At 28.8% G+C, this 108,593-nt stretch overlaps 9 protein-coding genes across 22 annotated transcripts; 4 read left to right on the plus strand and 5 right to left on the minus strand.

Annotated features, from left to right (window-relative positions):
• Window positions 1-8,953: 8,953 nt before the first annotated feature.
• On the plus strand, window positions 8,954-17,514 carry LOC113556151 (trafficking protein particle complex subunit 11). Of its 2 annotated transcripts, XM_026960926.2 has the most exons (22): window positions 8,954-9,010; window positions 9,098-9,348; window positions 9,470-9,633; window positions 9,854-10,033; window positions 10,094-10,267; window positions 10,329-10,559; window positions 10,615-10,756; window positions 10,984-11,157; window positions 11,239-11,317; window positions 11,385-11,439; window positions 11,513-11,711; window positions 11,787-11,983; window positions 12,058-12,238; window positions 12,892-13,004; window positions 13,535-13,767; window positions 13,829-13,971; window positions 14,578-14,802; window positions 14,867-15,018; window positions 15,142-15,223; window positions 15,288-15,431; window positions 15,495-15,674; window positions 17,375-17,404. In XM_026960926.2, the coding sequence occupies exons 2-22, from the start codon at window positions 9,139-9,141 to the stop codon at window positions 17,402-17,404; spliced, it is 3,288 nt and encodes a 1,095-aa protein (XP_026816727.1). In that variant the 5' UTR covers window positions 8,954-9,010; window positions 9,098-9,138. The 2 variants fall into 2 exon arrangements, with proteins under 2 accessions (XP_026816727.1, XP_026816726.1); XM_026960925.1 differs by lacking the exon at window positions 8,954-9,010 and having other exon boundaries at window positions 9,139-9,348; window positions 17,375-17,514.
• Window positions 17,515-18,956: 1,442 nt separating this feature from the next.
• On the minus strand, window positions 18,957-49,266 carry LOC113555896. The gene is made up of 8 exons (XM_026960507.2): window positions 48,950-49,266; window positions 33,557-33,668; window positions 30,211-30,344; window positions 22,930-23,042; window positions 22,725-22,834; window positions 21,816-21,894; window positions 19,865-20,392; window positions 18,957-19,789 (listed from the first exon to the last, which is right to left on the minus strand). Exons 1-8 carry the CDS (start codon window positions 48,998-49,000, stop codon window positions 19,594-19,596), a joined length of 1,323 nt encoding a protein of 440 aa, XP_026816308.1. The 5' UTR covers window positions 49,001-49,266; the 3' UTR covers window positions 18,957-19,593.
• A 2,851-nt stretch (window positions 49,267-52,117) lies between these two features.
• On the minus strand, window positions 52,118-62,009 carry LOC113558198. The gene is given in 23 exon segments (XM_026963699.1): window positions 52,118-52,440; window positions 52,521-52,603; window positions 52,748-52,827; window positions 54,297-54,479; window positions 54,481-54,521; window positions 56,381-56,509; window positions 56,567-56,828; window positions 56,886-56,975; window positions 57,028-57,193; window positions 57,426-57,548; window positions 57,608-58,098; window positions 58,194-58,307; window positions 58,392-58,572; window positions 58,708-58,778; window positions 59,643-59,716; window positions 60,037-60,223; window positions 60,290-60,469; window positions 60,471-60,494; window positions 60,592-60,878; window positions 61,084-61,324; window positions 61,413-61,616; window positions 61,672-61,836; window positions 61,914-62,009. Coding segments are annotated over 23 exon segments (3,795 nt in total).
• Window positions 62,010-62,080: 71 nt separating this feature from the next.
• On the minus strand, window positions 62,081-64,634 carry LOC113557297. The gene is given in 9 exon segments (XM_026962747.2): window positions 62,081-62,308; window positions 62,310-62,372; window positions 62,433-62,589; window positions 62,989-63,079; window positions 63,139-63,249; window positions 63,328-63,346; window positions 63,348-63,511; window positions 63,979-64,120; window positions 64,187-64,634. Coding segments are annotated over 9 exon segments (1,050 nt in total). The 5' UTR covers window positions 64,376-64,634; the 3' UTR covers window positions 62,081-62,194.
• A 140-nt stretch (window positions 64,635-64,774) lies between these two features.
• On the plus strand, window positions 64,775-71,171 carry LOC113556455. Of its 3 annotated transcripts, none has more exons than XM_026961408.2 (7): window positions 64,775-65,151; window positions 68,270-68,383; window positions 68,454-68,798; window positions 68,875-69,089; window positions 69,154-69,261; window positions 69,330-69,500; window positions 69,587-71,171. In XM_026961408.2, the coding sequence occupies exons 1-7, from the start codon at window positions 65,045-65,047 to the stop codon at window positions 70,009-70,011; spliced, it is 1,485 nt and encodes a 494-aa protein (XP_026817209.1). In that variant the 5' UTR covers window positions 64,775-65,044; the 3' UTR covers window positions 70,012-71,171. The 3 variants fall into 3 exon arrangements, with proteins under 3 accessions (XP_026817209.1, XP_026817210.1, XP_026817208.1); XM_026961407.2 differs by having other exon boundaries at window positions 64,777-65,151; window positions 69,151-69,261; XM_026961409.2 differs by lacking the exon at window positions 68,270-68,383 and having other exon boundaries at window positions 64,776-65,151; window positions 69,151-69,261.
• A 507-nt stretch (window positions 71,172-71,678) lies between these two features.
• Window positions 71,679-76,645, minus strand: LOC113559354 (ADAM 17-like protease). 2 transcript variants are annotated; one of them, XM_026965069.2, is made up of 13 exons: window positions 76,486-76,645; window positions 76,275-76,413; window positions 76,025-76,125; window positions 75,710-75,831; window positions 75,518-75,650; window positions 75,273-75,457; window positions 74,830-75,024; window positions 73,390-73,528; window positions 73,074-73,309; window positions 72,803-73,011; window positions 72,495-72,733; window positions 72,274-72,389; window positions 71,679-72,199 (listed from the first exon to the last, which is right to left on the minus strand). In XM_026965069.2, the coding sequence occupies exons 1-13, from the start codon at window positions 76,544-76,546 to the stop codon at window positions 71,882-71,884; spliced, it is 2,193 nt and encodes a 730-aa protein (XP_026820870.1). In that variant the 5' UTR covers window positions 76,547-76,645; the 3' UTR covers window positions 71,679-71,881. The 2 variants fall into 2 exon arrangements, with proteins under 2 accessions (XP_026820870.1, XP_026820869.1); XM_026965068.1 differs by lacking the exon at window positions 73,390-73,528 and adding an exon at window positions 74,223-74,370 and having other exon boundaries at window positions 71,882-72,199; window positions 76,486-76,546.
• A 346-nt stretch (window positions 76,646-76,991) lies between these two features.
• LOC113559356 (serine/threonine-protein kinase Nek8-like) lies at window positions 76,992-83,546 on the plus strand. 8 transcript variants are annotated; one of them, XM_026965075.2, is made up of 8 exons: window positions 78,040-78,135; window positions 78,211-78,246; window positions 82,018-82,110; window positions 82,176-82,266; window positions 82,322-82,498; window positions 82,570-82,730; window positions 82,802-82,952; window positions 83,177-83,410. In XM_026965075.2, exons 3-8 carry the CDS (start codon window positions 82,064-82,066, stop codon window positions 83,408-83,410), a joined length of 861 nt encoding a protein of 286 aa, XP_026820876.1. In that variant the 5' UTR covers window positions 78,040-78,135; window positions 78,211-78,246; window positions 82,018-82,063. The 8 variants fall into 8 exon arrangements, with proteins under 8 accessions (XP_026820878.1, XP_026820877.1, XP_026820876.1 ...); XM_026965073.2 differs by lacking the exons at window positions 78,040-78,135; window positions 78,211-78,246 and adding an exon at window positions 81,460-81,476; XM_026965070.1 differs by lacking the exons at window positions 78,040-78,135; window positions 78,211-78,246 and adding an exon at window positions 81,505-81,657.
• A 1,753-nt stretch (window positions 83,547-85,299) lies between these two features.
• Window positions 85,300-87,468, minus strand: LOC113559357 (U2 small nuclear ribonucleoprotein A'). 2 transcript variants are annotated; one of them, XM_026965079.2, is made up of 6 exons: window positions 87,215-87,468; window positions 86,937-87,084; window positions 86,316-86,544; window positions 86,125-86,245; window positions 85,642-85,788; window positions 85,300-85,570 (listed from the first exon to the last, which is right to left on the minus strand). In XM_026965079.2, the coding sequence occupies exons 1-6, from the start codon at window positions 87,294-87,296 to the stop codon at window positions 85,497-85,499; spliced, it is 801 nt and encodes a 266-aa protein (XP_026820880.1). In that variant the 5' UTR covers window positions 87,297-87,468; the 3' UTR covers window positions 85,300-85,496. The 2 variants fall into 2 exon arrangements, with proteins under 2 accessions (XP_026820880.1, XP_026820879.1); XM_026965078.2 differs by having other exon boundaries at window positions 85,300-85,573; window positions 87,215-87,466.
• A 1,789-nt stretch (window positions 87,469-89,257) lies between these two features.
• On the plus strand, window positions 89,258-90,478 carry LOC113556471. 2 transcript variants are annotated; one of them, XM_026961432.1, is made up of 3 exons: window positions 89,258-89,573; window positions 89,666-89,976; window positions 90,339-90,478. In XM_026961432.1, the coding sequence occupies exons 1-3, from the start codon at window positions 89,546-89,548 to the stop codon at window positions 90,351-90,353; spliced, it is 354 nt and encodes a 117-aa protein (XP_026817233.1). In that variant the 5' UTR covers window positions 89,258-89,545; the 3' UTR covers window positions 90,354-90,478. The 2 variants fall into 2 exon arrangements, with proteins under 2 accessions (XP_026817233.1, XP_026817232.1); XM_026961431.1 differs by lacking the exon at window positions 90,339-90,478 and having other exon boundaries at window positions 89,666-90,132.
• Window positions 90,479-108,593: the final 18,115 nt, after the last annotated feature.

A 108,593-nucleotide genomic window follows, 5' to 3' on the forward strand; every position in this document is an offset into this window, starting at 1 on the left:
GAAAACAATATTTTGTATGCACATACATTAATACGAAACAATGAAAAACAATATTTTTAACCTAGCTTTAAAAATATAATATCTATTCAATTTTGTTATTGACAGTCCTAAATCTGTATAAAGTGCGAAAGAAAATAATGTACTTACACCGGACGTATAGTTAGTTGTATATTTGTTAAATATGATCGGGACGCAATTCGCATGAAAAAGACAACTTGCTGATATTAGATTCGTTTGCAGTGGAAATTTGTATACAAAAAGTAATAGACGCAGCGAAAAAAAATCGATAGTAGGCAATTGTAAATTTTCTAAGTTTAACAACGTATAAGCAAATCATTGTCTGTTAGTATAATTATTTTATTATTATACCTGTGGTTAATTGGTTGTTAGTAATCTGATGATTTAAGAAACGAATTCTTTATGTTACTGTGACATACGGCCATACGGGTTTTTGTATAGAATCATACACCGTAATCCGGTATTGATTACAACCCGTTTTAGTATTTTACACGTACGTATAATACAACAATTATAGAAAATATGACATATCTAATCATTTTTTGTCAATTGCACATGTGACGTGGTATAAATATGCTATCACTGTTGCGTCGAACGATAAGATGTATAGGATTATCATTTTAAAATAATTAATATTAGTTATTATTAATTATTCATATTGTAACTACATTTTATTGGCTCTAGTAAAAAAAAATTAAAACTTACTATTTAGTATTCATTATTTTATTTTATTAGTATTAAAATTAATTTCACTCGATGACACATTGATGAGACTTCCAACTTTTATCGTGGTAAAAAAATAAAATTATAAAAACAACTAAATTAAATACAGAATAATTCTGTAATTATTATATTTACTTAATCTTACTGTGATTTTGTATTTACTTTAATAATATTTAATAGATGGTATTATACACATCAAAAATGATTATTCCCTATTGTATTCATTGAATTTTATACTGTAGAGGGGATCATCAAAATATTTAAAATACAACATGCTTATAAATACATATCTTAGCTTATGTATACCTATATAATGAAATTTAGAAATTTGAATTAAAAATAAAAAAATTTTCATGTTTTATTACATATTTTCTATAGAGCCCTTGAAAGTTGTATTAAAATTTAAAACCGTTTCATCAAAAGTATAATACTATAAATAAAAAATATGCTATATTTTGTAGCCTGGAGGTGTCTTATATATTGCGCTATTACCCTTTGGCCTGAACTTCTATTTAAATTTCACGTACTTCCGTAATCTAAAAAAAACAAAAATATTTAACATTTTAGACGTGATCTAAAATTGCCATGTTTCAAAGGTACAAATTGTCGTACATTATTGTACTCGTAAAAACCATTTACTCTCCTACATAATTAGGTAACTAAATTATAGTATTATGATATTTATTAATTAGACACAATATTTTTATGTATAAAAATCCATCGTAAATTATATTCAAATTCATAACTATAAAATAAAATTTTCTCCATATATGTAATTGAATTTACCTATATTCACTACATATTCAAATTTTATCAAGCCTACGTTTTAGATGTATTTTTTTTTAATTTGCATTATATAAATTATATATATTATACAAAACAAACATTTTAAAACTTATTCCACCTCCTCCGATTGAATTATCTGCAATTATTAAATTTAAAGAAAGTAAGTACGTTATTGTGATGAATCTACAGAAGATGCAACGGCAATTTAACCGAAAACAGTGAAAGTATTTATAATCCGTCACTGAATTTATTTTTTGGATTTTTATAATTTCAATGTAAAACAAAAATACTTTTATAGAATGTAACATTGTTCTATTAAATTCTCCTACTATATCTTATAAATAAAACTTAAATTATATAAAAAATAGAATGTAAACGGGCGTTTTTTAAAAAAAATAGATAAATATTTTTAAAACTTAATATACAGGATCAGGATACCTGGTTAACAAGATTTCTGTAGGATAATTAAAGGTATTTAAGTCTATTAATAGTCTTAGAGCTAAGCAAGATATAAATAATGTGTAACGGAAACTTCATTAAATAGGGAAATTTGTGTCCCAAGACTTTAATAAAGGATGGTAATCAAGTAGTACGAATTATTTGTATAGTCTTCGTTCTTCTTATCAAGCTATTAAAGTACATTTTTTACATTCACCGAAAATCTCGTTGTCATATTTCTTAGATCTAAGACTAAACCTTTGATTAAATTTCAGAAATCATAACTACTAGGGAAAGGATTTGAAGGCGAATTACATTTTTTTCTGAATGTCCAAAAATATTGCTTTCCAAGCACAAAGTTCATTTCATATATCAAGGAATTAAAAAATGTAATTATTATTTTGCATTTTTTTGATATTATTAGTGCATTTTATATGTTTTTAAGTCATTTTTATATAGGAATGAATAAAATTCGATAAAAATATATGAAAATTCATTCTAAAAAAATTTTAAAAAAATAATAAAATAAATATTTATTATGTTTTTACCGATCAGATAAACCCAGATGAAATTATTGTTGACACGTGTAGACACACGTATGTATACATACAAGTTACAACGTATTTTTTATCAGATAAATTTATCATAATAATGTTTTTTTTATAAGTTTTAAGTTCAAAATTGTGTTGTTTTTTTTTTAATTTAAATACATTTTTAAAGTTTTTTAGTGCATTTTTTTAAGGCATTAAGTCGTAATTTTTAGGACATTTTTCTTATTTTTATCACATTAAAGTCCGTTCCCTAATAATTACATACCATTTATGCCTATTATAGATCTTAAAATATATACATCTACTTACCTACAATATTGTCCTATAGTAGATGGAAAGCCTATCAATTTTTTAAAGTTATGTTGTAAGTAATTAATGATGATTATTATTGTCAATTTTTTTTTGATCAAATACAAATTAATAATTGTAATATACATTTATTTGCATGTTTGGAAATTTAAACAAATAATCGACACCAATTGCATTCTTTGTACGTTGTCTTATTAAAAATATGCCAAAAATAAAAAAAGGAAAAGTATAGGCGACTACTTTGCAGGATATGTGTCAACAGGAATCTACAAAGACTGGCTCAAGAGGATAATTAACCGAAATGCTTACTTTTTAGAGATGCCAAAATAATAATAAAAATATAAAATAATAACGCATAATTGTTATTATTTTATTTTTTATGTTGTGTCAAATTATTTTATTATTTTTCTACCGTGCTTTAGGTTAGGCTACACTACATATTTATCATTATATATTTAAAATTATAAATAAAGCATTGTAAAAGTTATCGATAACGATATCCGTTCATCTCGGAATATGTTTAAAGCGGTTGTGTTTTTTAATTTATAAATAATACATTAACTATATTCTGTGAAATAAAATAATATGTTAATATAAAAACATAGAAAATAATACATTTAAAGAATAATATGTACATTTAAATACTTTTTGGAAACTTTTGAGAATGAGTAAAATTCTTGTATTTTGACATAATGCACCGTGGACGGCGAACCTAAATAACAGTTTCGGTACTCAAATTCCATCTCATATTGCCAAACAACTCTCAACTGTTTACGATTCCAAGGGTAATGTTATTCCCCTTCAAAATGTCGATGGAGTAACCACTTTGGTCCGAAATCCAAACGAAATCTCTCATCATCTTCGACTGGTTTCCCATCACATAATTAAAAAAAATCTAAGTTCTTCGTGTCACCAAACCGGTTTGCAAGCCTACCTATTGACGACGATTCTAATGACGAGGCGTTTCCCGCGTCATGCGATAACAGCCCCACAGTTAATGCAGACATTGCGGTTCGTAATTTTACTTCAAACCAGCAACATTCAAAGCCTATCACTACTAATCTATGTGAAAAATGTTTGAGATATTACCTTATTCAAAAACTCGTTGTCGAGCAGGATTGATATCAATCGGCTATCATTTAAACTCGATCATACCTAAGCGTTAGGCCTAAAGATGCAGATAGTTTTGACGCAGTCATTAACTTTTTGAAGGAAACTAGTTTTGACTACCACTCTTTTTTTCCATCATATCTACGTCCTTTTCGGATTGTAATTAAGAACTTACATCATACAACGCCTACTTCTGATATTTCTGAAGCTCTGGTCACCCTCGAACATACTGTCACAAGAGTCTCAAATATTTTAAAGCGCGACGTTGCTCTACCACTATTTTACGTGTATCTAAAACCCGCCGAAAACAACAACGACATTTTTAATGTATCATCTCTTTTCCATACTTTGGTAAAAATCGAAAAACCGTACAAGGTCAATCGGGGTCCACCTCAACGCCACAATTGCCAAGAATACGGCCATACTCGACGGTTTTGCGGTCATCGACCACGCTGCGTCAAGTGCGGTGGTGATCACCTCACCCCCGAGTGCAGCAAAGACAGTTCCTGCCCTACCAAATGCGCCCGATGTGGAGGCGACCATATGGCGAATTTCAAAGAATGTCCGTCATTTAAACTCTTCGCAAATATCAATCCAGTATTCATTGCATGCCACAAAAACCTATAACCTCATATCCTTATAATACAAATTCTAACCATAATCCTGACTCTAAGCCCAAATCTTATGCTCATGCCTTATCTGGTTCCGAAAACAAGAGTAACAATATTTCCGTAATCGAAACGTTGTTACCGAAATTGTTTTTGAATTTCACTGCAATCATTAATCCACTTATATCCCTTCTTTCCACTGTCCTAAATACAATTAATTTACCTTAGTCACACCAGCGTTACGTCTTACTCATACATCATTTCAATTTTCATTCCGTATAATACATTAATTAATTACTATCATCTATCTTAATACTTTATATTCTTATTTATCATTATCTTATCCATATAATTTATATACTCTCTATATTATTATAATAATGCATTCTACATATTTAGTACATGTATATTATTTGTATCGTCTTATCTTGCTTATGTACATTAATTGTCGAGCGATAATAGTTTTGCACTAATGGCTAAAAAAAAAAAAAAAAAATGTAGATTGTGAAGAAAAATAGTTATCAATAAGTATACTTTTAACGCAGCAGAAATAATTTTTATTTTTTTCAATTAGTTGTAGACCTAGGACGCCAAATTCCTAAATACGACTGCTCTGAGTATCAATTGAATAAATCACAGCAATAGATGTGTTGAATTTGTTTCAATAATAAATTATTTCATACAAATTACAAAGATGATTCTGTTTGGTGTGGGTGACAATGTGTCAACCTACAATAAGTACTATAAGTAAATTATACTAATATACATATTAACATAAATATATTAATAATTATTTTAAATATATAAACCAGGTGTGTCATTTTTATTGATATAAAAATCTCTTGCACAACTGCTCAAATTCCCAGCTACACAAAAAAATTATACATAAGAAATAGAAATATTTCTCTGAATAACTAATATCATATATTAAGGTTTCCCCAACTATGTATCCATGTTACATGTTATAAATATTCTAAAATAATATTTTCAAATTATAATAAATAACCAAAATCGTTATTATCGTTATTATTGTTTAAATATCTAATTTTGTCCAAATTTTAATCTAAAATATATAAAAATAATTGTGTATAGTATGTACATATATTATATAGATGTTTTAGTGATAGCATACGTTTTATCTACTTATGTAAAACCTTATATTAAATTTTCATGACTTTGACCTAACAAAAAAAAATTGCCATTGACATTTATATAAAATAAAAATAAAAATAATTGAAAATACAAAATATAAAATGTCTATACTAGCTAAAAAAGTGTCAAAAGTTGAAAAATTCCAACGAGATCAAATTTTTTACAAGAAATTACTCCCAAAGTTGACATTTGAGAGAATCATTTTCCCTATTATTACATATTAGTACATTACATAAGCAAAAAAACACACAGCCACATCGTTATAAAATCAATACATTAATTCATTCATTGCTCCGTTCGGAATTTAAAATTGTGTATTCAATATCATACTAATATAATACAAATTTATTACAAATTAATTAAAAAATAGATAACGACAATATTTTTGTTTATCATGAAACATATTATAAAAATAATTGTTGATTTAAATGTCATTCAGGCTGCTCAATATCAGTCTACATAAAGAAAGGTAATATAGTAAAGTGTAGAATAAGAATAAAAGAACTGTACAAATTCAATACAAAATTATGAAGTTATAACTCCAAATTAAATCGTTAAATTGTCAATTATTATTTATATACAAACTATATTTTTACCGAAAGACCAAAAAGTATATAAATTTACGAAGTTTAATTATGAATATTTTATAATAATTAAGAGTATAGGTGTAATATTTATTTTAGTAAAAATATTTTTGGTAGTAAAGTGAAATGTTACGTCGAGTACATATAATATACTACATTAATTATACTGAAACTCTTATAACTTTTAAAAACTTTAACTTTTTGTTATTAACTAAAAATGAAGTATTTTGTTACTGGTAACTTTATAATGTAGTGTCGTTTGTCACCATTATAGTGAATACTTACTCCTCATAAACAGTTGTAAGCGTTTTAGCTAAAGCCTAAAAGTAATATTTTTAAATTTAATTGATTCTTTAATACTAGTTATTATTATAATTATTGATGTAGAAATTGAATTTTTAATATATAACAGATCAATTCTCAGTTTTTTTTAATGTTTTTATAGATCGTATTAATGTATTTGCTGACAAAATGAAATAGCTGCAATTTCGCTTCACCATAAAGGAAGACTTATTGTATCTACGACAACTGTTTTTAATCTTATTATTTCTGTCAGAAAGAAAAAAATATTTATTTTTCTTGTCATAAACTGTAATACAACTGTTTAATACAAAAAAATGTTAAGTAACCAAGTAGGTAGGTAAATCAAAAATTTAAATGTTAATTACGTTGTATAAATTACGTGAGTTAAAATTAAAGCAACTGATGCAGTGATGCCACCATAGCATAATTATTTGATCAGTGATCACCTAAATCTTTTTTAAACGTTTTTAAAAACAACGTTTATTGTCACTTAATTCTATAGACTAATTTAAAATCGTTTTGGATCTAACAGTCAGTCATTAACAATAAACTGAACCTACATCGTAATCGTTATTGATCACATATATAACTTGATTATAATTTTTTTTTAGTATACTGTGGTATAATAAAAAATAGACTATCCTGGAATTGAGGTTGGATACTTACAGAATAATTGTTTTTAATAACTCGAGGAATTTGATAGATTCGTTTACAGTTATTGTAGGTATGTACAAAAATAACACCAAAAACTTCAATCGTCTAGCTTGTAGTGATTTTAAACCTATTCAGTATGAGACTTCATAAATAGTATGGTAAAATATCTTAAAATATCTATAATTTTTAAATTTATAAGCATACAAACATAGAAAATACTTTTCTGAACATTATCTAGTTTATTAACATAACAAGTTTGATTATGATTCCATAATACCGTAGGGAATTTGAGCAGTGATTTGATAAAATTGCAATACAATACCTAACATGACAGGTACGTTTGATTAATGAGGTTCGTTTTTTTGATTACAACAAAAAAAACAAAAATTTTTGGAAAGAAATAGTTATTTTTATATAGCTGAATATCCAATGCTGTAAAAATTTGAATTTTAAATGCTCTTAAAAAAATTGATTTAACTTTCCATCGGTAGAATATATTCAATAGATTAAACAATTTATAAAGAACCTCGCTTGTATACAATTTTCAAATCTTAGTTATAAACAGAAAATTTTCATGATTTCTAATTACAAAATAACTTGTATTTTTCGAAATTTCAAAAATTACTCTAAATTTAAATGCTTCTTATAAAATATTGTGTCTATAAATTGTCGATATTTTTTAATTGGAAAATGAACCTCTTATTATGGACCTTGTAATACATTTTCAAGAATTTTTACCCATTCATACATTTGTATTGACATAAAAAATACTAAAAAAACAAATGTTAACTATAGCTTAAAAAAATTAGTAATTATGTTATTTTCATGATCATGGGACATAGATTATACTTCCGATTATATATCCGACTTTATAAACTAAATTATATTGTATAACGAAACTATTGATATAATCTTCCTGTCAAGATGTATTGATAGAAAATAAATAGGAATATTAAAAATTTAAAATATTGTCTACTAAATAAATCACGGATTAAGATATTATATAATATACAGGCCACAGGGTGATTCTTTTATCATGAAACACTCATTATGTCAAAAAGTATTTATGTTTTTGAAAACATCTTTTTACATAGCTTCAAGTTATTAAAAATAACGTTTTTATTAAAAAAATATATTTTTAAATATTTTTTATTCTCATATTTTTTTAAGTTTTTACTTTTTTGAATAACAACATAGTTTTAATTTCATATTCCATAGCAGAATATTTTTTTAAGTATTTTGATACATAAGAATCAAATTTAGGGCGAGTAGCTTATGAGTTATACGCTTATACGTATTTTAAGTTTGGACAAGCCACAATTGGAGTAGTGGACAAACATTTTGTGGAGTAACCCCGTACCACCACTCCACGCATCAAAACTTTATACTTTTAACTCATTGACTACTCGCCCTAAATTTGAGTGATTTGACTTTTATGTATCAAAATACTCAGAAAAATATTCTGCTATGGAATATGGAATTAAAACTATGTTCATTCAAAAAAGTAAGAAACTTATAAAAAATATGAGAATAAAAAATATTTTAAAATATAATTATTTTAATAAAAACGTATTTTAATGAGTGTTTCATGATAAAAGAATCACTCTGTATAATCAGCTGATAAATTGTAAATATCCGTAATAACTGATAAGGCCTATCATTTATATTCCGTAGACGATAATGAATTGTGATAGTATTAGTATAATACTGTGATTTAATTATATGTATCTTATATTCTTATTACTTACTGAAGTATTAAGTATATTGTATAATAGTAAGTAATAAGTATTATTGACTATTGTTGTATAAATTATTCGTGATCTAAAATTTCAAACGATTTTTAATTCAATTTCTTGGCCAGTTTGTTTTATTTCATCGCACATTTCGAACGATTGACACAACATGGTCGATTACAGAGAGTTCGACTTCCCAGCCGAACTGTGCTGTTCGCCCAGCCCGCTGATCGCCATTGCCGGCCTGGATACAGTGAACAATACCATCCATAGGACAATTTGGGATGCTTTTCACAGTCCCATAGGCCGTGAAAGTCGAGCTGTTTTAAATTTTTTCCACCTCACGTCTGAGTACAAGTTTCCTAATCTAAGCGAAAAGGTATATAATGTATTATTATTAAATCATTGCTTTGGCCTCATCTAAATCAAACCAATCTAACCTAACCATTATATGTTACTTCAACTCCTCCAAAACTCACTACACAATTTCTGTTTTTTAGCGGGTGATGCCTTATATTCCAAAAGGTATACTCAAAAGGAATTGGTTGGAAAAACATATCCATTATGATCCTGCCGTTGTAGTAATTTTTTACGACTGTGATTGGGATGACGAATCATGGAATGAAAAAATCAGCGAGTGTTCGTCCAGAGTGCAATCAATTAGGTTGTTGTTTAGTATTATATCATTAGACTTTTAGTTTTGTGATCGATAATTTATGATTTTCAGTGAACTTGTAGTGATGTTTATGTTTTTCATATAATAATTTACAAGTTATCAACCAAGAAAAATTAATTTACCCAAATAAAATTTGTCAACCATTTTAAGATGCTGTTATTTTCCTATTAACTACCCTTGTTATATATTTATTACATGAAATTCATAGGTTGTCTCTGGAAGGAAGAAAATCAAGAATAGTTGTAGTATTGATACAAAAACTAATGCCTGCAGTTGATGATACTATTACTACTGAGAGAGCTGCATCACTGTGTGAAGCTTGTACTTTGAATCCAAAAGCTTTATTTATACTTCCAGTAGTAGACAATATCCATGGCTATGCTATAAGGTAACATTACTTTAATACACTTGAATAAATAAATAATTATTTATTAATTATAAAACTTAGGTTGGAAAATGCATTCTACGACCTGGCGCAGAATTATTATCAACAACAAATCAGATCAGTTAAGTCAAAATTAGAAAATTTAAGCAAAACCAGTCATCAATATTTAATTGTTCGTTATTCATTCAAAATTGGATTTTATAACGAACTTAGACAAGACCATCATAATGCTCATAAGTTAGTGTGCTATTATGTTTTAAATTATTAATATTTTAACTTGTCAAATGTTTTAATTTAGGCACTATCATCAGTGTTATATGTCTTTATTAGAAATACGCACTTTTGATACGAACATCTATGAAGTGAAAGTTGTTGCTGCTTACATTATATACAAAATAAGCAGATTGTTATTTGCAATGAAGAGAGCTCGAGATGCATTGACTCAGTTTAATTCTCATGTAAATGTATTTAAATCGATGATAGGACCTCCAGAATTGATGTTTGAGCACTATTCTTGGTTATCAAAACAGTAAGTTTTTACATACAGTATCCAATCAAGATTAAAAAAAAAAATTTTTATATAGATTTTCAATGTTTGCATCATTATTTGATGAAACAACAGCTGAAAGTTTCACTGCTACTCAAGCATTAAATCCAGGATTTTTCTTTAAAGAAGCTGCAGACTATGCAAAAAAGAGAAAATCTAGTGCCTATGATATTTGTCAGGTATTATGACTAACATATTATTTGTCATTAGTATTGTTTATAATTATTAATCAATAATTCATAATCACTACTATAGATAAACTTATTTCTAATAATATCAAGTTATCAAGTTATATTTTAATAAATTATGTAACATATTATTATTTATTTGGAAATAAACATTTTATAAATTGTACACAATACTAAATTAAAACAAATAATAATAAAATGGTTATTGTGTTATTTAGGATGCAAATTTCTACCCAACTAGTGATCCATTAAGCCAATGGAATAATATAGAATTTTATGGTCAAAGGCCATGGCGATTAATGAAAACTCTCAACAACTTAGATTTTGATACTATAGAAGCAGATGGTGTCCAAGCTCTAAAATTTTATGAAAACACAAAAGTTGATCATTCAGTATGTATTTTTAAAAACAACTAAATAATAAATTACCATTTATCTTTAACATATTTAGAGTAATAAATTATTATTTTTTAGAAAGCAATCATCAACTTTTTAGGAAATGCAATGAAACAATTTAAATATTACAAGTGTCCTAGAATGAGAAATTTGTTGGGTATTTTTCTAACTAATACATGTTAAATTATTTTCAATTAAATGTTTTTTTTATCATTTAATTTTAGCTGTACAGATGGCTGATGAATATTACAATGCAAAAGATTACAGCAAAGCTCTTACGTGAGTACTCATATGAATTTAATCTTATAACTGAATAATTAATATTAAATAATTACTATTTTATACAAATAAGTTTATGGAGTCACATGTTGTGGGATTACCGAGACGAAGGCTGGGAAGCAATTGCCCATGAATTAGTAAACAAATGTCTGAAATGCGCATATTTAACAGCGAGTGTTCAGAATTATGTAGAATTAAATTTAGAAGCTCTGAAATATTACAAAAATTTTGATCTCCAAAAAGCTTTAAACAATATTGGTTCAATCATACAAGTAAATATAATATTACAATAAATAATTTTGTAAACTTAAAATAGTGTCATATATTTAAACAAAATATATTTTCAGAGAAAAATTCCAGAACCCGAAAAAACACTTAATGATTATGAGAAAAATGTATCCATGGAAGAGTGGCAAAAATGTGACTCTATGCAATCAAATTCTGTTTTGGAAATTGATATGTCAGTTACAAATTCTACAGTCAATACCAAAGTTATTCTGAAAGATGTTTCGTGTGATGGCATTGAAATTGATATCTTTATAAAGTACTTAATCAACATAAATATAATGTAATATCTGTAAAACTAATTTAATTTAAACCAATTTTATACTACTTTAGAGCTGATTTTCCTATACTGGTACAATTTTCAAAACTTATAGCTTGTGTTACCTGCATTGATAATACATATGATGTTGAGGTCTGCACCGACAGTAGTAAACTTATCTATGGAGAATCAAAAACTCATACATATACTTGCAAATTTGTGCCCTCGCCAAATGACGTTGGAAAAGAAATTACTGTAAGTATCATAGCATAATATTAAAATCAGCTTCATTTATATTATTTGGAAAGTTTTATTTGTATAAATTCAAATAGAATAAACTTAAAAATTATCAAAAAAAGTTAAATTTTTGTCATGCCTACACCGAAAATTTAATTTTTGATGCTGGTTGAAATGTGTTTATTTGAACTTTTTTCGTCCTTTGGATATTAAATACTTTCTTTGCTTCTATGCTGCTCTTCTATGAAACAGTTTTCAAAATCACCTAGAACAATTCATCATGAATTACTATCAAACACTGATCATCTACATGGTGGTTCTAAGCCTAATAAAACATAATTGTTATTACTACATTTTGACATTACTAACATGACAAAAAAAGAATAACTTTTATGTAGCTTGTTCAAGAAAGCAATTTCAGTCTTGGGAAAAATACAGCCCACATCACTACTCACTACCCATCTTTTCTATACAAAATACTATTTAATACATTCATTATTAATGTAGTATTCATTATTTCTCTTTTTATCTATTTCCTCATTAGAAAAACTATATATATATATTTATATAGCTATAAATAAAACTTTAGAATTATTAAGCAATAAGTTATTTTAATGTAAAGTGATATCATTTAAAAGTTTTACCTGAAATCAAAAAAAAAATTTTTTTAGGTTAATTCTATTAAACTGCAATTAGGAAATGAACCTGATTTCCCAATAGTTTTAAAATTTTATAGTTCAATAAAGAAAACTAAAAGTTTTGAAAGAGAAATGAATAACTTCAGGTATTATACTATTATATTATCATAAATAATAATAGTGATGTTACAAATGCTGATTTTTGAGGAGAAATTAAACTTTTAAAAAAATATTTAAGTAATACAATGATAAAAAATGATGTTGCAGGGGTGGCCACAACGAGGCTCGCGAGCCGCATGCGGCTCTTGAACCAAATTTAGACTAAAATTAAATGTAAATAAATGTTCCTTCATTTGATTTAAAATGAAAAATGTATCTCAATTTTATAAACATTGCTTTACAATGTGGCTCACCTCGAATCAACTATAAATTTGTGGCTCCCAAAGTTAAGATTAGTGGCCACCCCTGTTATATTGACTCTAACATTAAATTAACTTAAATTCAAAACAAATTTTTGATTTTATTAGTTTGATTCTGTTCAGATATTTGCAATTTTAAATTAAGTTTTCATGCTGAACCGAGCTCAGAGTGGAAACTTACAGTTTGTAATTTCACTAATATTAATTTATTTTTACTACCTATTTTAAATATTTTAACCATTTTCATGATTATTAAGTTTGTCCAAGGCTTCTGATGATAAATTTGAACGAATCAAACAGATTACATCAACTACTTTAAAACCGAGAAGTTCAAGACTTGGCATGGAAATCAAACACAAAAATCCAGCATTGTTATTGGAATGGTATAAAGTATCTGTCTGTTTGACAAATTTAGAAAATCGACCCGTTAGTGATGTCTGTTTAAATTTCTCATTGAATCGCAACAATAATGAAAAAGTTGAACATTCAAGTAAGTATGAAATAATAAAAATACAAGAATTATTTTTTCACATAATATAATCATTTTGCAGCTGAAGTATGTGAAGATCCAGATAAAAATGTATTATCATTGCCAGTGGATTTTAAATTAAATAATATGCTTGTTGGAGACCAGAAAACTCAATCTTTCTATGTTAGATTTTCAAGTTTAGACACTCGTTACTTTCAACTTATGGTCAGTATACATTTTTCAGTTTTTCATTATTTATAGACCATTTATAAAACAAATCAATATAAATAAACTAAAAAAGTAGTTATAAAACTTTTCAAATTAGAAAAACAGTAATGTTTAGAAATATTACATACTATTTGATGTCCACTTATAAAAGAGTTTTTTGTCTAAAGGTTTATAATTAAGTTTTATTTATACAATAATTATCTAACTAGAAATTAAAAATGTTTGCTATTTCATATTGAGATTCAATATATGAAATGTTACTAACATTGCATTACCTACAAATTTAATATAAGAAACATGTGATACAATAAGTTGTGAATGTGCCATTATCGCCTTAATGCATTTAATTTCTATGTTCTAACTAAGAAGAAATTATTTGAATGTTTAATAAATTTAAAATTATTTTTAATTGAATCAACTATTAATATGTATACAAACTATTGTCAATTAATTAAACAACAATATTTTACTAATACAGTGAACCTCGATAACTCAAACCTCTATATGTCAAATTTTCAATAACTCAAATTTTTTTTCCCCTAGACTCATTCAAATTATTGAGATCCCTCTGTATTTATTATTTTATTATGACTGTTGTTTCAGATAAGCTATTCAATAGAAGATAACAACAGAACAAAAATTGCTTGCGTAAAAGATGTTGAAATCATTATTGATGTGAACATTGTATTCGATATATCAGTTACTTACATGTCTTCCAAATTTGAACCTGTATCCAAGGTGTATGTAGGTGAACCATTAATAGTGATGCCGAGTATAAAGTGTCTTTCCCCATGGCCAATACTTATAGAAAATACATCTTTTCAATTGGTAAATCTTATGAAAAAAAAAATTATTTAATTACAATCTTGAAAATTTTTATTTTATATTTCAGGCTAAACATGTTAATATTTCGGCTGGTGGTTACCAATCAGTACTAAATGGAGTACTTTTAGAATCTGATGAATGTGCTTCAGAAGTAATATGTGTAACACCATCTGAGCTTAGTGAAAATATTCTAGGTTGTTTCACTATAAATTGGAAAAGGTAATAATAAATATTATAAATAACTAATCAATAAGTATTTCAACTAATTTGTAAATTTGTTTACAAACTATAAAATTCTCATTTTTATTTGAACACTAATTTTTCAGCTTTTTTATGTTTCAGAACTGATGTGGAAAGTGAATGTAAGAGTGGATATTCAAGTATAGAGTTACCTAAAATTATAGTTGAAAAATCAACGTTTCTGGTCAGTTATTTTAAAATATATTGCTTTAATACTGAAGAAAGTGATGGATTGATTTTGTTTTTAGGTGGATATGAAATTACCAGCTCATGGATGGTTACATACTCCAATGAGTGTTGTATACTTTTTGCATAATAACTCTGAATCACTACTTACTTTAAATGTATCAATGGAAGCAAATGAAGCATTTATGATGGCTGGAAACAAAGATGTATGTGTATAAAAAAAATAAAAATATAATATCAATATCATACATAATTATGTACAATTTTAGTTGAACGTCACAGTTTTGCCTGAAAGCACATACAAGTTGCACTTTAATCTCTATCCTCTTGTTGTTGGTGTGTCAACATTACCAAAAATGCACATTGGCTGTACTTCTGAACCTAATGATTTCAAACACATTTTAAATGATGTACTAGTTAGATCTTTACAAACACAAATATACATTATGGTGAGTAATATTAATGTTTTTTAACACATTGACTGCCAGCAGTAACATGGATGTTTTTCCATGTACTATTTTTTATGTCATTCTAAAGCGATTAAAAAAAAAGTATTATTATTATTATACAATGTGATTCATTTATCAAACAAAACGCATTATTTCAAAATCTATTATTAATTTCTAGTTGAAAAAAAATAGCAATTTTTAATATTTGTTATCATTAGGGCTCAGATTTATATGTATTTATGAAACCAAAATATGTATTTACGTTAGTAAAATATGTACATAAATATGTGCTAAAAAAATCAAAATATGTATTTTACTAATATGATTTATTTATTAATATTTAATTATATAATATATCCATATGAGTTTCTAATGAAACAAATTATATTTAAAATAGTAAAATTATTTAAAAAAAGGTGTTACAAATTATAAAATAGAAATAAAAATGTTAATTATCTTGATTAAAATTTATGATAACAGCCATTTTGATAAGAACTTTGATTTGGTCTTATACTGACTAAATGATCTTTCGGTTTCCACTGATTTTATTCAACTGTATTACATTTTGACTTTATCTGAAGGAGTAAGTTATATCTACCGTAGATTAAGTTCAATAATTGGTATTATTTTGTTACTATGTTATACTTTTGGAAATTTGAGAAATTTTTTTTATTGAAAAATACAATCGTACATAATTCATAATTATTAAAAAAATTGTAAATGAACAAATTGTCAAAATGTGTAAGAAAAAATGGAATTATTAAAAAATATGTAAAAACATGTACTTATGGCCAAATATGTAAAAATATAGTTAATTTCATTGGAAATCCCTTGAAATAAATTTATCACTCACTTCAATTAATTTATCAAGTCACAATAAAAATATATATTTACATATAAATCCAAGCCCTAGTTATCATTATATTTCTACATGTTTATACTTTTTTAAATGACAACATGCATTTTTAATTTCATGTTCTGTAATAGAATATTTTTTGGTATATTTTGATTTATACAAATTAATATTTAAACAAATATTTTATGAGTTATAAGTATTTAAAGTTTAAGTGAGCAAATTGAAAGTTATAGGGATACTCTTCAATGTGTTGGTCTGCTACTTTGCTTATCTAAACTATAAATATTTTTCACTCATAAGCTACTAGTCTAAATTTTGATTATTATTTTTCAAAATATTCCAAAAAATATTGTGCTTCAGAATATAAAATTTAAAATATATGTTCTAATTAAAAAAAATGGTGTTTTATTTTGACTAAAATTTATTTTAAAAGTGTTAATAGTTTTTGAAGTAATAAGTGTTATTTGATTAAAGAAAAACACTCAGTACAGTAATATTTGATAAATTTCAAGTGTATCTAATATAATCCGTTTAAGACTATTACTCTTAGTATATCATTCAATCTAAAACTATCTCATCTATACTATCATAAAAAAAATATTCATTATTAGTTCAACGCCAGAGAAAATATCCATATCTACAAATAAACTATGTGGTCATATGGTATATAAATAAAATGGTGCGATTGCCAGTGTCCATAAAAATACTTTTATATTGTGATACTTTGTTGGCAATTACACAACTGCAGTTAATGTGTTAAAATGTGTTAATTAATTAATAATTTTATTCAATACAAAACAAATATGTAATATTTACATCAAACATTTGGGTTTATAATTTTCAGCCCAAACATTTGCCAATTCAAACAAATTAAGTTTTTAAATAAAAACAAAGTTACTTTTATTAATTTTTTGTTTGTTATGGTCGATATAAACATTTTTTATTTAAACAAACATGCAATTGAATTGTAAATTTATTACCTTAAATGTGTTTAATTTTAATTTTTTTTTTTTGTGTTATTATCATGTTATTAATTAAAATGTGATACCTATTTATAAGTTCAATACATATTTATTTATTTATTTATTTTAAGTTATAATAATTGTTTATTATGTGATTATTAAAATTATATAAATATTTTTTAAAAATGTATTATATTATAAACTAATATTGAATACCCTATTTTAATGCATAACTATATTGTATTTTATTATACTCTAGTCTATATTTATTATAAAACTATTATGAAAATCTATCACTTTAAGACAATATTCTATTATCTGTAAAAGACGAATATATACCTATTCTATTATTCCTAGAAAAAATTACAATGAAGACTATAAAACATGTATACATGAATTAAACATTAATACATAGAACAAAAAATTTTTTAAACTAATTTACATTATAGTAACCAGTGCAATGGAAAATAGAATTATTTAACAATATTTTTAAGTTATTTTAGAAAACGGGAATTTTTACTCAGACTAGTTTCATCAAATCGATTTTTTTAGTTTATTTTTTTTATAATTCAAAAACGAATAACTATATAACTTGAAATTTTCACTAAGTGCTTATATTATCATTGTCCATATATACATAGTATAATTTTTAGACTAATCGTGTGGCTAAGTCAGTTATCAGTGTGTTTTTTAAGAGCTTTTTTCATACATTTTTAATTTCTAGTCCAAGTCTAAATAAATAGATGTACGCAAATAACGATACCTAATGGTTACGATTGCTACATAGGACGTTGTTTTATTAGATTGGTAACACTTGGACACTTGGTACCTACCTAATATCGACATAACAGTTGCCAGTTACGTTATTCACCCAATAGACAGACTCATTAAGAGTTATTGTATAAACTAGAAAGTTAAATAAAACTAATAAAATCAGAGTTCGTATTTTGCAGTAATATATTTTAATTATTGTAACCTACAAGTGATAGTAAAGACATCACAAATAGGTATATAAATATTCAAATATTATAGGTGTAAATAATAATAAAATAATATAAATATAGTTAAGTCTTTATATTATTAGTTTGTATTGTATTCATAAGATTAAAATAATACATAGTACATTATTAATTGTGTAAAGTGATAAATTTTACTGACTATTGTGTGGAAATGGTAAGATAACTATCGTACATGGTACATACACATACCTACCTACCTATATAATAGATACTTTTGTGAAAAATGGCAGCATTTAATGCACAAGACATTCGCAAATCTTGGGGGATTTTCAGGACATTCAAATCTGACTAAAGAATAGAATATTGAGTTTTTAAATAGAATGCAATATGTCTAGCTGTAATCTCCTGCTGCTGCTATACACAATAATACATAAAAAAAAAAAGAAAAACGTCAAAAGTATTTTATTGAATGTATTTATTATATATTTACACATTTGTTTAAAAATTGAAGACAACGGAGGTAACTAATTTTTATAAATCATATTGTTATAATTAACATACGTAACACAATATATTGCATATAAAATTTTAAATGTATATGTATATACCATAACAAAAATAATTCAGTGATGTGATGGCAATAATTGACATTACTTGGTTTTTTGCACAAGTGAATCAAGTTTAAATTACTTGATTTCTAATATATTCTAGTATATTATGTAGTTAGACATTATTACTCTTTATAAAATTCAATAATAGGAAGTTAATTTATTACACACGTAATATAGGCTTATCTAGTAACTATTAATAATTAAAATTATTATACACGTTAAATTATAATATATATATGTATATATTAATAAACTTATAATAATTATTGAAGATTGAAAAATACAATGGCAACTAAGTTTTTGAGGGATTATAAAATATAATTCTCATTAAAATTAAGTACAACTACTGCATGATGCGTGTACTAGTATATTATATGTACACTGTATATATATATATAGTATAAATATATCTTTTTTTCAAAAACAGGTAAAATCAATTTACCTTTTCAAAATAAATGATATTTTTACTAAATAATATTACAATATATATATATACTTATATATTATATATTAATATATTATAGAAGTTTATTATTTTCCAGAATAATGTGATCCCATGTTAGATGGGGGTCCTCTCATGTGTGGCTGGTGTTTGGCGGTACCTGAATACCGACTACCTGGTCGTGAGTGTACTATCGCATAATGATCACTATTTGTCGACATGGATCTAGTTGAATTCATCGTAGAGCCACCTGATACATATCCTGGCTTACCATTTAATGAGTACCTAAAAATTTAAAAAAATTAATCAATGATCAAAACTCGGTCGCACGTCACACACCGCCGGCCATCCTCTGCTTACCTAGATCCGTACTGCGAACCGTGCCAGCTACGGTACGGGTCGTAGTCTTCGATGATGCTGGGCTCTTTCTCAATGATGTCGGTGCGGGCGCATGAGCACGTCATCGCCGAGCACAGGAACACGTTGATGACGAGCATGATGAGGAACATGAGCCCGAACGCTATGCACAGGTATAGCAGCCACGGGGGACGGATGCCGCCGTCGGACGGGTCGTCGCATAGCGTCAGGCTGCGGGCAGTCTCGCCGGGCTCGAGCACGAAAACCGTCGTACTGGCCGTCAACGTGCCATTTTCCGCTGGCGAGTCAACGGCGAACTCGTACTTGATCTGCTGCTGCTGCTGCTGCAATTGCACCGCGGACACGCCGTCGCATTCGGGTTCCACGCACGCGCCCCTACACACCTCGATGTCACACTGGAAATACAGCTCCGGGCTGTCCGGAAACCGGAACATAGAATTCAGCGCTGCGTCCGCGTACCCCGACTTTGGATCGTACTTGAATGGTGTGATGACTTTGTTGGAAGGACAACTGCAATCCAACATGTACAATGATATTAATACCGATACATCATTATAGTATTATAATACTATGATATAATATAATAATTACTATAATACATTATAAATTATAGTACATATACAGGGTGATTCTTTTTTCAAGAACACTCATTATTTCAAAAAGTATTAATGTTTTTGAAAATATTTTTTTACATAGTTTCAAATTGTTAAAAAAACAACGTTTATATTAAAAAATTATATTTTTAAATATTTTTTATCCTTAAAGTTTTTTAAGTTTTTTACTTTTTTGAATGACAACATAGTGTTTTAATTTCATTTTCCAAAGCAGAATAATTTTCTGAGTACTTTGATACATAAAATTTGAATTTAGGGTGAGTAGTTTATGAGTTATACTCATTTAAAATTTAGATAAGCGGAGTAGTGGACAAACATTTTGCGGGGTAACCCCGTACCACTCCACTTCGTGCAACTAAACTTTAAATACGTATAACTCATAAACTACTCGCCCTAAATTCGATTTTTATGTATTAAAATACTCAAAAAATTATTCTGCTTTGGAATATGAAATTAAAAATCTATGTTGTCATTCAAAAAAGTAAAAAACTTAAAAAACTTTAAGGATAAAAAATATTTAAAAATATAATTTTTTAATATAAACGTTGTTTTTTTAACAATTTGAAACTATGTAAAAAAATATTTTCAAAAACATAAATACTTTTTGAAATAATGAGTGTTGTTTGAAAAAAGAATCACCCTGTATATATATATATATTGTGTAGCGTTTGAAAAATATAAAATATTATGTCGATGTTTTTCTGACCGTTAGATTTCGTCGATAAGGTACCTAATACGGAAAAACAGAAAACGTATCCGAAGCGACGGACGACAAAGTTTCTAAAATGATGGGACGTAGGAAATTCAGACACGCGTTCTCAGCACGCTTTTTATGTATACACATTGTCGAGTACCACTATAGTCAAATTAACTTCTGTGTACGTGTACTGTTCAATGAAAATCGGCTACCACTCATTATATATGTATATATAGTATATTGTGTGTATTATAACTAATGGGTTTTATAGAACTCGAAAAATATTTCCGGTTTGATATCATCATCTGCCATTAACCATTTAATTGTTGGCTGTACGAAACTGTCTGTTTTGAGAAGAAACATATTGCACCACTATCTCGGACCATTGCGGTTATTGACAAAACAAAATAATAGTCAAGTATAAAAGAAAATCCCATCGAACGCCATCTTCTTGGAAACGCTCGAGCAGACGTATGCGAGTTAAAAAACAATCACGGTTTAAACCACTAATTTCAGAGTCTTTGGAAGTTGTAACTAGAAAAACCACATAATTGTGCTACACGCGGTACAGCGGGAGATCTTTTGTAACCAACTATGTACAGTATTGTCAGGGTTCACTTACCCGAGCTCATTGATGAGGTTGACGCTGTTGTTCCTCTTGTTGAACGCAAAACAGTTCTTAACGCGTATTCCATAGGCGCCTGTGTTGTTCGAAACATGGAAAAAATGTTATGTTTAATTTTTTTATAGTTGCGTGTATTATTTACAAAAGTAAATAGAAAATATACATATATAGCTAAGTTTTACTGGTTTGAGTAAACATGTTTTTAATTTTTTTTTTTAACAATATTTATATTTAATGTTTGTTCCACTTCATTGAATTATGCAAAATGTTGAAATATTAATAAATTATATGTTTACTTATTGTTTAATAAACCACAAATTGAAATTAAATATTGAATTCAAATTATTATTATTGAAGCGTGTAATTTATTATATAAATACTTTCACACGATGTTATAAAGTCGAACACTACAGTAAATATTGGAATCAATATGATATACCATATACCATATATAAGTGTAAATTAAATATATTTAGATATTTAGATACCTTCATAAAATAATAAAATATACTTATAGTTGTTACTTTATAGTAAAATTAAATATTTATATTTTAATTGATTTGAACAGTGCATATAAATCGGTTTTCATAAATCCTCCTTAATATAGGTAGTACAAACGAAACAGTTAAGTGTATTATTTTAACTAATAAGTAACTAGTAAGTATATGTATTACATGTTATAACCTATAATAACTAATAAGTGTCAAAATTTATGATAATATGGTTTTATCATAAGTAGATACCTAATATTATAACTTTATGAGTTATGGAGACAACAAAAATCTTTCTCAAAAATGTATATAGGCTCAGACTTATAACATGAACAATTTTAAATTAACCTATAGGCATTCGTTAATTTAAGTTATTTTATGTTTCAATATTATCAAAGTATTATTCTTATTTTACCATCGTGTCTTGATATCTCAGCCCTTAGTGTGTAAGGATGGCTGTAAACAACTTCCTGAATTCTTTTGCCATTCTCGAGGAATTTTAATGATACCAACGACGTTTCGTTTCTGAAAAATAATATAATGTTTTAATCTTGTTGATTTTTTTTTTTTAACATTTGTAGAATTTTATCGATAAGTTCAAGTCTATAGACATTATTTACTTGGAATTCTTGAATCCTGATTTTCCACATGTGATGACGTAGTATTTATCGTCCGCAAGTTCTAGAGTTCTGTGTATTCTTATAGCAATCGGTACTGATCTCTCTTCAGTTTTCTGTTAAATTAAATATACTAATACTACATTACATATATTATGATAATGATACTTAATTGTTAATTTGTTCATATTATGGACCTAGTGAAAAACTATATATTATTTATTTAATTACATAGTTCGCCGTATAGTAATATAGTATATTTAAATATACCATAATATTATAAATGTATGTTTTTATGTGTGATTACCAATGGGTATTTTAATATTGAGTAACGGCTTATGAATTGGATAAAACAAATTATTAGTATATTTGTAGTAAAATTTTAATTGCCAAGTATCAAAATTCAAAATATTATTATAATATTCAGTATATCTATATTATTATTTATTTAGGTTATACCGCCTATTTGTTAAGGAGAATGTATACCTAAATTGTATTATATACGTTTATATTTGAAAAATAAACTTCAAGCTCGTGATCAATATATTCTATATTTGATCAAAACCTCTGAAATAGTCATTTATTAAAAATGTGTGTACAGCTTATATTTAATGGGGTTTAGAATCTAAGTTTAAAATCTGCGAGATTTTAATTTGTCACGGGTAACGTCGTATATACGATCAGTTAGTGTATAATAATATATTATATGAATTATCGTTTTTTATCATACTTTTTATAATACAATTAGATTTATATTATGAATAAGTACAATATGTATAAATAAAATATGATTAAATGTATAATGAGAATAAGTATAGCATTATTATAAAATAGAACAATCTTGATATTATAAGTGCATAGTTTCTAGTTTTTAGATTAGTGAATACAATCAATTTTGATTTAAAAATAATAAACTTTATCTAAAGAATATTATCAGAAAATAATATGATCATGTACCTGCGTCAATAAAGATTAACATTTTTATGTGCGTGGATTTGTGTTAAAATATATATTTTTATTTATTTATACAATTTAATCCGTATTCTATTTATACTTTCGACTTCTGAGTTATGCACTGTGATTATGGTTACCGAAGATTATGTATGTCATTTATCTTAATCCTAAATAGTTAATACATTAACATAATTTATTTGTGTGTCAAATTGTTTATGGACTTATATTTCATTAAGGAATCCGTCACATGGATCAACCCGACTTTGTTTATTACGTAACTGTAACAACTGTCCACGAGAGCAAATAGAAAACAATTGGTCATTCAAATACGAAAGAAAAATGTTCATATATATATATATATTATAATGTTTCAATCGTTTATTAGACATGCTCGCGTAATGAATAATTTTTTCGTCACCTCCACGGATCATCTGTCCCTATCGCTGCACTTTCCCCGTTCGCTCGATGGCTTCGGTGTACTGACTTCGCTGTGGTCAACTATTCGACCGTAACCAACACTATTATTTTATTTACACAATTTTCACCAAACAGACACACATAATATAATTTATTACACTTTATATAAATAAATGTGTTAACTACTGAACCTATTTATTATTGGTTATTGGTTACCTATACGACAATATATTCATAAATTATAGTGATATCGGTTGATTTTTAAATTAATATTTAATATTATATCTCCCTAATAAAATTTAATCATTTGTCATATTATTAATATGTAATAAACAAACGACAAAAATGAGGAGAATCAGATCTCAGACACTTGAAATAAAATTTATAAAAAAAGTGTAATAGAATAACGTTTAAAAACAAAAGTCCATCAATTGTAGTTAGTATAAGTATAAATGTAAATATTAGCACAAGATTATTTTTAATTCGAACAGTTTTAACATATTGTAAGAAACAAGGAAAATCACACACTACGAGCTTGTCAATTAGTCAATTTATGAATTTACAATTATATTAATCACATAAAATTACAATACGTATTATTTATTATCGAAACTTGCACAACATACATGTGATATAAATAAAGGGTACAATGAAATACAAAAACATAAGCTACGTTTGATATATTATCTAATACAACGAGAATACTATTTAAAAAAAAAAAACCCAAAAATAATTACAATATTATATTTAATTAAAATGCCCCAACTTAGATGAAGCTAATTCCAAATTGAATGTATAGTTATCTAAATGTAAATGCAATAAATAGTTACAGTTGATATCCTACTTCACTGTATTCTTTAAATATATAAACCCATTAGTATAAAACTGTTTATGAATATGTTATACATGATAGTAATGTATAATTTTTTAATGGTAAGCCAATGTTACAATCAACATATCCATTTTGTTCAGAATAATTTTAGTACAATTTACCTAAAGATTTACTATTCCACGCCAGCATCCTAAATCCTAATATAAATTCAAATTAAACTATTAAAAACGAGCATAATATATGGTATGGGAATTAATAATTTTTAAATACATACACGCTACTTTCAATACATAGGTATATTTTATATTTAAATATAATTGTGCCCTGAAGTGATGATATTATGAGTTTTAAATTACATAATACCTGTAATAAAATAATAGCTAATAGGTATAAGTACCTACCAGAGGCAAATGTTGATTGTAAAAGATAATTATAATATTTCAATGAATAACTTCTTTTGTTTACATCCTATAAATTAAGTAGTGTATAAAAATTTAAATCATTAATGTTATAAATGAACGTAGTATATGTAGTTTGTTAACTGTTTTAGATATATTCAATTCTGAGAAACTATGAATCTTTTAAGTTGAAATAAATGTAACTATGTAAGTACTTAAATATATACAGATAGATAGTTAATACATAACTACTATATACTATTGTAGATAATGAACATTGCTGTAAAACTATTTAATTACAATGTGTGATTTTTGCCCCTAGATAATTTATGATGTAAAAACAAAAATTCTAGCAGTCATCAGGGAAAAATTTAAAACATAATCTAATAAAATAGCTAAAAAATGATTAGACACCAACGAAAAACGTTGAAGAAATGTAAGGAAGCATCAAACATTAAACAAGGCCTGGTTTTAATTACATTATTATTATTAAATTTAATCTATATAATATATTATAGTTTATAATAATTACCTACTACTACTAACGCTTTTTTTTCAATACGATTCGTACTTAAATGTTAAATGAATGTGATACATAAGTGTGAAAAGAGTATAATTATAAGTGTAACTGACAAATCACAACCGGAGTTTAAAATGACTAAGTAATGTTATTTTCATGAAAGACTGAGTACGTATTTATATTTTATATTAACGAATACGACACTGTCTAGTATTCTAGCTTCTAGCATCTGTATATATTATACTCTCCAGTATTTGGTCATGCTCATAGAATTAACATTAAAGACGGTACAACAATTGAAATGACAATGATAGAATGCTTTATTCTTTGTAATCAAAATGTCAAAAACCTGTAATTCCATAGAAAAACTAACCAGTATTAAACAACAGTAAAAATATTTATTATATATTATTAAATCGAATTCGTGAATTTCGTATTATACTTTAGGCCAATGCCGTCTTCAAATGGTGATGACTGAAAAATTCATCCGCATATCTTTAAATTTTTAAAAAAATATTTTGCATTTTTATTTCTATAATGAAAGAATTTCTGATTAAGTGCTAGATTAATATAAATAAAATTGTACATATGAGTGATTAATGAATAAAAAAAATATATAATTATTAATAACAAGTTAAATAGTTACATTTAATACATTTATATATAACACTTTTTTGGCTTGATATATTATGGCTAAAATTGTCTATCAGTAGTTGTCTATGCCTAACTAATGCACAATAAAGCATATTGTACGTTCGGAATTAGTTCCATTTCACTACGACTTAAAAATTCTCATAACTTCTTTTAAAATAAAAATATATAAAAAAAATGCATTTAGTGATAAACTGATAACAAATGACTTCTAACTGCATGTGTCTTTAAAAGTTTGAATTTAAAACGCCTTTAATATCAACGGGTTAAAAAGAAATGTATTCTTAGATTGGCATGTCATTATACCAATGGCACTATTTAAAGGTTATATTTTAAAGTATAAAAGATGCTTAGTAGTTATTAAATTTATAAGTAATCGAATTCAATATGGATCCGGATAGGAGTAATTAAAATTCACACACTTTATGGATTCTATATTGCGCCTATGTACTTATCCGCTCAACTAAAATTCAAATAAATGTTTAAAGTGGATTAAAAAATAACAACTGGTAAGACTTAAAAAAAAAAATGATTTAATTTTTCCCAAACATACCTAATATTGTATTGACTTCAAATTGTGTAAAAATGATGCTTTCAAAAAACACAGAAATTTACAAAAAAAAAAAAAAAATATGACTGTTTAGAGATGTACATAAACTTCACTTTAGCTATACATATTATATTTTAAGTTAAACATAATACTATTACACTAGCTATAAAGTATAAAATACTACACATGTTTAAAATTCTATACACTTGTAATACACGGTGCATAATAATATTATAATATTACGCCTTACACGGGTATACACACGTCATGATATTCGTTTACGAGATGATGTTGTTGATGGATGATGTCTGTCTGTACCGCTTTTCCGAGGAAAATTTTTATGACGACGTGATATCATTACACTCGTCGCTCGTAACAATCATAACGCATGCCGCTAAAAAATGCGCACCCACCTGCCGTTAATAAGCCGTTTATGCCATCTATTCGAGACGTTGTTTACCGTGAAATTGAGTGCAAATTTTTCCCAGGTACATAAATAATACAATATAATATACGGTAGGTACACAATGCTCCGGTACACAATAATAAATAAATGATATTATGTCGTACACGAACGACAGTCATCTACTCATCTGCCTCCGCCATGTGTCATAATTTCATAACAACAAAATCGACTGTATAGTTGCCAATAGAAGGTATTCGGACGACGAACGGTACAAATCGTTGTGCGCAAAACCTATGTAATCATAACTGTGACAGTGTATAAGTACAAAATATACGTATTATATGACGATAATATCAAGTTCTCGACGAAAACATTAAAATATTTTCGGTGATATTGTCATAACCTTAACTCATTAGTTGAATTATCCGGCTTTGCCCGTGTGTACAGTTTTGAAAGAAATTGTTCCGCTTATTTAAACTAACTATTTTATTTATAATGATATGTTAAATAATATTATTTACATAAGTATATCTACAATTACTTCATACGCGTTTAGTTTGTAATTTCCATATAATTTTTTAGTTTCCTCGAAAATACTCTAAAACGGTGTTTCGTTCAAAACCTTGTTTTACCCATAAATAATTGGTATGTAACATACTTGTTAACTAGTTAATTTTTATCTTACATTTTTTTAATTTTTATATGTCATAATTCTACTATATTATAATAATAATATATATAATCTTTAACCAATAGCAACAATTTTAAGATAAATAATAAAATATTCTATTTTTCTGAATTGAAAGTAAATTCATGCATGATACACCTTTTATTAAGATTGAAAAAATAAGCTACATAATATGCCCTCTTGGTCTCGAGGAATTTATTATTATAACTTTTATTTAATATGGTTCAGTAGTCTTAAGAATATAAAAGATAAAGATGCAAATAAATAAACATTCATTTATTTATATGTACATAGATTATATTATTATAAATTTATAATTGTATAAATATTTCAGCTGTAACAAACTCGCAACTAAAGTGGTAATTCATTCACACACAATGGATTTATTGATATATGCTTAATAGGCTGTTTTTAATTTACGTGTTTAATAAAACGCTCGTTTAAACGTATAGCCAGTGGCGGACTATGGCGGAAAGGATATCAGGATTTTTCCTGGTGGGCTACGGCTTTAGTCTAGTGGGCAGCGGGTTGTTATTTATTAAAATTAATAATTATAGGTACCTATTTCTTTTTTATGACCATAGAGAAAAACATATGTATATATATAGAATAATATTGATGTTATTAAAGACATTATTGACATTGCTAAAAGTAAAAGTGATTTATTAGATAAAAACTGTATAGAAATTTTTTTAAATTTAATGTTATGTTCTGTTTTTATTGAGTAAAAAATATGAGTTATTATAATTATAAATAATATTTAATTACTAATTTGAGAGAAACATATTCTGTTAAACTTCAAAATAATCATGCATTTATACCGTGAAAAAATCACTAAATATATTCCGGACCAAAACAAATCGGAGCCATTGATTTGGCGCTCAAACACAGGCAGTCCTGATTTTTACGTGTTGAATTGGCTCTCTCAACATTTATTTGATACGTCCATTGGTTATCAAGATTGTTCGAAAATATATTCAATTATACGTAATTTGAATTTGACTGTCTATAAATTGTATTTTCTTTTGAATATTTTTTTGGTGTGGTCTTTCTACATTGAAGCTTCTTATAATAATTTCAATATACGCTTGAATGCCATACAATACATCCATGAAATTATAAATATTTGAGTGCTTAGAACAAAACTGGGAATTCAATTTTAAGTGAACAGATTAACATGAATTATTATACTGACATTACTGCTTTTTTCTGTCCAAATTTGAGGTGGAAATAAAGAATTATTATTAATATAATTTTCAACATTACCGAATTAACAATTAGATAATTGCAATCAGTTATCCGGCACTATCGCTAAAAATATTAAAGTTGCGCATTTTTTAAATTTTTATATTTTGAGAACTACTTATTGAAAATTATATTGGGAGCCAATTTAATGTTCTATGAGGTACTTTACATAACATTGGGAGCTAATTCAATGATCACTAAACAAATTTGATGACCAGTCAAATAGTTTCCCAGGGCCAAATTGTTTTCACAGTCTACCACTGAGTATTTTCATCTCACTACTTCTAAGAATGCATACCTAGTCGTTATAACAACTACGCTCTATTTCAATACATATATATATTATATTCTAAATAGCATACCTACTATAGGTAAAGTGATATAATATTTTTGTATAAGCGATTAAAACATAATAATACATTTAATAAACAAGTGTTGAACGTTTATGAAAAAACTTAATAACCTACAGTTTTGATCGGTACCCGCTTCAACTTTTTCACTTTATTAATACGTTGTTTTGAAATTCGAACATTCATTGTGGAACACCCTGAATATGTTTATAGAAGTCATAGATTCATATGAACCGAGGTAAAATATTATGTGAATAATATTAATATACATACGTTGTTAATGAATATGCCACAGTAATCGGTCGATCCTTGGGTGGCCAGCAGATTGATGCCGAGCGTAGTAAGCTTAGTACCGTTGCCGTAACTCAAACAACTCGGTGAACGATAATCTCTGGCGTGCACGGCACCTGTGGAAAACAAAACGGTTATATTTTTTGTAAACTAATTATTTCGTTTCACCACGACGTTTGAGATGAGTTTGTGAGCATGGTCGGATCTCGAACACTGTTCTTTACTGATTCACTAATTTACTAATATAGAGTATGGACAAGTGTAGGTATTTTATAATTAATTATCAATCATCACATATTATTTAAAACTATATACTACAATATGATATCGTTATACATAAACAAGTTAGCAATACGTATCTGAGTATCTTCAATTATTTGGATTATACTTATTTTTAGGAAATATAAAAATTTATTTTATTTTATATGAACTATGGGCGGTAGAGGGGCAAAATTACATGGTGCTTTATCGATGATAATCGTAAAAAGAATTATGATTTTTTTTTCAATAAAATAGATATGTTATGTTGATTTCTGGTCATTATGATATTCTACATTGTAAGAATATCACCGTCCACGTAACTACATAAATTAGGCGTAACACTAAAAATGTATGTTAAATATATGTTTCAGATATACGCTTACATAGTTCTATACACAATTCGTACACTGTGTTACACTAGCTATAGTTATAAAGTTAATGGTAAATATGGTATATTAAACCTCAGTTTCAAATATACATACAATATCATACCATATTACTATTATTATTTATTGTAAGTAAACATCAATCCTTTAATGTTCTTCATTAAGGTCTTAATTATTATGTAAACAATATTTTTTTTTATTTAAACTTTTATATCAATGGCTTAAATTTATTTGAATTATGTATTTACAAATTTAAAAAGTAAAGTATCAAGTGTATTTTAAAATGATTAGTGCTTTATATACATATATTACATAATATTATATACGTGTACCTATTAAGTATCTATTACATTAACTATTATAATACATCAATATGTGATATATATGTATACCTAGGACACTATACTTAATATAAACAAAAACTGTTTCTAAGATTTGTTATACAAATACATAAAAATGACGTACAGATGGATGGTTAAATTTGTTTTTCAAACATTGAAAACCAAATAACTGTTGTGACATACCTACGTATTTTATTTTAATAAACATGAAAATATTTCAAATATAATTAATAACTAATGAGTATATAATGACCAACTACTAATAATATTGAAAGTAAATAAAAAAAATTAGAAAGAGATAGCCAAACGAGGAATAGTTTAAAAAATAAGAAAACTATATTATGGAGAGATTACCAACTCACTTATTCCTTTTTTTTTACAAATAAAAAAAAATTGATAAAGGGAAAATAATATCTGTTTCAGATTTTAAAGCAGGCAGTTCTTAAGTTAAAAAAGAATGCAATTGAATGCGGAAATTACAAAGATTATATTATTATAATTTATAACATTTAGATCCCACGAAAAAGGTGTGGAAACAGTCCTTGGTGAAATTTGATGTTGAATACATATATACTTAATATAGAATTATGAGTATAAAAAAACAATCAAAGTATTGATTATCGGTTCACACCTTTTTATAGTTAAATAATTATATACAATTCATACTACACTGTTATAATTTTCTGTTAATGTATAATATTGTGTATTGTATTGGATTATGGTGCACACGCATACATATATATAATATATTACATAAATATTAAAAAGTAAGGATCAAATATAACCAAGCTTGGGTGTTGGCATTCCGGTATAAATGTATAATTTATGTCTCTCTTTGGATTCGTTCACCACAATGTCAGCCACGTAGAGTTTTATTAATTTAAATTTGAAAGTAAAGATAAAACGATATGCCATGTACAGTAACGTTTAATAAACGGTTCTACGATATAGGCATGTTAACTCCGTTAGGTAATTTTGGTTGTATAGAAATATGGATACAATATTCAAAATTTCTTGCATATGCTATATTACCTAAAAAAATCTAAATTTATTAAATTTAATAATATAAATAAAAAATATGCAAAGTAAAATTAAATGATATGTGATATGCGTGTTATAAAGGGTAATACAATATCATCAGACTTGACTGACTTACAATAGAATGACTAAAATGGTTTATGTATCTTCTTTTATATCTACACTTAAATATTTAACACAATGAATAATATATACATTTCAATTTGAGAAATTTGAATTATTTATTTTACTTTTATTGTCAAATATCATTGATTGGATATTCATTTGTTCTATATTTATTGTACCTGTATTATTATACACACTTTTATAGATAGAAATATTTTGAAAATCATTCTTTATTTTTTACTGAGGTCGCGGGAAAAATATAACAATAATGTGGCCTCGCCAGGGATTTTAAAAAGACATTATTTTTAAAAGACAACACTTTATTGTTAAGTTCTATTCACTATTGATAAAGTAGAAGGTTTACGGTGACGGCCTTTGGTCAAAACTTAGTAAATATGTAATTTTAGTTTGTACCTACTCAATATACATGGTATAATATTAAACCGACCTATCGGTTTCGTAATCCAATATATCTAATGTCTGATTGTAAAGACTAAAGGTGTGCACCGCATTCTATGGCATGTTTAAACATATTTTATGACCAGTTGTTCATAATAGAAGACGTGGGATTCGAAGGTAGCAAAGCAGCCAAGCAAAAAAAAAACATTCTTAATATGTTACTGTATGTAAAATTGTTAAGTATATTAGTACACGCAGCTTATAAACACCGTATACATGTATTATTAGTCGTTACTTTATACTCTTTTTAAACTGCGTTTAAGGAAATTATATTCTACAGTACCTAATGGTTTTTAATGTTTTTATTAAATCAATTTTAATCATTTAAATTTATCGAAGATATATGAACAGATATAAGTTGTTTTAATGACATTTTGATTGAGAAATGCATTTTATTTATATAATTTTTTATTACTTATTAGGTTCTTAATAAATTTACGACTAAATTGTTTTCAAATATAAAATATATGGTATATTAATTTTATAAATGCATTTGTATTTATTTTGGTGACATATTATAATAGGACATTGTAACATGACATTATATTTTTAAAAATAACGTACCTGTCTACATACCATATGTTTTGTTAAAGATAAAATAATTTACATTACAATCGAATACAGTAACTCGTGCCCTTAATTATCGTGTAATTGGCTTATTAAAACGGTCATGTAGCATGCAACAGAGTAATTATAATTGAATAGGTAAATAAAAAAAAAACAACAATATCAACTAACCAACAAAAGGCTGGTTGGTGGTGACTTTAATCGTCATGTACCCAGCTTTGCATGTCGCAGTAACGGATGGTATGAACTCTTCTTCCACGAGATTTTGTCCATAATTAATATGCTGTAAAAAAAAACAAAAACAAAATAATAGTGAGATACGTATACAAACAATACAATTACAGACACACAGTAATAATATGTTGTTCGTTAATCTTGAATATGTCATGTATCTCATGATAAATTAATTACGATTTAAATTTGACGTTAAAAACATAAAGGATATAATATATTTTATTTATATAGATTTTTAGACTCGTATAGTACACAGTCGATTTCAAACATTAAAGAATTTGTAGTGTATCGTGCGATTAAACCAATGAGACGTTATTATTCGTTTTATGTTTTTGAAAGTTTCGTTATTTTGAATATGTTTAAGTCTTTGTTAAGTAACAGCCTCCCGTGGTTAAAAAATACCATAACTGTATCTTCGGACCACAATGCATATGAGGGCGTATTGAATTGATGAGGCTGTTGTAAGACCAGATTTTTTGTTGTAATACATATACGTGTATATATATATATAATATGAATGGTACTGTACACATATACCCGGACTTCGAGGTCAAGGACCTAGATACCGATAAAGCACGATTAAACAAAAATAAATACGATGATGATTTTTGCGTGTTTCGGTCATAGACGAAATCGTGTCGGCCGTTAACTAATCTGCTAACGTTATAGACATGACATGCGTATCTATATATAAGTAAATTGTAGTTATATATACATACAACTTTAATGCATATACAATGTACACACTACATATTATACACATTGCACACATAATAATATATAAACACACGTATATATAATATATATGCGACGGGATTACTCAATTCCGCGCCACATCATAATGCGTTTATTATTATCACATTTGCAGCGACCACGTTATTCTGCTCGATAAAAATTCCAAATAAAAAACTCATCACGGGATGTTGATTTTAATGATAACAATACCTATCCATTCGTCGTCCCATATAGCGTATTATTATATATATTATATAGATTAATAATTGTACACTGCAGAAGATGCCGCGCCGTCGTCCGTACGTCTTGCCGTCGTGAGCATGCGTCCTTGGTAGTACACACCTGCACACTTTATAATATACAAAACGAGCAAAATCACATACACACACACACACACACACACACACACACATATATATATATAATATCTCGCGACGTGGTTGACCACCATTTAAGGTTTGTCCGCGGCGAACTTGTGTAGGCGCGCAGACTTGTTTTAATAGTCACGAGGGCGCTGCCGCCTTTGTACCAATATATATGTATTATATATCTACTGCATACACGTGCGAGATACTTGTCGGGGTTAATTTTATGCGTTCGCTTTTTATTCTGCAGAGATATCGTTGAAAATATATATATATATATATGTATATAGGTACCTACGTATAGTATGCAGAGATCAGCGACGACGCAGTCGACAGTCGTATATCGATAACAACACGATAATATGATGATGCTGCGGTTCGTAGGTATACGGTTTATTTTTTATTTCAAACACACATTATAATAAACCGGGCTAATTACGAAACTCGCTGTATATTATTACAGGTACGTTTAATGGCGTGACGAACGAAATACAATATACGCGCACCCCATCGCGATAGTTAATTAAAACCGTCTTTTAGACGCGCTTAATTAGACCACTCGGTTTTTTTCGCGTTTATATTATATATATTTATATATACATGTATGTATGCATGTGTGTGTTAAGTGGTGTCGTGAATCTCAAAATCATTATACGTATATAATATAAATTATATAGACTACGCATAAGAGATTATATTATAATATGTATATGACACCATAGTCTGTACAAGACCAACGTCGCAGCTGACTGTACACACGCTGGATGATTCACCCGGCATGCTCATTGCTTTCCTACATAATTTTCATTTAATAATATCATTATTTGGAATTTTTAAACACACGATATGAAAATCATGTTTTTAAATTTTTAAGATTTTTTTGGTCTACTTAAGCAATCCTGTGGCAATATAAACTTATTTTTCAAACAAAAACTTCCATTATTTTACAATCATTTTATTTTTTTTAATAATATATCTAATTCAAAATCAGGTAAATTACAAAAATATAAAATAAGTGTAGTATATTGGATCTACAATATTTATTATACTTGCATGAACCATATTTATCAATTAAAAATATTGATAGATTAATATAAATTATTAAAAATTTTAAATTATCATAGCTCCCCATATCTTCCAAACACATGGACATATATTTATCCTTATAATTCAAAGTTAAAACACTAGAAAAATTGTTCGAATTTTGATTTTGATACATCAAAGTTTTCCGAAAAATTACCTCCTAAATAATTTACTTTATAAAAGAAGTTTAACTAGCATTTGAAAAACAGAAGTTTGAACCTTCACAGGTCATTTATAATTAGTACTTACGAAAATTCTTAAGGAAGTAAATATAAGTAGATATATTTAAAAATTCAAAAATCAGATTTTGAATAACTGCGTTACTGAGGAAAAAATGGGTGGGTGACCATAGTTGATGAATCATTCTGTATATAACTACCTGTGCGCGATAATAGTCTAGTAATCAGTAACCGATAGGCGGTCCAAAATTATTTTTTTTTTTTATATAATGTACATCAATCATTCGTACGCCGAGCTCATTATCGAAAATCATTCAGCGGCTTGTCAATATATATACTGTACGCCTATACTGTATAGGAAATACCATGGTATATCCGCTACATGCAGAGCGCGTTCCATCAATATATAACCATCACTACCATCACTAATAAGGTACACAAAATAAGACGGTGGGCCCATTATAAGAAATAAAAACCAACTGCCGAGAGTATAGGTATTAGATAGATATATAGGTATAGTATATTACGGTCATATATAAGTACAGATTATAAATTATGATGGGAAGAGCAATGGTCAACGATGGAATTCTCAAAGTCATGATAGTTAATAGATAAGTTGTTTAAGACTAATAATAACATAATATTATTAGTATACATCTTTAGTTCTGTATATAGCTACGTTATGATTATAAAGAATATAAAAAGCCGGAAATCGTTCATGTATAAGTAAACCGTTATGATTACATATGTATGTTTAACATATATGCGTGAGTTAAACTCTTCCAATACAAGGTAATATCTAAGTATTATTAGATCAGTAAATATACCCGACTCCTATCTATAAGATACCCTATATACAGCTATACAACATTATATTATTTATTTAAAAAGCATGACTGTTAACTATAAACCCATAAGACAATAATATATGGTGTATACATATAGGTATTATACTATAACAAACAGATAATCATAAAAAGAATACACCGAATAAACATGAATAATAATAATAAAAATAACAATAAAAAGTGTAAAAACGAATGATTTTTTTCCCATATTATATAAATACCAACTAGATTAAATTATATTATTATTTCTATTATATATTATACCTACTCTAAATAATATGATCATAAATTAATTTATTAAAATGCGTAGGTATTCCAGTAGATTAGACTGGATTTGATATAATTCAATAAAAAATTAAAAACCAACGTAAAAATCAGTATTATAGCTATAACCACTCTTATTTTTCATCTAATAAAATATTTTATTCGTTATCTATTGAAATACGAATGCGTAATGCGTGTCATGAAATAGTCCACTACAGTATTATCATTCGCAATTGCTGGATGTGTATAGGTAGTCGGTGAACACAATTGCATAAAGCATCTTATATATTATATAGTACCTATACAATGCCTCCTTAAATGGAAAGTCCAAAAACGACTGTTGTCAGCATTTGCTCGGGACTTCTCTTTAACCTTGGAAAAATGAATGAAAAACACCTTCCACGGTCATGCATAATTATTACAAACCATCTCATACATTATTGTTTTAATCTAATAGTACTCTGGCGTTCCTTACACGGAATGCGATCTCACAACTATATCATTCGATATAATAAACTATATCGAGAATCTGTACATTATTAATATAATAAATAATAATGCATAAATAACGTACTGTCACACGTGGTAATTGATCATTGATTGGGAATGCTTTGTTCATTCTCAACCTTAATTGAATAATTATTATCAATCAATAAAATATACTATACTATCATAAGGTAAATTATAACCAATGAACGAAGTACCTATATGTACATATATATATATTTTTAATTTTCTCAACAGAAAATATAATACAAATATATTTGTATATATTATTGAATAATTTACCTATACGAAACGAATCACATATATGACTATTTTCTCACTAAGATCACTTTATTATTTTTCACACACTGAGATAAATACTAATCTAGGTACATATGATGGATTTTAAATCACTGTTTTAAAAACACACGAGAAAATGGACGGTCGTGCGTTGAAGTTGTGAGAAGCTGTATATATAAAAAAAAAACCACTACATTACGAATGACAACCGAACATACACATCGACAGAATTGATTTATATTCCTTCGGTTTTAAAATATGTACATTTTTAAAAGTTAAAATTATGTGTATGTCAAGTCCAGAAAACTTTACGTTGTTTACAGAAATAACAGCAACCGGGAGCAAAAACCTCCATGGAATTATTTATTATTTCAAAATATATAATATTATAATCATTAAAATATACAACGAAGATGGATCCATGTTATGTTTTCATTTTTATTTAAAAGATCAATCGCTTATATTATGTACCTATCTATTATATTATTTTTACCTACAGTTAGAAATTTGACATACCTATTTAATCGAGTAAGATATTTTAATAAAACTGTCGATCAGTGTACATATTGGACATTATTATTTATTTCAAGTAAAATATATAAAATAAAACGAGCTTATGATATCCTTCAAAACTCTATAAGTACACGAATAAACCATTTATATTATAAATGGTGTTCGAGAAAATAGATTTAATCGTATTTAATATATTTACCTACTACTTTTTAAAATTATTTTACTGAAACATATATTGCTATTTAGTATATTACTTAAACAAAAATTGTTTAGTTTAATAGAAAACGAATACTATTAATACTACAATAACTTAAAAATGAATAACATATAGGTACTAATTTAAAAATAATACCTACGTTAAACGTGTGAATAAAATGATGATTGTTTTGAAATGCACAACTCGCAATGTTTTGTAACGTTGACCTTCATTCAATTGATACATTTGATTAGCCCGATTGTAAAAATGTATAATATGTGTAATATTTCCGTCTTCCATGGCCACTGGACCCACACACTACATCATATTATTATTTGGTTAACAAAAAAAAAAAATCAACCTCCCAAAAAAGTCAATGCGGCTGGAGATCAAAATTGTAGGTTTATGTTTCAAAATAATGAACGTTATAATTATCGTATTATTAAACGCAATATAGTAATGAAGTACCTATATGGACTAATTATTAGAAAAGAAACATAATAGAAGATCGATATAGTAAAAATAGTGTAGTTTGTTTAGTAATTAGCATTTTCTTCAGTCTAGTCTTAGAAATATCACTCATTGTTATGAAATCGATTAAAAAAAAAAAAAACAGTAGATATTAATAAAAATTTAAAATTGGATTCATTTTTTTCTCGCGCTGACAACAAAGCTATTACACATTTATCATAATTATTATATGATTCACATTTCACACACACACACATATCAAAGTAGGATACATTATTAAACGCTTCATGTCATATAATATAATATATATATGTATAATACGTTTAGTTTACGATACAATTTTATCGTTACGAATGTTACGATGATAATAAATATTGTCTCTTCGTCTCGGACGATACGTCGTCGTAAAGGTACAGCGCTGTACACGCAATATACAATTATATTATTATATTATATTATATTATATTATATTATATTGCAGTAGGTATTCATCTATAATACTCTATACAGTGAAACATAACATATAGATATGACCGCGATAGAGTAAATAGTCATACTTGTTTTTTCTCCGCCACATAAACCGTCCGTCCTTAAGCATGGCCGCGTTTAATTTGTTTTATTATTTTTTTTTTACCGTCACATTGACGACGACGATGTATCCGCTGCAGACTTTTATCATTTGTCACGGATCCACCATCGCCACCGACACGCCGTACCTACAGCTATCTCATATCCGGACGCGCGGGCGTAGCATAACATATTTACGCAGTTCACAGCACGCTACAGGTAATATATATTATAGAGGTACCTATATAATCGGCGCTGGCCAAGCTGAGGCGTTACCCAAGTCCGCGACTATATATCCAGTATCCACTGAAACACTTGTGACGCATATAGCGCAGATACAGTCAATTCGCGATAAATCAAACATCGCGGTAGCTCAACAAAAACCTTCACAACTCGATTTTTCTCCCCTCCCCCCTCTCCCGTAGCGTTAAAATGAGTTTTGTTTGAGGTATATAACTACTCATGAATGCATAAGTATAGAATTTGTTTTTATTCCCTTCGAGGTACGACTGTACGAGTTATTGCGAGACCCGACTGTGCCTTCTTATATGCACAGCATTGTCGCAGAATTTAGAGTTAAATTGCCCCCCTGATATTATTCGAGAAGTATAGACCAAAGAACGATATACTTTTGCCTTTCGATCCTATAAAACAGGGTCTGAGCCGTTTGGTGGCACAATAAAAACGAATGGTCCAAGAGTGTATAATCACATATTATATTTCAATTCTAATGTTTAAGATATTTAATGTGTATTTTAAATGTCCGAAAAGAGTATATCTAATGAAAAGTATTACTATAAATATATGAATATAGTATTTCGATGGGTTCCAACTCTTTATAATGTAGTGTGCAGCGAATTACTGCGCACCCTAACAATATATATGTTCACCACGTCCCTCTATTATGTTACCCTGGGTGGCCCACCACGTGTATATGAATGTTATACGCACAGGGGTTGTATGTGTGTGTTTGTGTGGGCAACGTGCACATATATCGGATATTAATTGTTTTAGTTTTGTTTTCACTGCGGACCGAGACCAATGCGCAAGTTATAACGCAACGGACCGGGTCATTATTTATTATTACCTAGTGTGTTATTATTATTATTTTGGTTGTCGCTTGTAGGTATTATAGGCGCATATACGTGTGTACGTATATTAAACGCGACATGTGCGTGTGTGCAACCGTGTGGATAACATACACTTTTGACTTGCACACTATACACGCAACACATAACGACACACACGAAAAGATGCCTGTATAAGTATAATACATAAGAACCATCTGCGACGAGCGCGCGCTTGCTGGCACACATTCGTTTCACTCATTATGCAACAAACGCAGCGGCATTTCTCTCTCGCTGGCCGCGTGTCCTGCAGCGGGGGCATTCCATAATAATATATTATCGTTATTATTATTATTATTATTATTATGTTATTTGTCTGACGCCGTGCATACCCTATAAGCTAGGTACACACTAATATCCTCTTTATGTAGATAATATATACCTATACCTATATTATATATATATTTATAAAATAGTATATTATAACTGAACGTGTGCGTACCTATATAACACGATGTCGCTTGTAGAATAACTAAACATGATGATAATAAAAATATATCGAAGAGCCATAAAAATCATCGCGTCATCTCTTAAACGCGGAATTCAAATTAGAATGGCCAATGAGAGGTTACGCGACAAATACTGGTCAATGAATAACGACATATTATTCTGCAGCTATTACGTTATTAAAAGTGTACATATATAATAATATAATCTGCGTGTTGCCTAGACATAATATTATATACATAATTGTAGTTGGTATATAATATTATGTATAGTATGTAAATTCTAAGAGTCATCGCCCGTTTTAAATCTGTAAGTACATCAATTTATAGCTATTCATAATAATTCAAGATTCTAAAACAAACATTATTATGTTATACATATCTAAGTACCGTATTACATTGGAAACACGACATTAATTATAGAAAAATAATTATATAACACACAAAAAAAATAATATAATATTCATACTTTGGAGGCACGTGGAAAAATTTAAATGAGGAATATTAAAATATTAAGATTTTTACTTAGTAGACGGTAGTATATAGTATTAGTATATATCTAATTAAAAATAGAACAATTCACAAGTCCATAAATTATTTCATAACAGAAAACAAATACGTACCTATCTAGTTATCAATTAGTTTTATTTTCCCATCACTTCACATTTTATGTTATGTAAGATATGATTAAATAATATAAATTTTTGTAATTTTATGAATTTTTAATTTTCAAACAAAAACATTGAGTCATAAAAATATACTGAAACTATAATACAGTCAACAGTGTACAGTCATCAATAATTATTAATTTATTTATAACATAATAAATTTACTAATGGACAATGGTTAATCATTTTTGTGGCACAAATCTTGGAATTACTATGTTACCATAATAATCCGCAATTATATAAATAATTACGTTTTTTTTAATGATGGTCATAACTCATAACCTATAGATCATAATTAATACTTAATTTCTAAATATACTGAATAATTTTGAAACTAAATCGTTCCCAGTCATCGGAAGATTAAAAATTATCAAAATTACCATAAGCGTATAATATTTAAATAATTCAACAATGAAAAGTTTTACTAAATTCTTATTAATATAAATATCTTTGGCATTTAACCATAATCTAAATTATTTATTATTATGATTACTTTATAAAAATACACAACACAACTTACAAAATATTATAAATTATATTATTCTGATATTTACTAATAAACCTATAACCTAATATTTATTTTCTGGTTTACCACACGGATTTGCAGCATAAATGAAAAAATATTTATTTTATACATTTATGCCTTAGCACGATTCAAGAAAATGTATAAGCAAAGTTGAATATTCATTTCGAAAAAACCTTTTTAAATAATACATTTATATGTCTCAGGAACAATATTAACTATAGTATTTACATTTTGCAAACGATGTTTTCTACAACGAAGATCTTAGGTACATCGTTTAAGAAATATAATATTCCATATACTATTCTAATTTGATGTTAAATCGTTACAATTCATAAAAAAAAAAGAAATATTTTTTTTTCGCTTTTAATAATAAAACATTTCCTATCGTAATCATTATATTATTATCATTGTTATACACAGAACGATAATATATCAGCTTATACCACAGTACTTATGGAAAATGGAAGTTTTAAAGATATTTAAGATAATATTGTGCACAAAAATTATAAACCGACTATGATAGATAATCTGACTATCACGTATAGTATCTACACTATTATTATTTGTATATCATGACAATATTATGTTTAATATGCCAAACTGTGTACAAACAATGATTCATAACTACATACACACGGACATGAGACAAGTGAAGAGTATTATTATATTTAGATGTCACGTCATCGCCAAAGGGGTATATGTGGTATTTGTGACGTACCTACTCATAGGAAGACGTATCGTTCCCTTCAATCTATATATAATAACTAGTTTGTCATAATAGCCGACATTCCATCAGTGCTACATATTATGTATACAAAAGGTTTTTTTTTTACTTCACAAGAACCGTAAATGGGTTTTTTTTTTTAATTTTTTTTTTTTTTTTTTTTTTAGTGTGACGTGATCATATGTTATTGATACGTGCAAATTTGGTGATACAAGCTAAACTAGTTTTGGATTTTTTACACGTGCCGTACGCATAATATATGTAAATATTTCATTTGAATGTTTATACCTACACCGCGGCTACGCGCATCGCGAGATAAAAGTATTGCGCGGCTTCCGCTGTACTAGTGCATAATTTCCTGTTTCTGAGCATACAATATTGAACCAGTAATAATTGTGTTGGCGGTCATTATTGTAGGACTCGCGTGACATATGTATGCGTTATTAGGAGGTACGCACTAAATAAATATAATAATTACGATTGTTAACACTTGTAGACAAATTAAATTTCGTATATATTTATAAGCTAAATATTGAATTAATGTAGCCATGCAGGCATATATATATATTCATATGTATAATTATATCTAATTAATATTAACGCGTTCACGCGCCAATCAACACTATCCCGTTTGAAAATAGTTTTCAAGTCTTGAAGCCACGCCTATGGAGTTTTGTTGAATTTCATCACGTTCAAAAGAAATCATAATATAGGTACCTAACTGCGATTATGTGATTGAACTGGAATCTAACAAGAGAACGATGGAATGTATATTATTCCGATATACAATGATATCTATTCTGAAATATTGTATAGCTTGAACACATTATATATCAATCATCTATCAGTAATATAACTATATGGGGTAATATGTATTCAATAACTATTCACAGATATCAAATACTATGCTTTCAATGATTTCCAATCATTCATATTGCATAGCACATTTTACTAAATAGCAATAGCTGATTCTAGAACATTATTTAATAATTATAATCAATGGTAATATTTAAAAATTTCTGAGTTAAAAATTTACAAAATTAAAACTGAAAACCCAGAAATGATAAAAAAAAATATATCAAGCACCTAATACTAAAATTAATTATTGTTTTGTATTAATTTACATTTTTTTACATTTTCCATTAGCTTATCAAGAAGACGATAATATTAGTGATTTAAAAAATATCATAATAATCAATATATTGCGCTAGTACATTATTGCAATTTATAAATTATTGTTTAGACATAAATTCACCAGCTCACATACACAATTTTTATTTTTTTAAAGACTCCTAAAACCAAAATAGCTGAAAATTATGGAATATGCAAAATACTTCATTTTAATGAGATATATTATATAATACTATTGGTTATAAATACTAATATTTATAATCAATAATAATACTCATCACAGGATCGGAAGTTTATGACCTTAAAAACATTAAAAAATAACCTAAAAAAAAATATAAAAATATGACATAAAAATGACAAAAAACGTCCTTAAAAAAATAAAAATTAAATAAAAAAATTAAAAATATAGTAGACGTAGACAAGCATTAACCGACGTTTTAATTTTCGGTATTTCGAAAATATTACGAAAAAATAATACAATTTAAGTATCATAATATTCACTACAACACGACAACAACTGTAATCGGTGAGATAAACTCGGATAGTTACTAATCTCAATTAACTAATTTCAAAGTTTTAAGTAAGTTATCGGCATAACGGTCGACAAGAAACAATAAGAAGTAAATTAATATGAAATCAGAGAAAATGACTAAAAATGTGGGAAAATTACCTAAAAAGTAAAAAAAACCTAAAAAATGAAAAATAAAATTAGTTGTTTAGATTCATATGCTAATGAAACACATTTGTGGCCAGGAGAGCATCATCATAAAGGTTCCAAAAAAAGTACTAAATGCATCAACTTCCGAGCCCTATTCATCACAATCACATTCGCTTCCTTTTCTTATACATCTCAAACATTATCCTTAACAACATTATCCTAACAATATTAACGATCCTTGCACTAAAATAGTAAAAAAAACTCCACTATATTTTTAGATTTTTATAGATTTAAAAACCACTGTAATTTTATTATTATAAAAATTTACATATTTTTGTCACTCCCTAAAAATAACCAATGATGATTGATGACCCAAAAGAAAGTAACGTAACGTAGTGATTTTTAATTAAATTTAACTCAACTATCGAGAGATGTGTCTCTCTGGTACTATAATATATTCAATTTAATGATTTTTTTTTTTATAACATTGATTAAAGTATACTTTGTACCAATAATTACTTATGTTATTATATTTTGCAACTAAAAATTACCCAAAGAAATACCTAAGAAAAAATTCAATAGAATTTTTTTTGAGAGAATTGGCTCTGTCTTACATTGAATCAAACATGAATTCAACCCTTAGTGGTAACTATGGATTTATGATGGAATTTTTTTCTCGAACATTTTTACTTTGATTTATAATCTATTAAAACGCATTCTTAATAGTACATAACTGCAAGTATTTAGGTATACATTATACCTAATCCTAGCTGCATTCGATATGATATGATCGATAAGCCAATGCTACAACCTGAGTAGATGTCCATTGTTCTGTTATAATACATTACGGCATTTTTTTTTAATAATTAATATCAATTAACAATATAGAATGTAATAATCATACATTTTTGATCCTCGAGACATATTATACACCCTGGAAGTTAGATAAATAAGTCAATATGTATAAATGTATATTGCAAGTATTACGAAGATAGACGATAGCTTAAAGCTTAAACTTATTTAAACAACTTTCGTATACTCTGTTTTATTTATATTATAATTCTAGATGCACAATTGTGATTTGTGACACGTATCTACACTATACAATTAAAATGAAAAGTAGAACATATATTATAGTTTATAATATATATTTTACACAAATATAAGTAAATATATTATGTAAAACCATTTTGTAATGAAATATAAAGAAAACACTACGATTGCGTGTCATTTTAATAGTTTTTTTTACGGAAAGATGATTTTGAAGGCAAGACCTTATTGTCAGTGTATGGCTATGTATACGTGTATGTATAATATGTTCAAATAGAAATGAAAAGTTACTAATACATTAATAATAACAATTTTTAAACTGTTTTTTTTTTTTTGTTATATGATAAGTGTGAAGTGACACGCTAAGATGATATATCTATATTATAAAAAATAATACGACTTTTTTTTTACTTGCAACAGTTAATATTGTTACTCATTAGGTATAGTACTTACACATTAAAATAAAATAATAATAATTGGTGATTACATGTAAGTAGTTATAATTAAACGTCTAATATAATAATCGTTTGATTAAATTGTATTTCTTTTTAATGATATTGAATACAAATACGTAAAAATGATATATTATTAATATCTTAATTAAAATAATCACATATTTGTTTAACCACGTGCACTTGAAAAAAAATAACTGGTGATTTATACATTAGGTATAAACGTGTTTTAGTGTACCTACATAGATTTTTCTTCAATTTATATGCTTATTAATTATTATATAGATCCGTCATGCTACGTGATGTACTGCAGGGTCATTTGGAGAATATAAATATATTTATATACTTACATAAATTATAAATATTTGTACAGTACGTCTTTATATGCACAATATATTTACACAATATTGAATGAATCTCTATTATAATAAGAGTAAAATTATCATAATATGTATAGTATACGAGTACACTTGAATTAAAATTATTTAATGTTAAAAATGCGTGAAATTGTAATTGTGTATAGGAATTTTTATGTTTTGGAAGTTACTCATCTTGATATAAATAAATTAACTTTTTTACAAGTGAATTTTTTTATGATATTTTAAATTAAAAGTGTTGATACAAATAAATAGTTTAAAAATGCAAAGAATATCAATAACCTATTGAGGTCTTGTCAAACAAAATTCAATTGTTTAATTTAATAAGTATACATGACACATCCATAGGTATATTACATACACAATAAACCTATTATTTAGTACGAGTATTTGTCCTAAATTGTATAAACTACTTAAAATGTAGTTCAAACCGTGTTTCTGAAACTTTAAGGAATTTTTTAACCATATTTATCAGGATACTTCAACTTTCAATATGTATATTTTATATCAATTGTGTACACAGAAATTTCCAATAAAGTAAGGAGGAAATATAAAAATATACAATTTATAAAATATTTTCATGTCCTATTTATAGTAAAAAATCGAAGTGGAGTTGAACTGGGTGTTATATTTTTTTAGTTTGAATAACTACTCTACATATAGGTATACTAGTATTATACTATTGCATAAAATATATAAAGATATTATAGCTAGGTTTCGTAATTTGAAATGATTTTGATCTTGTTTGATGATTGAGAAGATTCATATAGAATGTTAACTATGTTAATCTTTTTATATGAATTTAAAATAATATACTTTTAAAGATACAGGAATGAAGTATGTATACTATAACTTAGCTATACTTTTTAAAGGAGTATTTGTAGATACTTATCTTAAATATTTATGATTTTTATTTTGTGTTTTCAAGTTTAATCTAAAATGTATTTTATCGGTATACATACAATATTTAAAATATTTAAAGCAGAGTATATCACTCGAGTAACAATAATACGTACATAGGTTACGTAAATACAATTAATTTGCAATAAGATTAATAATAGAGTTATAATTATAGATACCTTTACTTTTATTTCAAGTATACAACATTACGACACTATACAATATGTTTCCCCTATATAATAATAATTAATAAAGGTCATTGAGAACATTTTTCAAAACATTTGGAATATTGTTATTTATAAAAGGAAATTAATAAAAATAATAAATAGTCGTTGTATAGTATACAGTACAGTACACTATATGTACGTATATAGTTTTTTACATTACTATGGCAAAACAAGGGAAAAACACACCTAAAGTAGATATAGACGTTTAAAACTACGCGAAATTAAAAAAAAATTCAAGAATATGTTTTAAAAAAATATAGTAATTTAGATAACTTATATTGTGTTTATTAAATGTAAAATAATGTTAAAATATAGGAAGATAAATATATCTACTTTTATTGATAACAGCTATTATATATCAATAAAAATGTCTATTGTTTTCTTGGAATGAGAATACATTTAATGTTACGTAAATAATTAATCAATTCAATAAAATTGAATACCTCTATAAAGTTTAAGACGTCAAAATAGTAGCCAATACCTATATGTATTCAATATATTATTGGCTTTTAATGAAATTAGTATATTTTACTACATATAGATAATACACTATATAGTCTTAAGTTAATTAAACTATACGTATTCAATTTTAATTTTTAAATTTTGTTTGTTCTAATAAAAATATATATATTTAAGTTTCAGTAAAAATTAATTTTTGCCTATAGTATAAGTGTACCTTATATTATAAAATATATATTTTCAACCATAATTTACACAAATGTTATGTGTAACCTAATATAGGTAAAAATACAATAATTTTAGAAAGGGAAGAATAAATTGTCAACAATTGACATTGTACTTAATAGTTTTATTTTTACCGGTTATCCAAGTACCTACATAAGGTGACTATATACAAATAATTGCATTCGGGATAATATTATGAGTCACTAAATGTTACATTTTTTACAGTACGCACCGATTATTATACATATTATGGCATCATGTCAGTCGAGGTGTTTACATCTAATATTATAAAATGATTATTCTTATATGCATGCGTGTTACTATATAATATATTTATAAAAATTATGACTCACGGATACAGAGAATCCGATCAATAAGATCAGATAAACCGAAGTTGGTTTCATGGCGTCGGCGGAGACTTTAACGAACAGCAATTTTATTTTCGTCCGATATAATTATTATATGAAATAGATTCTTCTTCTTTTGTATATCGTTCACAAAATAATATTCTGGTCGCAGTATACGCGCGTCTTACGAGTGTATAAACGCATTATTTACGTTGCGTTAAACTGGAAAAATCGAATTATATTTGATTAGAAGAAAAAACACAAGTAATATATCAGATACGGACTGAATGCGAACAAGTGCCCACGGACCGATGCAGTGAAATACTGAGGACAACAACGAAAAAACGAAACCAACGCGACACGCAACGCGAGTAGGCGAGTTTAGTTTGGTGCGATGTGGTGAACGGTGTGCGGGGTGAAGTAGAACCTTGGAATGAGTAGAGGTGTGGAGGTTGACTGAGCGCATGCGCCACCTTAATGTATACCTATACCATATAATAATGATATAATGCTGAAATGTGTGATTGTTATTTACTTTTTATGAAAATTGTTTATTTTTTTACCCATACATGCGCGTAGGCAATTAAATATATTGTGATTTCTTAAATATGAATAACGAAGACGAAATCAGAGAAGATACAATTACTGGTAAATTTAATCTAGGTATTAAGATATAAATCGTATAATAATAGTACCTATACCCGAATATATAGGTACAATCGTGTATAATATATGTATTATACTATAACACTGATTTTCGGATTCCAATGATATCATATTATATATTATAATCATAAAACCAAAGGTGGTTAGGTTAGGTTAGGTTAGGTTAGGGTATAAATCGTAAATGAGAAAATCTATTTACTTAATGAAGTATTTTTAATCTGACATGAAAATCTTAAGAACTTTTCGTTACGCATTTAGACTGAAATGAATAATTCTTTTACATGAAATATTTTATTTTTGCATATGTAAATTAGAAGAAAACAATTTTTACTCCACAAACACAATATTATAATATAGCAATATATACTTACATATACTCTTTGTTATAATTTTACAAATATTTAATAAATTATTTTTACTAGAAAATTAATTATGATATGAAAATTGATACATGTAAACAATCACAAAATAGTTGTAGAATTATAGAATAATATATTATATTGTGTATATATATATTCTTAAGATTCTGTTCAATCAACTCATCCGGTCGCTTACGCATAAGTGAAAGTATTTCCTTGAATGGAAATATTTATAAAACGTAAACAAATACTAATGCGAAAGTGCACAGTAAAATACTATAACACATAATATTTTGTTCAAATACAGTACTTTTAATGAATATTATACATATTAATAATATGTAAAAATATAAAAGGATTATAAAATCAAATAATATTTCTTACTCGTGTGACGTACTAATATAAATGTTTGAAAAAAATATTCCAGATTATTCATTTTTTTAATTACAATAAAAAATTAATGTTTTCTAATTTAAATATTCACGTATATTCGACATTTTTTATTTAATTTTAAGTAAAAATAAATTCATAATATAAATAAATAATAATATATTAAAATAAATAAAAATATCATTGCGTATTGTAAAATTCATAATAATATAATATACGTAAAGTTCCTACGAATAATGTTTTTAAATAATAACAAAATAATTAACATCGTTATTTATCGTTTAAATAACTAATTTCGTCCAAATTTAAACTTAAAATTAATTGGCTAATTGGCTTTATTATATAATTATTAGATTTTATGGTTTCTGTATCAACTACTTACAGGGAATTTCGTATTCAAATTTTCAAATCTTTGGTATATAAAACAATTGTATACATTTCCAACTACAAAATAATTTTCAAATTTTCGCGATTTTTATGAATTTTATCAAAATTTTTAATTTTTACACTTACAAAAAATTTTGTAACTATAGATTTTCAATATATTTTAATTTTTAAATTTGTCAACTTATGAGGAACTTTGCATAAAATTTTCAAGTAATCAAAATTTCTAGAAAATAATTAAATAAAATTTTAAATTTGTATTTCCTATGTATAGTTCAAAAATATTTTAAAAATTGTATTGTAATTCATTTATAATAATTTAAACATTTGGTGAAAAGTTCAAGTATCTACAGATACTCGTTTTTAAGTTATACCAAAAAAAAAAAATAGATTTTGTCAAAAATTGAATTTGTATTATAATCTTTGTTTTATTTTTTTGATTTTCTCAATCATAACATTTTTTACTTTGAATCTTGCAAGGCTGCAAAGTACCAATTAGAATATTAAATCAGATTTGCTACCATAAACCACCCTCGTTTTTTAATATCGAAACATTTGTATTTTTATTCCCCCGAGTGTTAAAAATTAAACATACAAAATAAACACATATACGACATACGAGTATATCAATGAACAATATTAATGTATTTAACGCTCCATTCAAAATCTAAAAATTATGAAGAACACAAAAAACAAACACTCACCAGTCACCAATAATATATTCTTTGTTCTGTTAATATAATCTAAAAAGTATTAATTTTTTGCACATGCATAATAATATATTAATATACTTATAATAAATTAAAAATACAAATTTTTAATTAAGGGCTTGGTTTATTTATTTTGAATTACAATAATTAACTAAAATATTAGTTACATTTAAAATTTGACCATTTTTTTTTTTATTTTTTCAATTTTCAGTAATTTTTTGTTATTAAATTACACTTAGTAAAACAATACCGATAAAATTGAAAAGTAGTCAAATTAATGAAGTATACAAACTATATATTAAATTATTATACCTACCTATATATATATATATATACGTATATATAATGTTTTAGAATTTGTGAAATTCGTTCACATTCATTATATTTAATAATAATATAGGTATAGATAATTGTAAAAAAATATTGGTACTATTTAATAATTCATATGTACCTATAATTAAAAAAGAACCCTTGTTTCATACAAAGCAACCAATGCGTTCCACAATTTACTTAATAATCTAAAAAAATATAGACATAGACATAATGATATCACGAAAATAGATCATTAAAATATTTATTTTCATTAAAATAAATTGATAGTATTCCATAATTGTTTATACTTGCTAATGCATAAATATATGCTTCTCGTACATATTTAAATGATTTTATATCAAACTGTAATTATTTAACACGTAATATTGGTTATCATTGATATTAGTGTAAGCTTGTACACTTTTTTCAATCATTAAAATATACGATATTCCAGAGCTTATTACATTGTTTAGTATAGTTACGTCTTCATAAGAGCCACGATTGATGAACATAAATATTGGTATCCAACAACCCGGTGATCTAACCATTCTGTATTTCATAGATGATACAGGTATATTTATCTTATTGTTAAGAATAAGTTTTCTTTCTCGATACCTCGTATTTTTTCGCCCAGATTTTCGATCATTTAGTTTATTTTTATTAACAAATTTCACCACTAAAACAGTGTATTTTTTAACATCATAGTAATAGATATACTAAGTTTTTCATAAATATTTATTCTTTAATAGTCTTTACCACTATCCGTGTGAATAAAACTATTCTTGTCGTAATCTAGATCTTCATCTTTACGATATCGTTTACTTTGTATTGTAATCTTGCTATTGATGTTTTGTAAAGATATTGAACTGTCTATTTTATTAGTTTTAGAATAGTTTGACCCATCTTCAAAATCGCTTTTCTTGTATTTTTTTGTGTGGCTTATATTTATAATTTTGTTTTTTGAATGGTTAGACGGCTTGGACCGCTTAGACTGGTTAGACTGCATAAACTGATTAGAGTCATCCTCTGTGTATCTTTGTGAATCCTCTAAAATTATTAATACCTCGTGTAATTATAATTGGTCATAACTCATGATGTTTTAAGTTAATCTTGATAAACATATCTAAATTAATTATTTATTTAAAAAAAAATTATTGGTGCTGGTGTATATGCCTATTGAAAAGATTAGTGAATTTTTAACTATTTCCTGGGGAATATTCTAATAAAATATTAAAAATCTACTACCGCATCTAACCTATATATGTATAGTATTCGAGTACTTGAATTTAAATTAATTTTTTGATCAAATACTTTTTCTTAGTAATTTTTATTCTAAAATATAAAATAATTTTTTTTATTTTAACGTTAAATTTCAATAACCAATATTTTTGTATTTTACCAGTTTAAATTTAATAAGTAAATGAAAAAATAATTAAAATATTTATCTACCTAGCAGAAGTTTAACTAATAAAGTAATAATTATTATATTAGGTGACATCTGAAATTATCGAACCAATTAAAGTATGTATACAGTGTCCCGCGAGGATTTACCCATTACAATATCTCCTGAAATAATGGTGATATTATAATTCTGGTTTTTTAATATGATTCACAGGGATTAGAACTACAAATATTTCATGTTTTAATTTATTTTTATGTTAAGGTAAAAAAGTTGAAAAATGTATTTTTTTATTTAATTATTTAAAAAAAATTGAAGATAGCCATTATGTAGATTTATTTTCTGAAAATATTGACGTTTTAACATTTTAATTTCATCAATTTTCTGATTTTTAATATTTTTTCTAGGTTCAAAAAAAACTGCGAATTATTTAATACGATAGTGCCATAGTGGATCATTGTATCAAACATGTGGCCCGCGTGCTCGTACAGCTGGCGAACGGATTTCGAAACTAGAAAAAATATTAAAAATCGGGAAATTGATGAAATTAAAATGTTAAAACGTCAATATTTTCAGAAAAAAAATATCTACATAATGGCTATCTTCAATTTTTTTTTAAATAATTAAATAAAAAAATACATTTTTAACTTTTTTACCAAAACATAAAAATAAATTAAAACATGAAATATTTGTAGTTTTAGTCCCTGTGAATAATATTAAAAAACCAGAATTATGATATCTCCATTATTTCAGGAGATATCGCAATGGGTAAATCCTCGCAGGACATTCTGTATGTGTTAACTATTTAGTTTAATTATTTTTAAGTAAAAATATATTTGTGATTAACGTACAAATATTTCAATATCATAGTTTTTTTAATACTTTAGAAAAAATTATTCTTATATTTAAATACTTTTGAAAAAAAGTATTCAAATAGGTACGTATTTAAGATACATACAAATTAGGTACAACAAGTATTTAAATATGTATTCTGAATATTAATTTTTACTAATTATTTTAATAGATAATTTACAAATATTTTGTACCTAGGTACCTATACCTATCCACAATTTGAACGAATTTTATTTTTTAATTTTATTAAAGATAGTGATATAAGCAATAATACCAATAATAACTTCAATATCTGAATGAATATAATTATTCTTGTCAAAATCTTGATCGTTACTACTACTTCTGATGCTGACTCTATTGCTAATTTCTGAAGATGCTGAATTGTACATTTTATTATTTCTAGAATAGTTTGACCCAACTTTAAATTGGTCTTTTTTGTATTTTTTTGAGTGTGTTATGTACATTAACTTTATTTTGTGACTGTTGAGAGTAAATACTTGCATCGTCTAAAATTATAAATAATATACGGTGAAATAATAATTGGTCATGATTTGATTTAAATAACTCTTGGTATCTAAATAATTTAATTATTAAAGTTTTGGAAAAATTGTTCATGTCATTTTCCATCTAAAATATGATTGTTCAAATAGCTGTTAATTAATCATCAAAACTTTAAGTTTCTTATCTTATGTTTTTGTAGGTATAACTACTATTATAATACTTATGTAACTCCATTAGTAAGTTAAGTTAAATTGATTCAATATGATTTTGTTTGTCGTTAAACCTATAAGTAATGTATTAAATTTGTTAAATTTCTACCCCACACGACCAAATAATAACTATATTCAATATTATATAATAGGTATGCTTTATAATTAAAATCCAAAAAAAAAATCACAAATTTAAATTATAAAGTGTTGAATATATATATAGTATACATATTTGAATAATTATTTGTATAGTTATAATAATATAGGTAAATCAAATATAATGAATATGTATATATGCTTAAGAAAATATTTACTCGGGGCGATCAAATCTAAAAAAAAAATGTAGGGACCAAAAGTTAAATTATATCTGAAAAAAATAGGTATGAATTATTTTTAACGGATAAAATAATATTTTTTAACTATGATATCTATAGATGTTGTTGGGCAAGAATTGATAATCAGATAGAAATAAAAGGAGGTTTATTCCTTTTCGGTTATTCTAAAAAGTATTATTGCGTTCTTGGTTATTAATGAAAACATTCCTTCGTGTACAGAACTACAGCCCTATATTTTAAGAAGACTTTAGCATGTTGATAATTAATTACAAAAATTAAGTATGCAACCTAAACTGTTTTTGAATTATTTATAGGTTATAGTAGTTTACAACTTCTACTAAAATAAACAGCAATCACATAAATAATAATTAATAACCTAATTTTACAGTACCCATCATAATTATAATTTGTACATAGATTTAGCTTAAAATGAAGTATTTTCGTTTATGAAAAATATATTTACAATAAAATCTGTCAATTGTAAGAAGTCAATATTTAAGTAAATGAGTGATTCAATATTTTTATGATTTTGTTCAGTTATAAATGTTCTAAAAACAATTAATAATAATAATTATTTATTCGAATACTTAAATAAAACGGGCAAAAATGTCAGAAATCCAATTGTAGTACAATAATTAAGAAACTTAGAAATTAGAGCAATATTTAAAAATATTTTTTACAAATAACTTGAATAAGAATCAAAAATAATAATATAATATTACAGTTATATGTACTATAATATTACATAATATAATTATTGAGATGTGACTTTAAAATCACCCATAATGATAAGAAGAAAAAAATCCAAATTTGCTGAAAGTCTGTTAATTTATTGATTGAGATTAATTAAACCTCAAGTCAGAAATATTATATTAGATTTGCAATTTTATATCATCTAGGAATACATATTATGTACATCACAAATTCACAACAATTATAATTCAGAAGAACAATTTCTAGAAATGTTTCTGGTTTGCTATGATTTCACTTTCAAAACAACACGTAAAATCATAAAAAAATATTTTAAAAATTGATTTATTATATTGTGTTCTCAAATTCGAAAAATCATCTTATTTGGTTTTGTTTTATTTTTTTAAATTGAAAGAGCTTTATTTTTTCCAGACTAGCATTGAACATGAGTTGTTTGTCAAACCAGCAAGGGAAAATTATGTAGGTATAATATAATTACTTGTATTATTATAAGTAGTAGTAGCATTGGTTGTAAATATTATTTAAATTTACAATAAATATTATATAATATTTTATATACCTATTGTTATTCATTAATAATTTCTCATATTTTTCAGTAACTACAGGTACCTGAAAATGAGTTGCCCGATGTTTTTGAAAAATTTGATGACTGCGAATCTGTAATTAATGATAAGGATTTTAAAGAGTGCCATGATACTGAAGACAAAGAAACGTATTCGTTGCTTTCCAATTGTTCACCTATAAAACCGTCAATAATTTAATATTAATTGGTATAAATTAATAGTTAAATCATACTATTTATTTTAGAATTTTCAGTAGAAATAAGGTATGTAGAAGATATATTTGATGTTTTTGATTTTTCATCAGTTATGTTGTTATTTAGTTCATTTAGAATATTAATTATATAATCTTTACTCATTTGTAATTTACAATTATTTTCATTATTATGTTGATTTTTACAACTTTCTGAACAAAGCAGAGCAAAATAACAACTTGAACAAGCTTCCATCTCCTTTGATTGATGCTGCAAGCATTCATAACAGACCTGACTTTCTTCCTGTAAAAATATTTGCAATAATAGAAAATGTTTTTATATTAAAAATTAAAAATTTACTTTAGTGAGAATAATTGGATTATGAGTTGTTGAGTTTATATGTTGTAAACACAATGTGTATGTTTCATTTTTCATTGTATCTTTTATATTCTAAATAATTAATTATAGTTTACATTTAATCTATATATATAGGTATAAGTACAAATAAATTTATTATTTTTACAGTTCTAAACTTAAATAATTTCGACATCTTCACAATTTTCACTCGATGCGTTAAGATTGCATTACCAAAATTTAGCCAAAATAACATTGCCATTTTCTCATCAACTGATAATGATGATGTGGTTATATTTTTTCTATAATCATTTCTAAAAATTATTAATATTTTAAATGAGTATTAATGTATTAAAAATATATTTTATATTTCACAATATTAACAAATATGGTTATTATTATATATTATCCTACATGACACATCTATATGATAGTGTATCTATTTTCTATGTTTAATTTTTGGTTCCTAATAATGTATTTATACGATTATTCCTAATATAGATACCAGCCTATAGACTCTATAATATAGAGTACCTATGTACTTACATTAGTGCAACAGAAGCTCTTTTCGAATAAATTATATCTAAAATTTTTCTTCCAGAATCTCTTAATTTTTTCTTTATTTCGATAATATTCGAATAGCGTAATGGGTGTGTTTCTTCGTTCAGCCTAATAAATATATTTTTTAAGTTAACTGTAATTTTATTTTTAAACAACATGTAGAATACTTTTCTGATTCAAATAAATTGGAATAATATTCACAAATATTGCCTCTGAATTTCATATTGAACATTTTAATAATCTTTAAAGGATTTGAATTTGATTTTAACAACAAATCTAACAATTTATTTAGTTTTGTATTCGATAAGTTGAAATTGTACAATGGATTAAGTAATAATGACAATAGAGTCCCAAAACCAGAAATGACTTTGTTTACAACTGATCTATTTTTTTCTAAAAACGTTTTTGTCAAATGTAACTTTCCTGTTAACATAGCTAAAACAATGGGCTCAAAACCACAATAAGTATGACTTTTGTCCGTAACGTTGTAAAGCATAGAGGCTAGTTCATTTTCTGATTTCTCGTCGACAGTTAATTCTCCATCTAATTCGTGTATATTTTCTTTTAAGCAAAAAATGTCCAAAGGTGTCATAGACGCGTTATTTTCATTTGCTATTTTACTCCAGGGTAATTTATATCGAAAAATACTAAACATAGGCTAAAAACATATCAAATTATGGTACTATAAGCTTTAAAGTATCTATACACTTATTGATATAAATTATAATGTAATAAGTATTTTATAGTAATTACTAATGCTTTTAAATTTGGATTGACACAATGCGTTATTAACACTTTAATACACTGGACAACGCTATAGTTTGTGGGCATCATAACAGCCATGTGTAATAAATTTAATTTATAATTCTATAATATAAAATTATAGTTATACAATATACATAGGTACCATGTACATGATACACAGAATATTCGAGTTCAACAAATAAATACCTCATTAGATAAGGTATAAGTTGGAGATCCTCCAGCTTCGAACACAGCTTTTAAAATGTTTGAATTTATAGTCAATAAAGCTAAATGAATTGATATTTTTGGAACGGCGCAAGTTGTTGCTTTAGCACCCATATTAATCAAAAGTAGTATTGTGTTTTCCACCGAGTCTAATAATATTTGTCTATAATGTTCATAGATATACATATTATATATTATAACCAATATTTATCAGCTATATGCTTATTATATCGATAACGATAAACAATTTAATATATATAAAGATAAGATATTAATACTCGTAAATATCATAATTTACTTTTTTGTAGCTGTTCGAATTGTTGTTGATTTCATCTCGTCAACATAATCATCATCATCGTTTTCTGTAAGCTATTATTTAATTTTTTATATAGTTTATAGTCTTATAGGTAAAGAGCTGAAAGATGTTTTCATTTTTGAATTTGTCTTATAGATTTTTACAAGGTTTGAAGCTTATTTATTTTTGTTTATCACGCACCTATTTATTTTTATTAAAAAACCTAATTTAACCTATGCACCTATAATCTATATAATAGGTAGTAAATTATGAACTATAACTGCAATGTCTATAACACATACATGTAATATTATGTTCAACATGCGGGTACATTTTTTTCTGTATACGGTATACCTGCCACTTACTAGCTACCAATATTACTGCATAATATGTGCGCATATGTATATTTAGTTAAGTATATTATAATGTCGCATATAGGTAATTGTCGTATTTTTACACTTTATAAAATTATCACATGTAGATATATAGATAATATTATAGCTGTAAGTACCTATTATAGTTGATAAAGTTAAGATACTTGTAGACTATTTAAGATGAAAGAATAATAGTTTATACATTAAACATCTTATAGTTTAAGATCGTACACTCTATACGATGAAATAAAATAAATCATTGCTAATAATTATTAATTGATTATACCCTAATAGCACCATGAAGCTCCAGGAGTCCCGGAGGTTTATATTCCGGGAGAATTAAATTTATTTCTTATGATCCAGTTTTGTCCTATATTAGAAGCTCACAGTATCTATTAGAATCCACAAGAGCTCCGAATAAGTAATAAAATATGTACTCGTTATATGAACCAGTTTTATATCGTATTGAAAGGTTTGAAAGTACGGTATTAAGCATAAACAATTTATAATTGATTTCTACGATTAGATAGTAGGTATTAGTGGTATTAGAACAATATAATTTACCTTCATATTTTTTAAATTTTCTGGCTGAAAGAAATTTATTTTCTGTATGTTATTTAATATTATATGCTGATTTTCTAAAACAAAATATGATCAATATAAATAATATCATTTTATTATAATTATACAAAAATATTACTGTATATTGTATAATACCTACAGCAGTAATGTACCTTCGATATATTATGAAACGTAATATAATATTTAAGTATGAAGTAGATATTAAATATCTAAATATCATTGTAGTATTGTACTTTAAGTATGTAGGTATAACATTAAATTTAAATTTAAAACTATTAGGTAATTACAAGATTGACAGTTTTATTAATTATAGCTAGACTACGGCATAATGTATCATATGATTAGAACCTATAATGAATCAATTGATAGAACTTACCTTTTGTAATATTAAATTTTAAACTGACGTGAGGTATACAATATTCAGTCCAATGTTCTATATTATTTAATAAACATATGTATCGCATAATAGTTAGGTTTAAAGGAGTAAATCCATCATCATTGTAGCATTCCAAGTCAGCGCCAAGATTAATTAAGCATTTAATAACCTCATGTCGGTCATTAGCCTTAAAATATAGATATGTAGATAAGTATAAAGTTATCAATAGAAATATTTAAATTAAAAATGTTACACATGAAATCATGAGACGAGTATTTCCTCGAGAATCGGCTACGTCCAAGTCAACATCATAGTTTTGAATAATATGTAGTATGTTTTCAGGGTTTAGATCTAGTTTAGTCAAAAACATTAAAGCTTCCGACTCATGATTACGTGAGGGCATGAACCTATCCCGATTCCCACTCCAAACATCAGTCAATATTGTACAGTAAGATCTTCTAAAATTAGGTATATAATAATAGGAACACAGAATTCATTACCTTTTTTTATCTTTCATTTATTGTTTATTGTTGAAATCTTAAAATAGGAACTTACTTCACCAAATTGCTGTTGATAAGCATGTGCTAATATCATTTTATCTAAGGTGTTATTATTGTATGCCAACATTTTTGAAAAATTATGGTCGTTACGTATTATTTCATGATGATAATTTTCATTTTCTTTTTCGTTTGATTCTAGAATATGTTTGGATTGAATATTTTCGTTTGTATTACTAATAATGGACCATGAATTATTATTTAAAATTTCACATTGTTTGTCAATGTTTATACTACAGTTCGATAAAAACTCGTTATTTGACTGTAATGTTTCTTTGTTATTTTCTATGTGCATAATAAAAAATATACAAATTTAGTAATCTAATGAAATATAGACAGTTGAGCTATCATCTGTTTCAGTTTTATCTTAAAGCAAAATTCAGAATTATTTAAATAAAAACAATTTTTTTTAGATTTTATAATTAAAATAAATATCTACCTGCCATTGAGCTTAATTTAAATTTCTAATTAAATAAATATAAGTACCTACTATTTACTAATAAGTAGTTCTTTTGTATCAAATCGACTAAATCATAGCCACATATGAATCGATTGTCTTTTTTCACCTGGGTATTATTCTCAGATATTATGGCTTTAAAAGAAAATTCTGTATCAAATTTTATTGAATCTAAAAATAAGCTGCTAAAATGTCGGGTGTATGCAGGACACGAATAATTAGTATTAAGATATTTTTCGTTGTTATCACGTATATTGATAATTGAATGAGGTGGCTAGAATATGAATTAAATATTTAGGTAATAACTTAGATTTTGTTAAAATATAACATTATAAATAGGTAGGTAGTTAATTTTTACTTACTCGGGTTAGATCAATGAGGTGTCTGAATTGAAGTAATTTTATTTTTGAAGAAACATTTGGTAAAATATATGATGGAACTGAGTGTGTTGTCAAATTATAAGTTAAACGAAAAATGTGAGCCCCTATCCAAAAACCCACTTCTTGGAACTGATCAGGATACGTCATCACACCAGGTCCAAAACGCATATTATTTTTAAACAGTCCCTATTATTAATCTTGAATAGGTTACTTAAGTTTTTAACATTTATTTTTTAAATACTTCAAAAACCAAACCGTTTCCATAAACCATACGACCATAACCATGTATCTGATTTACATAAAAATACCCTTCATATATTTGCTTTTCATTTTCTTGTACCCACATCATTAAACCTAGGCCATGATAACAACCTCTTACAATGGAACCCTTATAAATTTGAGTCAACTAAAAAAAATATTTAATTCTTATAAAATTAAATTGCTTAAGCAGTTTAAGCAAAATTACATAGTATTAATTCTTACTTTTTCGTGTTTAATGACATGAACTGTGTCATGAGTATTCTTTAACCTAAATGAATCAAATGTAGGAGTAAAAATAGATTTTTCTTTTTTGTCCATTACAAAAAATTAAGAAGGATAGAAAACAAATACTTTATTTTTATAAATAATAATGAAATAAATAAGTTCAAACATAATTTAATAGACTCTAGTTGCTATTGATATAAAATTAATATTTACAATAAGTATAAATAAATATAAAAATTAAAAAAATAATTTTTTCCAATAATGACAACAGCATAAGTCTATAATTCTTCTCTCCGTTTATGTATTTTGTCTTCCAGTATTTTATGTAACTTTTGCACATTTCTACTCTCTTTTTTAATTTTTTTTTCAATATCATTATGTTCATTTCCAGCATGCAAGATCCACATTAAAATGTCGAAGTTTTAATAATCGTCGCTCATACTCTTTTAATTCATCCTAAAAGTTTTTAATATAAATAATTTGTTCAACATGAAATTTAAAATAGTTATTTCTTACATGCAGAATTTGCAGTTCATCTTTGCTAAAATTTGTTTGTTGAGCTTTAATCCAGATTTCTTGTACTTTAGGTTCCACAAATTCTTCACTATTAGGACCAGTAAGTGATAGTCGATGAAGACGATCAAAACTATCTTTTATATCATGTATTCGATTTCTAAATAATATAAGAAGAATAGAATAAAATACATAGATACAGTTTTTAGATACTGAGAGGGCCAAATATGACGGGGTATGGATATGGGGATGTGCAAGAATATCTGAAATACTTCAAGAATTGATACCTTTCTCTCAAGAGACAGACTAGTATTGTGTTTAAATTGATATTAGTTTTTAGTAAATTATCTCTAAATACAAACTTAAATGTTTGTAGTAGACTTTTTTACTAGTAAACTTGATACAGTTTACCTACAGTATACCATTAAACATCAAAAGGGTAATTTATAGTTTTTATTATTATTTTTTGTGTTATATGTTATTGGCTTATACTTAGACATTAGGTAAGACACATTGTATTTTTTTTTCTTTCTTAATTTATATGTAGATATTTATTTACTGTAAGTTTCTTTGCTTATGACTGAAGTCGGTAAAACCTCGAGATTCGTGTAATGAATTGAAATCATCTTTTAATCCTTTTTTAGAAATCGCTAAGAACATAGCATATATTTTAATAAAAATGATTTGTAATTGGTTTATAAATATTTACCTATAGGTATATCATTTTGCATGTGTTCAATTTCATTTGTTAATGAATAAAATTCATCAATTTTTTTTTGGTGGCTTAAAAATTCATCTTTCAGTGCAATTAGCTCAATATCTAAAAATCAATGTGAAAAAATTGAAAAACTGTATTATTTTTATATTTTCTGTAAAATTTAATAATTAATAATATTACTTGTAAAACCAGATTGTTTAGGCTTGGTCCCACAGTTGATTTAATCGTTTATCATGCAATAAATATTTATCAACAACTTTTGATGAATCTCCAGAAACATGAACTTGTGTTTCAAAATTTGTTTGATTAATTTGAGGTTCAGTCTCATCAAAATGATAGCTCAACTTATATCTATCCAATATACCTTTAAAATATTGAGTAATAATCAAATCAAATAATAATTTATACATTTTTACAATAATAATGATCTACAGAAAATATAAAATAAAATACTTCAAATTATATAACAACTTAGCTTCAAATTCACTGGCCCATTTAGTTATTTGGGTAATTCAATCAATAAAAATCAAAGTTTACAGAATATTTGACTAAAAATAAATATAATTTTTAATGTTTTAATACTTGATTTAGTTTTTTTTTCAAGCTTAATTGAGCAGAAATAATGTTTAAAATAACGCCATTAGGTAGTAATATAAAAATATTTTCAATTGCATACTTGTTAATCAAGTTCTGAATTCTGATTAATAGATTAAGTCTCTAAATTACTATGAAACCTCAAAGAAACTTAAAACATAAATGATATTTTAAGAATTGAGACCCAGACAAACTTAGTTTGAGAAAAGTTACAACACAACAAACATGTTACTTTACCTAAAAGCTTTTTTCGGACAATAGATTCCATTTCCCCATCCTTATCTAAGTTTTTGGTTTTGTACATCTTTAGTTCCCGTTCGTCTTCATCGTGAATTCGCAACTCTGATAACAATGATCTCAGTTCTGGTTCTGAACATCTCTATAAATTACAAACATATTAATTAGATTTACAAATACATTGAAATAATAGTCATCATTAAGTTACCTGTTTAGCTTTGCTCCAAACTAAATTTAATTTATTAATTTTGAATGGTTTATTAAGGTGTCGAACATTAAACTCTGGTTCATTGTTTAAGGATATTTTTTTTTTCAAAGTTTCATTTTCGTTTGAACGAGAATATGCACTTGCATAATAACACAGTAATAGAAAAATTAAGATTATACTTTTTCTCATGGTTCCAGTTATTCAAAATAAATAAAATAATTAATCAGTATTTAAGTCACTAATATAGTAAACTCGTGAATATAATTATAATGGCTAAAAAATAATAAAAATATATCGTATTAAAATTATGCCAGATTTATCGGTTAGGTACAGAACAACATTTAAAATTAATATTATTTATTCAAAATTTAAATAAAAATATTTAGTATTACCTATTATAATTTATCAAAAAATAATTTTATATTCATAATTCATGGCCAAAGAGCAGTAAATTTACTCACCAACTTGTGGATACGAATTAATAATTACACCGATTTGACGGAGTGGGGATTACCGTAATAAAAAAAATTGTTGATAACACGGTTGATAAACACTAAACAATTTTCAACATGAAATTTAATTTGGAAAGTATAACGAAATGCAATTACTCTATTTATTATTGGTATTTGATTATTAAAGTTTTCTGTTCAGATTAATATTGAATTTAAGTTTATGTTATTTTGTGATTATTGTTTAATTATGTGGTGTCAGTCTTGCAAATGCTTTATCCCTAAGAAATATGTAAAACGTACTAAGATTAGTTTAAAAAATAATTCAAAAACCGAATTTTAATATTTAAAAACGCTCAAGGTTAAATTATATTTGTGTTAAAATGAAATTTAATTATATTATAATATCATGATGTTTGAGGATAGTTTAATATGGTTTGTGTCTGGTGGACTATTGTTTACTACCGTTATACTGATTGTTGCTTGTATTTGCGGATGTCACAAGTCAATACCAAAGTGAGTCATATTTTATAGTTATAATTATTGAACTTAATTTATCTATTATAAACTGTGTTTTATTTATATTTAAAACAGTATAGTAGTAGATACTTGTTATATATTTTATATAGTACTACTTATAATAATTCAATATGCATGCTCACCTTCAATTTAATCAAATTTTAATTTTTAGAATTTTTAAGTTTTTACTGAAAAACCATACTTTCAAATACTATTGCAAGGTTGTATGAAAAATTGATTATTGTAATGGTTTAATAAAATTGAATGGACCAATTATGGGTCACTAAGTCATATTAAAGGAACTAATAGTTCAATATTGATCCAAGTTTAGTGATTGTTCATGCAACCCAAAATTAGATTTTCATCTATTTAAATATATAGGAATATTTTGAAGCAATACCAACTTGTCGTAACACATATTGTAGTTTCACTACTCCTGCTCTAGACAAACAACATGACCATAGATAATATAATCGATTTGTCATGTAAAACATGGTTGACCACCAAAAAAGATAAGAAAAATTGTTTTATTATGAAAAAGAAGTTCTTAAATAACATTAATAAATCCTAAAAATTAATTAAAAATTTGGTATAAATGCTTTCCTTATTAGTATTTGATTTAAATAAGCTAGTAAAATTTAACAGCCTCTTAATAAAAAGTGTAATAGAAAATTAGAATGAAAAAATACTTTGGAATTTCTCTAGACAGCGTTGGTCAAATAGAATCAATGAAAATTTGATTAAATGCAATCAGAAAATAATAATAGAAAATAGAATAGATAAAGACAGGTGGAGAAATATGGAGAAAAATGTATAAGAGACAGAAAAAGTTCTTCAAGGGCTGTTAAAAGTTGAAAAGAAGAAAGATAGTAATTTATTAACAGCTCAGAAATTAAAAAAAAATATCTGCATATTGAGTACTTACTAGATATATTTTTTATTTTATATTTTTGTAAAACCTTTTATAAGAACTATTAAATTGTATAAGTAACAATAACAACTCATTTAGGTCTTGGTTTAGATACACCAGAATTTTCAAAAAGTTATCTGCTTAAGCGGATGTCAAATGCAGTTTGTTTTCTCTCTCTGGTACATGCCCAACATAGACATAACAGATTTATACAGAATCATTTTTTTTTTTTATGTTTTTGAGTAATCTTAGAGTAAAATTACTTAATACAAAAAAAAAAAAATAAAGAATAATATTTTTGAGGGTATGATATATTGATTTGTCTAAATAATGTTTCAAAACAACTTAAACATAATTTTAATTTACAACAATTTTTTTTTTACTTTGAAAGTTGAATACAAAATCAAATAACAATAAAATATAAAATAGATATATCATTCAAAGCAGAGCAAGAGGGCATGGGCCAGGGTGCAATTCTAAGGGGGCATAAATTTAAATAGTAGTTAGGTATAAGTTTTTCATCAGTGGGTATGTAATAATTTTTAATGTAATATTTGAAAAATGTAAATTTATATTAACAATTATCTACAGTAGAGTCTTGTTTTATTTTTATTGTATAAAAATTATTTATGTTAAGGCTGTTAGAGCACAAAATTTGAAATATTGACAATTCATTTGCATGTATATCTTAATACAATAATATTTATATATTATATGTATAATTGATATGTGTGGTAATATCATAAAATATGTAGGCTAGGCATGTATGTATTTATAATATAACTGTACCTATACGAAATGTACATGGCTTTTCAAATGCATATTTATCATTGGGGAAGGGGGTACAAATGCAGTGGTTTGTCAAGGGCGCCTGAAAAAAGTGGCTTCCCTCAAAAATCATAAAAAAACTATTTTAGGTGAAAGCATTTTATCTATGTTGCACATGGGTCTGAGAGAGAAAACAAATATTGCGCTGAAATCCTCTTAACAATTTATTGTAATAAAGTTTGTTGGTTCTAATTTGAAAAAAAAGAAGTCTGTATTACCACAGAACCTTCTTTAAATGATATAAAAAAATAAAAAAATGTATTTAAAAAGAATATGATCATTATGTATGGTTAAAAATAACGAATCAAAATTTGAATAAATTCATTATTAATGGGTAAAATGAGATTGAGCATGCTTTGTGAATCATTCTATACAACTGAATAAGTATAAGTTTTATTTATATGCATGCAAAACTGTGTTCATACAGTATACAGTATACACATTATTTTATTTTAATATAGTTACACCAAAGTATTATAAAAACATTAAAGATATTTTAAAGTTGCCTGTTTAATTTTAATCATATATTACACATCAGGTATTTTATTTTAAATAAATTTTCACTATATTTTATACCTAAGGTGAGCGTTATGGAATGGCACGGATATCTCATAGATTATTTGTCTATTAGTATACTCACCTAAACTTTAAATACTTATAAGTTATAACTCATAAAATATTGTATGAATTTCAATTTTTACGTATCAAAATATTATATTTCAGATAATAAAATTTAATATGTATATTGTCATTCAAAAAAGTATAAACTTAAAAAACTATAACAATAAAATTACTAACAATATAATATATTTTTTTTATGATGTTTTATTCGCTAGAAATTATGTAAAAAAATTATTTTCATAAATATTGATAGATTTTGAAATAATGAGTGTTATTTGACGAAAGAATCGCCCAGTATAATAAGTTATAAATGTTATAATTAAAAAAAAAAACTCATAATATCTAGCTAGGTTTACCTATAATCTGTTTAACAAAAGAATATATCTAAAGACATCCTGCGATCAAGATCGATTCCACTTTCAGATTTTTATCGGATTGTAGCATTGTCTTTTGATGGACAGAATATAGATCTGATTACATTATAAATATGCATTGCTAAGTTAACATTTTAAACTTTATTAATATCAGAAATATTCATTTTGTAAAATAGTTATTTAATAATATAATTTTTCTGATGAAAAAAAATTAAAAATAATGCTCGCACTTATGATATTTAACTTAAAATTGTTGCTATTGTTTGCTAGCAGCACTATTTTTAGTCTATTAGAAGTTGAAACTTGAAAGTAATGCAATTAAATTATCTTGTTATTTTATTTTGGAATGTACATTTTTGTTTGTTTGCTTGTATCACAATAGAAATGAATTACTTGGTCTTGCTGGCATGGTAAAAATTACCAATCCTGATGTTGGACCAGAACCAGTGAACAGGAACTTATCAACTAGTCCATCCCCAACTAATAGTACCAAAAGGTTTTTATATTAGGAATTATATTTATAATTCAATTTGTACCTAATTTATTTTTAATTTATTTTTCAACAGAAGTTCAGCTGGTGCAACTTTATCTTCAGCCACTAGAAGTCTTCCTGATTTACCTGTTGAAACGCCTAGGGGTTCAGATGCTATTGCCACTGCTGTTTGGTATGGCGGTGATACCAATTCTGAACTGTATGCTACAGTTGAAGAAAATAAAAATGGCATCAAAGGGGACTCTTCAAAATATGTCAATAACACAATGTCTCCTTCTAGTGGCACTACAGCTTCCAAAAGTGAATGTGTCTATGCCTGTGTAAACAAGGAAAACCCATATGACAAATTACAACAGGAACATCCATATGCTAAAGTTGGTGTACATAATACAACTAATCAGTATCCTGGTTCCCAAAGGTAATTAATATTTGTTTATGGATAAGTCCACATTATACTTCAAAAGTGTATATTATTTTAAAAATTAACATTATAGATCAGAAAAAGCCAGTAGTTTGACTGGGTCAATAGAATTGGATGTAATTGACAGGGCGCCTGATCAAGATATAGCAGCAGCTAGTGTGATTGCAGGCGATGAAGCTGCTAGTATTAACATTCCTTACATGACTCCACCAGTAGGACCTATAGAACATCCATTAAATGTGCAACCAAGGCAGGGACATTACAGTGGCGATTCACATGATTCTAGTAGTAAGAATATAAATAAAATAATTGTTTAAATATTTTTTTTAATATTTTAACCAAATTTCAGAAGGATACACAAGTATCAGTGTTCGAGAACCATTATCAAGGATCATGTCCAGTGTTAGAAATGGCGGTATATCATCAGATCCTCATTATGCTTTTGTTTCAGATGATTCTGGTATGTAATATGGCTTTATTTAAATATTTAAATATCCTATAATAAAAACATATTTTTAATTTGTACAGATGAAATGTATGCAGCTATTATTGACCCAAGCAATAATGTATATACTAGTGGAAGTGAAACATATGCTCAGATACCTAGTGCAATTAATATGCCAGTTGCTTTAACAGGTCAAGCATATAAAGCTTCTACATCGCACATTAATGGACCTGAACAAACACATTCCAGACAAGGTAATTGTTTTAATAATTTATAAACATATATTCATATTTCATAGTATAAATAATATAGAAATGTAATATATCAATTTTATTCGTAGACTCTTCATCAAGTGCTGTTAGTTCCAATTCTCCTAAGCCTGAAAAACGACCAGCCAATTCACCTCTACCTAAACCTCCAGAATACTTGGACGAAATGTATGCTAAAGTTATGAAGAAACGTAATGACTCACCTGAACAAACATCTCCGATTGTAACTTCCCTGTATGATGAAGGTATTTATGATAGATTAGTTGAACCTAAAAAGACGTCAGATGTTGATCCTAATTACGAAGAGTTACGACCTACTAGTCATGGTTATGCTCGGATAAAAAAAATTGACAAACCATCTGAACCAGACTATGCAAGCTTGACTAGGACAATGACCGTTGAATATGTTGAAAATGATCCAAATTATGAAAGTTTAAAAGTAGACTTAAACGAAATTAATCACAATTCGATTTATTCAGAAGTGAATAAAAGATAGCTTTTAGACAAATAGCATTTTGTTTCATGAGTAAATCTAGTTAGTGAGTTTTTTATTTCTTTTTCTATTTTTCTTTTGTTAATTTTGTACCTGACAAATATGTGTGGTATATTTTGTTCAAATAACATTTATTTACCAAGTTAAGTACCATTATTTTTAAAATTTATAATAACATTTATCATTTATTTAAACATGTGTGTTCACTATTGTCAATGGACAAAAACAACGGCTCAAACTTTTTAATTGACATAATATGGAAATTATGATTATCAAAATTGTAATAGTGTTATACTGTAACCAAGTAACCCACCTAAAAACTATTTGATACATATATTTTTACTTCCATTATGGTCTTAAGGATAATACAAACTTATATCTTTCCATTTTAATCTCTAGTTTGTACACTATATAGGATAATTTATGTTTTGCTATTTAACAATAAAGTAATATAATTTCTATAGTTATTATTATCATATTCAATATATAAATAATATTTTAGAACTTAATTAGTGCAGCTTTAATCATTAGTAAAATAATCTATTGTTACAACTTAAAAAGCACAGACGTTTTTAACCAAACTTTGCTAAAATATCAAATTAGGTTATTCAACCACAGACTGAAGTATTATTATTATTATTTTTTATTAATATTTTTACACATGATCTACTTAACAAAGTATATGTTAATATACTATATGATATATATTTTATTTTTAGCTTAGATTTTACATGTTAAAACTGGATGTATTAAAATTTCACCAATGAAATAATTATGTATCGTAATATTAGTGCATCATTATAAAATGTATCTTTTTTTTTCACACGAGCATACTATTTGTTAGTTTATAAGATAGTGGTATTTATATTTTTATAATATATACAGCTCTTACCAAATACATTGGTAAAAAATGTGAGCGCGGCGCCGTCCTTTTTACAATTTGTATTCCCAAACTGCTGCAACTGTGTCCCTATTGACCTCTGTACTGTACAACTGTGTGTATAGACTACGGATAACACGAGTATTCAAGTGTTAATGATTCAGACAAGATGTGAGAGAATCATTTTTTTTTGGTTTGGAACACAATTGTATCATATTATACACAAAATAAATAATTTTGTTATTATTATTTTATACATTCTTAAATCAATATTTTATTTTATGTATAATTTAGTTAAAACTATTAAACATTGTTTAATATATTTTAAAATCTTTTTTTTATATTTTATATATTATGTCAGTTGAATTAATTGTTTTATTTTCGTCATTATTATTATTATTATTGTTCTACAACACGTATGTATTATGTTAATTTACTTTTATTTCTTACTTATTACTGTAAACTGTTATATTGTTGATAAAAAAAAAGTATAATTATGAATTATACTTAAGTATTAGTTAGTTTATTGTGATTGTTCTGCTTGTAATTACTTTTTCATCAAATTTTATGTTTTAAATATAAATATATATACCTATATAATATATATTTTATGTAATTTTTAACATAATAACTATAATTTTTACATTGAGTAAAATATATTTGTATAATAAAACAAATTGATTTATTGCAATACCATTATGTAATAATTAAAATTAATTGTTAATTTCTTATCTATTTTTATACACCTTAATTATACTTGTGACTAGTTTAAAAAACAGACATTTTTATTATAATATTTTAAAATGTAAAAAAAAAAAATAATAATAAAAGGTAACTAATAGAACTTAAACAAACTATTTCTTTTGTTTTTAATATCATAGAGATCCTGAAGTACTTAATTTATTGACTTATAACAATACACACACACACACACACACATATATATATATATATACATGTGTGTGTGTGTGTGTGTGTGTTAATTTAAGTATCTCATTTATTCGTCATTAGACTTTCCACTTGACTAGTTGGCACTTTAATGTAAATTATTTTTTTTGGTCTTGCATCATTAGACATTTGCACAAAATCATCCTGATCTTCCCATTTCCTTCTTTCGCGGACTTCTTTGGCACGTTTATGATCTAACCAGTTAATTATACAAGATGCTGGTACCCATATCAAACCAGTAATCAAAATCACTGTGCCTACAATGTTATCCTTTAAGAACCTTAGCATCTTGTTAATATTAATTTCTTCAATAATATCCCAAAAACGTTCTACAACATCTTGAATAGTTTTCTCACATGCGCCCTATTACAAATCAACATTATCATTAATTAAATATTTTCTTTTCACTAAGCATTCAATAAACAATTCAATAGTACTTTGTTACAAAATCCTTGAATACATGGCGTTCCATCAGGTAATACATCAGGTGGATCAACTGGATAACATGTATCGTTTAAATTTATGCGACAACAACGTTTGCATGATTGTAATACTGAAAATAAAAAACTATTATAATTAACAACTGTATCAAAATTAAATTAAAAATATCTTAAAAAATTGAATGTCTAAAAACACCCATAAATTATTTTTTACTTACTAGTATCACACATACAACTTTGTAATCCTTGTGTCTCGCAAAACGGTATGCATTTACCAGAACGACATTTACCCCTTTCAAGGCACCCAGTACCATCAGGCATAGGTGGACTTTTAGGACACTCAGCTCCAGTACCTGTACAACGAGATTCTTGCTCACAAGTGGCAAATTGCCCTTCACGACATTTCACTCCAGATGCCATAAATTGACAATTTTGACAACATGGAGAGTTTTTATCACTAAACAAAATTAATCACAACATTCAATGACAATTAAATTACAACATATAGTATATTTTATTTTAATACCTGCATCTAGCACCTTGAGCTCTTCTGAGTTTACAGTTTTTGTCACAGCAAGAGTCATTGTCTTCAGTACCTAAAAGACCAGCATCACATTCTTCATTTCCTTCAACTCTAAGATTACCACAAAATGATTCCTCAGGTTCAGAAAAACAACGCGCTGATTTGGCTTGTAATACTTTACGTATAGACCGTAAACTACATGGAGAGAATCTCTAAAAAAATTTAAAATAAATGTAGATAAATTTTTAACTATTTTTTTTTTATTCAAACTCACTTTGTTGTTAATATCATATCCACTGACACTATATGTATACATAAGAAAAGATCCTCCCTGGCTAGCCGTAGGACTACATTCAGTTATATCTGGATCATGTTCAGATCCCCAATTGTGACCAAATTCATGAGCAGTAACTAAATCTGCTTCTCGTGTAATTACTCGTTGACCATAATGATTACGGCTTGAACTTAGACCAGAATTAAGGTATAATGTATACCCATTTTTAAAATACTCTGTTACATTAAATGTCAAATCATAAAATTGTAAATTTTTTAAAAAATAATTTTTTTTAAATTATTAATGCTTCCATCACCTGGTGTACAAATTCCACCGACAGAATTACGTCTAGGAGAACCAACATAAGCTAGTCCTAGAATACCTCCTTCAAATTTTAAGTCAGTAAATAGATGGGCCAAGCAGAAGTCTTTATGGCTATATTCACGGCTAAAAACCTGCCATCAGCAAAGCAATATAAATAAGTAATAGATAAATTTTAAGAAATTGAGTTTATTTTATTAGTTAATGAAACAAATATAGTTCTTTTATTGAGTTTAAAAAAAAGCAAAAGTAGAGATGCATGTTAACATAATTGGTAAAGCCTAAGGTTATTTATATGCCGAGTATATTTATTAATTCAATAGTTAATATCAAATTAAAATATTAAAAACTGGATCTACTATTGTACTTGGATTAATTGTTATCAATTATTATATATTTGTTATTAGTTATTATTATAAAACATTACTCACGCCGTTAATTAAAGCAAGTAACACAAAAGCAAACATCCTGAGATAAGACATTATTAAGGCTAGATAAATGTGTAACTAAATGAACTATTAATTATTAAAATGTATAACTATGTAAGTAGCCTTATAATTAATTAGTATGTTTAAATATATTATAAGAATCCTTGATTTAATCCATTGTCTAATTAATCACCATTAACATAATGACACATAATATTGTAACCCGTGCACTATTACAACAAGTCAACATAGTTGAATGTATGTATATATTTTACAAATGACAACTTTCAATATTTTATTAGTATGAGTTAAGGTCTTAAAGATTCATGAAATTAATTTGTGTTTTGTGCAGTTAGTACTTTTCCATCAATAAAATGTTTCATAAACAAGAAATATTCACCGGGACTACATATGCCGCCGATTGCATAACTTCTAGGTGAGGCTATATATGCTAGACCCAATACTGAAGATCGTTTTGATCTGAATGTTTGATGCGTAAACAGATGTGCTAAACAATACTTGGACACATCTTTTGATTTAGAAAATTCCTATTTATTATTATAGATTAATAATTATTAATTATTGATGTACGTACTTAATAATTAAATATTTTATCATAGTATTTATGATTATAATTTCAAAGATAAAATGGTAAACAATAGAAATAATAAGAATGTTAAAATAGAATTTATTTTCTAGGTAAAATTAGAAATTTTGAATATTAATAAGTTAAAATAATTGTGGAAATAATGAGAAAGAATAGGAGATACAATATAAACATAAGGAGGGAATAAAAATGAATACTAATTAATAAAGAAGATTCATTATAGATAAAAGCAGGGTAAGCTTAAGAAAAAGAGTTTTAAGGTGGAAAAAAGATAATTAGAGTTATACTGAAGGAATAAATAGAAATATAACAAAGTGGCCTGATAAATGGTGAATGTGTACACTCAATGTTTTGCTTATTTGTTTAAAATATAATAAATATCTCGTATGAAACAAAATACCTCAAGTAGTGATCGAACATCCCATTTTTCTCGAATCATGTTGTAATGATCCTCTGAACTCCGTACTTTAGTTGGATCACTGTGTACTGTTATTTTTTTAATAACAAATCCCATGCCTCGAAATCCATCAGATTCTTGACGTTCCAGCCATAAAGTATCATTATATATTTTATGTACACGATCAATTAGACTTATCTAAAATATACATAGATTTTATATTTACTAATTATTAAGTATGTTTAAAACTAAAATATATTATAATTATGTTTGGATAAACCAAAGTATTTACTAAATAATGATAAGAACAGTTAGTAAGAACAGTAAGAACAAGTATACACAATATTTAAAAGCAGTTAATTTTTTATACAAAACAATAAAATGAGAAATTACTCTAATTAAATGTATTGAAATACTTCATATTTACTTCATATTTCAATACTTACTAAATAATTTATAGTTGTTTTTGTGTCACCTCCACCCATTTCTCTAAAAAATCTATAATCAGCAACTAAAAGCAATGGACAACGGGTTCTTGTCGGTGTAATCATATAGTCATAAGAATCGGCATCCCGTTTAGAACGTGTAATAGAATTTAAATTATCATCATCTTCATCTACAGTTTCCACTTCTAAAAACTTAATAATATTAGTTTAATTAAATCTAAAATTAACATAAATAAAACACAAACCTGCATCTTCCTTTACATAAGCACACGGTTTATTTTGATTTTGGTCTGAATGTTCCCAACTTAATCGTACATCTGATGCCTTATAAGTTACCATTGTTTTGTTATCTTTATCAACCATATGTCTCCAAGATGGCTAAAAAAAAAAATAAAAATAGTAAAATAACTTTAGGTAAATTAAACTGTTTTATATACTTCAATGTGGTAAGTTTCCCCAGGAACATCAATTATAGCTGTCATTACACCTTTATCTAAATGTACACTAGCATGTGAACTTTTCTCTCCGAATACTCGACCATCATAAAAATGGTCATGATCTAAATTATGTAAAAGAAATAAATTACAAATCATAAAAAGTAATATTTTTTTTAATACATACATCATAACTTATATAGACAATAAAAATACAAATTGTTGTGGATACTTAATTTTAGGATTTTTTACAATGAGAAATATCAAATATGTTTGCTAAGTTAATAGATAATAATTATGTTTCAACTTTCAACATACCAACTGCCACCGGAGTTTCATTTCCTTCAGCATCAATACTTGTAGCTTCAAATTGATGATGTAATAATCCTTTTTTTGGTGTTAAAATTAATCGAAAATCCCTATAAAATAACTTAAATCAATATTCCTAAATATAAATGTCAAAAGGTGAGCCTGCACTATTTAGAGCGGCTTTTAATTAAAGTCTATAATACTCTATGCACATTCTACAGATGTACACATTAAATTATAAATAAAAATAATATATTACCTTCCCAATGTGGTAAATGATACTTCTTTTACTTTGTTTAATGGATGTGGACTATCACTAATACCACGTTTCACTATGGTATGAGAAAAATCTGAAGCATGTAAAGTTTCAAAATGTGCAAGATTCTTGTGAATTGAACCTGAATAATAAGTAAACAACCGAATTAATCATAATATTTAATTTATACATGCAAGAAAATCACATTACGTACATTGGACATTGCCTGTTATGAATAATAGAAATAAATTTAGTAAAGAAGTAGGTTTTTTCATTATAAAATTATTTTGTAATTAATATAATTAATTTATAAAATTCCACATTAATACCAAAGAGAGGAGACTTCCTCCAATGAGTTTAAATATTTTGAATATTCACCATATAATGTGAAATTCATTTGATTGAACATTATTCAATATGAAAGCAACAATGTTAAAAAATTATACAATAAACTTAACTAAAATAAAATTAGATAATAAATTCAAAATTTTATAAATGCAAGTGTCCTACGTCTAAGTCAAAAACAATTCCAAAAGCTAAAAATGAAATAAGTAAATGATATTGGGCAATGCCACAATAGAACTTTCAAAGTATTTGTATTTCGTGAATTTCAATATTATATTATCTAATCATTCTAATCACAAAATATTGCCATAATATTTACACAGAATAATCAGCTGTTGATAATGTTGACAAAATATCAACTGATAGTGATTTTCCATTTCAAATATTATAAGCATGGCTTTTTTTAAACATTTCAAATTATTTCTACATTCAACAAAATACGTACAATTTGACGCATCAATAAAATATAATACATTTTTTTCGTCTGGAGCCGTTCTTAAATCTAATGGTATGGTTTTTAATTAATGTTTTATTCATGCCTTGATTAATATAATTTAATGTTGGAAATGTGAAACACAAAGTTAGGTTTTATATTGTACACAAGACAACAGTTCAACAGTTTACTCGAACTTAAAATTCTAAGTGATGAAAAATCTTTGCATTATAAAAGATGTCTGTTTCCACAAAAATAGTGTGGACATTGTTGTCTGTGAACAACGCTTCCATTGTCTTTCTACACTTACATTATTCAAAATCTTTAAATTTAATATTTATCTCTATTTTCTCCACAATTAGTGAGACATCCATAACATTCTTTGAGTACCAAAATTGATAGATGCTCCTATATTTTTTTTTAAATATACTCTGAATTGTTAAAAAAGAAAAATTATTATACATTTTGTTGTTATATTTTATTATTTCAGAAAATATTATTTACCCAAATGTTAAAACATTCAAACACCAGCATATTACTTTAATATCATTGAATAGACCAGATGATAAAAACTCATTAAATGTGGCAACTCTTGATGATTTAAGAAAAGCTATTTCAAATTTTGAGAATGACTCTGCATCAACAATTGCTGTTCTATATGGTGAAGGTGGATCTTTCTGTGCAGGAATCGACTTCGATGAATTGTCCAAGGCACCACAGATATACAATGTAATAAATAAAAATTTAGTTTATTAAGTTTTTTATTATAAAAAAATTATTTATTTTCCCTTAAGGAATTTTTACAATCAAATTGTCAAAAGCCAATCATAGCTGCTGTTTCTGGATTTGCTTACAATTTTGGTTTTGATTTGTGTTTGTGGTGTGATATGCGCATTGTAGAAGAGAATGCCGTTATGGCAATTGACAGAAAATTAAATATTTCAAAATCAAAAATATTTCTTAAGAGGCTTTTAAAAACTATAGGTTATTCAAGAACTATGGATCTATTATTGACTGGCAGAGATGTAAACTCTAAAGAAGCATTTGAATGTGGTCTTGCAAACCGTGTAGTTGCATGTGGATCAAGTATGAAAACCTCATTCTCTTATGTATTATGTATTAAAATAATAATAAATATTAAATGTGCTTAATTTACAACAGGTGTTGGTCAAGCAGTAAATATGGCGTTTAATATTGGTAAATTTCCCCAACAGTCAATTAACTATGATAGAAGTATAATACATAAAATAATATCAGAATAATATGGTAATATACAATTAGAACCAGTTCTATAATTATGGATAGGCAACAAAATATTTAATAGCAAAATCGTATTAATATTGTGAAAATAATGACCGTTATAATAAATAAAACCTTAAAAAGAGAAGTCCGACGTTCAATTTATATAACACCCAATTAAAGTTACCATCATTCATGGAATTAAAATATTGGCTGTGTGCCTCATCAATTACCTACTGTGGTATTAATAAGAGGTTTTATTACTTTGCATTTGTATATTAGTATTAATTGAAAAATGTATAGATGATGTATTGTTAAATTGTTTCCTCAATAAAAGAGGACAAAAGTACAATTTATTATAAAGTGAACTATTTTTAAATCTTAGATTTTATTTTTTTATTTTTTTGCTTCCACATTGTATTTGTATACAGAGTGTCCCGCGAGGATTTACCCATTGCGATATTTCCTGAAATAATGGAGATATTATAATTCTGGTTTTTTAATAAGATTCACAGGAACAATAACTATAAATATTTCATGTTTTAGTAAAAAAGTTAAAAAATGTATTTTTTATTTAATTATTTAAAAAAAAAATTGAAGATAGCCATTTTGTAGAGTTTTTTTTCTGAAAATATTGACGTTTTAACATTTTAATTTCATCAATTTCCTGATTTTTAATATTTTTTCTAGTTTTGAAAAAAACTGCCAATTATTTAATACGATAGTGCCATAGTGGTATCATTGTATCAAACATGTGGCCCGCGTGCTCGTATGGCTGGTGAACGGGTTTCAAAACTAGAAAAAATATTAAAAATCAGGAAATTGATGAAATTAAAATGTTAAAACGTCAATATTTTCAGAAAAAAAAATCTACATAATGGCTATCTTCAATTTTATTTTAAATAATTAAATAAAAAAATACATTTTTTAACTTTTTTACCAAAACATAAAAATAAATTAAAACATGAAATATTTGTAGTTATTTTTCCTGTGAATCTTATTAAAAAACCAGAATTATGATATCTCCATTATTTCAGGAGATATCCTCGTGGGACACCCTGTATGTTGTAATCGTTGCTTGAGTGGCATTTAAGAGAGTTCTTCTAGTTTGAAGTATTTACTAAGTACTGAACTAATGTTTATTTCCCATTCACTGTAACCATGGGCGTATAGGCCCACCGGGAAATCGGGATTTTCCCGGTAGGCCCTCGCCTATGTTTAATGTTGAGGCCCTTCCCTGACTTCAGTCCCATGATATACTACTTTATACAAATTACAAATATAAGCTTTAGGTACTGTTAAATGTAACTACTATTTTAGTGTGTATCTACTTTTTTACAACTTAGTTCATAAAAAGTTTTATGACAGAAATTTTAACCACATACAAAGAATATGATCAATTATTGTAGAAAATAAACATCCTACTATAAACAGTAAGGTATAAAACATTTTTTACCTATACAAATTAATGTATAATACTTGGACGATTTTTAACTTTCAAAAGCATCTAAAAATCAGGTGCATATATTTAATGATGATTCAATATTTGAATCTCAAATAATAATGAATTAAAGTAGTATACATCGTTTAATTAGATTTTTGCTAAATCAAATAACAGTTATCCAATCTTTCTATTTTAACCACAGAAAAAGAAAATGATAGTGATGATTCACATTTTAAATGAGCTGAAAATTAATTGAATGAACTTAATAGTGGTACAATTTTTTATACACAATAGCTTAATGGTAATAATTAATATTGTAACAAATGTTATTAAGTTTCTTATTTTTTTTTTTTAGCATTATCTGAAAACTATTTTAAAAAACCAACACTGGCAAATTTTTCAAAATTTTGATCATTCCATCATATTCAACCGAAGATTAATGTTCCTTTTGTACCAACAAAAGCTTTTAATCGAAATGATGGTGAAAATTGTGAATGGGTATCTTATAGTTTCAAACATAAAGCTTCATTTTGTTTTATTTGTATCTGTTATGGTGATGGAACTAGTCCATTTTCCGAAGGGTTTATCGATTGGAAACATGTTTATACTCGTATAAGTGAGCATGAAAATTAAAAAAAAAACATCAGAATAAAGTGTTATTTGGACTACCTTAAGGCTTAGGTAATAAATTGTACATTATAAATTCTGTAATATAATATTTTAATAGGTTTTTGAAATTTATTTTCCAACAGAAGTAAAAAAGGAATGTTTGCTTAACTATAATATATTTAAAAAAAATACCTCTATATATATTTTTTTTTATTATGTTTACGAGGCCCTTATAAATATTTCCCAGTAGGCCAAAACTTGCCTATCCGCCCATGACTATAATACATACAATATAATAAAACATTAAGTATGCATTTTTAAAAGATATATTATTTCTTCAGGCAGACACATTTAATGATCTTTGTTATAATAAAAAATAAAAATGAATTTTTTTTGTTCACTAATACGAGAAGTAGCATTGAGCACGTAAATAATATAAATTGAATAGTAAATACTAATACAGTATACATTTAAGGTATTTTCATAATATTTTGTGCAAAGTAAAACTCCATAACCACAAACATTCTTAGTATCCCTAACTACATAGGTACCTTTAAAAAAAAAAAATATGTTTTATTTAATTTGTAAGTACCTATTGTTAAAAGATAAATATTATCTTTTAAATATTTAAGGATGATTTGCGAATGACTGAGGTGAAGTACTTTAGGTCTCTGATTACTTCAATGATGCCCCAAATCCCAATAATGATAGCGGATCTATGAGAAAAACTGTACAATAATATGTTTTTAGACGGGTACGATCAATATTCAATAATATTCAATGGATCACAAGATACAAATTATTAGTTAATCTACAAAATGTATCACCAATTGGCCAACGCTCAATAATCCACGTTATAATATGATTACATATAATATATTACAGAATACGACAATTATTTTACAGTGGATTTGGATTATAATATTAAATATAAATATTTGAAATGTTGACGTTTTACTGTATTTTTCTATTTATAAGTACAGTTTTGGTTTTTACATAAAAATGATAAGTGATGTTGGGTTATTAACACGGATATCTATATCCGTGGTTATTAAAAATGTTCAAATATATCATATCATATCTATTATTTTATGTTTCTTACAACTGTAAAATACCAACTGTCTACTATATATAGGTATTAATAAGACGTTTTATTATTAAACTAAAAAGTTGATTCCGTAAAATTGTTTGTAGTCTCATGCTCTATGCCCTTTTTTTTTATTTCTTTTACAATTATACTTATACGTTATCTATTGTCGCTGTGTTTAATTCAAATCTATAATAAATTTAATTTAAATTAATTTTAAGTAACTCAAGTAAGCAAATAGCCAAATAATAATATTAAATTAGTCAATAAGTACTGTTACAATGATATTTACTATTATTATTAGATAGTAACTTTGGACTGTAGTGTTTCTGTAGCGCTGTTCAAACATTTTTAAATAATTATTTTCAATGTTAACTTATTTATTATCTGAGTATTAATTAAGTTTAATTCATTAAGGCGATGCCTGACTGATTATAATGTTGCATAAAATCTCATCTAAAATGATATTCCTACCACCACTATCATATTAACTATTAGTTATTACTCAAAAGTTAAAATCATCTTTTAATTTTACAGATACTGTAATGGGTACTTAATGATTGAAATTATACTTGATATTTTTTTACAGTAAGTCAGCAAAATAGTTAATTGTTGATTATTATTCTTTTGTGAGTATGGATTCGTATAACATTGTTGGTGTACTTGGACGCGGAGCTTTCGGGTAAATTTTCTATTAAATATAACATAATATATTACTTTTTAATCTATAAATATTACATGTTATAGAGTTGTTGAGTTGGTTAGAGATTTTAATTTAAAAAAATTAGCTGTGATGAAAACCATACATATAGAATCTATGTCAACAGAAAATGTTAAGGTAAATAACAATAATTTACTGTATTCGTAATTTTAATGTATCTACATTTTTTCAGGAAGCTATCAAAGAAATTCAAATTCTCCAAATGTTAAATCATCCAAACATCATCAGATATTATAATAGTTTCCAAAATAAACAAAGTTTTCATATTATTATGGAATATGCAATACATGGAACACTAGAAAACTTTGTTAATAAATATTCTCAAAATTCAAATTACATTGCCCAAAATGTATTTGTTTATTTTTTAGTGTTATAATTTTAAATTAATTTTTATTAACTTATATCTTGAAAATGTTCTAGTGCGTATTAAATATATTTAGTCAACTAACAATGGCTGTGGATTACATCCACAAAATGAAGATTATGCATAGTGATATTAATCCAATGAATATATTATTAACTGGTAATCAAGGTACAATAGTAAAACTTGGTGATTTTGGTTCTTCTCGCATATTAACCAGGTAATCCATTGATATTTTCATTGTTACTTACTATAAGAACATAAACAATTTTATGAAATTTTTATGCTAAGTGACAAAATTAATGGTGAAAATTGGTGTACACCATGTTATATGTCTCCTGAACAATGTTGTGGGAAACCTCTAAGATTAAAAAGTGATATATGGCAAATTGGTTGTGTGTTATACTATTTGATAACTTCAAAACATCCTTTTTATGCTGAGGTAAGTACTTGGATAATAATATACTCAATGATTTAATAAAACTTAGTGGCGCCACCAGTGGGGGGTAAGGGGTTGTAATCCCTCCTGATGGCTTCTCCGAGGCCTAGTATAAAAATCTATGTACTTATCTTATGTATATATATATATTGTAATAATGAAGCCCCTCCCAAAATTTTTTTCTAATTGTGCCACTGATTAAACTTAATTTATTGAATTATTTATAGAGTTTAGCAGATACTATATCAAGCATTGTAGAAGGAGTTTTAAGTCTTACAGAAAAAATTGCTTTTTATGACAGCGATGTGATAAGGCTTTTACATGAGTTATTAAATCGTGATCCAACAGTTCGACCTAATGCATCTGCTATACTTTCAAATCCATATATTCTTCCCTATGTATTAAACAGCAATTGTCATTGGTTTAAATCTGGTAGGAAAGTTTCAAACAAAAATTATTAAATGTATTCACCGACACAATTTTTTGTTATTTAAATATATAAATAACTAATAAGTAAGAAGTAAATTTTATTATTATTATTATTCTGTTAAAACAAAACACATTGATTTTTTTCTTTTTTTACGACGTGGTTGAAAAGCTAACATTTAAGAATTTGAAGTTTGATTAATAAAATGTTAAATTTTGCTTCAATAAAAAAAAAATATTGTGACTTATAAATGTGTACAAATTTTATGTGCAATTATTTTTTTAAGCTTTTTTTTTTTTTGTAATTTTGTGTTTATTGATAATTTAAATAAATCTGGAAATAATACTAATTATCTGTTTTTTATACAGATATACACTTATTAAGTAATATATGATTAATTTACCAACTAGAGTACATGTGTTTTAATTTTAGCCAATGTAATTACTTTCAAATTCGAGGCACGTTAGTGCTTGAAACTTTAGAAATTCGGAAATTTAATAAGAGGTTAAAATATCTGCTCCCTAATAGGTGTAAAGATTTTAATAATATATACATAAACTACTTATGGAGTTAGGTGTTAATGTGCTACTTCTAATGTTATTGTTTAAATGTAGTGTGATGATAAGTAATTTTTCATTTATTTTTTTTGACTAATTTACTTGTTGAGTATTTATTTATGACAGTTAAAAACTGTTAACTTGATTGATAATAATTACACTTATGTTATCTGTCTTACAAAATAAAAAACATTATTTGTGCATAAGCATTAGCTATTTCAATATTTTTATTATTAAGCTAGAAATGAGCATTGTTAACTTACAATGTTTAAAATATTTATATCTTGCTTAGAAATTAAAACATTAAAATTAGCCAACACTTAGTACAGATAATGTTCTTACCTTAAACTGATAATTTACTCTAATATTAAAATTAACAATATAATTGAATCTACTGTACACAAATTTTTTTTTTTTTGTATATTAGTAAGACGTTAACAACACATGTAAGGGTAGCATTGAAAATTAGAAGTTGTTACTGAAATCTAATCACAAGACTGGATGTAATTAATAAAAAAAAAAAAAATTATAAAATTTTTTTGTCAATTTGTTGGCTCTCGTGATACACAAGTAATTTGTGATGCAATATGAAGGTTGTAAGCATTACAATCATAGAATAATTAACAATAAAATATTATATTATTATTAATAATAATTCTGTGTTAGAATTAGCACTCTACTTCGAATCACTGGCATGAACAAATGAAAAATAATAATATCTTATAAAATATGTTATTTATTAATAGCAATGCATACATTTTTATCTGTTCAAATCAATATATTTTTTATCTATTGATCACATTATTGTTGTATATTATATCACTGATTAAATGAAAAATAAATCTATATGCAAATTATGAAATTATTTTATTTTTCTGAAATAACTGAGAATTAAATATTTTAAGATTTGAATGTATAAAATAATTTTAAAAAAATGAGTATACACTTTTAATTCAGTTTTGCATTTATTTGTTAGAACAGTTAACAACATTATAAATTCAATAATTTTAATTAATTTTTAATTTTCAGTCTTACTTACATTGCACTTATTGTAGCAGCTTATGATACTCTTCATGTTGGCTAGCGGCCTGCCTCTGCAATAGACCACTGTTATCCATTTTATAACAGTTTTCAATTAAGTGTACATAGTATTTATAAAAAAAATAAAATATGTTAATATTCATAGTTGATAATTTGCATTGTATCCTGGTTAAATTATTTCAGATGATGAATTGTAGACTCATAAATGATCACTGTAATCGCTAAATACTATCAGACATGTAAAATGAGATGGCATTGTTTGTTTTAAAAGGTAACACTTGTGAATGTTTTGTGTATAACGCTTCTCAACATAATATAAGCTTAATAAACTAAATGTTAGTATTTTATTGGTAACCTATTTATAATAGGATTCAAGAAAAAAATTGTAATTGAAAAATAGACCAATAGTAAGTGTATCTGTTCTTATCTTTTAATAAACTGATTTAATATTAAACATAATATATTCTTAAATTTTAACTGAGAAAAATAGCCTTCAGTATAAGAAGCAGGGCTGGACTACCACTATTCCATTGGTGTTGGTGCTTCATTATTATCATCATTATCATCATCATCATCATCAAATTCTTCAATATTTTCTTCTAGTAAATACATATAATAATAATTAAAAATATTTTACTTATATAGTTATATAACATTATTTACTTACCTCCATTTAGTGGAACAGACTTTTTATTTTGGTCTTTGTTAGGAATTTGCCCTGCTTCAAGCAACTTGGAAAGTTGTTCAACTTCTTCTAATGATGATGCTTCAGATATAGCCTTTCGAATTCTCCACATGTCTGCTTGGCTATGACCTGTATTAATAATAAATTATAAATACAAAACTAATCTATATAAATTACATTTTACACTTATTTTTAATATTATAGTAATTTGGTCTATTATCAAATTTAAAAGAAAATATATTATTAAGGACCTTAATACCTTATAAATAAATATATAAATTAAAATGTACCATATCAAAAGAAACCTACAAAGACTAATTAAATTTGATTATAGAATAAATTAGTTGCAATTACTATAAGAAAAAAATGTATTGAGTAAAATGAATAATATTGAATGTACAATTTGTTATGTATTAGTAAGACAGATACAGCATAATTGTGCGAGTATAATAACTATATTTTTACCATTTGCTCTTCTGTTTTCAAGACCTTCTCCAGGAACAAACTGATTAGATTTCTTAACTAACTTCTTTTTAAGTTCTTTTCCTTCTTTGCCTTTAAATAATGTTTTAGCTGCTTCATATTCCTATAATTTATGTAACACTTATTACTTATTAGTTATTATGTATTATAATTATTTGAGAAGAAAAACTAACCTTCAATTTAACTTTTCTAAAGTCTAAAATTCGAACTTGTGGAATTTTATGTGCTACATAAAGTCGATAATGCTCTTTTGATGCAACTGGGTTATGCAAAAGACTTAACATTTTTAACTTGGGAAGTGAAGCAAGAGGATCTAAATCTCCAAGCTCTTGAATCTGATTACCTGTAAGTATTAAAGATTCGAGATTTGGTAGACATTGTTCTAAGTTATCTGCTATACGTCTGCAAAAAATATTCAATTAGATTTATTAAATTTTCTTAGTTTACAAATAGTAAAATGACAAATTATAATTTAAATGTTATTCAAATTGTCAATTTTTTAAAGGGGCGACCTTCATCACCTAAGATAATTAAGAAAATACTGATTACAGAACACCAAATTTTAAATATAATATAAAAAACAATAAAATATTTTTTTATTATTGATTGAATTGTTTTTATTCAAGAAAACTAAATTAAATTAGCACAAATTAACATATTGAATTTAAAGAGAGAAAAAACTGGTTTTTATGCGGTGTTACAATTGCAATAACAAACATATAATTAGAAATACAGTAAAGTACAATGTTATTATTTTTAATTATATTTAAAAAATTTAAACTTGGAATACTTACACAATGGCATTATTGTTAAATATAATATTTTTTAATCTTTTAAGGTATGCAAAACCATCAATTTTTCTGATATCATTGTCTGAAAAATCAATTGTATCAAACTGATCAAGCGTTGCACCCATGTTTTCAATCAAAGGTATTTTATAACCTAAAACATTTTATAACTTTAGACATATGTAAAAGAAATATACAAGTTGGTATGTTAATGTATTACATAAAATGCAAGAATAATTGTTAAAATGTGTTGACTTTCAGTTATATTGTATTTAATTGTTTACCTCTCAAATCCAATTCTCTATCTTTGACTGGATTTATGAATTGGTATGAATTCATGATTAATTCCGTGGTAAGTTTGACCATAATTCCGGATGAAAATTAAATGTCTAATAGAATCAAACTACTTAAATTTTGAATTAGATAGACACGACATAGGAATTACACAACTGTTAATTGTTAACAAATAACATATTTTATAATAATAATAAACTAACGTGACGCTCCAGACGCAGTGTTTCACTTTCACGCAATCACGCTAGTCGCTACGGGGCTAGGGCAGTTGGACCCAATGATGGGGATGGGTACAGTTGGACCCTGTGATAAGAAATTATAGGTGATAACAGAAATTAAAAGTTCGAACACTAACCTCAAATCGCAAAAATTCAAATTAATACCAACCATTCAACATTGTAAATAGATCTACTACGATTTTTGAGTATTTGAATTTCTCACCCTGGTCATCAGAACCAGATACATTATTTATCCGTCGTATTCCATCGGTCGAAATTAATAAACGACCGTTATTTAACATTTTAACGACTTTAACGGGCAACCGATAACGATTACTTGTTATACGTTTGCTGCTCCTGGCTGGAAGTTTGGTTCAAGATTTAACATAAGTAAAACTTCTATAAAATAAATACCTAGATCAATTGTTTGTAATATATTTGAATGTTTATTAATTAATAAATATCCAACTAGTTAGTACTACATTTATTTTTTACCCATTGGCACCATTATAGATCTAAATAACAAATTTTTGTTATACAATTTCAACATTATAACTTATTTGTATGTTGTACATTAACAACTTAAATATTATTACACTCATAAAGTAAATAATTTTCTTATTAATACTTTATAACTCATTATAAATTACAAATTACATATATTTTATATTTATCAATAAGATCATGTTATTTTAAAACTATTTTCCTTTTTTTTCTTTGTTAATCGTCTTCTATAGTTTTATATGGTCTCTATGTTGCACTGTCCTATAAATGTTAGTACTGTATCGTATATGTGTTATGTGTTTTATGTTTTGTTGATAGGTACATGTTTAACATAATTAACAGTGTAACAACAATTCATAACAAAATTAGTAAGTTCCATCAATATTTGTATTTAGTCTAATTTATTATTTGTTTTTTATTTGCTCTGCTTATTTATCATATTGCCTTTGTTGTAAAATTTAAACAATTCCCTTATTAGTATTGAATCATTGATGAAAAAAATTAGTTTCAATTTTGAGAAATTTTTATTACTTCAAATACTAATTTATGTGTAAATGTATCATTATAAATAGAAATCGGGTAGTAGATATTTTTGCTTTATTAATGGTATGTATTAAAACAAATTGTTTTTAATTATTGTTATTGTTGACAATATTATGCCTATTATTAAATAATAATTAATTTATATAATAAACAGAAAGACAGTTTTTTAAGAGACTGACCATTGTTAAAAATCAGTTCTTTTAGAATTACAACAGTATACAAATAACCTCACAGAAATTGTATAATTTTTATTTTCTGAATAAACATAATTCGTTATGTTTATAATTTAATAATGTAAATTGTATTTACTTTTTTAAATTAGAAATTATATTTCCAGATTTAAAAGAAAAATACCACAAGGATTATCAGAGAATCTGTACAGCAACTGAAAAGAAACGATGATCTGTTGATGTTTTTGAAGAGGACTGTTCTCCAAAATCATGACTATCTTCCACGACAAATTGGACCTTATTCCTTAGTACCTATGTTGTAAATAGATAGATCACTCTGGATGTAAACAAAAACTATGAATATTATCACCGCGACGAAATCAGTGTGACCATAGTACAGACATAAAATATCTTTTGGTCCAAGACAAAATATTTACCGATTTCTACCTGGCGCCAACATTGAAATTTATACCCTCTTTCTAGACTTGCATTCTTTAGGTGGTCCCGACCTTTTACATCCCTTAGGCTAACTCAGCCCCTAGTTGCTGTTTGTGTGATTTCCACGTGACTTGTTAGTTGATCATTGACCAAGTGTTTTACAATATTTTTTTAATAAAAAAAATCAAGTGTTGTTTTAAAATTTAAAAATGAACAGTAAAAAAACTGGAATGCGTTGCTCTGTGCAATTTTGCAAAAGTAAAGCATGTAGTATGAATATTAGTTTTTTCCAATATCCAAAAGACGATCGTCTTCCACTATAGATAAAAAACTGTAATACAGAACATCTGACTGAAACTATTAAAAAAAAATAGTTATAAAGTATGTGACAATCACTTTGTAGACTCAATGTTTTTAAACTCTACAACAAAAAACCGACTAGTTTTCAATGCTATTCCAACAGTTTTTAATGATAAGTAAATAATACAATTATTAAAGTATGTTTAAAAATAATTAAAACTAATTTTGATTTAAATAAACTAATTCCTGGTTTAATTATAATTTTTAGATGAAATAATGCATGAACGAGTAAAATTGGCTCATTTACAATCAAAAACACATCAAGATCCACAATATGTTGATGATAGTTTAAAAGAACAAAGTAACAGTTCAATTCAAGGGACTGAAGACTTATCAATTCATGTTGGTGGATCCATGAATATTTCTGATTTTTCAAATGAATCTTGTACCTCAATCAGTAGTTGTGATTCTTCAAGCCAAACACCTGGATACTTATTGGCAAATACACCAAGAAAACAAAAACTAGTTGCAGAAGTTAAATCTGGAAAAACAGAAATCAAAAATTTAAAGAAGACTATAGTAAGTTTAACTCAACAGTTATCAGACAATGATACAGTTGAAAATTATTTAAGATTAAGTGAAAAATATTTATCACCTGGATTATTTACTATAGTAAAGTCACAAATTAATTTAAAACAAAAAAAAAGAAGGTTATAGGTATAATAATGAAATTAAACAATTAGCTCTAAATATTTACTTTTTAGGACTTGGAGTTTATAAACTTTTATTAACTGTTCTTTCACTGCCATCAATTTCTACTTTGAAACGTCTAACTCATAAATTTGAAATGGTGCCAGGCTTGAATGATTTTCTTTTTAATATTATTAATTATAAAATTAAATATTTTACAAACGATGCTAAAGAATGTGTTCTCTGTGCAGATGAAATGGCCTTAAAATCAAATTTATATTATATGTTAAACAAAGATGAAATTATTGGGTTTCATCAAACAAATAAGACAAAGACTTACAAACCTGCCAAGTATGCATTTGTTCTAATGGCTAGAGGAATAAATATTAACTGGAAACAACCAATTGCATACTTTTTAGTATCAAGCAGTTGCACTGGTTATGACTTGCAAGACATTATTTTTGAAACTATTCAAAAACTTTTAAATGTAGGATTGAATGTAAAAATGTTTATTACAGATATGGGTTCTAACTTTGTTAGTTTTAGTAAAAATGTTAATGTTACATCAGCTCGATCTTTTTTTAAAGTAGGTGAAAATAAAATAATATATATTTTTGACCCTCCCCATTTATTAAAATCAACAAGAAATATGTTTTTTCAACATAATTTAAAATTCAATAATAGTTTAATTGAAAAAAAAATACCTAATATAATTTTTTGAACAAGACAGTAAATGCAATTTAAGAGCAGCCCCAAAATTAACACATTCTCACATTTTTCCTGGTCCATTTGAGAAAATGAAGGTTTTTTTGGCTGCACAAGTATTCAGTCAAAGTGTAGCAGCCGGTATGAATACTAGCCTTAAAAATAATGAATTGGAACCTTCTTCAAAGGCAACAATAGATTTTATTGAAAATATGGACAAACTATTTGATATCTTCAATTCTTCAAGAAGACCAACTTTAAAAAATTTCAATAGACCCTTTAAACAAACAAAAGAACAAAAAGATCATTTAATATTTATGAATAATTTTTTTACAAATTTAACTGTTATTACCAAAAGAGAACAAACTAATGTTACTAACCGGATGAAATTTATAAATGGTTGGTTGGTCTCCATAGCTGGTTTGTTGTTACTTTGGAAAGACTTAAAATCAGCAAGAACATTAAACCGACAAGAAAATTATGTTTTATATACTGCCAGATTAAATCAGGATTGTCTTGAAAATCTTTTTTGTACACTTAGACAACAAAATGGCAACAACACTAATCCAACTCCCTATCAATTTTTGTTTACATTTAAAAAAATTTTTTTACTTAATTATTTTCAACACTCAGATAAAGCAAATTGCATAAATGATTTGGATGAAATTTTAACTCAAATACCCACTGATTCAGGCCAGGACATTAGTACCCTAGTCGCTGATAAAACACCCTTTAATTTTAAAAGAACATGTTTACTTTCCATAGGGCAAGTTGATTATAGAAATTTAGAAATTCCTCATCAAAATGCATTCATTTATGTTTGTGGCTATATCATGAGTAAATGTCTAACCCAACACTCATGTAAAATATGTTTAGAGTATGCGAAAACACAAAAAAAATTAGATCCTTCATTTTTGTTATGTTTTTTTAAAGCTTATGAAAATGCTGAAAATCAACATTTGGAAATTTAAATATGCCCCATGAAAATTTTTACAACTATATTTATAAATTAGAATCTGAATTTGTAGATAGTTTTCCTGCTGTATCTCTTGAAGTAGGAATAGGAAATAAACTTAAAATGAGAATGCTTAATATTAATTATGAACATCCATGTCCTAACTTTGATAAAGATTACCTACTTAAGTTTTTTTTGCGTTTTAGAATTTATGCTTCCATTAAATTTTTAAATAAACATTTAGTATCTGAAAAAAAAAATTAAAAACAGAAAGTTAGAAATTTTACAGTATTTGTAAATCAATATTATTATTTTGTAATTGTATTAATTGTATAATTATTTTGATGTAACTTATAATATATATATTTTTTTTTATTAGAATTTAACATGTGATAATATGTTCTATATACTAAATGAATTGTATGATACTAAATTTGTTGTAAAAAAGCATGCTTAAGTATGTTATTTTTATTTTTTAATATGTACTTACGAATTACCTTTGTACATTTAAGTTAAAAGCACAGACTATTTGTGTTAATATACTCATACTGTGTTAACTAATAATAACATTAAAAACTATCACCATTCACAGTTTCACATGACATTAATTTACTAATTAGTAATTACCATGAGAAAATACGTAACATTATTTTATCATTTGATATGCCAATTAGGATTAACGACTATTAATAAACGGAAGTACATATAAAATATACAATAATATTGTATAACATCTGAACAATAATTTAGATATATGCATGCAGCTACACTGATTTGGTTGCGCCCAATCAGAGAATCTTGTTTTCTTTTCCCATTGTTTTTGGCGGAGTGATGTATCTGTTTTCATATAGTCTGTGTAAATACTGTGAATATTGTAATTCATTTAAATTTAATTTTCTACTTACAAAAAATAATTCAACTGGGAAATTAATTGTACTTATTGTTGTAGGAGGTTTTTTATTATTAAATTATGTAATTTATTAAGTTTATTGTTATTGATTTATTTTATTTGTAAAATGTACTGTTATTCAATTATATTATTTATTAAGTTAGTAACTACTAGTTAATTGTTACTAATAAAAAATTATACTTAATTTTTTCAAAAATATGATGGTTTTGAAATATATTATAGAGTTAATAACTAAAAAATTAACGTACCCATTACATTGTTTTAAAAGTATTACTTAAAAATCAAAAAGTGATGTTATTTTTATTAAAATTAATCTTATAATGTTTATAAAAAAACTGTATTTAAGTATTTTCAAATCTGTTGGTTGCAGTAAGAACTATTTATAAGTAATTTTGTTTTTAATTTTTAATCTTAACTTTAAAAGATTGGATAAGTGGGTGTTGCTTTACTGTACAATAGGTTAATAATGGGTATAATGGGTGGTGTGACATTTAAATTTAATGAAATACAATAATTGTGAAGAAAAATGTTCTATCAGACTATATTATTACTAAATAGGTTTGATGGCATTGTGAATAAAGTAATTAATTTTACTATGGCATTAGTACAGTAGTAGGTTAAATTCATTTTTATGGAAAAAAATGTATTTTCAAATGCCATTATATATATAAAATATAATAATATACTTACTATATAACTTCTCATGAAGAATTATGTATACAATTTTCAAAACTTAAAAATACAAGAAATACAACTTTTAACTACTGTTATTTTTTTGCAATTTTGATAGGTAAATGTCAAGATATAAACTTATGATACTAATAAAAACAAATCATGACTTATGATTATCCTTATATTAAATTTTTAAGCTTTTTACACAACAAAAAAAAGTTTAAGGACATTTCTGATCTGTATTTTGTTTATATTTCAATAATATTAGTTATAGCAAGGTTATCAGATCCTTTCTTTCATCAATATAAGGGGTTAATACCGGCAAGTTCTATACATTTTAATTATTTTTAAATATAAAATATTGGTTAGTCGGTTGATTCTTCTATTATTCTATCTCTATGATACAATTTATTTTATTATAAAGTTACAGTACACCTCAAATAGTGAATGAATAATGTATTTTATTAAATTGGCAGATTGAAGGTATTTTGTATAGGCAACCCTACCGCACATTCAATATCATCATGATTTTCTATTTTCCTCACAATACATTGCATATATAAAAACTGCCGATTCATTTATAATTGTGTAACTGTCCAAATTTTGATTTTTTATGAATTTTTGTCCAAAAACCCAATTTATTATTAGTATTTCAAGTTGAATCTCAAAATCTATAGATGAATATTATAATAACAACATATTATATCATGTGTTAAAATAACGAGTTGTAAAACGTAAAATTAAAAGGTTAGGTTATAATAAAAGTTATGTTATACAATATAAAACTTTTTTAAATATTTACTTTATTTACTTACTGCAAGTCTGCATATTCAACATTAGGTGCTTAAGACAATTTCTTTAATGAATATGGTATCGAAGTAAATAATTATATTTCTCAGTTATAAAAGTTTAACATTACCCTAAACGGTATAATAACACTGAACCTTCTACATTTTAATTACCAGAAGCAACCAAACAACTATGAAAAATTACGACTTGGTACAATTTGTAAGAAATATATTCGCAAATTGCAAATGTCAAAGTCATATAATATTCTATGCAAATAAAATAACTACCTACATTACTTATTATACGCACAAATTACAAAAGGTAGACCTTAAAGTGGGCTTAAACACCTTTTCAAAAGCGTAAATATTCTTAATTTCGTAGTGTGTTTCATCATTATCTATGAGTAGGTACTATTATTACTTATTATACTATTATACTGTATATTTGCATTCAATTGTTAAATTTTAGGAAGGTATTCATATTTAGTAAAACACTAGGCAAGTATAATATTATCTTATTCATAATATGAACGTCAATACGTCATGTACAACTAATAAATGATTTATTTAAAATCTATTACATAAGTTTGTTTACGTTTCAACATTTGGCAATTATTACGCATTAGCATAAAAAATAGTTTATTTATTAGTAGTTTTTCATCAAATCATATCGAGAATCATACGGCAATGATATTATGATATATTATAATTTTGAAAAATTCGTACGAAAAAACTATTGTCTCTACAGTTATAAAAGTTACGTCCCTAGACAATGGTTAGGCCCCTCCAAAAATTCTTCCGTAGTTGGGGTACCTTCGACCCCCCACAAATATATTTTTGAAAAACCTTAATGGTTGTTCCACGTGTCTGGAACTTAATATTCTGGTATTATGGAGGATGCTAATCAAAAGTGGTATCTTTTGTCGAGACCTTAAAAGCCGTTTTTACCCCACTTTGGGGCCTTGGAATCCCGAAATTTGTGTTTTTTAGTTGAGTGTTACTCGGCCGGATTTCGATGTAGGGGCATAGTTTCTTCACAAAAACTTTTGTTTTAAGTTATTTTACATAAAATCTTTCGGTGGCCGGAGTGTCCTATGCCTCCCCCTATGGATATTTTGAAAAATGTTTATTTTTTTCCATGTTTCTGAAATTCGCAGGTTTGATTTTTTGTAGGTCAGTGATCAAAATCGGCGTCTTGTGTCGACACTGTAGGACCCTTTTTACCCCTATTTTTGGCGTCGGAAATTAGGATTTTGAAGTTTTTGGACTTTGTCGTCACGGAACATTTAGACTTTGGGTGATTAGAGAAGTTTTTTTCTACGCATCGTTTAGACATTTTTGTCAAAAATCGAACGGTACCAAAACCAAAGGAATAGGTTAGGTTAGGTTTTTGGGAAGTAATGATTTTTTTTTTTTGGTACTTAGATTTTACGTATTTTTCGTATTTTTTAAAATTGAGTTTTTGTTCAATCTTTTTGGAATTCGAGTGCTGACTTATAAATTCCATGACGAGTTATAAAGGTTCCATGGTCAAAATGCGTAGGACCATTATTTACCCGTAATCAGGGTGCGAAAATGTTGAAAATCGAATTGCTTGTTTTTTCGTATACGGATACGTTTCTTTAAGGTATACAACGATTTAACAAATTATCTTTTTGAACTTTTTTTCGTTTTTACTCGTTTTAGGGTTGTTTACGTTTCAACGTTTGGCAATTACACCATCAACATAAAAAATAGTTTATTTAGAAGTAATTTTTCATCAAATCACATCGATTATACATCTAGGTATTTAATGTTTATACCCTTCGTTTAGTATTGAGAATTTAATATGTAAGCAATTTCGTTGTATATATGAAATACGACCATCATTTTTAAAAAGTACGATGCAGTCAGTCGAGTGATCGATCGTAAGCCATACAATTTTTAATAAGTCGTTTTACTCAAACACTATATTTTATGATTCTTCATTAAGTAAATCTTTATTAACTATTCAGTATTCGACTTAATCAATAAATTAAATTCATCAACCAAAATTGCGTTGGTATTTGATTTTCATTCCTTAAGAAGAACCGACTACCAAACAATTAAACAACTCTACAAGATCTGACTGGAACGGGATATAACAGTGTTCATGATTCAATTAAATGAATTTGTCAGTGGTGGTCACAAACAAATGGACAAGTTAAATTATGATTCTTATGCTCAAATGATTCACTAAACAGTTTGAACCAGTTCATTTATCATTTAATCGCATTCTTGAATCAATTCACCAAAGTAAACATGTCCCATCTCTACTACTTTTTTTTTTACGTGTATTGAATGACAAACAAAAGCAAAATATAAAATATATATATATATATTTATATTTTTGAAATATGATTTTTTTAGAAATATAAAATAACAGTTTTATAATTTATGCATAACTTATTACTGATGTGTATATTTTATGTAATAAAGTAACTGACACATAAAATATATAAAGATCTTAATCAAGTAAATGCTATTTTTAAGATTAATTTATAAATTATGAATTATGTTGAATTTATAACTAATATTATATGAATGTATGCTTTTAAAACTGCATTAAAAAATAAAAATATTACAAATAATTGTTAATGAACATTACACTAATTGCATTACATCATATTGTTATGGACGTCTCCACAACCGAGTTTGTTCGTTAGTAATAAATACGCAGTGTTTAAGTTATCACTAATACTTTATTAATATAATCAATTTTAAAAGAAATTAGTTACACAGAATAATTGTTAGCCTTAAGAAAATAACAGAGGCTCTGCTCGATGGTCTGCCAGGACTACACTAAATATTACACAGACGGCGAGATACGGTAGGGGCTCGCTCGGGCTCAAAACTGTCCACACAGCGAATTACCTAAAACCGTGTGACTCTATCGGTTCACATGTTAATATGCTTACACACTATACTATATTATATTATATTATAACTATATCCTATTCTGGGTATAGCATACAGACAGGTGTTCACAACACCCCCCAGACTACATGAGACATGGGGGTCTAATGATCACCATGTTTCACTTCATCCGTGAGTTCTGATGCTCTGAAGTTTTAGAAATTTGTAAGGGAGTGTGTGGATTGCACATACTCTGCTACATTTTGGGGTTCTGCTATTTCCGGTCTGTAGAGTCGAGGTAGATTACACTTATATTTGATCAACATGTACAGAATTATTACTATTATTAAAATGACAATACAATAAACTATAATAAAACGATGATCTGGATTTACAAATATGTTGGTATCGTTGTACATTTTAGATAATTCTTTCAGTTTTTTAGCATCTTCAGCTAACTGATTAAAAATTTTTAAAATATTTATTTGTATCTATTGGCTCGGGAACACGGCTGTTAATTATTTCTGGCATTTTTAATATTGCGTGCAGATTCGGATTTTCTGGGACGAAATCTCTATGAATTTCTGATGATAGGGTTCTTGATGGTGTTAAAATCAGATTTTCTGTATATATAACACAATTATCGGAAATTTGAATTTTTCCTGTACCGTTGAGTAGGATTCTGCTAGAGTTTTGTGCGCATGTTACTGTTATTGCCTGCGAAATGCAATAATATAACCACGCGTTTTGTACATAAAGCTTATGCCAGATTGTAGTATTTAGGTTCAGATATTTGAAATTACAAGCTCCTATCGTTTGATACGGGGAATTGTACAAAGATACCTCATAATTATCCTGGTGTTTAGATTTACTAATAGCCTTAGGATTTACACATAACTTAAAAGAGAACAATGTTTCACATTTTTCATACTGATCGTCGGTTAGACTGAAATGATATTCGTTAGTATCGCTTATTGCTAAGTACTGAGCTTGTGGTTCAATGATTAATATATTACCTTTATTTGTAAGTATCGGAAGTGGAATATTATGAAACAGGTTAAACCGAAGGTTTGACAATAAGGGTATACGGGTTACAAATACGAGATTCTGTTGGATGTACACTACGCTTAACTTGGATGTACGGAATAATTCCGGGATAGATAAATGAGATTCAGTTATAGGTAGCTCTAGTGTAGAAGGTAATGTCAGTTGTATTTGTTTAAGTTCGTGAATCAATTGAGAAGGGGGGTAGACATTTGTATGCATCAATCCATTTAATGCTGAGTTGACAATGGATTGGAGGTTTTGAGTTTCCCAAGCGAATTGGTTTAGGAAAACTGTCAATATTGCAGTGTGCTCCAGGAAGGTGTTTTGTATTTCCAATACATTGATTGTTGCCTCAGAACGCCTTGATTGTTCTTCTATTCTGTTTATATTCTGCTGCAATTTCTGATCATCTGTTAGCAGTTCATGCATGGTGGAATTTACGTTATTAATGACTGAAGAGACTATGCGTATCTGTTCCTGTGATAGATGAACATGTTTATCCTCGGAACGAGCAAGATGTTCAATGTTTTTGTAAAAGAATTCTGCATCCTGATCGGAGCAAACTCCAAAAAGAATGTTTGCTAGCCTTCCTACTGCATTTATCAACCCACGAGGTTGTCGGTTCAGATGTTCAGAGGTTCTGTGGTCTGACCCAAGGATTCGTATGACAGAATTGAGATTTGATTCAATTTCTTGCATGAACGGAACCGTGGATTGTATGAAATCCGTACACGCACTAGTTAAGATCGAATCCTCTCTTTTTTTCAATTGAATACAAATGTCACCCGTTTGATCATGGAATTTCTGGAGTATTTGGTACTTCATGTAATAAGTTGTCAGATTCACGTAAGTGATGAAATCCCAATTGGTGTAGGAAATGCGAAGAGGTCCCATTGCTTCAAAGTATAAGCCCGATGAGTTCTGAAATGAAGTAACTTAGAAACTTCCGCTCTGAGAGTTTGAAAGCCCACGACATACCATTGAGGTTCTTAAACACAATTTAGATTTCATTCATGAAATTTCTTCAAGAGATTTTTGTGCAATTTTACATGTTTCTTTTTTTTTAAGATGGTCACATTCGGAGAGTCCGCATTAGTTTCCACCACTGTGAATGGTCCTAACCACTTAGGTGATAATTTTCCTTTACTTGTTTTTTCTTTCACTATGACTTTATTACCTTCATTGATTTGCAAAGGCATAGCTGTACAATCATATCGCTCCTGCGATTTGTGTTTTGATTTCATCTGTTGCTCTGTTACCATCTGGTGCGTTTCTTGCATAAGACGTTTCATTTCGTATTGATAATCTTGATAATTATACTGAGGTTCTGGCTTACGACTTAACGAATTTGGTATTGATAATGGATATCCGTACACGATTTCATGTGGTTGAAACCCTGTGGCTGTGTGTACTGAAGAATTATGACAGTACATTGCATAAGGGACATGTACATCCCAGTTTTGCGGATTTTTTCCAGAGTAGTTCCTTAAATATTCACCTAAGGTGCGGTAACTCCTCTCTAAGCTACCGTTACTCTGCGGATGATACGGGGTGGTCGATGTTTGAGAGATATTTAAGAGTTTGCATACTTCCTTGAAAACCTTACTAAGGAATTCAGTTCCACAGTCCGTCACTAGAGATTCAGGTTGCCCATGCAGACATACAAATTGAGTGACAAAATGCTGTGCGACGGTGTTTGCTTCATGATCCTTCATGGCACACGCCCAAGTGAATTTCGAAAAATCATCGGTTAGAGTTAAAATATACGAATTCCCGTGGTAGGACTTGTTGAGTGGCCCTACGATGTCCATGAATACTTTTTCGAATGGTTTCGAAGCAGTAGTTGTTATGACCATAGGTTCTTTGATGGTCCGGTTTGGAGTTTTGTTGATTTGACATGCAGGACATTTCTTGATGTATTTCCGGATTTGTGCCCTCATACCCTGCCATTGGTACTGCTGTGAAATTTTATTATATGTGCGCGTTACACCTTGATGTCCACCAAGTGGATTTTCGTGAAATTCCTTTATGGTTAGGTTACCTAACCTTAATCTGTAGTTTGTTATCTGTCGTTAACTCATCGCGAGTGTATATCTGAATATACACAGGAGAGTCACGGAAGGTATACCTTAACATATTTCGTACGACTTCCCACTTCAGTCCACCTAGGTCGCAGCCTAGACGTGGACAAGCGAGCTGCGTAACGTTATACTTGACGCAGGTTGACTTGAGGTTCTGTAGACTTTGGAAGCGAATTTCATAACTTGATTTTTGACAGAAAAATTCTTTTGTGATTATATAAAACACCTGATGATTGTTGCAATCTCTGTTATTTGGCATTTTTGTCGACGAAGTTCATTAACTTTTCTAAATCGGGTTCGGAATTCAAATGCAATTCCTTTCCTTGCTTTAAAATCTGCTGATACACAAAGTGCTAATGAGATTCCAGCCTCTACGGAAAACAGATCTCCTGTTAGCTCGGGAATTTTCTTCGTAAGACCCAGTTTAATTTCATCTGCTTCCAGAAATGCTTGATAACCAGTATCACCTTCCCTTTTTGATTCTAGGTCTAGGTGTTCGTTGTCTACTGATTTTAAAGAGGTTCCTTGAGTTTCTGGAGGTTCTGACTGGTTGTAATGACTCGATGAGGTCAGAGCTCTCGTAGTTACCGTTTGAATACGACTCAGTGCGTCAGCATTTGTGTTGTTCACTCCTGGTTTGAAATGGATAGTGTACTGGTACTCTTTCAGCTTGAGGCGCCAACGAGTGAGTCTTGATCCTGGATCGGTAATATTAAACAGCCATACTAGTGCTCGATGATCGTAAATTATATTAAACTTTTGCCCGAATAGATAAGGTATATATATCTTAATTCCCCATACTATGCTGGTTAGCTCCTTCTCGGTTGTGTTGTAGTTGATTTCTGCCTTATTTAGAGTACGAGATGCAAACGCTATCGGAAAATCCTATCCTATCGGTCCTTGCGACAGTACACATCCGATCGCGTAGTCACTTGCATCACAAGTCAAGTTAAATGGTTTAGAGAAGTCCGGATATTGTAATATTGGTGCCTGTGTCAAGAGGTCTTTTAACTGTTCAAAAGATTTTTGGCAAAGGTCACTCCATCTGAACGTTTCGTCCTTTTTTAACAATGAGGTCAGTGGCTTAGTGATCTGCCCATAGTTTCTAATAAATCTTCTGTAGTAGCCTGAAAGTCCTAAAAATGACTTAACCTCTTTCACATTTCTTGGAATTGGAAATTGTTTCACACAACTTATCTTCTGAGGATCTGGCTTGACTCCTTCGTCAGTGATTTGATGTCCGAGATAATTGACTTCTTTTTGGAGAAATTTGCATTTCAGTGGTTGAAGTTTGAGATTGTATTTGCGGAGTCTCTGAAAAATCTCTTTGATTTTCTGTGAATGATCATTTAGATCTTTTGCATAGATGATTACGTCATCTAGATATACGAATGCTTTGATTCCATTTATACCGATTAGTACTTTATTCATGAGCCTCTGGAATGTCCCTGGAGCTCCCTTCAAACCAAATGGCATTCGCTGAAATTCGAAATGTCCCCGGTCTGTAGAAAACGCCGTTTTGCTACGGTCGGAGGGATCCATCGGGATTTGGTGGTACCCATGGGCTAAATCCAAGGTACTGTAATATTTTGACCTTCGTAGTTGGTCCAAATTATCCACGATGTTCGGAAGTGGAAAAGCATCCCCTAACGTAACCTCATTAAGTCGGCGAAAATCCACGCAGACACGGTATTTAACCTGTCCATTGACGTCGGGTTTCTTCGGAACTACTAGGAGTGGAGCGTTCCAAGGCGATTCACTAGCTGTAATCAAACCTTCTCGTTCATGGGTCTCCATTTGGTCCGTAATATCCTATCTATGCCTTTGTGGTAAGCGTTAGGGCTTCACGTGAATTGGCGATAACGCTTCTGAGGTTTTGATTCCGTGTGTCACTGCTGTAGTTGCTGTCATCCGATCTCCTTCTAAGAAGGATATGTCAGAGTAGGTTAGGTTAGGTTAGGTTAGGTTAGGTTAGGTTAGGTTGGCCATGTCCGTCGCTGAGTTCGGGCAGTTCCTGGGTCGTCTCGAGGCTTCTGTGAGGAGGGATCGCGGTGTTGGAATCGACCTCATTGTTGGGGGAGATTTTAACGCCCGGTCGGCGTCCTGGGGGGACCGCCTCACGGAAGTCCGCGGTGACGATCTCGCCGCGTTCGCCGATTCCTTGGGGTTAGGTTAGGTTAGGTTAGGTTAGGTTAGGTTAGGTTAGGTTAGGTTAGGTTAGGTTAGGTTAGGTTAGGTTAGGTTAGGTTAGGTTAGGTTAGGTTAGGTTAGGTTAGGTTAGGTTAGGTTAGGTAGGTAGGTTAGGTTAGGTTAGGTTAGGTTAGGTTAGGTTAGGTTAGGTTAGGGTTAGGTTAGGTTAGGTTAGGTTAGGTTAGGTTAGGTTAGGTTAGGTTAGGTTAGGTTAGGTTAGGTTAGGTTAGGTTAGGTTAGGTTAGGTTAGGTTAGGTTCCCCCCCGACGGGACCCACCTTGACGTGGTGGGGGGGCTCACCGCCAATCACTTGGTTGGTGCTAAGAGGTCTCCACTCTCGCGCCGGTCCTGACCTTAATTGGTTGGTATCGGCAGGTCTTGTCCCCCTGCTAACAACAGCAAACGGACACGGAAGGAACCGTAAACCACCATCGGGGGATTGATCGACCCCCGGTGCCCTGGTAGATCTGGACCATGGACTGATAACCGGACAGACGGCGCGAGGCTGGTGTCGTCAGTGGAGGCCTAGCCAACCACCAATCAAAATGGACAGTTCATGCACCAAGAAAACGGTTACTGCTTCAGGGGTATCGGAGACCCCAGAGCCGGCGGTTGGGGGACGGTGCTCGCCCCAGGTGTCGTCATCACCTGTAAGCACTAAAAGTGTAGAAGTGCTGAGGCAGGCTTCTACCGCCAGCAACGGAGCTGGTAGAGTTACTGCCGGAGGGAGTGCGAAACAGGCTCTCTCCAGTGGCCGGAAAGCCACTGAAGATACTGTAGGATCAACTGGAGCTGGTTCGATGAGCATCCCCGACGGTTGGAAAAACCTTAGGGGCTGTTTGAAGGCGCAGGACGGAGACCTTAAACTCCTGACAGCCAAAGCGAGGGACCTCGAGCTGTGGTCTGTTAAAGTGAGAAGCATCGAAGCCAAGGCGGCTATAGAAGGGGTGCTTCTTGCTGTAGCAGCAATAGGTTCAGTCCGTGAAGCGGTAGCAAAGGCTGCCAACGCCATGACAAAGGCGGTCAACGATGGCGGTCAGTCCCGGAGTGGTGGTGCGGCAGCAGGCGTGACGGGCGTATGTGCCTCTACGCAGACCATTGCGATTGGGAGCAACCCGGTCAAAAGGGTCTGTGCGGGGACGCAGACGACAGACCAGGCGCAGCAGAAGCCACAACAGCGACAGCGCCAGCGGCAACAGCAGCAGCAACAACCACAGCAGAAGCCGCAGCAGCAGCAGCGGCAGCAACAGCAGCAGCAACAGAAGCAGCAGCAGCAGCAGCAGAAGCAGCAGCAGCAGCAGCAGCAGCAGCAACAACAGCAGCGGCAGCGGCAGCAGCAGCAGCAGCAGCAGCATGCAGCAGCCGCAGCAGCAACAGCAGCAGCAGCAGCAGCAGCAGCAGCAGCAGCAGCCGCAGCAGCAACAGCAGCAGCAGCAGCAGCAGCAGCAGCAGCAGCGGAAGCGGAGGCGAAGAGGCCCTCAGGGATCCGAGCAGCCCACATGGAGCCAGGTGGTCCAAAGGGGAAAGAAGAAATCCCCGTCCCGGCCCAAAGCCCAGTCTTCTCCGGCAACGGAGAAGATCTCATTGCTTCGCCAGAGAGCCCCTAGGACCGCAGCCGTCACCATTGACCGCCCGGCCGAGGGGGGTTCGCTGGCGGCAGTTATGAAAAGGGTGTCTGGTTCCGTGAGCTTGGCAAGTCTCGGGGTCAAAGTGGTGACTACGAGGCGCACCAAAGTCGGCGGAATCCTCCTCGAAGTGGAAGGCGAGGAAAAAGCCAGAATCCTGGAGAGGAGGATCCGAGAGGTGGTAGGAGAGGCCGCCAGGGTAAGAAGGCCCGAGCGGAAGACTCCCGTCCTCCTTCTGGATGTCCCTGAATGGGTAGAAGTGGAGGACGTGGTCGGAGGGCTCGGCGCGGCCGGAGTAGTCGTCGCGGCTCCTGACGTTGACCGAATTTCCATCAGGAAAAACGGTGGCAGCCGCGGCGACCGCGTCGCGAGGGTAGATTTACCTTTCCGCGACGCCATCGCTCTGGCCGAGGCAAAGGTGGTGGTGGTCGGCTGGACCCGTTGCAGGGTAAAGCTTCTTGAAAAGAAGCAAACCACCTGCTTCCGGTGCCAGCAAAAGGGCCACCTCGCCGCCGAGTGCCGCAACGCGGCAAAGCCTCGGGCCTGCTACAGGTGTGGAGCCACCAGCCACCTCTCGCGGGGCTGCTCGGAAGGCAGAAGAGGAAGCGGCGGCCCATCTTCGGTCGTTGGAGGAAGTTTTAGCGGTGGTACAACAGTCGCGGTGGAGGAGGTGCCTGCCGAGATGCAGCCAGTGGCGGAGGAGTCGTCGCAGCAGTTGGCCGGGCGGCCGGCGGGCCGTTCCGCCTCCGCGTCGTCGTCGTCGGGGCCGCAGCCATGATGGAGCTAAGGTACGTGCAGACGAACCTAAACCACTGCCGGGCAGCCCAGGACCTGCTCGGGGAGTTCGTGAGGGCGGAAGACATCGCGGTGGCGCTGGTCAGTGAGCCGCAAGGTGGCGGTCGAACTGGCTGGCACTTCGACTCCACGGGTCGAGCCGCCTTGGCTGTCTTCCGCCCCGGACTTACACTCAGCGACGTAGAGTCGGGCGACGGGTTCGTAGCGGCTACCGTGGGGGGCGCGGTTCGCGCCTTCAGCTGCTATGCTTCCCCCGCCATGTCCGTCGCTGAGTTCGGGCAGTTCCTGGGTCGTCTCGAGGCTTCTGTGAGGAGGGATCGCGGTGTTGGAATCGACCTCATTGTTGGGGGAGATTTTAACGCCCGGTCGGCGTCCTGGGGGGACCGCATCACGGAAGTCCGCGGTGACGATCTCGCCGCGTTCGCCGATTCCTTGGGGCTGGTCGTCATCAACTCGGGTCGGGAACCGACGTTCTTCGGGAGGGGGAGGGGTTCGTGCGTCGACGTGACCTTTGCCTCCGAATCCGCCGCGAGGAGGATTCGGGGGTGGACCGTGCGTACGGACGTGGAGAACATGAGTGACCACCATCACTTGTGTTTTTCATATCGCACCGGACGCACGCTCCCGGACACCTCCGGTGATCCCCCGGCGGCGGCAGCGGCTGGTCGGCGGCATCCGGGTTGGCGTACTTCCCGGATGGACGCGGACCTGCTCGCCGCGGCCGTTCTCACCGTAGAGTGGACGGGAGCGACTCTGCCCTCGGTAGCTCCAACCGGTTCCGGAGGCGCCGAAGCCATGGCCGAGGGGCTGGTCGGCTGCGTGACCGCGGCTTGTGACATGGCTCTCCCCCGGAGGAACCCACATCCTCGGGGAAGACCACCGGTTTACTGGTGGAACGGCAATGTCGCGGCCGCGCGCGCCGAATGCGTGCGAAGGAAACGGCTGTGGATCAGGCGTCGCGGACGCGCCCACGGCGGTGACGTGTCCGCGGCGGACGTCGAGCGAGACTACCGGGAGGCTCGAAAGGAGCTGAAGCACCGCATTCGCGAGGCGAAGGCGAAGTGCTGGGCAGAGTTGGTGAAGACCGTCGACGACGACCCCTGGGGGAAACCCTATAAGGTCGTCTTGAAGAAGCTCCGTGGGCCCCCGGCGACGGCGTCGATGGAACCGCAGACGGTCTGCGACATCGCCGCCGTCCTCTTCCCCCGAGGGGATAGAGACGGGGAGCCTGCCGATCTCGTGGGAGTGCGGCCCGAGGACGTTGCGGAGTTCTCTCTGGAGGAGGTTACCGCGGCGGTCGGTCGCTTCGGGAGCCGCTGCAGGGCGCCCGGTCCAGATGGCATTCCAAGCCGGGTCTGGGGCGTCGTGCACGCGGTGAGTCCTGGGTGGCTGGTCGACGTGTTCAACCTCTGCCTGAGGGAAGGCATCTTCCCCGGCCGGTGGAAGCGCGCTCGGCTCGCGCTTCTCGCCAAACCGGGAAAGCCGGAGGGGATGCCGTCTTCGTACCGTCCGCTGTGCCTCCTGGACGACGTCGGCAAGATCTTCGAGTTCCTGTTGGCGGTCCGGATGAACAGCCACATGTCCGCCTCGGGCGTCGAGTTGTCCGAAAGGCAGTTCGGCTTCCGGAGCGGACGGTGCACGGACGACGCGTTGCGGTTGCTTCGCGGGCGGCTCCGGGCCGCCGTGAACGCACGCCGTTACGCCGTTGCCGTGAGTCTGGACATCCGGAACGCGTTCAACACCGTCGGGTGGGGAGTGGTGCGCGCGGCGTTGGTGCGGATGGGTTTCCCGCCATACGTACGACGGGTTCTCGACTCGTACCTCAGCGACCGAGTCCTGCACGTGTGCGACGACAGCGGGGGCGTTCCAGTGACCGTGGGAGTCACGTGCGGAGTCCCTCAGGGCTCCGTGCTCGGACCGCTCCTGTGGAACGTCGCGTTCGATACCGTGTTCCGCTTGCCGCTGCCCGCTGGTGTAACCATCATCGGGTACGCGGACGACACGCTCATTGTGTCGGAGGGGAACACGTTGTCGGCGCTGCAGGACCGCGCGAACGCCGCCCTGGCTACGGTCGCCGGCCACATCGGGGACTTGGGGCTGCAGCTCGCCGTCGACAAGACGGAGGCTGTGGTCTTCAAGGCTCAGTATGGGTCGCCCGACCTGAGGCTGCGGATCGGGGATCAGGCGGTCCAGTTGTGCGAGACCCTCAACTATTTGGGGATCTTGCACGAGGGCAAGGGGACGTGGTACAACGCGCACTTTCGCGCCGCGGCCGACAAGGCCAGGCGAGTCATGGCGGCGCTGCGCGGACTGATGCCTAACATCGGCGGTCCTCGCGAGAGCAGGAGGCGCCTGCTGGTGAGCGTCGTGCATTCAGTGATGTTGTACGGCGCTCCTACGTGGGGGCCTGACCTGGCTGTCAGCAGGACCGGCCCGAAGGTGTTGGCATCGGTTCAGCGCATCGCCGCCATTGGCAGCGTGAGTGCGTACCGGACCGTGTCCTACGACGCCGTGACGGTCGTCGCGCGCACCATCCCCATCGTCCTGATGGCCAAGGAACGATTCGTGTCGTTCGGGGCCAGAAGGGCGACGCGGCCGACGGGAACGGACGACGGGGGGCCCCTCCCGCCGGGCGATCCAGCGGAGGCAGCGCCGGCACACGACCCTCAGTCTCTGAGGGCTCGGGTGTTGGCACAGTGGGCTCGGGAGATGCGGCGCGAGGTTCCGCCCGCGGACAGCGGACGCGAGTGGACCCGCACCTTGATCCCCCCGGACCTGCTCTGCCGGTGGGTGTCCAGGACGCACGGGGAGATGTCCTTTCACCTCACCCAGCTGATGACGGGGCATGGTTGTTTCAACCGGTTTCTCCGGAAGATCAACCGTGCACCGTCTGCCGGGTGTTCCCACTGCGGACCACCCGACGGCTACGGTGAGGAAGTCGACGACGCTCACCACACCCTCGTTCGCTGCGAAGCGTTCAGGGGTGAACGCGAGCGTCTCGTCGACGTGATCGGACCCTTCGACCCTGGCGGGCTGGTCCCCAAGATGTTGGAGAACCCGGCCAACTGGGGGGCGGTTGCCGACTACGCGAGGGCAGTGATGACCGCCAAGGAGGAGGCCGAACGCGGGAGGCAGTTTCGGCAGGGGGTGGCTCCGTCTAGGCGGCGGAGATGACGGCGACGCGTTCGGCGGGGCGACCTCGGCGGCTAGCTGGGTCGTCGGCTGGGGCGGCCTTCTCTTAGCCTCGGGCTGAGGGCAGGCCTCTCAATAGGTTTAAGGTACCATTGTAAGGGGTTGTGGAAGGGGGACTGTCCCTTCCTCACCCCATATGAATATCGTTTATTTTGTGTTTACAATTCATTTATATTGTTGTATATATATTTTGTTGTTTTTACCCAATAAACGATGGCGACTCACCACCCGAAGTATTGCCTCACGGCGTTTCCGGGTGGTGAGTGTATTGCCGGTTAAAAAAAAAAAAAAAAAAAAAAAAAAAAAAAGGTTAGGTTAGGTTAGGTTAGGTTAGGTTAGGTTAGGTTAGGTTAGGTTAGGTTAGGTTAGGTTAGGTTAGGTTAGGTTAGGTTAGGTTAGGTTAGGTTAGGTTAGGTTAGGTTAGGTTAGGTTAGGTTAGGTTAGGTTAGGTTAGGTTAGGTTAGGTTAGGTTAGGTTAGGTTAGGTTAGGTTAGGTTAGGTTAGGTTAGGTTAGGTTAGGTTAGGTTAGGTTAGGTTAGGTTAGGTTAGGTTAGGTAGGTTAGGTAGTAGGTTAGGTTAGGTTAGGTAGGTTAGGTTAGGTTAGGTTAGGTTAGGTTAGGTTAGGTTAGGTTAGGTTAGGTTAGGTTAGGTTAGGTTAGGTTAGGTTAGGTT

This window comes from Rhopalosiphum maidis, chromosome 4 (assembly GCF_003676215.2).
Source record: "Rhopalosiphum maidis isolate BTI-1 chromosome 4, ASM367621v3, whole genome shotgun sequence".
NCBI lineage: Eukaryota > Metazoa > Arthropoda > Insecta > Hemiptera > Aphididae > Rhopalosiphum > Rhopalosiphum maidis.

Excerpts from the sequence above, each read along its gene's own strand:
- LOC113556151 (XM_026960926.2), top strand. The coding sequence starts at position 9,139 with ATGGTCGATTACAGAGAGTTCGACTTCCCAGCCGAACTGTGCTGTTCG. Across the intron at positions 10,268-10,328 it reads GACCATCATAATGCTCATAA|GCACTATCATCAGTGTTATA; the intron begins GTTAGTGTGCTA and ends GTTTTAATTTAG. Across the intron at positions 15,019-15,141 it reads TTCACTATAAATTGGAAAAG|AACTGATGTGGAAAGTGAAT; the intron begins GTAATAATAAAT and ends TTTATGTTTCAG.
- LOC113555896 (XM_026960507.2), bottom strand. The coding sequence starts at position 49,000 with ATGAAACCAACTTCGGTTTATCTGATCTTATTGATCGGATTCTCTGTA. Across the intron at positions 30,345-33,556 it reads CACCAACCAGCCTTTTGTTG|GTGCCGTGCACGCCAGAGAT; the intron begins GTTAGTTGATAT and ends TGTTTTCCACAG. Across the intron at positions 19,790-19,864 it reads GGTTCGCAGTACGGATCTAG|GTACTCATTAAATGGTAAGC; the intron begins GTAAGCAGAGGA and ends TTAAATTTTTAG.
- LOC113556455 (XM_026961407.2), top strand. The coding sequence starts at position 65,045 with ATGATGTTTGAGGATAGTTTAATATGGTTTGTGTCTGGTGGACTATTG. Across the intron at positions 68,384-68,453 it reads CCAACTAATAGTACCAAAAG|AAGTTCAGCTGGTGCAACTT; the intron begins GTTTTTATATTA and ends ATTTTTCAACAG. Across the intron at positions 69,262-69,329 it reads TTTTGTTTCAGATGATTCTG|ATGAAATGTATGCAGCTATT; the intron begins GTATGTAATATG and ends TAATTTGTACAG.
- LOC113559354 (XM_026965068.1), bottom strand. The coding sequence starts at position 76,546 with ATGAAAAAACCTACTTCTTTACTAAATTTATTTCTATTATTCATAACA. Across the intron at positions 76,414-76,485 it reads CATAACAGGCAATGTCCAAT|GTTCAATTCACAAGAATCTT; the intron begins GTACGTAATGTG and ends CTTATTATTCAG. Across the intron at positions 72,734-72,802 it reads GCTCAAGGTGCTAGATGCAG|TGATAAAAACTCTCCATGTT; the intron begins GTATTAAAATAA and ends AATTTTGTTTAG.
- LOC113559356 (XM_026965075.2), top strand. The coding sequence starts at position 82,064 with ATGGATTCGTATAACATTGTTGGTGTACTTGGACGCGGAGCTTTCGG. Across the intron at positions 82,267-82,321 it reads TGTCAACAGAAAATGTTAAG|GAAGCTATCAAAGAAATTCA; the intron begins GTAAATAACAAT and ends ACATTTTTTCAG. Across the intron at positions 82,499-82,569 it reads CAAATTACATTGCCCAAAAT|TGCGTATTAAATATATTTAG; the intron begins GTATTTGTTTAT and ends AAAATGTTCTAG.
- LOC113559357 (XM_026965078.2), bottom strand. The coding sequence starts at position 87,296 with ATGGTCAAACTTACCACGGAATTAATCATGAATTCATACCAATTCATA. Across the intron at positions 86,545-86,936 it reads TTTAACAATAATGCCATTGT|ACGTATAGCAGATAACTTAG; the intron begins GTAAGTATTCCA and ends TATTTTTTGCAG. Across the intron at positions 86,246-86,315 it reads TTAGAAAAGTTAAATTGAAG|GAATATGAAGCAGCTAAAAC; the intron begins GTTAGTTTTTCT and ends CATAAATTATAG.
- LOC113556471 (XM_026961431.1), top strand. The coding sequence starts at position 89,546 with ATGCTATTCCAACAGTTTTTAATGATAA. Across the intron at positions 89,574-89,665 it reads CCAACAGTTTTTAATGATAA|ATGAAATAATGCATGAACGA; the intron begins GTAAATAATACA and ends TATAATTTTTAG.